Source organism: Lissotriton helveticus, chromosome 11 (assembly GCF_964261635.1).
Source record: "Lissotriton helveticus chromosome 11, aLisHel1.1, whole genome shotgun sequence".
In the NCBI taxonomy this organism is placed as follows: domain Eukaryota; kingdom Metazoa; phylum Chordata; class Amphibia; order Caudata; family Salamandridae; genus Lissotriton; species Lissotriton helveticus.
Window position 1 is genome coordinate 60049944 of NC_136072.1, and position 144179 is coordinate 60194122.

Here is a 144179-nt window from a genome sequence, read left to right on the forward strand (position 1 = left end):
AAGCCCTTGTACCAAAGTACCGCATTGCTTACTTCTGCTACAACATTTTTTTATCTAACTTATATTCTTATTCTCATGCATATCCTTTGTGACCTGCAGTATCCTTATAATGTCAGATTGGGGTACTTTATCACATATGAAACTGATCAGAGGCAGTGAGGGCATCTATGTAACACAATAATTAACACAATGAAAGCCGGAACCCTGTGATCACACAAAGACAATAAGAACAACTATATCCTACAATGAGTTTCAAACGTATATGTCTTCACTGATCTATAACCTGAATCAAATCCTTGAAATTGTGTACAGATTTTCTTCTGAACAACACTAGGTTAGACAGATTCGCAGGTGAATCAAGTAAAATATAAAAATGTCCGATATCTCTATACCTGTATGGTTTCAAATTTTTTAGACCAAGTCTGCATCATTTTCAGATCAGTATTTGCTCTACTTTCTCAGCCTCTTCTTTGACCAACAGATCTATTCGAAGGGGCTTTTGGGGGGATATTATGTTCTGGGCTATGTTCAGAATCAACTTCTAGGGATATTGTGGTCGAACTTTAGCTAGGGATATTATCAGACTGCTTTCTAGTTGTAAGAGAACTGTTTATGTTACAACTTGGTTGCCCCATAATCTGCTATTGGGTCACTCACAGATCTAAAGATTTTCACTTACCTGCAATGCTATATATCAGCTTGTAGTAATACTTGAAAGAGCTAGAAGTGGCCATGATTATATGTTACATGGTAAATCTGGAGTGGTAAAATCCCACTGGGAATTACTGTTACTGGGCAGTAATATCATCCATGGGATCCTTAAAATCACTCTTTGACGAGTAGTTTCCATGTTGTGTGGAACTGATTTTAGTCGGTGTAATTTTATCACACCCAATTTTATTGTATGTAGTCTTCTTACCAGTAAGAATGATTGAATAACACTCATGGGCAGATACACTGCATCAGCAGGAAAATATTAATAAAAAATAGAAAGTGTGTCATTTCCTGCTACCTAACTCATTGCCAGTTAAAAGGGTAGACATTTGCTCAATTAAAACAATCATTCCTTAGTTTCTGAGAGCAATCCTCATTTCTTTCACCATGCACTAATCCATCAAAACAGCCGTCCGTCTCTTCAGCCTCTTCAGCTTTCAAGCATGGCTCCTGAGAGGATCTGAACACATAAATTCAATGATCTTGAATGGAATGTACTTGTGTAGTAGTCAAATAGAAGTTACATCTAATGGAGCATTTGGTTTCAAAGAGCAGTGCCAACATTTTTAAACAAATCCCAGATATGTAAATTATCAGTTTGCACACCCTAGGACTGGATAAATTATAAAATGATTGAAGATGTTGAGTTCATCACCTGCTATTGAAGTTCAGACAGTAGAGCTTGGACACTGGTGGAACATATGCTCCAGAACTCGTCAACTTCCTGGGAGGAGTATTTTAAACAATACAAATATAATCAGCAATGAGGGAGTAGAAGATGGAGCACAAATTGGAGGTTTAGATGAATCATATAAGTTCCATACAACAATACTACATAGGTATTTGCATCGGTATTACACCTCATAACGTGTTAAATTTTGATGATTGATGTTTGCAAGCCAATACAAATATAAGAAAGAATTACAAATGGAATAGAAAAGACAAAAGGATAAATGTAAATATTGATGGTATGGTATGTTCAGGGATAATATCAAAATAGAGCAAAGATGTTATTAACCTTATGGCAGGAAACACATTATAGAAACACTCTGAACTGTTCCACTCAAGTTGTGTGCCACCAGCAGTACATAGAAAGCCCCAGAAGCAAAATGTGCCAAATAAGCATATGCCACAATTGCTACAACATTATTAGTCAACCGCCAAAAACACCATATGTGATCTCAAGCACTGTGGCTACAGCCATTCTGTCGATTCCAACCACTGCAACTATCACAGTAACACACAGCCAACTTGTTTCTGGAATAGTAACCACTACTCAAACTCCTGTGACAACTACAACTGCCACAGTCCCTACTACCTGACCACTTGTGCCTGCACCCATTCCTCAAAGTCTGTTATATGTGCTCAAGCCTAAATGTGAAGGGGAGGAGTACGATGGTAGTGGGAAACTGCCAAAGGAAGGGGCAGGCATAGAATGGTGCCCATCAGCACTGGAACTAATATAACTTGTACGAGATGAAATTCCACCACATGTCACCACCACCTCTGTTGTACACACTTTAGTTGAAATTTTTAAAGAATTTGTGCTATGGAGGTCACTCATGCTTCTTTTTAGTAACATTTCAGAGGCTCCCCAAATGAAACAATCACAATGAAGAATCAGGTGGAGACTCTGTGACACTAGAAGTCATTTGGAGAGGCTTGAATCACACAACAACATGCTATTGCATGCAGTTGTGATGCAACATGAGACAAACTAATAGGCAGATTTTGGAAGACCTTGCTTACAAGCACCATGCCATTAGGTAAATGATGTATGCTGCAAGACAATTAATGAGCATGATTGCTGATGGACGTCCTCATACCCTTCGAAAGGGTAATTTTAACCAGATCCCTTCTCCAAGCACCAGCACCACCAGCCGTTCACCACCCCCACCTTCTACCTCTTCCACAAACTCACAAGAGTTCTCCCCATATGCAAAGAAAATAAAGTATGCCTGTAAAAAGGAGTCTGGCATAGGTGTCATTAGAAGATAGACTCCAAATAATTTAGATGTTGTGGCGTGTAAATTATATTTGTTGTCACATTAGCTTGTGTGTTCCTTTGGCTTGTGTGGAGTGTGTTACGACCTTATCCCTGGAAACTGTAGTACACTTTGTGTGTTTATAAAATTATGTTTTAACAAATAAAGTTGTGATTGAGCCAAGAAAATTAAGACAATTCTAACTTTTGAGAAACAAATGTAATCACATTTGTTCTTTTATGAAAATATATAATGGTAGAAATGAAGACATTTTTCTTCGTAAATAATACTTTTCAAAATGTTAAAAAAACATTCATTTTGTGTGACTGAATACTTATGTCCTCAATCATGGCGGAGTGAGCTAAAGAATGATGACGGATTTAATCCAGATCAGTTGACTGGGGGTGATTGCTTGCAATGTTCAACACTCCGTCCATCATCCCCTTTGTTTTTGCTTTGTTCACCCTAAGTTGGCAGGGTAAGCCCAGACGTGGGTCCATTGCTCACTTTGCACTGGATTCAAGCCACACAAGTCACCCTCACGCCAAATTATTACAAAGCTACCCCCAAGTTGTAACCCCACACCTTTTGGTTCTTTCCAGCACTTCACACCTATGGTAAACCACACCTCTGATAAACACCAATGATTTATAAACTACATGCATATACTTGTTTTCTTCATGTATAGTGAACAATGGTTTATATTATCATTTTTCAGAGTGTCCCCAGTGAAGGCCAGGATGGCTGAAATGCATTGGGACTAGTAAAGGATGTCATTAATGTAAATCGGAATATGAAGTGAATTAACTGTAACCATGATGTAAAGATATAATACAATACTGATGAACAAGCCACTTGAGTAATGAGAATCGTTATTTGAGAAACTTTTGGGAAATCAAATCAACCTCTATACGAGGCCTCAACACTGGTGCCCTGGGGATACACCCCACGAGAGTGAGGGTGCTATTAGTCTGTTTCAAATTTTCACTCGAGTTCAGAGAGTGATACCCAGGAGGCACGTGACACTGTATTACAAAGTGTGATTCAACATAAGGTTTTGCACGTGCTTACAAGTTTGTTATAAGGTACGTCGGTCCCAAATCATGTAGGACTTTGTAGCTGTGTGAGGAGCTTGAAGGTGATTCTTTGGTTGACTGGTAGCCAGTGGGGATCTCTCCAGTTGCTGGTGATGTAGCTGCTCTGTAGTTTCTTGAGGAGTTTCTGGGTAATGCCGGTGTAGAGTGTGTTTCCATAGTCGAGTCTGATAAGTGCATGGGTGACCCTCTTTCTGGTCTCGGTAGTGATCCACTTGAAGATCTTTCGGAGCATGGATGATGAGATGGTGTTAATATGGTGGTTCACGGTGAAGATGGAGTCCAGGATGAAGCAAAGGTTTTTTCCTTGGTCTGTGAGTATGGGGGGATCCAAGATCTTCGGGCCACCAGGAGTTGAAGCAGGTGGAGGGGATGGAGCTCACAATAGGCAGCTGTCCTTCATCCAGGTAGCAACAGCCTTCATCGTCTCTTGGAAGTTGTTCATGGTGACTGTGGGTTTCTTGGTGAGGGAGAGAATCAACTGGGCATCGTTGTCATAGGAAACGATGTTGAGGCCGTGGTTCCTGATGATGGCTGCGAGCGGGGCCATGTAGATGTTGAAGAGAGTGGGGTTCAGGGAGAAGCCCTGAAGCACTTCACAGCTGATCTCCGTGGGTTCAGAGTGGAACGGAGGTAGTTTGACTCTTTGTGTTCGACCGGTGAGGAAGGAGTGGATCCATTCTATGGCTTTTTTGTGGAATGCCGGCGTCATGGAGTATTGTGCTTAGTGTGTAGTGGGAGACTGTGTTGAAGGCGGCCGAGAGGTCCAGGAGGATGAAGGCTGCAGTTTTGACTCAGTCGAGAAAGGTGTGAACGTCATCTGTGGTGGAAAAGATGGCTGTCTCTGTGCTGTGGATGCTTCGGAAGCTGGATTGGAAGAGGTCCAGGATGTGGTTAGCTTCAACAAACTTGGAAAATTGGGCAGTGATGGCCTTCTCGTTGACTTTGGCTGGGAAGGGGAGCAAGGAGATGGGTCTGAAGTTCTTGAGGTTAGGTGAGTCAGCAGAGGGTTATTCAGTAAGGGGTTGATCTTTGCATGTTTCCAGTCTTCTGGGAAGGTGGTGGAGTTGATGGAGCAGTTGATGGTGTGGCAGAGTACAGGGCAATGGAGATGCCAGCTCTGTTGAAGATGTGTGGGGGCAGGGGTCTGAGGGTGCTCTGTGGTGGATGCTTTTCATGATCTTGAGGGTTTCATGAGTGGTGAGGGGATTCCAGCTGAGCAGGGTCGGGTGTTGTTGGGTATGGTGGTTGTGGGTGGGGTGCGAGGTTCTTAGGTATCAAGGCTGTTGAAGCTGTTGTACATCTCCTTAATCTTGGGGTGGAAGAACATGCTGAGGTTGTTACAGAGATCTTGGGAGGGTGAGATGTCTGCTGTCTCTGTGCTGGTTTTAGCTAATTATTTGCCCATGGCGAAAAGGTCTTTGCTATTGAGCGCGTGGTGTTGATACTTTCTCGTAGGGCCACTTTCTTTGTTCTTCTGACAAGTTGGTGGTGTGCAGTGACATCGGTTTTGAAGGCTTAGGGGTCTTCACGGGTCCAACTGCTCCTCCATCTCTTCTCGAGCCGTTAACAGGTGTGCCTGGACTCATGAAGGGTGGGAGAGAACCATCAGGCTTTTGCGGAGTGTCGCTTGCCTGGGCTTTCTTGAGGGGAGCCAGTGTGTCGGCGCAGTTGGAGATCCATCAATGTGAGTTGTGTGCTGAGGTATTAGCGTCCATGGATGTCGGAGGTGGAGTTTTGCTGAGGGCGGTGGTGAACTGTTCTTCTGTGACCTTGTTCCAACTTCTGTGAGGGTAGCCATGGGTGTGTTGGTGTACGGGGTTTGGTAAAGGAGAAGGGGATGCAGCAGTGGTTGATCCAAGGGAGCTCAGAGGTGGGGTTCATGATGATGTTGTCGCTGGCAGAGAAGATGGGGTCAAGCGTGTGTCCTGCTGAGTGGATTGGGGAGATGACCTGTTGTTTGAATCTGATGGTGGCGAGGTTCTCCAGCAGGGATGTGGTGTTATTATCGTTGAGGTTGTTGAGGTGAAAGTTGAAGTTGCCGAGGAGGATGCACTCTGTGGAGGCGAGAGTGTGGTGTGCGATGAAGTCGATGATCGCTGAAAGGTGGATTGGGGTCCGGGGGGGGTCTTTAGATGAGGGTTCCGTGGAGGCTGGTATTTGGGTTGGCCTGGACCTGGAAGTGGAGGTGCTCCATGTTGGTCGAGTGGTCCTCCGAACGAGTGGTGAGGTGGAGGGTGCTTTTGTGTATGATGGCGATGCCTCTGCCCGGATTGGAATCTGATTATGAGCCATGAGGATTATATATAGGATGTTAGGGACTGGTATTCTACATTTGGTGTGCATGTTTACCTCTAGATTGGTCCCTCTCTGGACACTGTAGGCCTAAGTGGAGGTAAAATAATCTTTATTGCAGATTTCACCTATAACATGTGATAGACAGTGAATGCACCACAGACGTTCAGTAAGCAATGGAGACCTACACTATAAATGCCCACTCGCATTATAAGGCCTACCCCATATTAGTATCAATCTTTGAAAAGTGTCTTTTGTGATGGACTAGCTGTGTGCAGATTCTCCTATACGTAATACAATAGTCTCAGGCGCATAGCCCGCACATGTACGCATTTGCATGTGCTTGCTTGTTTGCGTGAAATCAGCCCCGAGCTTCATATCCTAGATTTGCAGCAGGGGCTTAATCTTAAAGGCAGACCCTGGCAGTTAGCACTCTCAGTCCATTTACAGCAAGTTTATCACAAGCGATTGTCAGGCAATGTCTGAGCTCTAGCGCCAGCTTAAGATACTACAGTCCGCATCAGTAAAGTGCTGACTCCAGCACTTAAAGTGCATGAATGTTTGAATGCATCTGCTTCTTTAAACAGTGCAGCCTATTGGCTTTCCCAATGTTTGTTTGAGTAGTATGCACTTTCTATATGTTCAATCTACGTTGTTTTGTAGCCTTGCTATACATAAGCCTATGTTAGAAGAGTTTTGTGACATTTCAATCAATGGGAAATCAATGATTTTTCCTCCTCAACCCTCATTCTAAATTAATCATATCACCCTTTTTTGTTTTTGGCTATGACATTAATTCTAAAGTGGTAGATTTTACTTTCCAATGTAATGTTTGATGCCCTTTTAACTAATTTCCATAAAACAACAAAGTGAAACTTCCATGATTGCAGCTAAAGAGTGAATTTAGATGTAAATGTGTACTTAAATGTAAAAGGTGTTTAATAATGTAAATGCACACCCTTGATTTGACAGGTTCTCTGGCACAGCCTGTAAATGCTGGAGCAGAGCCCAGTGAGATTGTTTTTTTTCTGCTAGGCCAGTTTCATGCACTTTAGACAGGTCAAATAACAACAGGGCTGTGATGAAATAGCAAATGTTCCACAAGTGATAAGCTGATGTGGGATGTAAAAAGACCAACTTTAAAATACATCCACACTAATTAACACGTGTGTGGTCACTTCTTCCTAACAAGACCCACAATGAATATGCTTTGTGTCTGAGTAGTACATGTATGTGTAAGTGTTTCTTACCAACTTAAATGGACACAGTTGGGCTGTCGGGTTTTGTGGTACATCCAACAATCGCTGGATACAGGCCCAGAAATGAAGCTGTGTTTATTGCTAGTAAAGGTACACACCCTTAAGAAGGTCAAAGGGGGGTAGGTTAGGTATGAAACAGCAGTTGTCCTTATACTGGCAATAAGCCTGAGTGGTGATAAGAAAAATAACTAACTGGATCAAAGTTCATCAGCTAGAAAGTTTCAAATATATACAACCCGCTGTTGTAAAGTATAAAGTGAGAACGGTGGCATTGGAGAGAAGAGAAAGTGCTGTTGACTGTGAGAGCGAGTGAGAGCTGCACAGGATAAGCATACATACTGGAGATGACAGACATTGAGGCTGGACATAAAGGAAAACAGGCGGCATAGGAATACGACAGCGAAGGAAGTCAAAGCAAGAAAAAGCACAAGAAAGAAGGTGGAACTGGGGAAGAGATGTGTTAACAAAAAGAAAGGAGAATAAGAATGTTCAGGACAGAGAAAGACGTGCAAAAGAGTAGAGTAGAATAAAAAGAGAAAGCAAGAGAGAGAGGTGGAGAGTGAAATAACCAGGAATATAAATACAGGTAGAGTGAACAAGAACTAAAGGACACTTGGCTAGAGAAAAGGATAGTGTGAGGTTTAAACATAGAAGTAAATGTCCATTCTGCAGAAAAACATCTAGGAACGGAGACAAGCGTCCGCCATGCTGCTTCTCACTCAGCTGATAATTGGTCTGTTCTTTACTCTCCTCATTGCACATTACCTCAAGCTTCAGTGGTTGAGGAGAAGATACCCTCCAGGACCGACTCCGCTGCCCATCATTGGCAACCTGTGGACCCTGAACTTTGTGCTTCACTACGATACCCTCATGCAGGTACCGCAGACCTGGTAGCAATGTTTTTGCTGCGTGTTTTGAGTGTTTAAAAGCTTCCCAGCTCACTGTGTTGTGTTTCAGTCCCACTTGATAAAGAAATAAAAGCAGTCATTGCACAGTCACACACACACACATACACGCACACATACACATACACACACTCATAAACTCATATTTGGCTCCAAGAAAAAGTTGAAGGCATGTCACTGGTGCAGAATTTTTGTTGCCCTGTCTATCACAGTGATGATTCAGAAAAGGGGGTGGTGATGAACAGAGTGTCTGAATTAAGCAGACCACTCTTACCCAGTCCAAAGATCAGGGCTTGATCCATCACCGTTATTTAGCTCACTGCCCCATCCCAGCTCAGAACCTGGCTATATGCAAATTAGTCTGTCCCTGGCCCAGTGCATCATGGGAACAGGGCAGACCAAACTACCAAGCCAATTCTTCACCAGAAAGGAGACAAGCTTCCGGGGACCGGTTTCTGCCATTTCAGGCGTCGTCGGCCCGGCTTGCTTGAATCCTGATGGAGCAGTGAGCAAGGGACTCATGTCTGAGTATACCCTGCCACACCTATAGTGGCCAAAAACGATTCAGAAAAGGGGGTGGTGATGAACAGAGTGTCTGAATTAAGCAGACCACTCTTACCCAGTCCAAAGATCAGGGCTTGATCCATCACCGTTATTTAGCTCACTGCCCCATCCCAGCTCAGAACCTGGTTATATGTATATCACAGTGTCACACACTTGAATTTGTCTCTGACCATGCATCCTCTGAACACGGTAGGAGAGTATAACCAATTGAAATTTCTTTTTACTTCCTCCTCTTTTATCACTTGTCACTCCCAAGCTGGGTCACTCACCTTTTCTTAAATCTGTCATTCTTTGTGGAAATCAACAAAACACACACACACACATACATTAACACACTTTCCCAGTTTTACTAGGTTTGGTAACTCTGGAAGTGCGTAAAAAAACATGGGTGATGTGTCGGAGCACCCATGCCACGCCCTCCCTAATCAAACATAGACATTTGCGCTGCATTGCATTACTACAAGTTTAGGATGCCATTCAAACCCACACGAATGGGGTTTACATGGCTTCATAATCTGACTTACAGGTTTCTGTCACACATGTACCACGTTGAATGATCCAAGCATGACACAAACCTCTCATTAATATGCTTCTTGGTTTGTGTAGGAAAGTGCCTCTTTGGGACATGGGTAACCCCACGTTTTGCCTGGAAAATGATGTAATTTCGACTGGAAGTGCACAAGGTCCCTGCCAACTAGGTCCCCTGTGCCAGAAGCTCTTTCCCTAAATTGTGCCTTTTGTTTCCCAATTGGCACAACTTCAGCCTCCCTTGTGAGGCCCAGGGTGCATGACATTGTCCGGGATCACTAGCCAAGTTCTGTTTGTCTATTACCAGAGGGCAGATCTGTTATATGATTTATCGTGCTGCCTGGCCCTAAGATGGCCGCCGCTCACGAGGCAACTGGCAAACCCTGTTTCCCGTGGATGACAGGTGAGACCACTGGACAACAGGCCCTTGATGCAGGAAGCGGACCTCTTGCCTATGTCCAGAGGGCTGATCTGTTATATGATTTATCGTGCTGCCTGACCCTAAAATGGCTGCCACCCTCGAAGCTTAATTTTCACAATTAAAAGTATAATCTGAACGTACTCAATCATGCCACTTAGGGGAAGAAGGCCTAAGGGCACCCCCAATTCTTCCTACCCATAGCGGACAAGTCCAGGAGCAGAAACACAGGTCCTACGTACACCGTTGAGAACTATACACTTTTATCTTTTTACTCACATACATACATCATGAGGCCATAAGGATCTGTTTGGCGGCCTAACACTCTCCAAGCATCACTTTTCGTCCCTGAGGTTTCCAAGGCCCCCCTACTACTGTGTTCCTGGACAATTGCCCAACACTCATTACTGCTTCGGAAATGGGGTAGATCTGCAGACTTCGGAGCAGTCTCTTCTACCTCTCCTCTCATGGTGTGAGCTGGAGTACGAGGCGGATGGAGTTTCCCAGTAATTCCGGGGCTGTTGCCTTCTATGGAACTATGACGATGCCCCATGGGCGCAAACCGAAACTGTTTCTAATTACTGCGGAGCCCAAGTACACTTGGCCGTTGCCCAGAGGAGCTGTCCTATGCATCTATAGAAGAGTCTGGCTCTGGTTCACCCCCTCAGCCCTCAACTACCCAGCCGGACATCGGACATTGTTTTTCACGGCTCATCGCGGTTTTATCTGTCTTTCTCTTTGACTACTTTGTTCCCCTTGAAGTACTTTCCCCCTTCCAGTCTACCTGACTCTGTCCGCATTCCTCTCCCCTGTTTACCTCCCCCCTACCTTCCTTTCCCCATAAGATGTATGTCTTTGGCTATTCTACGCGCCTATAAATTATATTATTGTGCAATCTCATGTTTTTTTTTCCTAAGCCTATACTAACTGCAACTGTAAATGTAACTGATGTAATTTTCGTAACCTGTAACCCGCTGATCATCATGTAAAGCGCTCTGATACCCCTGGGTCTAGCCAGCGCTATATAAAACTCTGCAAATTAAATAAATAAATGGAAAAAGGAAGAACTGACAAAACCAGTTTAGGGTTAGACAAAGGGAGTGACTTACACACACAGGCTGGCATAGGGTATAAAAGTGGCACCCTCAGAACCTCTAATTAGAACACCCCTTCTCCTGTGAGTATTCAGAAGATGGACTGCCTTAATGTCTGAATAAAGAAAATTGGACTTGCTTGTCTTGAACCCAGGATCGTAGAAGTGACTCCAAGGGTCAGTTGGCTGACCTCATGTGTGACCTGCTGGGACACTGCAAACTTCCTGATACCTTCCCTGCAACTAGACCTGTCTCAACCCCTCTACTGACATCTGCTGGAGGGAGTCCAGACCATCAAGGGTTGTCTCCCCAGGTCAGAGTGTACTTCACCAGCCTGCAAGAAATGGAATCCAGGTGAAAATCTAGAGGTTCTAACCGCTTTGCATAAACAAAACATCCATAGTCGCAAGCATGAGCAGACTTCACCGAGCCCAACACCGGGCCTGCAGCTGACTGCCAACTCAACCTCCCTGGCTATAGACTCCAGACTTTACCCGCACACTGCTCTTTTTGGTACCAACCAGCACCACACAGTTATTGCCAGTGACTGGTGACAAGCACTTTGCACCAACAATGACATCCTTGCAGTCAAAACTCGACCATCAACAAAGTTTTTGTGCCACCAAAGACTTTCTTTGCAGTCCTCCATGAACTGCTTCTTGGGTGAAACTGGATTAAGTTAGAAGGTAAACTTTCCACTGGGACGAACCAAATCCCTGTATCCGACCAGCGTTTCATCACGGTCTAGCTGAACGTTTAACTATTACCTGGTACAGCCTTACCACACAACTATCATTAGCGATTTTTTTCCTCTTGTCAATACTTTTACTTAAGACTTTAAAAATTCATAACTTCGGTTCTACTGATTGGATTTTGTGTCATGTTGGTGTCATTTTATTTATTAAAATGTTCACCATCTTTTTCTAAATTGGCTTGGGATTTTTCTTTTGTTGTGTTTTCACTTTATAACTATTTCAGTGCTGCATAAATAATGTACACATTACCTCTAAGTTAAGACTGACAGCGTTTTTGGAAAAGTATCAGAGGGTTAAGCATAGGCTTATTTAGTGACTTTTTGGATCACCCTGATTGGGAGAGTGCTTTTTAATCTCTTACATGTATGAGCTTTTGTGAGTTAGTTCACAATAAGCAGTAATTCCAGCTGACTGGTTTACATTAACTCTCTGTAACCATGTACAAACATTCTGTATACTTTTAAATTTGTATACACTATAGTGACAGGGTTCTATGAGTTTCAGACCAGCCAACTTTCAGATAAATTTCAAGAGCAATCCTTAAAGGAGTGGGTTCTGTGGAGGGGGTGGGCCATAAGGCCAATGCTTCTATGAATCCCAATGGGGCAGTGTTATGGAGTGGGGGCTTTGTGCAAACATTTGCCCCCAATTCCCCTACTCAACAAAGCAAAATCTTCCAAGGCACCAGCCAATCTCCTGAGGGGGGGGGGGGGGGGGTTGCAAAAGAAACCATGAACATTAGCAGTGTCCAGCCTCCAAACATGAGGTGAAATCTAACATGGCACAGGCATTTCCAGCTCATGTTATCTACGACCATGTGATATTGGCTCCTCGCTGGGAAACCATGTAAGCAGAGCCGATATTGTGTGACACATGGTGGGACTACATGTGTTGGCAGGGCTGGAGTTTATAATCCAACAGCGAACTCTCTCAACCATCTGGAAAGTTCAAGTAGACAAAGCTCCAAAATGGAAGTTCCATGCTTTTATTTACTCTTTCACCTTTAAAGGAAAAAATGGCCTGATGTACGAGATTTGCAGGGTGGCCAAAAGATTGTGCACTGACTTTTTTCAAATGGAAATTCATTTTTCAAGCCCAACAACAAACACAATTCTGAATTGGAGTGGGTTGCAATACAACATACCTCATTAATATATCATGAGATAGGTCGCAAATTGTGACTCACTACAATTGGAAGTCATCACAAGGCTGGTGGCTTGCTGGGGTCAGACTACCTCCGTGTCTGTAATCCCATAAATGAAATACATCTTTTTTTGATGCAGTCTGTTTTCCTTAAAGGAAACAGTGCTGTATTTAAAAAGATGGATTATTTTTGTGTGAGAGTTCACAGTGGTCCACTGTCAACTACTCAACAAACATTTTTTTAACGTTCACAAAGGGAATATGGTTAATTCTTCGTTTGAAGTGTTGGCAACATTTCAATGTTTTTTGACCAGATGTTAGATGCAAAATATCGATATATACCTTAACAAATTGCTATTTGGAATAGATTCCCTAAACACGTCCCTTTCAAATAGTGATTTGTTGCAGTTTTCAAAACCCATTTTGTGATTCAGTAATGTTATCAACTCAGACAATGGGTTTAGTACATAAAACAAATTTATTTTGCAGTTGCAATCCCTGTTTCTTTGTGAATATACAGCTTTTTGACCTCAAAATGTCTTTGTACATCAGGCTCTATATTATTTGGATTCATCCATAATAAGTCCAAACATCTGCTGGCATTAGGCGAGCCTGCTGTTGATTGAAACGTTGGGTGCAGGTTCCCATGCTTCAGGGTTGGTTGGCCACAGGTTTAAAGTGCCTGAAACTATGGAGGGAGACATGACCGTGGGCTGCACAGAGAATGGTACCCACGATTTGTTATGTTATGTTATGTTATGTTATAAAATATTTCTAGAGCGCACTATCACCGATTGGTTGCTTGGCGCTGTGAGCAGCAATAACATGAACATAGAGGCAGAGAATTAAGGGAATGCTTGTCTGAATAGCCAGGTCTTCAAGGCTTTCCGGAAAGAGAGGAGGTCCTGACAATTCCGGGTCTCCACCGGGAGAGAGTTCCACAAGCAGGAAGCGAGGGTGGCAAACCTACGACCTCCTGCACGCTTTAGATTGAAAGAGGGCGACTGCAGGAGGTTCTGATGGAGTGAGCGTAGGTTGCGGGACGGGGTGTATTTGGAAATCAGTTTGTTGATGAATGATGGACTTTTACAGTATAAAGATTTGAAAATTATGCAGCCAGTCTTGAAGGCACAGCGCTGGACTACAGGGAGCCAGTGTAGTTTCCTAAGGAGAGGGGTAGCTGCTTGGCGCCTAGGTTGGTTCAAAATTAACCTTGCGGCATAGTTCTGTACCATCTGGAGTCGCTTAGCTAGGTAGTTGGGAAGGCCTAGGTAGATGGCGTTGGCGTAGTCCAGATGGGATAGTACAGTAGAAATCACCACCTGGGTGATTGCCTCGGGTGTGAGCAGGCGGCGTACCTTCCGGATTTTCTTCAATTGGAAGAAGCACTTGGAGACCACTTGACCAACTTGAGTTTTAAGAGATAAGTCGCGGTCCACAGTGACTCCAAGTGTTTTAGCTGCCGAGGAGGGTGTAGGGGCTTGGCCCAGTTCGGAGGGCCAGTAGTGCGGGCCCCAGTATTTGCCGCTTTCGCCGGTCAGGACTAGCTCCGTTTTGCCCGGATTTAATTTGAGCTGATTCTGATCCATCCAAGTTTTAATGAAGCTCATAGTGGACTGAAAGTGCCCAATGGAGTCTTCGGTGTTGTCGATGGTGAAAAGCAGCTGTAAGTCGTCTGCATAGTTGAAGACTCTCACCTGATTGTCTCTTAAGGTTTGGATCAGCGGGAGTATATACAGGTTAAATAGATGGGGGGACAGGGAGGAACCCTGTGGCACCCCACAAATGATAGCCTGTTTGGTGCCCATTAAGTCACCGAGGCGCAGAGTTTGATTACGGTCAGTCAGGAATGATCTCAGCCAGCCGGCTGCAAGGTCCCTGACGCCGGCTTGTTCGACACGGTCGACCAGGATGTTGTGGTCGACCGTGTCGAAAGCGGCCGAAAGGTCCAGGAGCACCAGGGCTTGTGGAGAGCGTCTGTCTGCACAGTCGCGCAGGGTGTCCAGGACTGTCGTGACAACTGCTTCGGTAGAGTGAGCGGGCCTGAAGCCTGCCTGATGGGGGTCGAAGCAGGAGGATTCCTCGAGGAAATTAGATAGACATTTGGCCACGTGTGCTTCAAGGACTTTTGCCAGATAAGGCAGCAATGAGATTGGTCGAAAGTTGGCTTTGCAGGTTGGGTCTGCCCCTGGTTTTTTTAGGAGCGGAATGACTATAGCTTCTTTAAAAGCTGTGGGGACTAGTCCAAGAGTCAGGGATTTATTCAAGAGTGTTAGGGCAGGAGCTGGGTGAGTCAGGAAGCACTCTTTTAGAATGTAGGGCGGGCAACTGTCTGATGGGGCACCGGATTTTACTCTCGATAGTAAATCCCGCAATTGGTCTTGGGTGATGGGTGGAAACCTGCTCAGGGTGTGATGATTCGGCTTGATTGACATACCGGATGTAAGGGGGCACACTGGTTGAGGAATACTGGCTTTGATGTCCAGTATTTTGTCAATAAAGTAAACGTTGAGCGAGTCACATAAAGACTGGGTGGGGATGATCTTGGGTCGAACTATGTCTAGATTTGTGAGTTCATTGAGGATGGAGAAAATGTCCTTGGACTTATTTGTGGATTCCAGAATTTTAGAGGAAAAGTAGGACGCTTTCGCCGCCAGGATGGCTGTCATATATTCTTTCCTAGCTTTGTTAAAGATCTTTTTTGAGTCAGGGTCGTACTTCCGACGCCACTGACGCTCTAATTGCCGTAAGGCCAGTTTCCTTGCTTTTAAGTCAGTGGAGAACCACCGGTTGGCGTCTGCACGTCTTACGAGTTTGATTTTTTTAAGAGGGGCATAAGAATCCCTGGCCGTGTTAAGCCAGCTGGTAAGCGAGGAAACAGAGGCGTTGATCTCAACTTGAGTAGGTGGGATAGTGTTAGCTAGTGACTCTAGAAAAGCTGGTTTGTTAATTGAGTTCCAATTCCTGGCTGACCCTCCTCCAGCTGGTACGGCAGTAGTCGTAGGAAAAATGCATAGATTAAATTGGAGAAGGGCATGGTCAGACCAGGTGCATGGAAGTATGGATGGGGCAGTTGTGCAGGTGGTGTTCGACCAAAGCTGGTCCAGGATGTGGCCCTTACAGTGGGTGGCGGAGGGGACTAGTTGGGTGAGATTTAGGTTAGAGAGAAGGTCCGACAGTTCGGCTGAGTGGGGGCCTTCTAGGGGATCTTTGTACCAGTAATTTAGGTCTCCTATCAGAAAGATTTTGGGGTGTTCGAGTGCTAGGTTAGCAAGTTGGTCGGCCAGGTTCATAGGAAACATAGGCATTGAGGTCGGGGGTCTGTACAATAGAACACACGCGATTGTCGAATCAGGGGTGGTGATTTTCAGCACAAGGTTGTCTGAGCCCTCCAGCGAAAGGCCCGCAAGGGAGGTGACGGTCACGTTGGAGCGAAAGATAACTGCGACTCCTCCCCCCTTCCCACTGATGCGGTCAGCGTGGATGATGTAATAGTTGGGTGGGAGTGCCGCGATTATATCGGGGGCAGAGTTGGGGGTTAACCATGTCTCCGTGAGCAGTAGGATATCCGGTTTCTCTGTGTCTAATAGGAGAAAGATGTCCAGCTGGTGTTTTACCAGGGAACGAGTGTTTAGGTACAAGATGGCGAGCGGTGGCGGGAGTGGGTCTCTCTGTGTGTGTTGTAGCGCCGAGGTGGTTAGGTGACAGCCCTGAGATAGGATGCCATTGGAGCAGAGACGACCAAGAGTGTCCCTTGGTAACAAGCCCTGTCCTTTGTTTCTGTAACTCAGAAGGACCGACCTCGGGTAGGCGCTGGGACGGGCAGCACGGTCTGCCCCTGGCCCCGACCGGTCGCGGACGGGCGCAGACGGGCTTGTCTTAGGCGCGTCGTCGGCGCGTCGTCGGCGCGCCGTCGACGCGCCCGCTGCGCTCGTCCGCTGCGCTTCCTGGGGGGGAGGTTCATTAGTAGCCGTAAAGGTGGGAGGGGCCGAGCACTGTGCCGCTCGCCTGCTCCTCACCTGAAGGTGATTTCTGCTAAGGTCCCCGGCAGCGCCTGACGGCTGCGGTGGGGCGGGAACAAGGGAGTGAGGTGAGGCCCAACAGAGGCGTCGGTATCAAAATACAGAAAATACAAAAACTTGTTCTTTTAAAAGCGATCAGAGAGTAACAGGAAATACACTTCTAAAAATTGTTCTTTTAAAAGCGATAAAAAAATAACAGAGAATGCGCTTCTAAAAATTGTTCTTTTAAAAGCGATAAGAGAATAACAAAGAATGCACTTCTAAAAATTGTTCTTTTAAAAGCGATCACATTTAAACTATTTTCCGCTATTTAGCACAGCATCAACAATCGTTTATACCAGGTCCCGGCTTCCGCCTCAAGACCTCCACGAAGCATGCACACTGTCAATCGGTGCTCGCGCTGTGACTGGCGTTTTATGGTCTAAAGGTGGGAGGGGCCGAGCACTGTGCCGCTCGCCTGCTCCTCACCTGAAGGAGATTTCTGCTAAGGTCCCCGGCAGCGCCTGACGGCTGCGGTGGGGCGGGAACAAGGGAGTGAGGTGAGGCCCAACAGAGGCGTCGGTATCAAAATACAGAAAATACAAAAACTTGTTCTTTTAAAAGCGATCAGAGAGTAACAGGAAATACACTTCTAAAAATTGTTCTTTTAAAAGCGATAAGAAAATAACAGAGAATGCACTTCTAAAAATTGTTCTTTTAAAAGCGATAAGAGAATAACAAAGAATGCACTTCTAAAAATTGTTCTTTTAAAAGCGATCACATTTAAACTATTTTCCGCTATTTAGCACAGCATCAACAATCGTTTATACCAGGTCCCGGCTTCCGCCTCAAGACCTCCACGAAGCATGCACACTGACATTTTAAATGTTGGTTCACAATCAGGGCTTTCAATCACATCTCTGTGGGCATCTGTGTCTACATACTATCATAACAATGGCAGAAACACAATACTTGCCCACTTTAAAAGTAACACAGTGCAAGGCAGGACCTGCTTTTTCATTTTTGTCATGTGCTGTTTTATGAAAAATGTAGTCCTAATGTATATTCCATCAGTTCTGAGCTGTGTTAGGTCTTTTCCTTAACCACTATAACTGTCTAAGAGTGAAAGGTAGGTCCTTTTCATCTAAGCACATTAAGGCTGGTTGAGTGTTGGGGTCTGCATCTATATTTCTCAATTTATGTATTCCTTTTAGTGGAGGGACATTAGGGGGTCGATTCCGATCTGGTAAAAAGCGCTCCGAATTGCCGTTCGGAGCGTTTTTCCCGTACGAATGTAGTTGAGCTTATATAGCGCACAGCTACCCGCAGTGGGTTTCCCGGCGCTTGCTTAGGGAACCCGTCCTGATATTCCCCTGTGAGATAGCAGGGTATCCACAAGGTGAAAGTCAGGCATCCCGCCGCGAGGGGCCGTTGTGGAGATTAAGCGAGCTGTTGCCCAGAGTCGCAGAGTGTGAACCCGTGAGTCGAGGAGGCACCGGGGCGAGAATTATCGAGTCCGTGGAATTTTTAGCCCAAGACCCGACGAGGCGGGGAATTGAACCCTGGTCCAGGACCGATCTCAGCTTCCGGGTCTGCTGCCTCTAACCCCTGAGCCACACTTCGTACCCTGCAACGTCCCCCGTACGTACGACGAAGTACGATCCGTACCAGGAGCTGGACAGGGACCGTACGAATCAAATCCCCGTACAAATCTCCCTCGGAACCCGCTGTACGCGACATCTGTACGGTTCACGGCTGCTTTTTCCGAACCGGCAAGTACGATTCTTGTTGGGTACGCACCGTACGACCCTTTTACTACGGGAGCTGAAAACAGCCATAAAAGCAGAGTTCGCCCCGAAACAGGTACGGAACGTCCCCCCCGGTATGGTGCGTGCACTCCATGATCGCAGGGGTACGGTGTGTACCCCTGCGATCACGGGGTGTACGCACCGTACCCCGCGATCTTGGGGTGTAAGGTGCGTACCCCATGTACGCTGGGTGTACGGTGCGTACCCCATGTCCGCTGGGTGTACGGTGCATATCCCCCATGATCGCTGGGGTACGGTGCGTATCCCTGCGATCATGGGGGGTACGCACTGTACGGTGTGTATGTGAATGTGCGCTTTTCGGTACGAATCGCCCTTACCTGACGTGGACCGTACGAATCGCGTCCTGATACCCCGGTCCGGATCGTACTCGTCGAGTTGTACGGTGTGTGTATGAGTCATACGGAAACGGCTCCGGATGCGAATCGTACGGACGAGAATTTTACTGGATCGGAATCGGCTCCTAGATGTGTTTCTTCTGTGTCCTTCAGGGTATGCTGCTACTAGCCTGTCATTTTAGTTTTATATGAATTCTTAGGGATATCATCCGGTGTATGAGTGCATCTAAACATCAGCTGGGGGGGAGGAGGCTGAGCAGGAAGCTAACCAGCTTCTGGTGGGCATCTAGAAAACTAGACTCATCTTCATCCACACTTTGGGCCTAATAAAAGAGCAAACTGCATAAACACAGGATCTTCTTTGTAGGTCTTTACACTGAGGCCAATAGAAATATTTGATTGCAGTGGTCTTATAGAAGAATGTATGTGCTGACCCCACCTGCCTAATGCCAGATCACTCTATAATATATTTAGTTCCCTGTTGCAATAGTGCTTATGCTACCATGTCGGGGGCGTCCGTCAGAAATGTAATGCTGAGCGTGGTGTTATGTGGGACTGTTTGGAGTTTCATTTTTGTTACACAAAAATAACCCCCCAAAGAGAAGGATTATTTATATGAAACAGAAAAGAAATTTCTCTGACACAGAGGAAGTTTTCTTCTTGTGCATCATGAACATTGTTTTGTTACACCTTTGTGGTTAGGTCATGCTGAACAGGAAAACGTAGTCCAGAAGGCCCATTCTCAAATGGCTGTGCCTTCCAATTTCATTGTTCAGCGGTTCTTTGACAGATAGGCGCCAGTGGAAGATTTCCGAAGAGCTAGCTCCACAATCTGAAACCTGGTGGTTCCTCCACTTGTAAATGAAGTGGAGGAACTATTGGGTTGGTCAGTCGGGGCCCTGTCATCTACATCAGGATGCTTACAACCCTAAACAAAGCATCAATGTTTTTTTCAATTGATTTTAAACATGTATTTAATATTTTTATTTAAGGCTAATTTTTACACTGGGGATGTCCTAGAGCTTCAAATTTATACACAAGATCTTAGGAATGCATACAACAAAAAATATACCAAGCGTACTCAAACTATGAATATGTGCTACATAATCATTAAAGTCCACTGAAGGGGGAAGATTGGTAACAGAAGGAGGTCTTTAGTTTAACAGAACAGGAGCTCCAATGTAAATTTATGGTGTTCTGCTCTGGCAAGCACGTGGGCAACACCCCCTGAATTAGACCTGGGGTATCTCTAGACCGACCACTCATGCCGCATTTGTTGACTCTGTTGTGATAAATCATAAGCGGTGGTTCATAGAACAAAAGATCCCTTGCCCTTGATCTGTCAGAATTGTGCCCTATTTATGACGTGCTCTTGATGCAGATTATCCCAGCCTGGGTCTGCTATTTGAAACATGGCAGGCCAGGGCAGGAAAAATCTCTCTGTTGCAAAGTGAAAAAAACTCTCACTAGTGTCATTGTTTTTTGGTTTTTTTATTGTTTAGCAGAAAAAAGCTTGGTGGGCACCAAAATAAATCATCTGACAAGCTTTGCAGTTTTGTTGAACATGCTTCCACTGCGCCAAAGGTTTTTCATAAGTAAAAATGTCTTACTCATTTATTAATATACATTGCTAAGCCACACCTAAGCATTGAGTAAGTCACAACTATTACAGAAACGTCATTGTGAATCAAGACAACTTTGAGATAAGACATTGGGGATATTACTTGAGGTGGGTGAGGATGCACCTCAAATAATAACCACAATTCTTACCAGGGTGAACCCTTAAAATCTCTACATTAACATGGGCTCAACCCCCTGGTGTCTATGGCACAGAGCAGACCGGCTTAACTTAGGGGTAATGTGTTGAGTATTTATGCAGTACTCAAACAATAACAAAGTCAAAACACAACACAAGAAAATCCCAAAACAATTTAGAAAAACAGAGTGAACTTTAATAAATACAACAAAACCAAAATAATCAATATATCCAATAAGGGAAAAAAGAGATATGGATTTTTAAAATCTAAATGTGAAAATAGTGCCAAACCTGTGGTCATCTGGTTGTGCTTGACTGATACATAGGCACAAGTTTAGATCGATTGCAATGGAGCATGGTTTGGATAAAGAGGCAAGGTTTGACCCATTCAGGCGAACCTTCAGTATGTCGACGGTGGAGACTACTCTATCTCTATTGCAGACTTACACCTAAGACAGCCCAACAGAGTAAATACCATTGTAACTTTTGTCATATGTTTGCCCGCCGTATCTAGAGTGTGCGAACAAATGACAGTGAAAACTGTTAAATTACCCCACACCAAGGGTGAGAGAAAACTCCCATGCCATTGGGATACTTGATTTTCTTATTTTCAGAAACAAAATCACATTTGGGGATTTTGTTTTTGGAAATAAAAAAAACATTGAAAGTTAGCGTATGGCTTTGTCAGGTCGACAGAGCCATCAGTCAAACTTCCAATGCAATCACTGGAAGCTCTGTAACGGCAGTTACTGACAATGTGAGAGATGTCCGCTGGGCCATTGACATTTAAAAAAAAAATTGGGGGGACATTTTATTTATTGATTTTTGAAAAAACAATATAAAACAGGCAGATAATTGCGCTGCACAGTATACAATGACTTAATGGCAGCGGGCACATAGATAACATCGTTACTTCACCTTAGAACCTAAGGAAGAAAACATGCATGAGAAAGGAAAAATGAAAAAGGCACATTTCAGGTACGAAGATCTAAACAGTTGTGTGCATGTTACTTAGAGGGTGGAGGATCATTGGCGGGGAGAGGGGGGGTCGTCAGTAGTTTGAGCAGGAGAGACCCGTATATCATTGCTGGGAACCTGGTAAGGGACTGACTTCGGCGGTTAAACTCTGTAAGTAGGAAATGAGGGGGGCCAAGATGTCGGGAGATGGCTAGCAGCGGGCATCAGGTCCCAAAATTCACCCAATATCGTTTGGCAATGGGTAGCATCTTTCAGCCAACCAGCCACTGTGGGCGCCGGTCTGCGCCCCCAGTGGAGTGACACTCTGCGTTTGGCAAGGACTAGGAGCATGGCGGTCAGCTTACGACTAGTGTTAGGTATATGGCTGACATAGCCAAGGAGACACACCAACGGGTTAGGGTCTATTCTCACAGAGGTGATATCACTAATGGCCTGACATACAGCCTACCAGTACGTAGAGACCTTTGGGCACAGCCAAGCCAGGTGCAAAAAGTCAGCAGCGGGAGCAGAACAGAGCACACACCTATCGCTAGCGAGGAGCCCTATTCTATGCAGTGAAGCGGGGGTACGGTATAGGCTGTGCATTTATTTAAAATGGATTAACCGCAAGCAGTACTTAGGCGACAAGCGTTATATCAGATTGCAGCAATACAGCCAAACGTCTTGGGGTAAATCCCTGCCAAGATCCTCACTCCACACTGTGCGGGCTCTGTCAGTGCTAGCAGGGGAAGCAGCAAGAGTAAGAGCATAGAGACTGGGGACTAACTTCCCAGAGGAGCTAGAAGAGTATACCAACTCGAGGGCAGCAAGCTTTGGTGATGGCTTCGGAAACGTGGGGTGGAGTTCTCTACAGGTAGCTTGGATTTGGTAGTAGAGGAGCCGATCTAGTGGACCAGCATCTTCGGGAAGGGTGAAGAAAGTATCGGCAGGGTAGAGGTCAGCAATAGTGGTGAGGCCTAATGACGCAGCGCATTTGACCATGCCGGAAGTTTGGAGGGGAGGGAACGCTGGGTTACAAGCTAGCGGCATGGAAGGAGCATAAAGTGTAGAGAGAGGCCAGTCGATCTCCAGAGACTGTTCCAGGCCCAGCACAGGCATTCCACTGTGGCTACTTCACAGCGCGGAGGCCTAGGTGCAATAAATAGTGGGGTCTGGAGTGGCCAAGGGGCAGCAAGATCACCTTCGCCGGCAACATGGGGTTGAAAGGGGGTGGGGTGGATCCAGAAGTGAAAAAAGCTAGCTTGGGCACAGAGCGCATATAGGCGAAAGTCAGGAGCACCCATGCCCCTGAGGGACGGGGAAAGTGTGAGAATGTTGTAAGCTATTCTGGGTTGTCGGCCACCCCATACCAGCGTGATGATATGTGAATTCAGTTTACGTAACAAATGCGAGGAGAGTGGAAGTGGTATTTTTTAAAAAAGATATAAAAACGTTGTGAGGACGACCATTTTCGCAATCGCAATGCGTCCCGCCAGCGACAGAGAAAGTTTTTGCCAAACCGATGGCTTGGACTCCAACCAATTCATAGCGCGTCCACAATTAGAGCACCATAGTCCTTTAATGTCACAACAAAGCCAGACACCAATGTATCTGGTGGGGCCGGATGCCCAGACAAGAGGGTAGTCTGGGGTGAAGGATTTAGTAGCATTGGTAAGGGGAAAAAAGAATAGACTTACTCCAGTTGACCTGAATGCCAGAGAGGCCCCCAAAGCGCACAACCTCCCTTGTCATAGGGCCGAGATTATCTTGTGGATTGCAGATGTAAAGCGTGACATCATCCGCATACATGGATACAACTAGGGCCCGTGTGGTGTTGTCAGAGCCAGATGGAGATAGGTTCCATAGCAATGGCAAAAAGCAAGGGGGAAAGAGGGAACCCTGCCTAGTGCCCCTTGAGATGGAAAAATGCTCCGTGACATGTCCATTGATGCAGATGCGGGCCGTAGGTAGGGTTTGGAGAAGCTGGATCTTGCGCACAAGCCCGGACAGAAGCCCAGGCGAGGGAGGAGGTAGAAGAAGAAAGGCCATTCAAGGGTGTCAAAACCTTTAGTAGCATCTAAAAGTGCCGCAACAGCAGGAAGAGACAGGTTTATCTGGTGAAGCACAGCAAAGATGGTCCAGCGATTATGCGACGTGGTGGACCCGGGGATGAATCCAGATTGATCAGGACGCGCGATCAAGGATATTAGTGGAAGGAGACGAGTGACCAGTAGTTTAACGTAGATTTTATTGTCAATAATAACAGGGACAAAGGGCGGCAGGAGTCGCACAGCTCAGGGGATTTGTAGGTCTTAAGGAGAAGGGTGAGCATGGCTTCCCGGAGGGAAGGGGGAGGCACCCGTGCTCTAGAGAATCATTATACATGGCAGCTAGGTGAGGAACCAGGACGGGTGCATATTGCTTGTGCGTAGAGTGGGAAGGGTGTAGGGTGAAGGGATAGGAGGGAGATATGACAGAGAGACGAAGGAACGTCTGCCCAATGTCTGGCTGGGTAGGTGACGGCCGAGGGGGGATCTACATCCCGTCTCCTCTTGAGCTAGAACATGCAGTGCATGGAGAGTGGGGGCTGTAGGCGTACCTACATGGGAGCGTGGTCAGAAAGGGTGCGGGACATATGGCCTGTGGATATAACTCAAGAGGCGGCATCATACATGGCGAGCCAGAGGTGCAGATGGGACCAACACCCACGTGAACAGACATGCAAGTGCCATCATGCTGATCCGGATTGGTGCGTCTCCGCATGTCGACCAAGGCATGGTCGGAGAAGATCGCATTGAGAAGGGTGGTGGACCGGGGGTGCTGCGCATGCCGACCTGAGCGGTCAAGTGTCTGGGAAGAAGCAATATTGAAGTCCCCCCCCCCAAGGAGAGGGCAAGGAACCAGGAAATAAATAAGTTGCCCAACATTAATAAAAAAAATCAGGGGCATCAATATTAGGACCATAAATTTTGGGAAGAATGAGGGGCTGTGTGAGAAGTGTCCCTTTTAAAATGACATAGCGGCCCTTGGAGTCGATAAAAGATTGGGTGGTGTGGCAGGGAATCCCCCTGCGAAGTAGGATGGAGATGCCTTGCGAACAGTTAGGATAGATGGATGAGCGGATCTCATCCCAGTGTCGAGATTGCCACCTGGAGGAGGAAGCATAGAGAAGGTGGGTTTCCTGGAGGAAACAGATGTCTACTTGATGGTGTATGAGGTGTGCATGCATAAGGCGTGCTTTACTGTGGTCAGTTAGACCTCTGATGTTCCAGGTCCAGACTCTACTGTCAGCCATTGGAGTTGAGACATGGATATGAAATGATGCGTGCCCAGCATGCCAGAGTGTTAAAAACAGCGAGTGCCGGGATACATGAGATGCAATTGAATGTCTTATGTGACCAATAACAAAGAACAAGACAAAAGAATAAGAAAGACAGGCCTCTACGAGGAGGCCACATCCCATGCCATAATCCCCCCTGGGGGCCAACCCAACTGGGAGGGGAACAGTCATGGGCAAAGTAGGGAATCCTCCCAAGGAGGCATGGCTCTGCCAGGCCTACAACCCTGACACTAGGACAGGGTGGCCAAGCCGCATATGAAGGTGGACATCAGGAGCCAGAGCAAAAGGAACTATAGAACATCCCCGCACCGAGGGTGCATCATAACAATACAAATAAGACATCAAGCATCAATGGTGGCAATGGTGCTAAAGAAGAGCGAGGCAAAACGAGTATAAAATGGTCCAGAGGAGATCTACCACAGGCAATCAGATACCCAATAACACATTAACATGTGAGTCACATATAGAGTAAACATAGGTGCGGCTACAGCATTGAGCAACCAGTTAAGTCAGTTAACAACAAAGCAGGCAACCTGAGAAGCAAAAACCTAGCCATGAAAACCAATATCAGTCATGGTTGCTCAAGCCACCACCGTCGGCTAGCTGGGAACTGGGTGGGGTGGAGCAGTACTGTTTATCTAGTTTCTTTGTGTAGGCCAAGGCAACTTTTGATTCGGTAAAGACGTGTATGTCGGAGCCTTGCTTGACTCACAGCATGGCCGGGTTGGCCAGGGAATAGAAGACGTCGTGCTTCTTGAGCAGCCGTTTGGCTGCGAGGAACTCACGTTGGGCAGCTGGCACCACCAACGTGCAATCGGGATAAAAGGCAAGGGAGTTGCCCTGGTGACTAATTGCACCCTTCTCCCTGGCAGCACAGAGAACTTGCTCACTAGCTTGAAAATTTTGCAGTTTGGCGATTATTGGTTGTCTACCTAAAACCAAAATTCCTGGGCACAGTCCAAATGGTCAGTCCGCCAGTGGAAAAGAACATTCCCCACACCAAAGGCCTTTGTCTCAGGTCTGGGAGTAAGTTCACAACTCATCAAAGGAGCTTTTCATCTTCTGAGGTTCAGTCACAGCTAATGCGAATGGACATCTAGAGGCTTTAGGCAGGGGAAGGGTAACTTTTCTAAAAGTGTACTTTCTAAAATGTTTGTTACAAATCCAACCTCACCAATGAATTGAACTTATAATAAATATTTCAAATAGTACAAACATGAATTTTATAATTATTGCCTAGCCGCAGATAACACTACTAAATGTAATATTGTATCTTAATGCTTTCTTTTAAAAGTTGATTTTAGGGCCTTTTCAGTGCAAGGGCATGTTCACATTAGTCTTCTACATGTCCTACTTTTAAAAACCATGCACCCTGATTCACAGGAAGTAAGGCCTAAACAGGGATGACTTTATAATTTTCATTTATTTTAGTTATTGAGAGTTTTATATAGAGCAAACCAGATCCTTTGGGAAACATGGCTATTTACAAGTATAGCAATAGAAAGTAAGGTACAAAATGATAAGAAATTTACCAAAGTGCAATATAAGTTACATAAGCAAGAGGTGGGAAAACAAAAAAATATCAACATATACTGATATGGAAAGGGTCCTTCTGGTAATGGAACGGTGTGTAGATTTGCAGGAAAGCACAGGAGAAATGACTTGTAAAAGAATTGTATGGGCAAGGTTGTTTGGCAAAAGCAGCCATTCTGAAGTAAAACCTGCACAGTCAGGCAATACATGGCAGCCCTGTAGTCATGTTCATGTTTGCATTGTGACTGCAGAGGGTAGCACATTGGCTGCTGCAGCAAACGTGCAGGTTTTGGGTACCCTTTGGGCACCATATACTAGGGGTTTATGGGTAAGTTACATATTTCAATTAGGGGTATGCCAATTCATCATGTTGAAAGGAAGAGCACAGGCACTTTACCTTTGGGTAGCAGGGGTAAAGTGCACAGGGTTATACAGCCAGTAAAAACAGTCAAGGCAATAATCTGTGAGTACACCAAGGAAAGATGGTAATTTCCAACACTGTGCACCTCACAACCTGCTCAATTAATGATTTCTAATGCAATGACTGATTGATAGTCCCTTAAGGTCTCCTTATTGGGGATTGTTACTACTCTGAGTAAGGTGGCAGAGGTTGTAAGTAGCTAATCAGCCTTGTGCAAAATGGATATTAGTGACTTTCTCTAAAGGGACAGCTTTCTAGTTGTCAGCTTTAGTAGTTTTCCCGCCCCTTGTTTTTTGATTCATTGCATGTTTACTTCCGATCCACAGCTTGCGAAGACCTATGGGAACGTTTTCACCGTGTGGCTGGGGCATACACCACTGGTGGTGCTGAATGGATGCCAGACTGTAAGAGACGGTCTAATCTCTCACTCTGAGGAGCTTTCTGGACGCCCTACAACTCCATTGTTTGATGAAATTTCAAAGGGCAAGGGTAGGTAACACTTGCTCCACAATGGCACAGATACACAGCAATCAATAACTTGTTTTTTGTGTAGCTCCTATTACTGCAGTTTTACTAGTTATAAGTGCTGTAAATAGTGTTTTTACTATCATGCGTTTTGCGATGTAGTGATATTCAATTTATCAACTTTGGAAGAATGGGAGGATGCGTCCCTTGCCAAGAATTGATTATGTGATCTGCAGGTGTCAGCATATTTCAGTGTCAAGCTTTTTACTCACTGAGCCAATCTTCTAGCTCTGAGACCATCAGAGGCAAAGACATTAGTGAGAAGGAGGTGCCATTCACTGGGGAATGAATAGATGGATTGCCTGAATATTTTATACAATCATCTATCTGCCACCATACCATTCTTCTTTCTGGAATGGTGACTGGGTGCCTTGTACAAATGTACAGTAGTAATTCACCTTTTTCATATCTTAGGTGTGTGATTTTTAAATCTTTATGATTATAAGTTTGGTTCAGAAAGCCAACTCACACAGACCTTTCAATGAGAGACTTTGGTTTACACCTGATTTATTTCTACTGACAGAAAAGATTTGTGAATTGTGCACATAGCAAGTGAGTGGATGGATCAGCTGTGAGGACAGGCTGCAGAGCAATTTTAGCACAGTGAAGAACTCAGGCAACCTGCGTACACAGTGTACTAGTTACACAATGTAATGCTAATGCCACACCTCTGCACTCTGAGTAGCAGTCTACCTCTTAGGATACCTTGTGTGTGGTCTTTCCTCCCCAGCAGGATACAAGCATCTGCTATATCTGCCTAGGTGTCTGAAGTGTGAGCTATTGACTGATGGGACAGGCAGTGGTGGTACACTAAGAGCTTCTGAAAACTGAGCTAGAAGCAGAAAGAGAACATAGCTAAGAAGTGGTCATAGTCATACAGGTAAAACTACAATAATCTAAGTGCCAGACCTGAGTAAATTTTATAAAACTGAGTGATTCCTATGCTACAGGTAAAATGGCTCTGGTATTTGAAAGGAAGGAAAATAGTTGTGGACCCTCCAAGGCAGCTGCACGAGAGGTGTGAGGGGCAGCAAGAGACAATTATGTTAGGGGAGAAGATGGAATGTGAGAGCCAGATTCAAGTCCTGACTTTGGATCACTATCCCGTGATTCTAGGCAAATTACTTAATCTCCTCATACCTAAAATAGCCTAAACTTATGTAATGGTAACCTAGTGCTCATATACAGCACTATAATGTATTTGGGCCATGTTTGTGCTGTGTATAACTACAAATAAAAATACTTATAACTCAAAAAGATAGTTGATGACAAATCAGTCTCTCTTGTACTATTTTGAGTAGAGCAACTTCACAGGTGTAACATTGGAAAAGAGTTTAAAAGCATTCTTCAGCCATACCTAAAAATAAAGGGGGGTACTTGACAACACAGACAGTTTTATATGTTTAAATCCTTAGGAGTTATACTTTCTTCTGGACACAACTGGAAGCAGCAGAGACGCTTTGGACTGATGACCCTGAGGAATCTTGGACTTGGGAAGAAAAGTCTAGAAGCGCGGATCCAGGAGGAGGCCCAGAGCTTGGTGGAGTATTTTGCAATGAAGAAAGGTAAATGACATAAGGGTCCAGTGCCACTTTTGTGTTAATAAAACATTTGGGGTCAGATTTCAAAGTTAGTGGCACACTCTTTTTACAGCTACTGTAAATGAATTGGCCCACAGATCTATGCACCACAGCATTTTATGGTCTTTCCAAGCTAGTCAATACCAATGGATGTTCTCAAACCTATTGTAATGAAGGGTACTTGATGGAAGTAAGGGTTGTATGACAGGTTAAAGTAAGTGGAGAAAGAAATCCACAGATGGGAGAGGAAAATGGCAGAATAGTCAGCAAGATCACCTTGCTTCAGAGGTTGCCAAATTCTGACTAGCAAATAGGAAATTTGCCACTTCCATCTACGCACAGCCATTTCAACTTACATCCTTATTGGGCAGTGAAGTATCAGTCAGACATCGAACATAGACTATGAAAAGGTCAACACTCCAGCAGTCAGTCCAGCTGCTTAAATTAGGCTCTGTGCATGGTGCCTGTCCTGCAGCAGGGACATTGTCATATTGCCACCTGATCTGCCAAAGTGCATTGCTAACTCCATCTGCAGTGGCATATTCACCACCATTCTTGGTGGAGTGAGCCTAGTGGAAGAGAGTCATTGAAGGTATGGCAACAATGAATAGTGTGGCCTTCAAATTTTTGTAAATGCTCTCAGCATATTAGATAAATGACATATGAATGCATATGGTGGCACCACTTCTGCCTGGGCACAAAAGCAATGGTTGCATATTGCCCAATGATTCCCATCGCAAACTATTTGTTCCTATGAGAAAGACTGATGGCCTGTCTCCTCAGAGTACAGACTCTTTTATGTCGGCGAACAACGTTTTAAGTAACGATGAACAAAGGAAATGTCCAACATAGGGTCCATGTCTTGATCCTATGTCTCTACTTCATGTGCAAAACCCTTGAACTTGTCTTTTAGTCATGAGGAATTAACCTGTCAAGAATAAATCAAATTTTTGAATAAAATACGTGGATTAATGCTGATGAGTAAGTTTTAATCATTTTCATTTCCCAACATGAAAAACTTCTTTCGAAGGAAATCATCTAAAGCTGAAACAAAGTAATCCATTAAAAGGACGAGCATCTACATGAGGAATAATCTGACCCTCTGAGTATTTAATAAATTCCAGATTTTCTAATACATAAAACTTATGAAAATTGCACTTTCAATGCAAGACAGAAAGTTCAGATTATGTCAAATTTAACAACTCATGCCCTACATTTGTTGACTCTTGATCAATGGAATTAAATTAGATGATGCAGAGGTTGACCCATTTAACCAATCAGCAGTCTACAGAATGTTTTCCAACTTTCCTCACATCTAAAAAGCTTTTAAAGCCATATCCCCTTTTAATGAATGCACTCTTAACATCACCACATCAACACCTGTTTCTCTCATAACATCAAATCCAAATTGCATCTGTGGAAACCAAACTGGTCTATACATTTGAACATGATGGATCATCAGCCAATCTATCCCAGGAAGTTCAGTATCCCTTGAATATACATAATATTGCTTCACACACCTCATCACCCACACAGTTTAGCATGTTCAACTAACACCATGGACCTAATTTATGGGGATTTGTCATTGAGCAGCTCAGCAAGTCATCTTGCTGCGCTGCCCTACATCAAAGAGAAAGGGCTGGCATGCACCATATTTATCCAATACGATGCATTCCTGTGCTTCCTCCTGGGAAGGGCTGGGCAGCTTCGGCAGCCTAGCATCAATGCAGGCACCCTTTCACCATGGTGCAAGGGTGCCAGTGTTGTCGGCAGGATTGTTTAAATGCAGGAAGGGGCACCTTCCTGCACAGAAATAATCAATATTGCAGTGTTCCTCATTCTATGTGTGCTGCAGAATGTAGCATACATGGAAGAGGAATAAAGAAGACAACATAAAGTTATTCTTCCTTGTTACGCCTCACCTCTGAATGTGTAAGATTTTGGCACCTCTCCAGGTTTACATGGTCTGGAGAAGCACCAAAATACATGGAGTTGGGTGGGAACTAACATTTTAAAATGTAGAATACTTGGACTTCATCAACTTCTAAAATGAAATACGATCATGAGTTTACATTTGAACACATTTGTCACCATCAACATCCCATCTAGCAACCGTGCCTTGCTTCAATTACTGATGTATCCGAGTTCACCATACAATACTAGAAAGCTTTCTTTCAAACTTCAGTCAAAAAATTAATAACCTCTAAGGCAAAGACACCCACAGGATGGAAACTCAATTCTAAACTCCAAAATCTCAGTTGTTCCACACAAACCTGTACTTTTCACTGTGGTCCATGCTTTTTTGACCAAATATGAAGCTTATTTAGAAAGTTATCAGAGTCTACTCATGACCCTGAAATCATCCACACCGTAACCTGCAACTGAAAGACTTAACATGTGCATATTCTTTAAGGTTCTCCCAAAATGGCCAGAAAGTGAGCATTACTGGAACTTTTAATGTCATCTCCATCAAAATCGGACACCACACTTGAGTTGGCCACCAGGGAATGATAGAAACCAGACATACTCAATTTGTCCTCACCTTAAAAAAAGTCCAAGAAATTATTGCAAAAAGTGGAAAAGGATTTGCTCCCACTTTTGGTTATACAGGTAACAATGCATCTGCTGCCTCTGCATCCAGATATGGTCTCCGATGGTAGGATTTCTGAAGCTACTTCGATAACCAGGAAGTAACCAAATCTACCACAGACAGAATCCAGTATTTCTCCAACACTACAAGTGCTTTGCTGTTCAACATGTATTCACTGAAATTCCTAAAATGGCTTATTTTCCAACTTGTCTCCACATACAGTCATCCTAAAACATGTTCCAATGAATCAGAAATCAATGGGAAACTTACTAAATCTGTCATGTTCTTCAATATCAGCCCCCCCTCCCCCTTAGCTGATTGGCATACTGAACCATCAATACACTATGGGGCACATTCACAGACTTCATAAACACAAATTAAATTTTGTAGTACATTCGGTAGTACTACAATAGCACTACTAACTTACTACAAAAGAACATTCACTAGCATACAAGCTGGGGTCAAAAATGCCCTGCCTCTCCTATCTTTCAAGAGTGGAGAGCTTTGCACCTGTAAGTTTATGTTTTACTAATAAGAGGGGCAGGGGGATGGGTTGGGAATTGGCAACATTTACAATTAAAGGAAAGGGACTATGTGAGGCATTAGATGGGGTTAAGGGATGTCTAGCGTGGTTTAGGAAGGGACATATATCTATCTATAAACAAATAAGCCCATTGGTATTAACAAATTAATTGTATAGTTATTGCACCAAGAACAGATCCAAAACAGCAGTATGTCCACTCCAATTCAGAGCTGGAATGAGTCCATCATCACACATGCCCAACCACTTATACTGCAATACCCTTACATAGAAAATAGTGGAAACAGGGTATCCCCTACTCAATAGGAAATAATGTTAAATTACATTATTCTAACTTTCAAAAATATAAATGCATCTAATTTAATGTTAAAAACATTGACCTTGTATTTTAAAATATGTTAACAGCTCTTGGAATACTGAAACATTAGTATAACTTTCTTTTTTTCAATATTAAAATTAATTTAAATGATTTCTATACATAACAGTAAATAGGTAGTACTATGCAATAAATACATTTGAGGGATTTTTTAAATACCTTAAAATCATGAAAATAATGTTAGTTTAATTTAACATATTAAAGAAAATTAAAAAGCTAGTTATTAATGTTTTAGCTATTTTACATGTTATTCTATGTTTACAATGAATATTTTATATTATTTTACTTTAATATTCACCATTAAAATATTTTTACTGTTTTTTCCTTTTTTTAATTTTAATAAAGTTTTAGATTTGTTTCTTTTTTACATTACCATGGGTAAAGCTCCACCCCATTGGCGTAGATGTCCATTTACATGTGAAAAGTTATAAGTAGTAAGTTACGTTCCACCCCTGGAGTCATGGGGGACATGTAGGTCTACATTTTTGAGGAACTTTACACTAGTAAAGAGACAATATTTGTAAATGTACTCAAAAGTGTAAGAGTACACTTATACATGTAGATTTACTCACATGTAAGCTTACCTTTATGACTAGACCCTACTCTATCTTCAGCAAAACCTACCAGTTATACACTAAACTCTATATTTCAAAAGTACTTGCCGGCTAGGTTCCCTTTTTAAGCTGTGCGGCAGAGCGAGCACACTCCCTGTCATTTCTCTCCATGCACAGAGCCAGCAGAAACACGCAGAGCAACAGTGTCTCCTGTCACAAACATTACAGAGAAGGCTGTTCATAAACTACATTGATAACGAATACAAAGAAGATATTGAGGGAACACCCTTTTTTTGCGCAGACAATTTGAGATGATTGCGTTATTGATTTTCCATCTGCCTTCCAGTATCTGTGCTTGTTGATTAGATTTTGCTGGTTCTGATTTGAGCCATAAAATGCTAGTAAACTGCTCACATGGTTGTCTCTTGCAGCCTCACCTATTCCTCAGTTCTGCTCTTCTGCATGTTTATCTGGTTCCATCAAAGCCTTGATGACACCAGGGCACTCTGTATGAACTGAGGCCTAACAATGGCTTTTAGGGATGGACAGAACCCAGCTCATTAAGTAGTTCATGTTAACAGAATTGCACTGCACAATATACAGTAGTTTTCATAGTGTTAAATTTAATGGAGTGATTTATACGGTATGGGAGGGCGGGCTTGATAAACAAGCAAGGAGGGTGAGTGTATTGTTTAAGAAGAGGTGGTTTATTCACAGTCACAACAGTATTGTCCAAAACAGAATGTCTTTCTTCCGGGTCTTCTTCTGGGTCTTCTCCTGAAGCACCGAGTGGGGAAGATGTTTCAGGCTCCTCTTCATTTTGGATGGGGTCTCCCCGGAGGCTCATAGAAAGGGAAATAAATGGAGCCGTCAGATACTCTGTTTTGAGGGGTTGATAGGTTACCAGTCACCACACCGGGGAGTGAGAGCAATGCGTTAGCGAAATGTGCACCAAGAAAAGAAAAATAGAACCGTACTTCCCGATTATCCAAATGGAAAAAAAAAACATGTAGAGGATAATAATAGTAGCAAAGAAAAGAGAGCTAGGGCTAAAAAGAAGTAGGATGAGGGGATTACGCTATTCTCAAGCAGATAATCTTTACGTATAGCTGCTTGCTTTTTTTTAATCTATGTCCAAATAGATGAATGCGTTTGTTCAGCAAACCAGTAAAGACACTTTCTTATCAGGCACTTTCTTATCAGATTGGCGCGATCTTACAGGCAGCAAGGCATCAGATGATAATACAGTACCAAACAAAAAGGGGGGGCATTTGTACACAGTGCCCCGTTTCTCTCCCCTTAATATACCTCCCGCCTTCAACCCTCGAGTTCCCCGGAGACAGCCCCACTCACCGGCTCTGCCGCAACTCTCCAGAGTCGCGGCCGCTCACCAGCCTCCTCCGGCAGACACCACCACTCTTTGGTCCACCGCTCCTTGATGTCGTCGTCTTCTCCTTGACCAACTTCAGCTCCCTCGGGCTCCTGGACTCCCTCGGTGTCTTCCTCTGGTGTTCTTCGGTCCTTGGCGTCCTCGCTTCTTGAGTGTTCCTCCTCCTTGTGGGTCAAAGACAACTGCTTCCTGTGAAGGCCCGCTTTCATTGGCCGACCAGTTCACTTCCGGGTATGTCTCCACCCACTTCCGGGTGAGGTCCGGGATCGCGCTGTGGGAAGACATCATACAAGGAACATAACGGAGGGTTACGTGTCTCTGCCTTCAAGTCCCACGATGTATCGGCTTGCTGGAAATGCATCGGCGGGTCGAGACTTGGAGACTTACAGGTATTACCGGGGCCCTTTTCCTCACATTCAGATATCAAATTTAGGGTTTGTGCCTCCTCTCACTGGGTGCAGTGTATTTAGGCGTGAGAACATTTCAGTCTGCTTTACATTTCTCCCTTTACACATATTTTTTCAAAACACTAGCTTCTAATGAACATACCATGTAAATATATATATATATATATATATATATATATATATATATATATATATATATATATATATATATATATATATATATATATATATATATATTACCTACTGGCGGTCGCCAGTAGGTATATATAGTTAGGATTTTTTCTGTATGGGATTTTTGAAAATTCTATGTCTAATAACTTTGGCGTTTGTGGACGGAATTGGCTGAAATTTTCAGGAAAATGGCACATTTTGTTTCTGAGCAGCCCCTGAAAATTGGGGGGGGGTTCGTCCAGGGGGGTCGAGAAAAAAGGGGGGTCCCAAAACGTGTTTTTAACATTGAGTTTTCCATAGGGCGGTTGGCCTCACTTTTAGCCCGAACGGCTGAATGGATTTGCACGAAACTTGGCAAAATTGTAGGGACTGGTAGCCCGATGTGCCTTTTGTAGGTCTCAATATATGTGCTCCAGTGGATTTTGAGAAATTAACATTTAAAAAAAGATATATATCTGTAACAGCGGACCGGGCAGCGCTCCGGTTCGCGTACTTTTCGCGCAACGGAGCTTTGTGAAGCGAAGCTGATTGGTTCTCCGGCGTCTGTCAACATTCCAAACAGTCCGTAGCGGCCGCCATCTTGTCTCTCGGTAGGATCGAGAGACAAGCGGAGGCCAAACCGAAGGGGTAAATGACCATAAGGGGGCATAGTAGATCCTCCCTGACCCTCTAGGTTTGATGTGGAGGTTTTAAAAGGGCCCCGCGGGGCAAAAAAAAAAAAATAATAATAATAATGGAACGGCTGAATGGATTTGCACGAAATTGGCAAAATTGTAGGGACTGGTAGCCCGATGTGCCTTTGCTAGGTCTCAATATATGTGCTCCAGTGGATTTTGAGAAATTAATGTTCAAAAAAAGATATATATCTGTAACAGCGCTCCGCTTCGCGTACTTTTCGCGTTACGGAGCTTTGCGAAGCTGATTGGTTCTTCGGCGTCTGTAAACATTCCAAACAGTCCGTAGCGGCCGCCATCTTGTCTCTCGGTAGGATCGAGAGACAAGAGGAGGCCAAAGCGAAGGGGCAAATGACCATAAGGGGGCATAGTAGATCCTCCCTGACCCCCTAGGTTTGATGTGGAGGCTTTAAAAGGGTCTCGCAGGGCAAAAAAAAAAAATATCGTTTTTTTAGTCTTTTTGCGTGGAGTGCGCCCGGTTCGCGAACCGGGAAGCGTTCTGGGGAGCGTACTTTCTTGAAAATTAGTGAAAAAAGTTAGAGTAAAATAATAATTGTGAGTGATCAGATGTAGGGTAGCTCTGAGAAGAGCTTTTGGGTTTATGGTACATTTAGGTACTTATAAGTAGGTACCAATGCACAGTCTTAAATTCAGAGTGAAAATTCTGTTGCCCTCATCTGAGAAGTGAACTCCATCTCCTCTGTAGATATCTTGCATGTAGTAACGCAAGTTATTGTTGTACAGGGAGCCCATTCCATGGTCTCTCATGTAAGCTGAAACAGATTTGTTTACATGCTTCCTCGATTTCTCAATTTGTGGACAAAATTGGTTCGACCACCTCCATTTCTGTCTTTGGCATATATTTGAATATACCAAGGCAGTCTGAGGAAAAAGTGCCATCAATTGCTCAAAGGTGTCCTTTAAAAGCATTTCCAGACCTACCCCAGTCAAAGTGCCCAAATCATTACCTCCACAGTGCACAATTAACAGGTCAGGTTTTGGCAAATGCATAAAGGTTTTCACCAATGGTATCAATTGGTGACATTTTAATCCTCTGTGGCCAAACCACTTAATTTCCACATCTTGTAAATTGAGGTTAGGTAAATTCCTGTTTTCAGCGTACCTCTGAGCCCAATAGATGTAACTATGTCCAACAATCCAGACAGAAAACATGGCGAGAGAAGGTTCTCCTGCAGTCAGATGAAGTGTGGCAATGAAATGGCAGTTGAAAAAATGAGAGTGTAAAATGAAAAAAACTGAGGAGTTTCTGTGTTAATGAAGCAGTAAGAGTGATTGGTGGATTTTGATTGCTGAAAACAGAAAGTTAGGGTGCATGGATGAGTTCGTTGAAAGATGTATTTTGAGTGGTGAAGAAAAAATCATTAAATGAAAGATTGCACTGGATATGCAGGTGCACTGAGAGTTCAGAGTTCAATTGCAACATTGTTGTGTGAACTTGGAAACACCAGAGGTCTTGCAAGAGGTGGTTGCTATGCAGAAAAAGCAGAGAGGGGGCAGAGGGGGGAAGGGTTTTGATTTGAAAAAAAGTGAGGGAAGAGTTTTGATTGGGTGACATGAGAGATATGTGTGAAGAATTACAGCATTTCTGTGCTTTTGATAGCTGCAGACTCTGGAGTGCATACCTTTTGCTCTGCTGAAGACAAATTGGTGTGTTTCTGAGACTGTTTTGAAACTCAAAGTATTTGCTAAGGTGAGAAAAGATTTCTTTAATTTAGATAGAAAATAGTGTGCTTTAAGGAGAAAATTATGAAGAAAGTTGTGTTTTTCAAATGTTGCTTTGTCTCAAGTGTTTTACAAATAGATTTTGATTCTTTGAGAAATTGTAATTGGAGAAAATGTGAAGTATTAGTACTGACAGGGTTTTTATGTGCATAGGAGCTGTGGAGTGTTTTCAAATTATGACTTGTAAATCGTTTTTGAGAAAAAGCAATGGTTTTAATATTGATGACAAGGACATAATTGTGTCTGCTTCTTTATAAGGTAATTGAGAGTCTCTGATGTTATTTTTCCCATTTCAATGTAAGAAGTTTGTCTGTGGAGCAAATTGCTTGTAAATATGCTCCCACCTGTGCATGGCAAATTTAGATTTTGAATGTTTGCGTTACATAGGCATGTTAAAGGTGACTGAAACATGCTGCAAAGGCAATCAAAAAATGCTTTTATGTGTCTTAAGGACATTTTAAGTCATTTCCCCATGTGCAGTCTTTTCAAATTATGAGTTGAAAATCGTTTTTGAGGTAAAGGAATGTTTTCAAAATTTATGTGCGCCATATGCCCCCAAATTTCTTTTTCAGGGGTGCAGCAGGGTGTTCTTGAGACACCCCTGCACCCTCGGAAAAATTCGTAATTTGCGATGAGGTAATTGCTAATCGCAAATTGCACCTTCATTCCTATGGGCCTCCTGCTGCATGGAAATGAATGGGTAATTTGTAATTAGCAAATAGCTCATCGCCAACTAGGAATGGTAAAGAATCGCTATTTATTCCTTAAAGTTCGCTATTTAGGAAATGCAAAAAACGTTGATGATACATATGGCGGTTCATCTCTAACAAGATAAGAAGCATAGGGATAGATTTATGATGACTGGCGCATCACCAGGGATGTGTTAGTCATTCTGTGCCGCTGTTCCGTCACCTATGGTGTGCTGCATTTACAATGCGGCGCATCATGGGGCAAAAACAGCACAGATGCGTGACGTATCTGTGCCGTAAAGGTGGCGCATTGCTGGAGTTGTATCGCAAGTGTGATGAAGCTCCAGCAAGGCTCAGGGGTGCCCCTGTCGCAGGGTTTCTGTTCTTACACAGAACTGTGGACAGAGGATTGGAACCTCGGCGAATTAGGGTGCCCCAAAACTCACCTTAGTAATCAAAAACCCCTTAGCAAGCTAGGTACAGTGTCACATTGGATATAACAAACTCTCAATGTTTAGACAATCCAGAATATGAACTTATAGTACCTCAGGATACGTGGAACTCATGAACAGTCGGTCGTTATATATTTCTTAGAAACCAGAACATGGAGTTAAGAAGAACACATGTGTATTTGAAATGTTTATTTACTAATGCCGTCTTCTCAGGCGTAGTATCTTAGATAATACAAGTACACATATTATCAGTAGCAAAATTACCAGCATAGTTACTAGTACATAAAAAGCGAATGGTGACAGTATGTTAACATGCTGTAAATGAATAAGAGTTAGCAACACTTATAAGCAGCCGCGGGCCGTGGAGGGAGTTACGGTGGGGCAGGGAGGCGGGGAGGGGGAGGGGCAGGGTGGAGAGGGCTCCACCCTGCCCCTCCCCCTCCCCGCCTCCCTGCCCCACCGTAACTCCCTCCACGGCCCGCGGCTGCTTATATCTCACCCTCCCTAATACACATATTATATTATTTGCTAAGAAGGTCTCTTTGTGTTGGTTTAGGGCGTGCCCATACTTTAGTGTCTTAGATTTGAAGGAATCACATCAGCATACACCAGCTCTCTCTTCATGTGAACCGCATCAAGTGTTGTGTATGTGTGTTCGGCAAAGCAATATAAAACCCGCCTCATGCCCAGAATTGGCAGAAGCTGCACTTATGTTATGAGTATGAAGTCGTGGAGATCAGACCTCATAACAATTCTGTATCGTGTTGTTCTTGAAACTTCAGCACTCGCTGTACAGATATAGTTGAACAAGTAAAGCAGATAGTAGAGCAATAACATATTATTCTCATGTAAATCACGATGAACTATTAGGTTGAAAGCTAAAGCAACAACTAAGTGTCGTGTGCAGAAGTTGCAAAAAAGGAAAAATGGCGTTTAAACCGGTAATGAGCCCATGCTAACTTAACACGGTGTAAAGATATCCAGGATCTAGATGACACCTCCCCATGATCCGGAAACGAACTGAATAAGATAATAGAAGTGCCATCTCATGAGAGCAGATTGCAACTTTATATGTGGACGGTCCGCAAGGTAAAACATTAAAAACTAGGAAAATTTAATGCTAAAGAAAAATAAAACAGCCAACTACTTTATCGAGGCTTAAGCCAATAGGCAAGCTAAATAATAAAAACTTGACAAATAAGTCAATGAATTGTCAATGAAATGCTAGTACTCAGCATATCAAACATGAAAAAGGTCTATGACATAACTGTGTATGCAAAATAAGCTGCAACAGCCTCTAATAGGAAGTCACCGTCTTCATCCGAAAAGAGTTCAGCCATCCAATTTAAAAGCGGAAAAGAACATACGTGCTCTCCCAGCACCGGATCCTCTATCACCATCAGAGGACAGCTCGGTGGGTTTTCAAGAAAGCTCTGTTCCAAGAAAGACTGTGTTGCCGCCAGTAAATTCCAGGGACCAATTAGTCCATGCATCAATGCCACAGCCATAATCCTTTCGCCAGGACAAACCAACTCGTGAGTAATGATAGGAGTCATCAGCTGATTAAAGTCGACGTCAGGAGAAACCGGTCCGCAGAGACACAAATCAATGGCCCAATCGAAATCACAGGTCAGGCAGTGAAATACAGGCTGGACACAGGTGAAGTAGGAGAATCGAAAAGATAATCCATATGCCGTGCTTAATATCGCCAACGGCATTGTGCCATAATATTCAAGCATGCGATTGCGGAACAGCGTCAGCAGCTGCAGGGCGGGAGCTTGCACAGGAGGGACATCCATATTTAAAAATGTAAAAAAGCACAAGAGCGTCCGTTGGTAATGCAAGTAAAAATGGGAATCCACCAAGCACAGTGGAAAAAATAGAATGAAAGAAAGCAGGGATGACTCCAAAGATTTTCTCAAATGAAGTCACGAGACCACTGGTAACAACTTTAAAAAAGTGCGCCAGGCCCTTTGTGGAGGACGCGTTAAAGATAGTCCGAACCATGTCGCTGAAATGCAAAGGCGAATCAGTATTTAAAAGGGTCTGCACCTCTGTACGGGTGTTCGCTATGTGAAGCACGAAAGTTTCACGGGCCGAACTCAAGGCCACCTCTCTCTGAGACAAAAGAGTTCTTATTCTTGCCATGCCGTTGAAATGTGCTCCCAAGGTTGGTATTTGTGGCCAGATTGAAAACTCCCTATGTTCATGTGTGGGAGGAAATAGAACATTTCTGCAGCAAATAACCCGTTCACTTACTGTTACGATAAAAGGAATACTTTTAATTAACCCAGAACAATCTTCATTATTGAGCATCAAATAACTACAATTTTCCAACAACTTGAACGTGGGGATGATAGCAGGAACTGGCGTGCCTTGCAACACGCAAGCCATATTTGGTCGGTGTTTGTTGCATGAACCGTGTAACTGTATGTGCCTACACATTAGTGAATGATCTGGCATCTCAGTGCATTCCTCTCCATTCAGATAAACTTCTTGATCATCTTTGAAAATCTGTATGTGTATGGAAGCGACCAGACCTCATGAAGAAAACCACTACCTAAAGGTTCATAACGACCTATTGGTATATATTTCATACAATTTGAAAACTTATATAAAGCAAAAGGCAGCGTTATTAAAGCGTGGATAAGGCACGTTGCCAAAGCAGCCAACCTTTTGGATTTATACTGGAAATGTTAAAGGAAGAATTACGGAGTAGGGCCTGTAAATCTTTAATGGACAACCGAGTAAAATTACTCCAACCATCATATTCCTCTAACTCCGGGATAGTAGGGGTGTTTAATTTTTTAGAAGTAGCCAATCCAAAGCATTTGGTCTGGGAAATTGTTTAATTCACAAACAACATATGATTTGGGATGAGACATGCACGGTGCAAAGCCTCAGTGCCTTGTACCTGCCAGGTTCGTGAACCCCAAACTGATGTAGATCCTGGATATCTTTACACTGTGTTAAGTTAGCATGGGCTCATTACTGGTTTAAACGCCATTTTTCCTTTTTTGCAACTTCTGCACACGACACTTAGTTGTTGCTTTAGCTTTCAGCCTACCTGCATCAAGATCTATGCCTGCTTCAAGCAGGCGCAGGGTTTTGATGCAGCTTTGTCCTATCTGATTGTAAATGCGGCACACCGTGGGTGGCAGAGCAGCGGTGCACGTTAACTGGTGCATCCCTGGGGATGTGCTAGTTAATATAAATCTGCCCCTTTACATTTAATTATGTGCAGGGGACACAGAGTCGGTGAGGTTTATCCAAGGTTAAGAAGAGATGAGTCCTGTTCAGTGAAAAATTGGAGATAGGCTTCACCTCCTCACAGCCGCGGGCCGTGGAGGGAGTTACGGTGGGGCAGGGAGGCGGGGAGGGGGAGGGGCAGGGTGGAGGGACCTAAAAACTGGCATATGGATAATTGCAGGTAAGTACACAATTTAATTATTTAAACGAAATTCGTAGCGCGCACAGCATCGCATTTTGCGATGCTGTGCGCGCTACGAAATTCGTTTGAATAATTAAATTGTGTACTTACCTGCAATTATTCATATGCCAGTTTTTAGGTCCCTCCACCCTGCCCCTCCCCCTCCCCGCCTCCCTGCCCCACCGTAACTCCCTCCACGGCCCGCGGCTGCCTCCTCAGCATCGTTGGACATGGTTAAATAATAGCTGCAAAATGTTACTCTTGTTAAACAATTTTACTATTATAATCTCTGAGATTTGTCTCTTACTGTGCAACATCTCATTGTTGTTATCTTTCTTTAAAGATAAAGACAACATCAACATGAGCGACAATCAGCAATCAGTTGATTTCGACCTCATCATTGAACTCGTAATTGAAACATCAGTGGATGTTGATCCCTTGGATGATTTCAATCCTGAGGATGAAGAAGAACGTGATGAGGATGCAGATTTGTCAGAATTGTATGACATAGGATGGGAAGCTGACGTGCTTGAGCCTATGGAACTATAAACATTTATTTTATAAATTTATAATAAAAAGTAAATATTTAAACCGTTTAATTTAAAAATAAAGACACCTTCAAAAACAGGTTATGTGTAGTGTCTTCAATAAAATATTAAAATATGGTCATAAAATTAGATCAGATTCATATATAAAACAGCACAGGTAAAATGAATATAAATTCCATTTCTTTTCTGCTATTTCTGTATTCTAAATTTGCCATGTACAAAAAAATGTTCTATGTAAAAATGTTAAGTAATGTGTTAAGTTTTTGATGACTGTTTGTAAGATAAGAGCCAAGCGATTTATATTAAAAAAAGGATTTATTGAAGGTGGAAAGGCACAGAGCATCCAGCTGAACAGCAGGGCAGGCTTAAACTGCCAAACAGAGAATCTGGAACATAGAACCAGGAAGGCTCACGCAGGAGCAGGGTTCTAGTTCCAGCAAAGGAAATAAATAAATAAAAGGTGAAATGCAACACATCTCCTTCCTATAAAACAAGCCAAACAGTACAGTGAAGAGGAGGATTAGGATAAAAATCTAGAAGGCATAACAACAGGTCTGGCATTGGTTTTAACTCTATGAGCCACAGATTGGGAAGGCAGAACACAGTTGCTGTCGTCATGAGAAGAACTCTGAGCAGAACAATTGTCATGAGTAGATGTCTGGGCAGAACCTGGAGGAACAGACTTACACTTGGCAACCCTCCTTATGTTCCAGGCTCTACCATCTTGGGTAATGACAGAATTCCTGAACACTTTGACAATCTTAATAGGATTGCCGAACTTAGAAAGACCTTTGAGAGTGAACCCAGGTTTCTTGATCCTGACCCACTCGCCCACAACAAAATCAGGAACCTTCACATTCATTTTCCGGTCAAACAAATTCTTCATAGTGTTCTGCTTGGTTTCAACCCGACTGGCCACTTGCGAGATGTCCAAGTGGTCAACTTTAACATCCAACTTCTTAACCCACCAGGGACAGATTTCGGAACTAGGAGTTCTTCCTCTCAGAAGCTGGAAGGGACTGACTTCAGTGACGGCATGTGGGGTGATGCGGTACATCCAAAGTCTTTCCCTTACCACATCCCTCCAAGATTCACCCGAAGAACAAGCAAGCTCCACAGCATTTTTGAGGACACGGTTAAACCTCTCAACCTGGCCATTTTCTCTAGGCTCATACAACGAGGTAGTGTGATGCTTGATACCACAAGAAACAAGAAAATCCTCCATGTCCCGAGAGATAAGTTGAACGCCATTATCAGTAATGAGGATTTCAGGGGAACCCTCTCTAGCAAAAACTTCCCTGAGGAAAGAAATGATGACCAAGGTGGTGGCAGAGGAGACAAACTTAACTTCCGGCCATTTGCTGTGATAGTCAATTAAAACTAAAGCAAAACAAGCATTCTCTGGCAGACGATGGAAAGGACCAGAAATGTCAAAAGCTAGCTTCTGCCAGGGATGGTCAGGCCAAGAAACAGGATGAAGGGGAGCAGAAGACACCTTAAGCATCTTATCACTACTAATGCAATCCACACAGTCACGGACAGTTCTGTCTACCATCTTGTCAAGGCCAGGCCACCAAAAGTTGGTCCTAATGAGACGTTTCATAGAGGACATTCCAATATGAGTCCTATGGGCCAAAGAAAGAATCTTGTTGTACAAAGAAGCAGGAGGAATCATCTTCCCAGCCTTAAACAAAATCCTTCCTACAGCCTCAATCTCAGACGAAACCTGACAAAAAGGGGCAAATTCAGGTAAAACAGATTTATCCTTGGGCCAACCTTTTTCCAAACAGTCAAAAATAAATGAGAAAATAGGATCCTTCTCAACTTCCGACATCCACTCAATCTCAGAGATACCCCTGAAATCACTAGAAATATAGTCATTGACTACAGAAACAATATCAATTTCACGATTATCCGGGTTGGAACCAACATCAGGGCAAGGCAACCTGGAGAGAAAATCCGCCGTGACATTACTCCTACTGTCTACCATCTTGTCAAGGCCAGGCCACCAAAAGTTGGTCCTAATGAGACGTTTCATAGAGGACATTCCAATATGAGTCCTATGGGCCAAAGAAAGAATCTTGTTGTACAAAGAAGCAGGAGGAATCATCTTCCCAGCCTTAAACAAAATCCTTCCTACAGCCTCAATCTCAGACGAAACCTGACAAAAAGGGGCAAATTCAGGTAAAACAGATTTATCCTTGGGCCAACCTTTTTCCAAACAGTCAAAAATAAATGAGAAAATAGGATCCTTCTCAACTTCCGACATCCACTCAATCTCAGAGATACCCCTGAAATCACTAGAAATATAGTCATTGACTACAGAAACAATATCAATTTCACGATTATCCGGGTTGGAACCAACATCAGGGCAAGGCAACCTGGAGAGAAAATCCGCCGTGACATTACTCCTACCAGGAACATACAAAACTTCAAAATCATACTCCTGCAATTTTGAAGATAAGCGTGCAATGCGAGCAGTTGAGTTCCAACCTCCCCCAGGAGACAAAATTCCAACCAAGGGCTTGTGGTCAGTTTTAAGAATGAATCTGTTGCCCCAAACATAATTGCGAAAATGCTCCACAGCCCATGTGCAGGCTAACAACTCCCTTTCGATGACCGCATACCTCCTCTCAGTGAGAGATAGGGTCCTTGACGCAAAGGCAACACACCATTCTTCTTTGCCAGAAACCTGACCTAACACAGCTCCAAGACCATAACAACTGGCATCCACGGTAATAATGCACTTCTTGTTAAGAGAGAAGGATCTCAAAGTGGGAGCATTGACAATATCTTCTTTGATAGAAGAAAAGGCAGACTCCTGCCTTTCAGACCACACAAAGTCTGAGGACTTCCTGGTAAGCTCCCTGAGGGGTTCCATTTTCGTGGCGAAATTGCGAATGAACTTACTGTAGTACTCGCATAAGCCAGCGAAGGAAAGCAATTTCTCCTTGTTATCAGGAGAAGGGGCTTTTACAATGGCATCAACAAGAGAACGCTTGGGAACTACACCGTCAGCAGACAAGGTGTGACCCAAGTATTCGACACTCTTACAAAATAATTTACACTTGTTAAATTTGAGGGTAAGACCAGCATCACATAACTTGTTGCACACATCCTTAAGATGGACACGATGATCATCCACATTCTTGGAAAAAATGAGGATATCATCCTGGAAACACTTTACGAAAGAGCTAACCTCCTTAAAAATATGGTGCATGGCCCTCTGAAACACCGAAGCGGCGGAGGCTAGGCCAAAAGGCATCCGCTTAAATTGAAAAAGGCCAAACGGAGTGATGAAAGCGGTAAAATGCTTTGCATCATCAGTCAATTCGATTTGGTGATAAGCGGAACGCAAATCAAGTGTAGAAAAAATGCAAGCACCATCCAACAAACAAACCATTTCGTTTATATTAGGGAGAGGGTGACAATCAGTGATTAAATTAGCATTGAGAGCCCTTAGGTCCACACACAACCTGATACTTTTATCGGGTTTCTGAGCCAAAACGATGGGCGAAACCCATTCAGAGGACTCCACTTCCTCAATAACGCCTCCCAGGATCATGTCGTCTAATAAGACCTTGAGTTCAGCTCTTATACTAATGGGTACACCCCTCAATTTTTGTTTGACTGGGATGGCACCACTTTTAACTTTGATCCTATGGGAAAAACCTCTAAGTTTGCCAAGTTTCTCAGAAAAAACCTGAGGAAATAACAAAGGGAGGCCCTTCTCAAGATCACATTCATTCTTGGAAGATTCAGAAACAATCATACTATCATCAGACAGAAGAGTATTGGCACTACAGGAAGCAGTGTTGTCCAAAGGTGCAGTATCACAAGTGATGGCAACCACAGAGATAGGATCTTTGTTCCTGGGATTTAAGGTAATTCCAAGTTTGAATTGATCCCTCCAGCCCAGAACATTCACACCTTTGACAGCAATATACATCTTGATCCAAGCACTGTTCCCTCTAAATTCAATGATAACTTCTTTATAACCAACCACATTAATACAGGATTCATCAAAGTTTAGTGCAGCAATGTCAGACTCATATAAGGTAGAAAGATCAACAAGGCTCCCAAAAATTTCATTGCAATATAACTTGGTAATAATGGTCCAGGGAGAGCCTGAATCAGCCATAAGTTTGAGCTCTTTTCCTAAAATATTAACAATACAATCCGAATAACTCAAAGTTTCTGCAGATTTGATATCAACCACATTGCGGATAGAAACAACAATACCATGTTCCAGGTCTTGAGATGAAGACATACCTTGTGACACAGTAGAAATTTTGCCTTTAAATGAGGAGGAAGAATCTTTTCTAGTACCAGTGTCTTTACACATTTTTGAAAAATGACCTACCCGTCCACACTTACTGCACTCTTTTCCAATAGCAGGACAACGAGAATACGAAGCAATGTGGTTGGGATTACCACATCTAAAGCAGTAATAATTTTTAGAATTGGACTGAGTTTTGGTATTAGCATTAGGCTTGTTATTGGAAAATGAGCTAGAGGAGGAAACAGCAACAGCATTAACATTGCCCTCATCAACAGTAGAGGATGATTTGCTAACAGCAACAGAGGAGGCTTTACCTTCTAGAGTTTTCATCCAACGCTCAGATTGTTCAAGGGCTTTGGAGGTACTGATAGTCACTTCTAAACTGGGATCACCTAGGATCCAAAGCTGTTCCTGAACCTTTTTGCTTCTTACGTGCACAATGATTTGGTCCCTAAGCATTTCGTCGGTCATTAAACCAAAGTTGCAATGTAGGGACAAAGCTCGAAGTGCAGTGAGAAAATCATCAAAACTCTCATTATCTTCTTGAGCCCTAGTATAGAATTTATACCTGTTTAATGCCACACTAGTATTTGGTTTAAATCTATTTTCAATGCGCAATAAGGCTTCATCATAAACATTGTGATCCCCTCCTGAGCGTATAGGAGGAAGAGTTCTGAATACATTTTGACCCTCTGAACCCAAGCAGTGGAGGAAAATATTCTTCTTCCTCTCAGCAGACATACGCTCGCCATCGATAGCCTTTAGATAAGTAATAAACTCTTCTTTCCAACGTGACCATGGAATAGATGGTTCACCTTTGCTTTGTAGAAACTTGCTTGGAGGATCAAATTGCATGGCTGAATAATATGTTAATAACACAAATTAAATAAAGTAGTGTCTGTAAAAGTACAGGAAATGCCAAGAGTGAAATGTAAAAAAATCTTGTCAAAATGCACACAAAATGACTGCTGGGAATGTCAAAATGTCAAAAATGTTTATACTGGAACTACACTGGAAACAGGAAGCAAAGACTAAAATCAGTAAAGTATATAGTGCCAATCTTTACATAGCAGAGAAGTCTCTCAGGAAAAGTCAGTCAACAATAACTTTCCAATGTAGACGTACCAACCATTGTAGCGTGTAGCGTTTAGCCTGGAAATTTATCTCCTCAGCGCGCAGAAGGTGAATTGACTGCTTAACCACGTTGTTGTGCGTCAAATGTAAACACAGCGTTGGAATCCCACTCGATCAGCTAGACAGAGGCCTCTGAAGCGGACACTGATCGAGAACGCTGATCGAGGACGCTTTATGACGCGCTGTGTGACGAGGCAAACAAGAAAACAAGACGGATTAGTTCTAGAAAGAGCGTGATCCGTGTGATGACGCGTTAAACGCGGTGACGTCTTAAGTGTGATGACGCGTGGAGTAGCAGGCTGGTTGGTAGTTATGGCAACCAAACGGCAATCCTCTCGTAACGGGGAAAGTAATGAAAAATCAATAACTTAGGCAAAGTACATACCCCGAGGCTGCCGATAAAATGTAAGGGAAGAGCCTTTGTTCAACAATGCTCCGACTTAGTTGAAAGTTGAAAACAAACAGACGGGTTCGTTTTTTTTTTGAAGGAATCCTCGCACCTGTGCTTTCAAAATGCCGCAAAGGACTCCTGTAGGTTCTCCAATCGTCGCCAATTTTGTAAGATAAGAGCCAAGCGATTTATATTAAAAAAAGGATTTATTGAAGGTGGAAAGGCACAGAGCATCCAGCTGAACAGCAGGGCAGGCTTAAACTGCCAAACAGAGAATCTGGAACATAGAACCAGGAAGGCTCACGCAGGAGCAGGGTTCTAGTTCCAGCAAAGGAAATAAATAAATAAAAGGTGAAATGCAACACTGTTATTAATTTACTGTTGGGTAATAGTGGTTAATAACATTTTTTATTATATTTTACCACAGATTCAACTGCAGATTATTTCAAGATTTTAGGATGCCAAGCAAAGAAAGAGTGAGAAAGGCTGCAAAACGTCAAAGACAGCAGGTGAATGAAAAAAAGCAGCAGTCCTCTAACAAAAAGATTTGTCAAGTCACCAAGAAAGCACCGGGTAAGAGTACAAAAACATTCATAAGAAATATCTGTAGTAAAAAAAATATTACTACAGAAAATGTTTCAGTCCAGAAAAGGAGAAGCAATTCAAACGGTAAGGAAAGGCCAATGAAAAATGTTACTGCTAGAGTAAGAGATAACTCTATGCATGAAAGTAGAAGGAAACAACAGTTTAGGGACATTCGTAAACGAATGTTCCGTAACAGGATAATTGGCAATTTGTTAAAAAATATTAAGAAAGGTCAACAGAAAGTGTTTTTTTATAAGAGAAAAAAAATAGTTGAGAAAGTTATTGATCAGGCATTTGAAATTAAACGTAAGTTATTTATTTTGACAATCAATAGAATTAGGAAGCTAAACAAGGCAATTTATGATTTCAAAAGAAATAGTAGATGGAAGAGAATAGTTAATTGTAGTAATTTTTGTGAAGTTTTTTCCGGAGAATGGATGCATAGTTCAAGTTGTGAGGCATTTTTTAATGAGGAGAGTTATTTCCAGGATAATGATTTGGTGCATGCAGTTGGCACCAGTGGTCGAGCTTATGAAGTGAAAGATGGTTGTCCAGTTGAAAAAGAAAAACTTGTGACAACAGAGATAGAAGAGGTGTTAGGTAATGAGGTTTTAGGGAGACGTCCTTAGGGTCCTGTGTACACCTGGAAGTGTAGTAGTATTTGCAGTGTACGACAGGATTCCATCAATTTGCTTTGTGATTTTATATGGTCATTTAATAAGAAAAGTTTGAAGCAGAAAATGAAGTTGTTGCAAGAATTAGATCCTTGCAGAGTGAGAGAAGTGATAGGTTTGCATGGTCATTCACTGGCTTGTCTTTCCAGGAGAGTATGTCAGAGTGTTTTTCATCATTTCAGGATGCTAGCAGTGCATCATAATAAAGTGAGTAAATTAGTTAGAATGTTGTATTATGCTAAGAGTCCAGCAATTATGCTTAAACAATTATGCGCTGCTCTTTTGCATGGTTCTGAAATAGATGTGAAGAATATATGTGAAGAAATTGAGTTTTGTTACTTTGGAAGTAAAGAGGAGAATGCTGAAATTGACCAAGAAGAAGAGAGTAATGTGGAAGATAGTGTACAGGTTTCCAGTACAGATAATTTCCAGAGGGAAATTGTGACGTTTGAGGTGAAATCAAGTGAGAGGCCAAATTTCACTTGTGTGTGTTGTCGACGCACTTATTATAAGAATCAGACTAAGTTAGTGGATTTATATGGAAAAAGTGAAAGGGAAAATAATAGTGAATGGAAGGATTTTACAACATACTTGATGGTAGAAAATTGTTTTGATTTGGGATTGGATCAACGTGTGTGTACTTATTGTTGTAACAAATTAAATCAAAACCAGATGCCTGCTAGAGCAGTTCATCATAATCTGGAATTGGTTGAGATTCCTTCTGAATTGAAGGATTTAAATACTTATGAATCTATTTTGATTCAAAGTATCCATCCCTTTCAGGCTATTGTAAGAATGGAGCCAAAGACAGGGAAATTGCCTCCATCAGATTTACAGAGAGGATTAAAGGGAAGAGTTGTTTATTTGCCTCTAGATTTGAAGAAAAACATTAACACAATTGGAGTAGGAAAAGTGGAAGAGGAACCTCTTGTTATCTTAGTTAATGGGGTTCCGACAAAGAATAAGAAAATATGGCAAGATTTAGTAGATGTTAGGAAAGTCAAAAGGGCAACATTGTATTTGAAAAAATATAATAAATACTATAAAAATGTATATGTTGCAGAAGAGGAAGTAAGTGAGGAAGAGGATAGCGATTTGTGTGCTGGTCAAATTGAGAAAGTAGAACCCTGTACTAGTGAAGAAATATATGAACATTATAGTGTTCATCCTTTGCATTCCAAGGAAGTCATGGGGAATGCTATTGAGTTGTTTCAAATGAAACAAGCGAAAGGGAGTCCCATTAGTGTTTGGGAGGAAAGTTTGGAAGCTCCGTGTTTCCCACAGCTTTTTCCAACAGGTCAGGGAGGAAGATATGATGAGCGACCTCATCAAATTCCTGCTTCTGAATACCGGACTTTGCGATTGTATGCAGGAGATCCTAGGTTTCGACAATGCATTCCTTATTTGTTTCATCTCCTGTTTGAAAGCGATCTGTCTGGACTGTCATATGCAGTGAACCACATCTTGAAAAGTGGTATACACATGCAAAACATCTCGGCAAGTGACTTTATGGATAAAGTCAATGTCCAAGACAGTATTTTGGATTCTCACCTGATTAATCTCATGGCGTGTCAGCGTGGTACTAATGAGTACTGGTACCGTCGTCATGGTGATTTAAAATGTATGCTGAGGAACTTAGGAACTCCCACATGGTTCCTCACTTTGAGCTGTGCTGAGTATGGCTGGGAAGACTTACTTGAATTTCTACGAGAGGCAAATGCTAACGTAGAAAACATCGAATTCAAGACACCCGGAGAACTGTGCTCTTTGGATCCAGTCAATGTATGTAGGTACTTCAATCATAGATTTGAAGGTATGATGTCTTTCATCATGAATAAGAAGAATCCACCTCTTGGAGAGGTGTTGGATTTCTTCTGGAGGAAGGAGTACCAAGCAAGAGGTGCTCCTCATATACATATGTTGCTGTGGATCAAGGATGCACCTAAATTTGGAACAGATGCAGAAGACTCAGTGATGAGTTTCATAGAATAGTATTCTACGTGTGCTGTTCCAAACGCAAATGAGAAAAAAAGCCTAAGAGAAAAAGTTCTACGTTTCCAAAGCCATCGATGTGGAAAGTACTGTCGTCGTAAATTCCGGAACAAAGACAAGTTCTACACCAAATGTCGTTTCGGCTTTCCACGACCGGTGATTTCTAAAGGAAGAGTGAACAGTTTGATGTCTTCGCTGCGACATAATGTGATGAAGAAATCACCTAAAAACACATACAATTTGAAGAGGAACGAAGAGTCTAAGTACATCAACGACTACAACCCGGTGATTTTGTCCATGTGGAATGCTAACATGGATATACAGTTTGTGGCTGATAACTGTATGGCTGTGGCTCGGTATGTGACATCTTACATCACCAAAAAAGAGAAGACAGAATTGAAGGATATGTGGGAGGACATTTCCCATGAAAAGAGCCTCAGCAAGAAGTTGTACAGTTTCAGTCTGAAGATGTTGTCGCATCGAGAAATTGGAGCTTACGAATGTTCTGACCGGTTGTCTTCAGCAAGTCTCTATGCCAAGTCCAGGAGTATCGTTTGGGCGAGTGTTGGTCTTGCTGCAACGCGTAATCGAGTTCTCAAACCTGTGCGGGAAATTGAGTATTTGGCGGAAAAGGAGCCAAACAGTACCGACATTTTGAAGAGCAACATGTTGGATACATATTATCCAAATCGAAGCAGTCACCTCGAGAATGTTTGTCTGTATGAGGTTCTGCAAAATTACATATTCAAGAGGAACATGAAAGAAGATACTGAGAAAGGAGTGTATGCTGTAATAGGAAGTGAGGGATGTCTGGTCAAGCAAAGAAAATGCCACTTGATAAACCATCGAAAATTGAGTGGCGAATCTCCTGAAAAAAAGGAGTTTTTCTATTTAGCACTTTTGCAACTTTTTAAGCCTTGGCGTGCAGAAGAGGAACTGCTTGGAGATTTCCTTTGTTACGAAGACTCATTCAATGCTGCCAAGGAGACCATAGAATGTCCGGCTTTTCCCAAATATGTAGAAATGTTGAATGTGGAAATCGAGCAGGAAGCAACGATTGCAGCCGAGATTGCCAGAGACAGTTCTCAGGACAGTCAGAGTTCTGCTTCATTGAGTCAGGATCCACTAGGAGGACCTCTTATCGAAAATGAAGCTGCCACTGCTATGAATGAAGTGGAAAGAGCCATGGCACATGCTCAGGAGGATGCGGTTAACTTAGAAGAGTTGGAAAGACAACTCAACGTTGAGCAGAGGAAAATATATGACGAACTTACCATGCAAATTGATCATGGATTAAGTCATGACAAGAAAGAGTGCTCATGTACGTCGTTGAAGCCTGTCCGACTGTACGTGAGTGGAGAAGCGGGAACTGGAAAAAGTTTCCTTATTAAAGCAATTTCATGTTATTTGCAGGAAAGGACAGAGTCATCGCTGTCTTGTGTTGTCACCGCTCCAACTGGACTGGCAGCACATAACATTAAATGGATTACTTTACATCGTTTACTGATGCTGCCAGTGGAGCATGACAACAAATTAGAATATCACAAGCTATCTGGAGATGCTTGTTTTGGAGTTTCAAGAGTCTTGAGGAAAATGAAACTTCTTATCATTGACGAAGTAAGCATGGTTTCCAATGTCATGCTTGCCTTTGTGCATTTGAGAATGCAAGACGTTCTCAAAACAGAGTATGATGTGTTATTTGGTGGCAAACACATCATTGTTTTCGGAGATCTTCTGCAGCTGACACCAGTGAAAGGGCAACCTGTGTTCAAAATGCTCACGCATGAAGATACCAGGAAGTGCTTAGGGAGCATTGGCAACGTCAATATATGGTTAAACTTCAATTATGCTGAACTGCATGAAAATATGCGTCAGGCAAAGGATGAAGTTTACAAGACTATTCTACAAGATGTTAGAATTGGAAAAGTGACCGAGCATGGGAAAGAAGCTTTACATGCACGATTACTGACAAATTTATATCCAGACGAAGATGTTGTGCCTGAGAATATTTTTCAGAAAGTTACTGAGAAAAAATCTGGAATATGTTTGATGCCAACTCTTGCAGAATGTGCCAAATTCAACAACAAAATGTTGCATTTAGAAAAGCAAGAGATTGTGAAACTGGAAGCTATTGACAGAGTAGAGCATATGGGATCAACAATTATTTTGTCTGAGAATCTGAAAACAAAATTGGATTCATTAGAGAAGAGAATATCTAAAACTGCGGGTTTTGAAAAGACTCTGAATGTGTGCTTGAACTGCCGTATAATTTTAAGAAGGAATTTACATGTTGAAAGAGGTCTGGTAAATGGATCAATGGGTAATGTTGTTGATTTTGTGAAATACAGAAATAGAGATGGAATTGAATTTTTAAAAATTAAATTTGATGGCATTGAGGAAGTACAGCTAATTGGTCGTTGTTCTGCTAGATTTTTGCTTGTAAAAGACTTATATGTTCGTCGTAGGCAGTTTCCTGTTTGCTTGGCATATGCGGTGACAATCCATAAATCGCAAGGTTTAAGTGTAGACTGTGCATTGGTGAATATTGGCAGTTCTGTGTTCAAGGAGGGTATGGCATATGTGGCATTGTCACGAGTTAGAACTTTATCGGGATTGTACTTGATTGAGTGTGATGTCACAAACATTTGTGCGGATCTAGATTGTGTTAAGGAATACAATAGGTTAAGAAGAGAGTATGCGCCACATTTGCCTCAGTATCCTTTGTTTGAGAAACGTGTGGTAGGCCGGAAACGAAGAAATGTGACCAATACTGGGGAGGTTGTAGCAAAAAGACGAAAAGTCGATGAACCTGAAATTATAAGCAGAAACAAAAAGGATTCTGTTGAAGATGTTGTTGGTTTTCAATTTGAAAACAGTTCTGGTGTCAACTGCTATGCTAATGTAGTGGTTAATGTTTTGTTTTCTCTAGAAAATGTAAAAGAAGAGATTGTGGTCAATTCTGATCAAAGATTTTGCAGTTTGTTAAATTCTGTGTTAGAGAAATGTAGCACTGATAGAAGAAACATAGAAAGTGTGTCTGAAATTCGAAATCTGTTAGACAGATGTTCAGGCCAAACATAATTCTCTCAAAATAGTCAGCAAGATTGTCAGGAGTTTTTAATGTATATGCTTGATGTATTGCATGATGAAGGTGTAGATGTAGATCACCTGTTTGGGCTTTCTTATCAATGGCAGCATGACTGCGAGAACTGTAGGGTATCAAGTAGTACTAGTGTAGACTCAGAAAGATTTATATATTTAACTTTGCCAGACAGTAAATCAGTCTCTTTTAATAAGCTAGTAAAAGCAGCTGATCACAACATGGAGTGTAGCCAATGTAAATCTGAAATGATGTCCACATTATTTATACGAACATATGGCCAGTATGTCATTTTAATGTTCCAACGATGTAGGCCTGATGGAACAAAATTGACAACTTTAATTACAAATTTTGTGGCTTCACAGTTGTCAATATCAGGAAGGACTTTTGTAACTGTAGCAATTATATATCATGATGGTCCTTCAATAACATCAGGACATTATACAGCTTATTTAAAGTGTAGAAATGGCTGGTCATTCTGCAATGATTCTGTTTTAATTTTCAAAAAAAAATTGCCGTATGACCTTAAAAACACTTACCTGGTGTTTTTAAAACCAAAATTTTAGGGAAAGAATCTCGGAATGTGCTCTGAGGAATTTCAAGAAGTTCTAATGGCTCCTACACGATTTGGCCTTGAGGATAAGTGTAGTACAGAGACATAACTTCTTACCATAACACTGGACGTCATGGAGAAATACGTGCACTTTGAATGAGTTCAGAAAAACTGTTTCTTTTTATAAGCTAATTGAAGCAGCCAATGAAAACATGGAGTAGAGGGAATGTAAGTCTGCAATGCTGTCTACTGTTTTACATTGCTTTGTGATTAAAAGTGATGTAGAGAATTAAATAATTGTACTAGTCATAAAGGTAGTGTAAGTCTGCTTCATAGTAAGCAGTATCAGTGTGATAGGAAATGTAGAACATGATTGAGCAAGAAGGGGAAGATATTAGTAGTCCAGGATTGTGAAAATGATCTTCAACATTTTAATTGTGAAAGTTGCGGAAATACAACATGACGGGATTGGCTTAAAAGAATTCTAAGAGTTATAAATGGCTCAGACACGATTTGGCCTTGTGGAAACGTGTGGTAGAGAGCGAGAAGTCATTTATTGTATGTAACATGTTTTTGAAAACGATGGAGGTTTTCTTTCAGAAAGTGGCGGGTTGAAAGTAATAACAGCACAACAGAGTGTAAGCTGTTCATAGGACATCCTTGGCCGTCATGGAAAGTAAGTTAACTTTAAGGAGTTCTGAATTCTGATTTGTTATGTTGTATGGGTTTTTTAAACACAATCATTTTGATTGTGTTTTTTTTTCCCCGCTGTTATATGATGAATACCTTCAAGTCACTGTTTTAGTGAAATTTGATACATTCTGAGAACAGCAAAAATAAACCATTTAACATGTATAATTAATTCTGTTCTGTTTGCATTTATGATGTACATGTAGAACTGTGTAGGAGGCATGGAGAAGGTGAGGCTTCTGTAAGTGTCAAAGTTGTTGCATACAGTGCTCATATTCTACGTAGTCTTTTATATTTCATTACTTTCACTGTTTCTGACTGATCTAAAAAATTTTTTTTTTAAAAGAACAGTAAGTATAAGGGAAGGAAACAGACAGTTATGTTAAAAGAAAGACAGCTATAGGGAATAAACTAGGGATACTGTTACCCGCAATCCTCTGCTGATGATGTCACTGAGCATGTCATGAATGATGTAATATGTGACATCATCAGCAGTGGATTACGGGTAATAGTATCTCTAGTTTACTCCCCTATAGCTGTCTTTCTTTTAACATAACTGTCTGTTTCCTTCCCTTATACTTACTGTTCTTTTTAAAAAAAAAAAAAATTTTGGTTCGCTTCCGGTTCGCGTACCGGGGAGCGAACTGGGAAGCGAACTAAGAGAAATAGAGGTTGGCACAGTTCCAAATATTGTACCAATTTTTTAATAACGGGGAGGTAGTTCTGAAAAGAACTTTTTTTTATTGTTTTTGTTGTTTTATATTTTTTTAATTATTTTTCTGAACATTTTTTTACTTTTTTTGAATTTTTCTGAACAGTTTTATTTTTTTGGGGTTTTTTTTCCGAGGGGGCAACGAAAATGATTCATTGTAAAGGGCTCAACAGGAGCAACAAAACAAAAAAAAAGAATTTATTATTTGGGGCGTTTCGTACAAACTTGCATATGATAGTCAATAGCTCTGTTGATCAGAGTGATGCTACTTTCTCCGTAGCAAATGAATCCACTGCAATGTACGCAGACTTTTTTTACTTCACGAAATCTCGTTTGTATATTTGGCACCATCTCCCTGCCCTCTGGTCCCGTTACTTCCGGTACAACAGATCTTCTGGCCATAATAGGGAGATTATCTAGGTCGTTACGAAACTGTGCAGCACTGTAGTTGTTAGGATGTTATGTTATGTGGATGCCACCTAGTCATATGGCGATGCATTGTGTAGTTTCCGAAACTGTATTTTTTGTCGGTCCCTCTGGACAGTCTATCTTGACATATAAGGCAAGTTACGTATCTTGCATTTACTTTTTTCTGACCTTTGGGAATTTAAAAAAATTGCCAAATGAAGTTTTCTTTCCGGTGAGACGTCCTGGGCTCCTCAGGCAAAAAGTGCCTCTCTTCGTGCTCTTCGTCCTGTTCCTCTTCTTCCTCTTCTTGCTGAATTATAACTTCAGCAGGTGGTCCACTCTTCCTTGGATGTGGTGGAGGTGGTGGGGAAGCACCAGCTGAAGCTACTAAAGAAGCCATTGCTCACTGGTAACAAAGGGTCTTTCTCTCACAATGATGAAAGTCAGAGTGAGGAAAGAAGGAGGGATTTTCATCATTTGGGAAAAACAATAGTTCTCAACCAATGAAAAGTGTTCATTTTAGATTATATGACCTAGTCTTACATCATTAGGAAACCAAAAGTGAAATGAACCAATGAAAAGTGTTATTACCAAGTCACATGACCTGCTGTGTTTACGTTACGCGCTTTGCAGGGCCTCCCGGTTTGCTTCCAGAAACCTGCGCTTTGCGCCTCGGTAAGCGTACCAGTTCGCTAACGTAGCACGTCATATGACGTATCACGCGACAACGCGAAACGTCATGCGGACGGGAGGCGTCACGATGTTGTTTTCTAACGCGGCAGTTGCGGTAAAGGAACGTTTACCGGCTCGCGGTCTATTTCGCGGCATCAAGGTCAGCTAACGGGAAGCTTCCCGATTCGCGAAGCGGGAACGAAGAAAAAAAAATATTTAAAAAAAAAATTATTAATAAACATATAAAATATATTTTGGGATTTAAAGAAGAATACATTTTACAGCTACAGATATTAGCTGTTAAAAAACCAATGAAATTCACTGAAAAAACCATAGGTTATAGACCATATATAGTTAGGAATTAGCATTTACAAAACCTTGAAAATTCACTGAAAAAACCATAGGTTATAGACCATATATAGTTAGGAATTAGCATTTAAAAAACCTTATTTTACTCACACAAAACCATTGAAATTCCATATATAGTTAGTTGCACTAACTATATATCGCGCACCCGCAATCCACTGCTGATCATGTCACATATTACATCATTCATGACATGGTCAGTGACATCACTGATGACATCACTGATGACATCTCAAATGACATCACTGATGACATCACTGATGACATCTCAAATGACATCACTGATGACATCTCATTTGACATTACTGATCACATCACTGATGACATCATTCATGTGATAATACGATGAACCTCTTCAGACTCTAATATAACCTTAGATACACTCAGTGTAAACAGACACTCATAGACTGTCACTCATCCATGGAGTTACTCAGACACTTAGTCAGTCATGCAAAGAATCAATCACACCTCCATTTCCTCAACTATACAGTTATACACACCTTACTTATTCAAACATATACTAAAACATATTTACTCACTTATACAATCCTGGATACAAGTTCACAATGATCCATACAGCCACTCACACATTCACTGGCTCTTATGCACAGTTATTTATATATGTCAACTCTGACATGTACTGTGTTTTACATATGTACTTACTTTGACATGTAGCACTGAGATATCCATTCACTCACCAATACACTCATGCACACAGTCAACCGCCCATACAGCTGTTTCCACATGCACTTTTGAACCCATACATCTAGTCAATCAACTGCTCACACATCTATGCAGAGAGTCATACACCTCCCAGCCACTCAGACACACATTCAGTCTCCCATACAAATGCTTGGGCAACCAATCAATAACCCATACAGTTAATCATATAGCTAATGATCAACACATGCAGCAGTTTACAGAACAACAGACATAATGATGCACAAATTAAGACAGTTTAGTCACTAACCCATGCACTCAGTGAGACACATTTAATCAGTCACTCATACAGTTAGCCATGCCCCTACTAAATCCTTCATCAAGACACTTATACATCCACTCATTCTTCAATATGTAAGACATATTTTAACTTTACAGAATTATACAGTCACTGGATGTAGTCATCAGTGATGTCATTTGAGATGTCATCAGTGATGTCATTTGAGATGTCATCAGTGATGTCATCAGTGATGTCATTTGAGATGTCATCAGTGATGTCATCAGTGATGTCACTGACCATGTCATGAATGATGTAATATGTGACATGATCAGCAGTGGATTGCGGGTGCGCGATATATAGTTAGTGCAACTAACTATATATGGAATTTCAATGGTTTTGTGTGAGTAAAATAAGGTTTTTTAAATGCTAATTCCTAACTATATATGGTCTATAACCTATGGTTTTTTCAGTGAATTTTCAAGGTTTTGTAAATGCTAATTCCTAACTATATATGGTCTATAACCTATGGTTTTTTCAGTGAATATATATATATATATATTGGAGATGTCATCAGTGATGTAATGAGTGATGCTGCTGACCATGTAATGAGTGATGTAATATGTGAGGTCATAAGGAGGGCTTTGCGGGTCATACGTTTTAGTTAGCAAAGGTGGGCAGTGGCAGTGGCAGTGTCCCCCTGAGCTGTTGGTGACAAGCCTGGATATTTGCGCATGCACCTCCACCAGGTTCTCTCGCTAATTTAAAAAAACGGCAATTTGTTTTATTTGCACAGGAATACTTTTTAAAATAACAAAGGCAATACTGTGAGGCTACTGGGGGGCAGATAGCACTTACTCGGAGGCCTGAGCTCGGCGTTCCTTCCTCCCCGCCCTGGTCCGACGCGGTAGCCAGTACCGTTGCGCGGAGGGCGGGCAGGTAGAGCCAGGCACTTCCGGTTGCAGAGATTAGCGTTCTAGTTGTTGGGAGCACTTTAGGTTAAAGGAGCCATGCCCCAGCGAACGTGCAGCGGACGCGCGCAGCGGGCGCGCCGTCTTCGCACCGAAGACGTGCCAAAGACAAGCCCGTCTGCGCCCGTCCGCGGCCGACCGGGGCTAGGGGCCGGACCCCTGGTCGATACCCCTGTCACACAGACATACAGTGCCAAACAGCTCATGGCACTAAGGCAGGGAGTTGAGGAGGATTGTAGACATAGTATCACATTGGTCTCTAAGCAAGATTGATGTAACTACTGTCCCTTCACTCTGGCTCAGCAGCGCTATGTGGCGAGTGCTGGGGAGAGAATGAAACTGTCCCTTATTAACTGTCGTTCCCTGGGGAAGCAAAAAATGGAGGTCCATTATCTACTAATAGATGGACAGTTGGATGCCTTGTTTCCTACAGAAACTTGGCTTAATGAAGATTCTGCACCCGACATAAAAGATGCACTACCACCTGGGTATGATATTAAGAGGATTGATAGACCCATAGGGCGTGGAGGTGGACTAGCTATAATCGCTAAACTAGAAATACGTTGCACCTTGGAACCAGTGGATATTAAAGAAAGCGAAGCAGGCTTTTTCTCTATCTCAGGTCAAGATAGTCAGATCCTGAAAGAGTTTCTGATCTATAGGCCCCCAGGTCCAGGGACCAGATTTACGGAAAGCCTGATAGAACAATTGATACAACCCGCCTTAAAATATGAGAGGCTGCTGCTTTTAGGGGATCTTAATTTTCATTTTAATGATCGCACTAATAAAGAAGCCCGGGAGTTTCGCAATGAGCTTGCAGCCATGCAAATGACGCTTAAATCTGAACTCCCCACCCATGATCATGGGCATCTATTGGATCCGATTTTCTCCAACTGGGAATCGTTGAGTATAGATACTCCGGTGCCTGTGGTATGGTCGGACCATTACCAGATCCCCTTTCAGATTGTGGTACGAAAGGGGAAAGCACATAAGGCCGACGAGATAACTAAACGCAGGAAATGGGCAGGCTTCTCCAGAGCTAAATTTAATGACCTTATGGAACAGGGTGGACCCCCAGCAGGTCAAGAGATAGGGGCAGCCTGTGAAATACTGGATAATCGCATCTTGCAAGCTCTTGATTACACAGCTCCTTGGACAAATAACAGACCGTGGAGGCAATCTAAATCAGCACCTTGATTTGGGCCCGAGCTTGTCAAGGAAAAGGCGGCTTGCAAACAGCTCGAGAGACTCTGGAGGAAAGGTTATTCGGTGGTAGACAGGCTGGCCTATAAAACTAAGCTTAAGGGCTATCATGCTTCGATTAGGAAGCACCGGACGGCATACTACAAAGATAGGATAGAGGGTGCGGAGAACTCAATTAAAGAACTGTTTGCGGTGTTCAAGGAAGTGGGCTCCCTTTCAAGCAGCGTGGGCCCATTGGAATGCTCGGCGGAATCATGCGACCTAGTGGCCCTATATTTCGCTGATAAAGTGGGGAAAATCTATTCCTCATTCCCAGTGGAAGTTGGAGCAAAGCTTATGACAGAAGATGCCACCAGTTACTGTGAAGGAACTGAGTTACTAGTATCCTTCAGTGCTCCCCAAGAAGACATCCTAATTGATATAGCCTCCAAAATTAAATCAGACTCCCCTAAGGACCAAGCACCTGAACAAATACTTAGAGAAAGTATTAACATACTGGAACCTCACATACGCCATCTGCTGGATCTGTCCTTTGGTTCAGGGAGTGTTCCGTCAGTATGGAAAGAGGCAGTGGTAATTCCGCTAAAAAAATAACCCAATGTCAGTGCGGAGAAATTAGACAATCTACGACCAATCTCCCTCCTCCCCTATTTCTCTAAGATCGCTGAGAAAGTTGTCAATAAACAATTGACAGAGCACATTGAAACCTGTAAACTTTTACATCCCACTCAATCAGGTTTTCGGGCGTCTTACTCGACCGAATCTGCCCTACTCCTGTCCACTGAAACCATACGTAAGTTGGTGGACGAACGCCATACAACAGCGCTGATCCTGTTAGACCTGAGCGCGGCTTTCGACACTGTAGCACATCACAGCTTGCTGCAGTTTCTGAAAAAAGGAGGAGTAAGGGGCAGAGCTTTGGAGTGGCTAGAATTGTTCCTACGGGACCGGAGCTTTCAAGTCGCCCAAGGCCCTCATCGGTCTAAGATTATTATGCTTAATCAGGGAGAGCCCCAAGGGTCTAGCTTGAGCCGAACCCTCTTCAATCTCTATGTAACACCTATAGCAGAGATTACGGAGAGGTTTGGGGTTCAAGTAGTAACCTATGCAGATGACACCCAATTGGTGGTGTCTCTTGCACAGTCAGACGGGGCAGCAGCGAACCACTTTTCAATGTGCCTTCAAGCAATAGCAGTTTGGATGGCTAATAACTGCTTGAAATTAAACGGCAGTAAGACAGAGGCGCTGGTGGTGGGACATGCACCATCGGTGTGGACATTGGCATGGTGGCCGCAAGTACTGGGGCTTCTACCCTCACCTAGTGAACAAGTGAAGAACTTGGGTATCTGGATAGATAGCAAGATCTCCTTTGAGCAGCATACCACTCGTGTGGCCGGCCAATGCTTCGGCATTTTGAGAACTATGCAGAAAACATTGGACCTACTCCCCACGACAGCAAGGAAGACCATAGTCCATGCTCTGGTTACCTCGAGATTGGACTATGGGAACGTTCTGTACTTAGGAGCCAAAAAACGATGTATCACTAGGCTTCAGCGGATACAGAATATGGCGGCCCACATGATCCTGAAATTACCCAGAAGAGCATCATCTAAGAAAGCCCTGGAATCCCTCCACTGGCTTCCGATTAAAGAACGGGTGATTTATAAGACCTTACTGTTCAGCCACCGTATCATGCAGGGAAAGGGGCCATCCTATCTGCTGGATCTATTGAACCCTTACATCCCGGGCCGGGAACTGAGATCTTCCGGGAAAGGGCTGGTGAAGGTCCCTAGGTTCAGAAGAGCTCGGATGGGTGGACGCTCCTTCCGAGTACAAGCTGCTCAACATTGGAATAAACTCCCACATGAAATGCGATCAGAAGTCTCGGAACGTATCTTCCGGAAACAACTTAAAACCTACCTCTTTCCTCTGGCTAGAAATTGAGGAAGTTAATAGGGGAGAACCTGGTGGGGATGATCCGTCTGTTGTCTAGGCCAGTCACACTTAGCGCGGGGACACACTGCTCCCAGTGTAACCATGCGCTTTATAAAATGTATTATTATTATTATTATTATTATAAGGATCCTCAGATTCCAAGGGACTTCATCCGAAGGCGCGCCAAAGGCAAGCCCGTCTGCGCCCGTCCGCGCCTGGACTGCGCCCAGTGCCAGACCCCCTGGACTCCGCAGATGCCATCCCACCCGTCGGACGGACGACGCCGCCACCCTGAGAGGACTCAACACAGGACGCCTCCCCAGCTGCCACCAAGCCACCCCAGTACGCACCCACGTACCCTTCACCTGCCAATCCTGGAAGTTCGCCTGCAACCAGACCTGCAACCCACCCGCTCCCGCCAAGCCAAGCGCGAACCGCAACCACCTGAAGTGCATCCCGCTCAACACCCGCTCCGTCCACAGACACGCCGTGGAACTTTGGAAGCTGCACGACACCACATCCCCGGACGTCGCCTTCCTCATGGAGACCTGGATGAACGCCTCCTCAGCACCCGACATTGCCATAGCCATCCCGGACGGATACAAGATCACCCGGAGGGACCGCGTCAACCAGACTGGAGGAGGCATCGCCATCGTCCACAAGAACACCATCCGCATCTCGACCAACTCCGAAGACACCCTCACAGCCGCCGAACATTTCCACTTCCAGATACACACCGACCCCAAGACCACACTCAGAGGCACCCTCATCTACAAACCCCCAGGACCCCGCACACAATTTAGCGAAGACATCGCAGACTTCATCAGTCCACACGCCCTCCCCTCCGCTGACTACATCCTCCTAGGAGACCTCAACTTCCACCTGGAGAACAACAACGACAACAACACCACCATACTACTGGACAACCTCGCCAAGCTCGGACTCAAGCAACTGGTGAACACCCCCACCCACTACTCCAGACACACGCTCGACCCAATCTTCTCCTCAAGCAAGCACATCTCCTTCAGCCACTCCACCGGACTCCACTGGACAGACCACAGCTGCGTCCACTTCAGCTTCAGAAAGACCACGACTCACCACCACCCGCAACAGGTGCCCCGTAGGAGCTGGAACAAGATCACCACCGACCAGCTCACCACATCACTGAACCAGAACCCTCCCGCCAGGTCAAGGGACCCCAACCAAGCAACCCTCAACCTCGCACAGTGGATCACCAACTGCGCCGACGACCTCGCACCACTGAAAACCCATCCCAACAGGCCCGGAAGCAAGAAAGCCCCGTGGTTCAACGACGACCTCAAGAACTCCAAGAACTGCTGCACCCTCGAGAAAGCCTGGCGAAAGAACCCGTCCACAGACAACATGACCGCCCTCAAGTACGCCACCCGCAAACACCACCAGCTGATCCACACCACCAAGAAGACAGCATTCAAGGAACGACTAGACAACAACGCACACAACAGCAAGGAGCTCTTCAGCATCGTCAAAGAGCTCTCCAACCCCAGCGCCGGAAACAACGACATCATCCCCTCTCAAGACCTCTGCAACTTGCTCGCCTCGTTCTTCCACAGCAAGATCGCAGACATACACAACAGCTTCGACGAACAGACCACGCACCCCACCAAAGAACCGATGCCTCCCACCACCCCCCTCCGCGACTGGACCCCAGTCAACACCGAAGACACCATCCACACGATGAACACCATCCACTCCGGATCACCAACCGACCCATGCCCTCACCACTTCAACAAGGCCGACTCCGTCATCGCACCCCAACTCCGGGATATCATCAACTGCTCCTTCTACACCGCCACCTTCCCGGAGAGCTGGAAACATGCCGAACTCAGCGCCCTCCAGAAGAAACCATCAGCAGACCCCACCGACCTCAAGAACTACCGCCCCATCTCGCTTCTCCAGTTTCCTGCCAAAGTCATTGAGAAGACCGTCAACAGACAGCTGGCCGCCTTCCTCGAGACGAACGGATCCCTCGACCACTCACAGTCCGGCTTCCGAGCCAATCACAGCACCGAGACCACCCTCATCGCAGCTACCAACGACATCCGAACCCTGCTCGACAACGGGGAAACAGCGGCCCTCATCCTCCTGGACCTCTCCGCAGCGTTCAATACTGTCTGCCACCGCACCCTAATACAACGCCTCAGCAACGTCAGAATCCAAGAGAAGGCACTGGAGTGGATCATCTCGTACCTCGCCGGACGAACCCATAGAGTCCGCCTCCCCCCGCTCAGATCTGAGGCCACCAAAGTCATCTGCGACGTACCACAAGGATCATCACTCAGCCCCACCCTCTTCAACGTGTACATGAGCCCCCTCGCAGCCATCGCACGCCAACACAGCCTCAACATCATCTCCTACGCCGATGACACCCAGCTGATCCTCTCTCTCACCAATGACCCCGCCACCGCCAGAACCAACCTGCACGAAGGAATGAAAGAAGTAGCCGAGTGGATGAAGAACAGCCACCTGAAACTGAACTCAGACAAGACGGAAGTCCTCATCCTTGGATCATCACCATCTGCCTGGGACGACTCCTGGTGGCCCCCGGCCCTAGGCAGCGCACCCAAACCAACGGACCACGCACGCAACCTGGGATTCATCCTTGACTCCTCCCTGTCAATGACCAGACAAGTCAACGCCGTCTCGTCTTCATGTTTCAACATCCTACGCAAGCTCCGAAAGATTTTCCGATGGATCACCACCGAAACCAGGAAGACGGTCATCCAGGCACTTGTCACCAGCCGACTGGACTACGGAAACACCCTCTACACAGGAACCACAGCAAGACTGCAGAAAAGACTCCAACGCATCCAGAACGCCTCCGCACGACTCATCCTGGACATCCCCCGCCACAGCCACATCTCCGGACACCTGAAAGACCTGCACTGGCTCCCCGTCAGCAAAAGAATCACGTTCCGCCTCCTCACCCACGCACACAAAGCCCTCCACGACCGAGGCCCCAGGTACCTCAACAACCGCCTAACCTTCTACACTCCCACCCGCCAACTACGATCGACCAGCCACACCCTCGCCGTCGTTTCACGCATCCGAAAAGCCACCATGGGAGGAAGATCCTTCTCCTACCTTGCAGCCAAGACCTGGAACTCCCTCCCCATCCACCTCCGTCTTACCCAAGACCACCTCTCCTTCAGGAAGCAACTCAAGACCTGGCTGTTCGAGCAGTAGCGGACCCCCCCACCCAAGCGCTTTGAGACCCTCCGGGCGAGTAGCGCGCTATACAAATTTCCTGATTGATTGATTGATTCTCAACCAGCAGTGTGGCTTGAGGCATGTTTGCAGAGTGGTGAGGAAAGGGGGCTTGGCCTTTGAAGACCTCAGCAATCCCGCTGTGTGGGACTTACTGGAGGTAACAGGAGGTATATTTGGCCCTCAAGGACCCTCTGCGGCCAAGGGAACTTTATTCCCCACCCAGTTGTGCTCCATGAGACGCAATTGCAGAGTAGTGGTGAAAGGGGCGAGCCCTCTGGCAAATTGGCACTCTTTTTTATTATTATTTATTTATTTGGGGAGAGGGGCTGCATGGCCCGCCTTCCCTGGGCCAATTTTGACCTTGGAGGGCCAATCCCCCTGGGCCAGACCTATTTTGAATTGGAAAGTGGGACAAAGTGGCCTCCCTCTGTGGGCCGAAGTCAGCCCTGGGGACGCCATCCCCAGAGCATAGGTTTAAAAAAAAAAGGTTTTATAAACTAAAAGGGAGGGGGTGACTGAAGGAGGAGCCTCAAGGCCTCATGGTCCCTACCAGCACCACGCGTCCTGCGGGACCCAGCTTTGCTTTTACAGAGAGGGAACTGCTGAACATTGGGCTCTTTCTCTGTCAAAGCAATTGTGTTCTGCTTTGAGAAAGCGAGGGCAAAATGCTCTCACTTGCTCAAAGCGAAGCACAGTTTGCTTTGACTTGGTAAGAGTGGTGAGGCTTCCACCAAGCCATGACAAACAGCTCTGTTCCGGGGTGGGCACCCTGGGACATACCTGAAGCCGGCCCTGGGGTGTGGCGGTCCCCAGGGCCATCTAATGCTTGAGGAGGAGGGTCTGGGGGGGTGGTGGTCCCCAGGGCTGTGGTGGGGCCGGGTGGACCCCCCCGCATTCTTACTATTGTTTGCCCTGGTGAGGTGGCAGTTCCCGGGGCAGCTTGGGGTCGGCAGCCCCCCTGTATTTTTAGCATCTAATCACACCCAAATCGACAAACCAACAAGAAGATCCATACTTTGTAGTAGCTTTCTATTTTTTATTGTCCAACAAAATGATATTCATTTTATCAACTAGTATCTGAAGTCCAATGTCACACCAGTAGCACTGGTATTTATGTGTTTTTTCTATGTATGTTATTTTTTTAGTGAAGCCATCACTTCCACAACAAATTAAATTATATTCATAAATTTAGTTTATAACTTGCGCACCTAAAGACCATGACATAAATGGCCAGCATTAAATGGTCCCCAGTTGTATTTCATTTATCTGCAAAACATTGCTTAACCCAAAACATAGCTGTAAGAACTTTTAGGGGGCCAGAAAAATCTTCTAAAAGACAGAAGTAATTTTGGAGTAGAAAGGAACAGTGGCAATGAATGTTTAATGATTGTCATCTGCGGTACAGATGGCTACTCCTTTAAGTACCACTAGCATAGCCTTTGTAGCACTTTTATGAGGTAATCCAACTGGAATTAGCATAAATTCCTAAGTAAATCTATATTTTACAGTAGGGCATAGTAAGATACACCATAGAGTAGGAGGGACCGTCGGCAGGGGCTGCGGCGGTCCCTCCGTGCAGAATAGGATGTGACCGCCAGGGTGGCGGTCACATCCTCAATCTTTAACATTGCGGCGGGTGCAGCTTCAAGACACCGCCAGCCATGTTAATTCTTTTCCGCCGCGGTGGAAAATCGGAGGACAGATTCTAAGACCCACCAGCCATCCTAATTTGGCGGTGGGTCTTTCAAGCCTCCGCAGCGGTTTTCCCGCATCCTCCGGGCCGGCGGTGGCTTCCGCCGGCCCGGTGGATGCGGAAAATCCGCCATCGTAATAGGCCCCTTCGTTTGGTTCACTGATTTTTCAAAACAGCATGACTGAGCTTTAGGATCAAAGCAGAATGTCAATATTTCCAGGCTTATCTGTGATCTCTAGCTTAGGGATAGAGAGCCTCCTTCAGGTTTGCAAAAAGTCAGCTTTTCACAGACGTTTAGTGGCAGGAGTGTCATTGAAAAGAAGATTGCCAATGCAGAAGGATAGTGACAGCAGAAAGGCTTTTGTTTGTGATAAACATTGATCAGTGGGGTGCTCCTCCTCTCCTATAAGGGAATACGGTGAATATAAATACCTTGTGGCAATCAGAGGTCTTGAATGTAGAACACAATTATTGCCACAAGCAGTGCCACAAGGATTACTTTCCTTCCTATCTCCTAACTTGAGTTGTGCAGACAGAGGTTTGTGAAACGGAGAAGCACGCACTCTCTCTGGTAACATAGTACTCATGCAACTCTTACTAATGTGAGACTATCCTAAGTGCATGGATATTTCTGCTGAAGGTGGCGGACCTGATTATGCTTGAGACATTTCGCATTGCACAGTTACAAAAGTCTGAAAAAAAGGGTTGGCTCTTCACCTATCACATGAGTTGTCCATACCTAACCACTTTAATCAGAAACTCCAGAAGATCTAAGGGCCTGATTAAGAGTCTATTGGTCTTCCGACTGCCAGTTATACCCTTGTCCACCAAATTAGGAAATCTCAATACAAAATTATGTATTGGACACCATACGGAAACATTAGACATTTTAAGCCATACATATTACAACACAAAACAATTGACACAAATACTTCAATAGAGATAAATCCTTTCTCCAACTTATATCTATTAATATAATGCAGCATGTTCTCTTAATAAAAATTCAACTCAAATTCCTTTCCAGGGTCTATCAATTTTTACCAAGTGTGAACAATGCATTCTAGTGGCTTGATGACTGCCACAATCATGTTAAATGTAAGACCTATAATCATCGAATGCAAGATATGCTACCTAGCAGCAAGCAAATAAGGATAATTAATTAAAATAAGTGCTGACATGCATATAACTTTCAAAGTACAAAGTTGGCCATTATATTGCACTGGCATTATTTGTTACCTCTCAATCTGACATTCATTAGTTCTCTGCAGAGTCCATCAGAGAAAAATCTGAAGTAGCTTAAAAAGTGATATTGATCTTTATGCTTATATAGTGCTATAATATAATATGTCACTGATGAACCAATTCACTGTCAAAATCAGAAAAATAGCATTGTTTATGGATGGTTGTTAATTTAAACATAAATTGGAATTTTAATCATATTTGTTTCATCGTCAGCTAAATTGGTTTACATGTGGTTTACACGACTTTCTCTGGCTAGTATTTTATTAATGTAGATTTTAGAAAGACGAGTGTGAAACACCAGGACATTGTTTCTGCAAAAGTACTATTTCTGTAAAACGTATAAACTTTCTAAACACAAAGATTGAAGAGCAAATGAAAAACCTATTACACTTTGATTTTTCAATTGACAGATCGAAAAAGTTTTAGAGTATGTGAACTTGTGTGACTGTAATGTTAATGGGTACAAGAATATTGTTAAATAGATATTTGAAATGTATTTACAATTAGTTAGTGCTAAAACATTCCCTTCATTGCCAATTTCCAGTTAATGACACAATCTTCTAAGATGCTTCTTAAATACAAAAAACAGTGATGTGAACCATATTTATTTCATTATTCAATAACTCAGCGATATATGTCTTACACACCTTTCTATTTAGTAATGTAGATTGTAGCATAGGGTATGAAAATTATGACTTCCCCAAATTTGAGATGTTTTAAAAAAACGTTAAGATTTCCGCAACATCATGAAGAATGTAAAATTTAGAAAGAGGCAGGTAAAAAACACATTACAAGTTGATTTTTCCGGAGATAAATCATCAAAAAAACCTACATGATATACTTACAACATTGTTTTATGGTTTTAATTGATTTTTGGTTACTATTTTTAAGTATAAATACAACTTATGTAATATTAAGGTGCTCCTTGTTTATACAGAATAACAACTCTGGTTTAACATTCAACACTTCAACTGGAATAATTGTTTTGTGTTATGCCTAAATGTAACCTTCTCACATCTTTTAAGCCTTTACGATAGATCAAGTTTCCCAGCGAGTCAAAGAGGCCTTAGAGACCAATTTTCCATTGCAGACCTAGGGCCCGATTCACAAAGGTGAATTGAGACGAAAGTCTAACTTTACGACTTTCGGTATTCACAAAGGGCATTTACGAGTAGTAAAGTTAGACTTTTGTCCCCGTTAAACGTATGTTTTTGTCTTAAGCTTTATTGAGACCAAAACGTTGAACTTAATACCAAAACATACGTTTAACTGAGATGAAAGTCTAATTTTACTACTCATAAATGCCATTTGTGAATACCGAAACTTGCAAAGATAGACTTTCTTCTCAGTTCACCTTATTGAATCGTGGCATTAGAGACCATTATCTTGTTTGAGGGTAAGGAGGGAACACTTTCAATCTAACCATTTATATTGCTAAGATGTCCTTCCATCCGTAACAACCAGGAAATAACCTTGACAGCTATGAAATAGGAAAAACAACATGATAGTGTATGTTTGAAACAATCCATTGAACTAGTCTGCACAGCATTCTCATCCATATTTTTATTCTATTATTTTGGCAGGACTTCAGATGTTTGTCCTTAAGCTCTCTTTCCTGTTGGAGCATGCTGCAGTGACTCATTCTCATTTTTGCTCACAGGTCAAAGCCTGGATCCCTCTCCAGCAATTGTCCATTCTGTCACCAACGTGATCTCTGCTGTGGTTTTTGGGCATCGCTTCTCCAGAGATGATAGAGAATTCCATCGTCTCATTGAAGCCTCTGATGATGCTACTAATAAGATAAGCAGCATAGGGGCCCAGGTGAGTCCCACAATAGCATCATATTCTATCTTATTTGTCAGTCATAAGAAACACCTTAAATAGAAAGATAGAAACTAAGCATGTGAATGAAAGGCAGGTAAATAAGTCATGTAGGTTTTTGTAATAGATGTGGGGCGAAAACCAGATAAGAAGAGTGATGGCCATGTAAGGAAAAAAGAAATGAGGAACAAAAGCAGAGGAATGAGTAAGAAACTGAAGAAGGAAAACAAGAAAAGGGGAATGACAAGAAGCAGAAATAAAGAGGTAAATGGCAAGAAAGGAGAGAACAAGAGAAAAAGAGGATAACACTTGCAAAAGACTAAAGCAAATACAGGTAGAGCACAGTTGCCGAAGTAGTTGAGGATGAACATGTGCAGGGCCTGAAAAGAATGAAAGAAAAAAAGGCAAAGCTGAATAAAATTAAAGCTAATAATGAAATGTTATAGCTTCCAAAGAAATTTAGTACATAATTTAAAAAAAATTGAAATCACACTTAAACTACCTTTCTAGAAAATATTATTGTGATATTTTCAATAAAAATCTGTATTTGCTAATAGTTTAAATTTTCCATAATTATTACAATGTCACAAGATTGCTGTTTCTAATAGATTCAAAACCTAACTTAAAGAAAGGTGAACGAATCCAGACTTTTAAAGTAATCTGGTGTTATTCTTTTCCAAAAACATAGCTCTTTCAGTTCACTGTTTCCTTATGCACATGCATATGGGTGCAATTTATATGTTTTAAATCTGAGCATTATGCATCTGGACTTGGCAACTTGAAAGCACACATGAAATGGATTAGCTTAATATCAGATTTATTATTCGAATATCAAAAACTGGGCCCATTTAGTATTCTGGCACTGCAGCCGTTCCCGCACTATTTCATGGATGTTTCTCAATTCATTTATTTGGGATTTGCTAGAAATATAGGTTGCAGAAGCCTAGCTATTTGTTTTATGGTGTATTTGTCTTTAATGCCACTTGCTCAATTTGTGTGCATTTTCCAGTGGACCTACACAGTCATCAAATATAATAGTTGGTTTATCAAGGAGCATTTGCCCTGTTTAAGGGACAAAACACATTCAGTGGAAGCTCATTAACATCATTTAGGGGCAGATTCTGATTCCGGTCGGAAGGGCTCTGAACCATGTTCGGAGCCCTTCCGACCGCTTCAGAATGTGCTCGCCGGATTCCTTTCTGACCTAGCCATTCTAATGGGCTCGGTCGGAATGGAATCCGACTCGGATTTCCGGATAGCTTATGACGGGCTCGGAGAGCCGGTCTGGTGTCCGCAAATACTTCAGTACTCCCCCAGTCGCCTCTTTACGACCAAGGGAGTATGATGGCAGTTCACTGCTTTTAAGTGTTTCCGGCACAAAAAGGCAGTCAGAAACTGTCCTATGGAACCCCTCTGTTGGTCCCTGCACCCAGTGGCAGGCACCTTGGGGTGCCAGCCACAGAGTGCAGGGATGAACTGCACCCCTGCTGTACACAATGCAGGCATGCATTCCGCTTGGAATGCATGCTTCCATTGTGAAGCATAAGAATGTGACCAAACAGGGTTTGGTCGCATGGTACTTGCAGGGCAGTAACCGAAGACAGCAGGTCGGTTGGTCACGGCTCTTGACCGAATTCGGACGGCCCCTAAATGCTCAGATAGCCAAAATGCCAGCAATCTTGTTCCATAAAAATAAAATAACTCAGGGGCACTGGTGCACAAAGATACATGTTCTACACTAGGGAACTCCATCATGTTGTGAAGTTCACAACACAGTTGCAAAGCAGGTCAATAGTGGGGGAGTAGTATGGATGTGGCAAAATACTGGTGTTTCAAATAGATGAGGGAGACTTCTTTCACCAATAATTGAGAGCTGGGTGGGATAGAAAGTGGGGCTTGGTTAGGAGACAATAGGAATAGGAGATGTGGCACTGGTTGAGGCTCTGAGAGACAACAGATGGGGAGGGGTAGGCCAGGGAGTGTTGTTGGATAGGGGGTTGCAGAAAATGAGGGATACTTGTAATGTGTGAGGGTAGAGGGTGGCAACAGAAGTTGAGTGTTGCACCAGGAAATGAGACAGTGACATAGAGAGTACAGATCTGATTCTAAAGGGAAGGGATGACCACCAGTGGGTACAAGCTATGTAACAGTTTGGACAGGGGATACACAGAGAAATGGAAGAGGGCTACCTGGAGTACGGAAGAAAAAGAAAGGGAACTCCTAAAATATGAGGAGTATATATAGAGGACCACTTCTAATCTATAAGAATGCAGATAAACAATGTGGATGTACTCAATACATTTTAGATGTATTTTGTAGAATCGGTTAATATGGGCACTTTGTACTACATGTACCTGAAACAATATATTGCACACATGAAATTACCTTCATGTGCATACCAATGCTCAACCTGTGTGTTAAAAGTAGGTTAAAATAATAGGACCAGGATCCAAGCACAAACACAGAACAGTCAGATCTGAAACAGAGGCAAAAGAAGGCCTGGAAAATGTGTTAGTACCAGACTAAAATAGTATCCAATTTCAGCATGCAAACTCGCCTCCTACATTGAGCCTTTCTTGCAACTTGCTCTCAGTGAGAAGTGGGCTGCAAGATGTACCAACAACTGAGCAGTTTTGAAAACAAATTGGTGCAGGACTATTGAGCACTATTTCACTACTGGATTAACTAATGTATCTTTCTGCATACATAATCATGCACCCAACCCTCATAAATATGTATAGGGATAGCAGGGGTAATGCTACTCCGGTCGACCTGGCTATGAAAGTCGACTACTGCCTTTGGTTCAAGAGGTTTTTCCAGTGTTACTTATTTCCAATCCAGCCTTAGCCACAGTCTTGCTTTCCTTGCTTACACAGCCTAGAGAAGGAAATGACTGCAAGCCTCATGGCAACAGAACCACCCCTCCGATTATTAATAGCCTTTTGGGTGCTTCTTCAGGATACCTTCATCAGAGTTTGTATTACATGTCCCACACCATTAATGTGTATATTTGCGAGTAGGGCAATCAAGGTAATGGTCCACAGTGGGACCAAGATGTAGGAAGGTGGAGTTTAATCTCAATATCTCTTTCCTAATCCCTTCATTGCATCACTGATGCTGTATAGTTCATCCCATTACACAATGCTCTTATGTTCTAGTTTTTAGATAATACACTTGCTAATTTTAGTTTGTCTGAGACACACATACCCACCTACATAAATAGAAGACAAGCTCCATGAATGTCTATCAACAATCTAGAATGCAGCTATTTTAGAGGGAGAAAATGATTCAGAAACTACTCTGTCTGTCCCCATTGACTATGATTTTCTAAGTTTATTATCAAAAAAGGACAATTTACTTAATCAACTCCAATGCCTTTCCCTCCAGCTCTTTGATGTTTTCCCCTGGCTGATGCGGCATCTTCCAGGATCTCATAATGATCTCTTTAAATGCCTTGCAATTATAAAGGAATTTGTCAACAAGGAAATCCAAAGTCACAAAGAGAATGGGTTGTCTGAAGAGCCCCAGGACTTGATTGATTTCTACCAAACTAAAATATCACAAGTGAGTATTCACTGCTGCCACATTGACTGGTCTATTCTGCCTCCTATACATTGACTTAACATGTGGGAAACACAAGTGGCCATAAAATAAACCATGATACAATGGGGATTTTTAGGACTGTTGCGCTCCGGAATCTTATCAAACACTTGGCTTTATCATATTCGTGTCTCAAAGATTTAAATATAATAAATGCCAGAGCAATTAATAAAGAAATGTGAAAGCTTCTCAGATTACAAAACCAATGGCCAGATTCTGTGTTGAGTGAATCATATTTGGCATAGAATATCAATAGACTGTGCCCCCTCATTGTTGCCGATCACAGCCTCTGATCAGGAAGCTAATCTAAATTTGGTGGTTACTGCACAAAGATCTGCATCTCTAGTACTGCATATGTTTCCCCTTTTATATTCTGACAGGTTTTACCCACTGAAATTCAACAGGGGGTTGTAAACTTTATTTCACCCTGTAATTATCGGACAGAGTAAAGTCCATTTCACTTTTTAATCCATGGTCTGAGAATGAAGAACCTCATTTCAATGTACAAAATATTGTGGAAAAACCTTTAAAGCTCCGGGTTCACATCTCTCGAATTACCTCAGTCTTTAATTAGAAAATTCCCCCATCCTCCAAATGCCTTTCCTTTTTTAATGGGACCTTCAATTAGCATCTAAACAGATTCATGACCACATTAAATTCTCAGTAAAAAGGAACCTAGCCACAAGCCTTAGTATGCTAGCAACAGCAAGTCCTTGAGGCAGTTCTTTGAGGACCAATCTACAAAGTTAGTCCCAATAAACCATTGATACCTACAAAATTATGGCAAAGACATTGTTGTAGATTTTCTCAATGGTTGAAGTGCAATACATTTGGCACATTATAGAGCACACACAAATCAATCACTCCAACCCATCGTCCCCTTGATTGATTCTATTATTCTTTCCTCCTTTCCTTCTTTCCTATCTGCCCTAACAGTTTGAGTTTCTCATTCAATAATGCAGATATTCCTCTAACCATCCTCCTCAAGCTGGACTCACTGATTCCACACATGCCATTGCTAAAGACTTATTTCTCTACAACGGCCCTCGAGACAAGGGTACTTCATTACCTACTTCATTACTTCATTACCTAATTCATTACCTACTCAATCAAACACTTCGGAATGTAATCTTACCCCAATCTTCAATATCTAATTTTATCAATACCTGTTTTCAAATTAAAGCTTTAACTTCATTAATTGTTATTAGTAGGTTCTAATCTTTTTCTATAGAATTTGGTTGTACAATTTGATACTTTTATTTTGATTAACGCCATTTCTTGAAGAAGACAAAACTGTTTTATGTCATTCATCAGTCCTCATGGCTGGGTATCTTCACAATGCATTATGCTCATTTAATCGTTCCTATATGCTGAATGTGATTTCTTTTTTTACAATCCAGGACTCTCAAGATATCACCTCTACGTTTGATGAGGAGAACATGATCCGCCTTGTGACTGATTTGTTTGGAGCTGGGATGGAGACCACCTCCACCGCTTTACTCTGGGCACTGCTCTACCTGGTGAAATACCCAGTAATCCAAGGTGGGAGTTAGGATGAATACAATGAGTGCAATAGAAGTATTTTGTTATACTTTGTGCAGTATGAATTTAGAAACCAAGGTGTGGACATATTGAGTAGATTAGCAAACCTAAATAAAAAATCTTATTTCGGGGGCATGAAGGTTCTAGAAAAAATTAATGTTTCATTGACTTCTTTTGACAAAAGGGCTGAGTTAACACAGCATTCCTGTAGGGTTAAGGGTGCTCACAGCAAGCACCTTTAACAGATAGTCTTCTTGATAGATTACTATGGGTATGTTTAGGGAAACAATCAATTATGTAAATTCCCAAATGGCAGAGTTAGCAGAAGTGATATCATACAACCTTGGTACAGTCTCTGTTGTTCAGTATGTGCTAGCACATTACATTTGATGATGTTGACACAGCAGAACAGGATCTAAAGTGTCCTTTGACACTGGGGAAGTTATAAAAACTAACATCAGTATCAAATCACAAATAGCGCAAGTTTCCTAAAAACAGGCTGCTAAATGGATATTTCAGTAATTAGCAATATATAAACCTGGGCCCAACCATTGTATGCCAGGTGCAGAGTCTCCATAGGGCAACAGCACTACAACAACATACACAGGTACAGCCTTCATATTCTGAGACACAACCTCAGGTATCCAAATGCAGTTTAATGCCCAAGATAAGTTACAAAATCCCACTCGTTCCATAGTACAGCCTTATATTTTGAAAAACAGCCTCAAGTGCCAAGACACCTCCATTTTATGCCTAGACACAGTCCCAAATATCCAGGTACACCTCACATATACAGACTAAATGATTGTGTGTCCAGATCAAACCAGTATATGCTCCAGCATAACCATCTAATGTCAGATACAATTGTCTTCTGCCAGGGTAGAGCATAACATGCTTAGGTACAGCCTCTGCTGGCGAGACAGAACCATAATATGGCACACCTATAATAGAACTATGCACAGCCACAAATTACCCTATCCTGTCTGAAATATCTTTCCACAAATGCCTAGGCACAACAATCATATGTGACACACAACTTTCATATTCCCAACAATAGCGGTTATATGCTCGGGGGCAGAATCTTATGCACAGCTAAGACTCCTGTGCAAACATATAGTACCATACATTCAGGTATGGTCTCAAATCCCAAAGTGCATTTTTAAATTCCCCTGATGCAGCAACCACCAAATGTTCTAGCTCAACCACTGTATGCCAAGGAGTAACCCTAGTAGGCACCTTCACAGCTGCAATTGTCCAATTACAGTCACTTCATCAAGATTATCAGATGTGCAACCCCAGCCATCAGATGTACAGGCACATCCATTAATATGCTGAACCAAGCTACAAATGCCCATTCAGTGATTCCAATTGGCAGGTACACATTGTATATGAAGAGACATAGGCATATTTCCCTAGCCACAACAATATAGTCAACTCAGACTTATATATACATGTATTACTTCTTGGGTCTAGGTATAGCCATGGACTACATGTCTTCTTCATAAATGGAAGGGCTACACATTGCATACACAGTCAATTCTGCATTAGAAGTACCTCATGATTTTGTTTCATAGAGGAACATATAGACTTGCACTTTAACAGTGGGGAAAGGTCAATCCAAACCAAAGTTATTAAACATGTCTCACTATCGGTGATATTACTGGGTTTATGAATCATAGATATTTTCATATTTAGGCACTATCAATTGGTAGGTGTTCATTATGAATGAAAGTGATAAAAATAATCAATCACCTTACTAAACCGATAACTAGAAAGAGCAAAAAACTGGTATTTGGATTGAGGATATTATTTAAATTCTTAAGGCTGGGATGGTTTGAGTGGCTTTGACTTGTGTTGAATTAACAGAGCTGTTATGACTTGGGGATTTGGTGGATTTGAATGGAGATTTAGCTATCAACAACTGTCCTAATTATAGACACTCATTAGTGGGTTAGCATAGGACCATTTCTCTGACCTGTGTACATATTTCTCTCCAGAGAAAGTTCAGAAGGAGTTGTCTGCTGTCCTTGGTGAATCTCAGGCCATCCAGTATGAGGACCGGAAGAGGGTTCCTTACACTAATGCAGTAATCCATGAGATACTACGCATAAGCAGCATTGCACCCATTGGCATGCTTAGGCAGACTGTGAAGGACACGTCTTTGCAAGGGTTCAACATTGGGAAGGTATGTATGTGCCAGCTTTAAGAGATACCGTTTGAAGCAGAGTTGTGTTTATGATCTGAAAATTACAATTATTACAATATTGTGGGGTAACCTGACACAGAATACAAAGTTTATCAACTGGCAAGATGCCGGCTTACCAATATTGCGGCATGGGGCATGAAACAGACACTGAAGTCTGTATCACCAAACATCGTCAGCATGTGAAGTAGACAGTGAAGTAGGATGTGCTGATGGAAGGGCAAAAGGGATGTTTATGCTGTGGGGAATGTAGTTTATTTTCCAGTTCAAAATTTCAACCTGATATGGTATTAGAGTTATTTACGCAGCAGAAAAATTTAGTATTTCACCAAAGTGTGAAGAATGTATCAAGGCTAATACTGATTGGAGTAAAAAGTGATGTGAAGGAGGATAATGATGAACAGAGAATAATCAGTACTGAATGGACAGTGACACAAGAAAAGATGAACATACAGCACAGTGGTGCAAATCAAAGGACTTCGAAATACCCATATACATTTAAAATCATTACATTTCTTTTCCAAACCATACTGTATGATTAGCTAACATATATAATTACTCATGGTAGAATTACTCAACTACTACAATTACAGTTACTAGAGAAATAAAAAGTTTATACTTTCCTCTCAGTGGCTTCTACAACATTCTCATCCTAGCTCTGGAGTGCAGCAGAATGTTGAGTTTCCATGGTGCTAATCCATCTTACAGCCCAGTATGTGCCTCATTTGCTAAACCTAATCATGGCTCACAATCAACAGGTCATTATTCTCAAAACTGATTTTGAGCAGAATGTAATGTTTCTATCTTCTGTAATAAGCTTGTCAATTTGGGAAAGGGCCAACATCATAATGTTAGAATGTCGCTTTCATGCAGCCTCAATTCCCTATTGCAACCTCTCCTCTTTGCTTGTCGCTGACTGGTTCACTTAAATTTACTTTTGTAATCAGAAGTCATCACCTCCTCATTTAGGCCTTCTGCTCATAATACAATTTCATAAATGGAAGCAGACCTTGAGCCCATTGCTTTGCCATGCATCAACCTTTGGTTTTGATCCAGAACATAGGGGCTGATTACGATGGCAGACAGACTTCAGTCCGTGCGCCATCATATCGGGGATTGGGACCACCAGCCTACAAAGCAGCTGTCCCACAGGGGTAATTACAGGGGTGATTACAATGTGAACGGTCACAATGCCTATATTTTACTTTGCAGCATGTGCTGCTGGCTGCAGTACCTGCCACAATGTAAAAGCAGGATGTTACATATCCCTGCACTACATGTCAGGCACCATGTGGTGCCTGCCACATGGTACAGGGATATGTAGGGAGGCACCATAGGTGCCCCAAACACCCCAACCAAGGGCCAGGGAGAGAGGGGAGCCCACTAAGGACACCAATGTCCCTTTCCACCAGCCTTTTCATGACGGGCAACCCGCCATGAAACGGCTAGCGGAAAGGGGCATCATAATCCCTACTGGGTGCTTGGCAGGCACCACCAGCATTGTAGGGACTACGAACCCCTCCTCTGCACCCACAGGATCAAGGAGCCCATCAGATGCGTGATGGTCAGTCTTTAGGACCACCACACGATGCACACAATCATAATATGGGGGTCGGTAAACCTAGTTACGATGGTTGGGAGAGCGCCACCGGCAACCTGTTGGTTTTGGTCTCCCTACCATAGTAATTATGTTATGTTATGTTATAATACGCTTATATAGCGCAGGGCTACCCCAACAACGAGGCGTCCCAGCGCTTGCAGACAAGCCCAATTACATAACAACCAGAGGGATGCGGTAGAGTACCTGCTCAAAAGGAGCCCTAGATAGAGGAAAACAACCAAGTTTTAACGTGTTTTCGAAAATGAAGGTGATTGATGATAGAGCGCACACCCAAAGGGATAGAGTTCCAGAGTTTTGGGGCCAGGAACTTAAAAGATCGGCCTCCAGCTCTACACTTCCGGATCTTGATGGTACAAGCAAGGGAAAGGTCCGCAGAGCGGAGGGCACGCGGCGGGACATAAAAGGAACAAATTCCTTGCAAGATTTGGGGACCTAGACAATGCAACATTCTGTGGATAACACACAAGGCTTTAAATTGAATGCGCTGTTTGACGGGCAACCAATGGAGTCTACGTAAGACCTGAGAAGTGTGGCAGCGTTTCGGCAGACCGAACAAAGTACGGGCTGCAGCGTTCTGGGCTCTTTGTAGTCTATTAACGACTGTCAGATTGGACCCAAGCATAAGAACCTTACAATAGTCTAGATGGGATAAGACCATAGCTTGGACAATTGTCTGTCGGATGGAAGGTTCGAAGAAGCCGAGAATAGGTTTCAAAGAGCGAAGGCGACCATAACAGATACCAGCAACTCTTTTTGCATGGGAATCCAGGGTGAGTGCGTCATCTAGAATCATGCCCAAATTTCTAACTTCCCTCTTGGGCGTGGGAGGGGGGCCCAATGTGGGGGGCCACCACCGCTCATCCCACTTTTGAGTATCAGTGCCAATAAGGAGGACTTCAGTCTTAGATGAATTTAACTGAAGGCAGTTCTCTGTTAGCCAGCTGGAAATGGCCAGAATGTCCTCTTGAAATTTGGCTTGATCTCCCACGGTGTTATTAGAAAAGGTAAAAATCAGTTGCGTATCATCCGCATAGGATATTAATTTGATGTTACGTTCCCTGGCCAATATGGCCAGGGGGCGGACATACACATTAAACAGCGTGGGGCTGAGGGCAGAGCCCTGTGGGACACCGCAGCCTAATGGATACCTGCTGGATGAGTACGGGGGAGCATGAACCTGGAAGGAACGGTCAGATAGAAATGACACGTCTTTACAGTTACTTTCCCTTAAGTATCAGTTCTGCAGCCTTGTACTGGTAAACTTGTCGAAAAAACGCTGTTTCTGAGGAAGAGCGTTAAACTACATCTCTACTCTGGTGAATTTGTCGGTTGAAGTGCGCAGCACGTTTCGCGCGCATGCGCGAAATACAGAAGCTCTTAGAACAGCTACAACGCTGACCACCGGGCGTGAAATGGAATTACTTCCGCATTCCCAAGATGGCGGATCGCCGCAAAGCTGCCACTAGAACTCGCAATGAAGTCCTCCAGCAAGGGTGTCTCAGCTTGCCAACTCCTTTCAAACACTCCATTTGACGAGACGATGGGCGCATCCTGACAGTACCTCCCACCAAGGAGGCTCTCCCCAACCTGGGTTTTGAAGGATGAAGCCTATGAAATTCTCTGAGCAATTTTGGAGCATGTACATTTTCAGAAGGCTCCCATGATCTTTCCTCAGGACGAAAGTTCTTCCAATCAATCAGATAATATAGTGTGCCTTTCCTGAACTTAGAATCTAAAATTTGATGTACCTCAAACTCTTCTTCACCATCTATCTGAACTGGCCTAGGAGTCAACCCAACTCTCAGATTCACTGGACTCTTTTTAATTAAAGAAACATGAAAGGTAGGATGAATCTTCAAATATGAGGGTAAATAGAGCCTGACTGTCACTGGGCCTAACATTTTATTCTACTGTGAATGGCCCTAAAAATCGGGGTTGAAATTTCCGATTAGTCTTTAATTTCAAGTTTTTTGTGGACAACCACACCTTTTCCCCCGGGCAAAATACTGGATCTTCTCTTCTCTTTCTGTCAGCATATTTTTTATAAGATTCCTTGGCCTTGATCCAGTTTTCTTTAACCCGAGCAAGGGATCTTTGAACTTCTGAAACTATTTTGTTTACTGCAGGGACTGAACTCTCTTCTTTCTCCACAATTAAGGTAGGATGCCTGCCATAATTTACAAGAAGGGCGAATAACCAGTGGAAGAGTGAACCGAGTTATTATAAGCAAACTCCACAGCCCACACCATGTCAGACCATTCCATTTTCTGATCCAATAGGTAAAGTCGGATGTACTGCTCAAGTTCCTGGTTCACTCTCTCCGTTTGGCCGTCCGTTTCTGGATGGTAACTAGTGGAGAAGCGAGTGTCAATTCCTAACTTGTGGGTAAAGGCCTTCCAAAAATGTGAGACAAACTGGGTCCCCCTATCTGAGACCAGAATCTTGGGAATTCCATGCAGTTGCACAACATGCTGAGAGAAAAGTTGCGCTAACGATGGAGCATCGGGAATCTTTTTTAGAGGGACGGAGTGTGCCATTTTAGAAAATACATCTACAAACACTAAGACAGTAGTGAACCCATGACTAGGAGGTAACTCCACAATTAGATCCATTGACACTGTGTGCCATGGGTAGGGCGGCACAGGTAATGGTCTTAACTTGCCCTGAGGTGGTCTCCTATCAGCTTTTCCTCGCAAACACCTCTCACAGGTAGTCACATATTGTCGAATCTGCGGTCTCATGTCTGGCCACCAAAAATTCCTTTCCACCAATTCTGTAGTCTTGAGAATTCCTTTGTGCCCTGCCAACAAGTGATCATGGCAAGATTCTAATGCCTTTTCTTGAAGCTCTGGAGTTGGAAGAAATAAACGTTGATCTTGATATGGCAACCCATTCTTAATCTCTCGACCTTTCTCTTTCTGAGACCAATCCTCCATTTCTTGAACGGACATAGCTTCCTGGACCTTGTCCTCCATAACACTTGCATCTGCTACCATGATGATCTTTTCCTTTGGAATGATGCTCTGCTCTTCTCTTTCTGTTTTCTCTGAAATGGTGGACTCGATTCTTGATAAGGCATCAGCTTTGGCATTACTCTTTCCGGGACGAAAGGTAATGACGAAGTCAAAGTCCGCAAAAAACAATGACCATCGCAACTGCCTTGCAGTTAAAGTACGAGCAGACTTGAGCAATTGCAAGTTCCTGTAGTCCGTAAAGACTGTAACCTTGTGTCTTGCTCACATCAAATAATGGCGCCATTCTACAAAAGCATTTTTAACTGCCAAAAGCTCTTTATCAGCAATGGAATAATTGCACTCTGGAGGATTTAACTTCCTATAGTAATACGCCACTGGATGAAGCTGGCCTGAAACTGGATGTCGCTGAGACAAAATTCCTCCTATTGCAACTTCAGAAGCATCAGCCTCTACATAAAAAGGGTCTTCAGTTCGAGGATGCAGCAATATCAGAGCTTGGGTGAAAGGATCTTTGAGAAATCGAAAAGCCTCCTCAGCGTCATCCTTCCACTCAAATTTGATTCCTTTCTTAAGGAGTCGAGTGATGGGGGTTACTTTATGCGAAAAGTCTGAAATGAACCTCCTGTAGAAATTCGAAAACCCCAAAAAACTCTGAACTTCCTTCACAGACTTGGGAGAGGGCCAATCTTTAACTGCTTTAATTTTTGTGACATCCATGCTCACTCCATCAGGGGATAACACAAAACCCAAAAACTCGACTCTGGTGACATGGAAAGCGCACTTTTCTAGCTCGACATAAAGATGATTCTCCATCAACTTGATCAAAATTGCTCTCACATGAGGAATATGTTCTTCCACACTATTGGAGAAAATCAAAATGTCGTCGATGTAAACCACAGCCACTCGATCCAAAAACTCTCCCAACACATCGTTCACAAAGTGTTGAAAGGCTGCAGGGGCATTACAAAGGCCATATGGCATTACTTGGTACTCGAAGAGTCCATACCGAGTTCGAAGCGCCGTTTTCCACTCGTCTCCAGTGGCCACTCTGATCAGATGATAGGCCCCCCTAAGGTCTAACTTTGTATAGACCTTAGCATTCTTTACTTGATCCAACAATACGGAAATTAATGGTAATGGGTACCTATTCTTGACAGTCACCTGATTTAATGCTCGATAGTCGATGCAGGCCCGAAAATCTCCATCACGTTTTGGAATGAAGAAAAGAGGCGAGGAAACGGGAGACTGTGAAGGACGAATAAATCCATTGGCCAAATATTTGTCCAGGTACTCTTTCAAAAATCGATTTTCAGTTTCAGTGAGCGCATAAATTCGACTGCAGGGCAAAATTGCTCCGGGCTCAATGTCAATTTTGCAGTCGTAAGGGCGATGCGGAGGAAGCGTTTCCGCTCTTTTCTTATCAAACACAGTTACTAAGTCCTGATTTTCCACTGGAATTGATTTTGATTCCACAGTACAAATTTGGGCTGGATGGACTGAAGCTAAGATCTTGACCTGTGACTCATTCTCCGAAGTTTTCATTAAATTAAAACAATGTTCAGCGCAATAAGGAGAGTCCATTTCAATAGTTCTTCGTCTCCAGTTTATTCTCGGATTATGCTCAGTTAACCAGGGAAGTCCCAAAATTAACTGAAACTGCAGAGCATCTATTAAATTAAAAGTGATGTACTCCGAATGTCCTTTAAGCCCTGTCAATTGAACCAGTTCTGTTTCATGAGTAATGGGGCCTGAGGACAAGTTGGTGCCATCCACTGCACGTACAGGCTCTGGGATTATCTTTTTTACAAATTGGAGTCCATGCCGCCGAGCATATTTTAGATCACAAAAATTGCCGGTTGCTCCAGAGTCAATCATAACAGATACTTCCTTGATCTCTTGATCTCGAAATTTAACCACAAAAGTTGCTATCAAATGTGGTGCAGCTGACTGTAGTGTATTCATAATATGTTGTGATTCAGGAGTTGACTTTGTTGTCGCTTCCACCCGTGCAACTCTCTCTACGGGCGAAGCCGATCTTTTACTGGCAGAGAAGTTTTCAAACGCTTGGGACATTCTTTTACGAAATGTCCAGATCCCCCCTAAGCACAGTTGTGAATTTCTTCGTCTCTCCTTCTCCTCTTTAGATAAAGGCCCTCTAACCGATCCAATTTGCATGGGTTCTTCAGCAGATGGTATATCTGAACTCTTCTGAGTTTCACTTCGAATTCGATCAAACCGAGGAGGGATAGGACGAAAGTCTCTTTGTTTTTCATGTTTTCGCTCATTTAGTCTATGATCCAACTGCAACACCAAATCTATGAGAGCTGAGACTTCTGTGGGTCTTTGCGGGATTTGGGCAAGAGCATCCTTTAATTCATCTCGAAGACCTCTGTGAAAAATTGCCGCTCTTTTCTCCTCAGGCCAATTGGTTTCTACCACTAACTTATTAAAGTTAGCCAAATACCCCACCAAGTCTCGACTTCCTTGTTTAAGGTCCAACAATTCATTATCTGTAGATTGCGCAACAGACCGTCGATCAAAAATTCGGGCAACTCCACCTTGAAATTGTCATAATTTGTTAGGATTGGATCGTTCTTGGTGACCAATGACATGGACCAAGCAGCCGCGTCTCCCGTCAGATACGACAATATGAAAGCCACCTTTGCCTGATCATCAGTAAAAATTACAGGGCGACACAGGAAGTGTAACGAACACTGCGTCAGAAAAATTTGAGCCTTCATCGGATCCCACCCATATCTTTCTGGGGACACTAATGGAATGATAGGGGAGATGGAGTGAATTACTTGAGTGGAAATTCCAGACGAGGAAGACTGCTGTGGTGCCGAAGTTTTATCTTGATATAAAGATCCTGCGGTCACCAATTTCTCTAATCTCTGACGAGTCTGCAAGGACTCCTGACTAGATCTCTTAACTTCCTCCCTTAACGCCTTATTTTCCTCTAAAGCATTATTTAACTGCACCTGCATAATACCTAGAATTTCACTTAAGGTCTTCATGTCAAAGCCTTCCGCCATTCTGTCCAGGAGGGGACCTAATTCCTCAATTAAGAGGCCGGCACTTCAATCTGTCAAAGGATACACTGGTTCGGCCCCCTCAGGAACAGAAGCTCCTACCCCAAACCCCCTCAAGCCAAGCCAAGAACTACCTTTTAGTAATGCAGTCCATAGTCTTAACCCGGGGGGGAAGGGGAAGTGGACAGACAAAACAAGAGAGACTTCTTCCTCACGATATCTGTCTCGGGAGTTTTTCTGGTAAACTCTCTGAAAGGGAAAAGACAGGTTAAATCTCCCTACTTAACTTTCACTTGACCCAATCTTATTTCTATTCCCTGAACTCTGAGTCTTACCGATACAGACTGGGAAGCTAGCCACTCTCCTAACTGTCTTGTCTGGAACGTGTCATATCTGATTAACCGGAAGAACTCCTAGTGTTCTTTGGAAAACTTATTATTGAAGAAAATTGCTCCTAACGCTCTGAACTGTGAAGTTTTCAAGAGTCTTGAACTCGAAACTGTGAACTCTCTCTCTCATGAGATTTCCTGGAATCCTTTGAAGATAAATACTCAGATGCTAAAATCTTTGAATGTCTTTGAATACTTTGAGGCACCAAAAGTCTTTACAGTACTTCACTTTAGTAATAGTCTCTGACAGGCTCAGGGCGCAATATGCTCTCCTGCCTTCTTGCTAGGAAGAGTCCTTAGCGCCCTTAGTTCATCGACTGAGACTCAACTTCTAACTCCACAAATACTCTTACTTAAATGTCTTTGAGGGAACTTCTCTTGACTGAAGTTTTCCCAAAACTCTGACTCCGCTTCACCTCAACATCTCGAGTGTTCTGGCATTGACACACTTCTGGTCACAGGTATGCTGAGGGAAAAAAACGTTCGTTAAGAAATGCTATTTTTTATTCTAATACAACGTCTTTACAGTTACTTTCCTTTTAGTATCAGTTCTGCAGCCTTGTACTGGTAAACTTGTCGAAAAAACGCTGTTTCTGAGGAAGAGCGTTAAACTACATCTCTACTCTGGTGAATTTGTCGGTTGAAGTGCGCAGCACGTTTCGCGCGCACGCGCGAAATACAGAAGCTCTTAGAACAGCTACAACGCTGACCACCGGGCGGGAAACGGAATTACTTCCACATTCCCAAGATGGCGGATCGCCACAAAGCTGCCACTAGAACTCGCAATGAAGTCCTCCAGCAAGGGTGTTTCAGCTTGCCAACTCCTTTCAAACACCCCATTTGACGAGACGATGGGCGCATCCTGACAGTATCCGAATGCAACTTAAGATCTAACTCACTGGCCCTCCTGAAGGTCCCACGCATTCGGTTAAGTCGCACATGTGGTAGAGAATTTTCTTATATTGCTCTCAAATACTGGAACTCGTTACCTGGGTCCTTGTGCAAATCAACATCTCTCCTGACTTTCAGGAGACAATTAAAAACTTTCCTGTTATAATTTTGCTTTCTACTTGAGTGACTATCAGCCGGACCCGCTTTATGTTATCTCTTAGGTAAGCACTGAGATGCCCCGGGTGAATCATGCGCTATATAATAGACTATTAACATAACATAACATAACATAACATAACATAACATAACATAACATAACAGGGATGAGAGCACAAACGGAAGGGGGATAATAAGGCCGGTCAATATGTACGCGCTGGATACGCATGAACAATTACGATCTACTAGAATACGTGAAACGCAACCGTGTGTGTCAGTGATGCACCCAGATGGCCCCAATCGTGTCTATGACGAAAAATTAGGAAAAAGTGAGGGGAAGAAGAGGAGTTGAATTGAGTAAGGATTCCTAGGTAAATGGAGGGTTAAAACATTACTCCCAGATGGTCCAAGGGGGTACGATAAAATAGTATAGAGCATCATGCAACATATAAAGATATTACTGAAGATGAAATAAATGAATAACAATCTTGCCCCTTGCGAACATAACAGTTGCAGCCATAACAAATGTAGAGGTATACTTAACAATTGTTAGTAGGTCACATAGAGTATAAAACGCACAGTGGAGTGGGTAAGCAAATAGTTCTTAGGAGGTTGGTCCAGTCCTCCATCCGGTTCAGCCCTGTGTGCAGGCTGTCCGTGCGTATGATCCATTTAAGCTCCTCTTTGTTGAGGATGCTGGTGATGTTGGATTTCCTGGGAGTATTGTGGATCACATTGATGTCTTAACAACGTATGTCATCTTCTGTGTGTCCGTGCGACGGGAAATTTTCAACCAGCGGTGCATTGGGTGTTCTACAACAAATTCTACTCTGATGCTGGCCGATTCTGATTCTTACTTTTCTACAATATGCTGCCATGTCAATGAAGTTTAATGAAAATGGGCCGACATGTAGCAAACACCACAATATGATTGCTACAAGTTTATATAGCCGTTCAGGACGGACACTATATATTATTTATTGCTATGCCTGACTTAGGATGATATTGTTTGCATCTATTATCATGTATTGTGTAGATTATTTTCCTACGTACTACTTACCTATGCAACTTAAACATGTGTTTAGATGGCCGTCGTTCTCAAGACAATACCTTTGGGAATCATGAGACCTTCATCTATGATGTATACTCTGGTGTTATGAATCACTTGTGTTTAAACTTGACTGAAACTGAGCGTTCTACGTGTGAGCAAGGCCTAACTGCTGAAACATGTAGCGTGGAAGCACTAATAAACTTCCTGAACTGCAAACTGCTGAGAAAGTCTTGAGAGTGAATTATTTCATTTTCGCAAAGGAACAGTTTGGATACTTTTACCGGCTGCTCTCCCGGTGCATGCAGCACCCTCCACGGGCCCCTGATCTCTTCTAGAGCGTTTTTTTGTATATATTTAAAAACATATATATATTTAAATACATGCACAAATATGTGTGTATATATATATATATATATATATATATATATATATATATATATATATATTGCTTTCACTCCGTTCGATGCTGCTGCATCTCAGTCACACTGCCAGAACTGTAAAAACGGATAAGTCTGACCCAAATTCGGTGCAAAATCAGTGATTTATTCCGTGAAGCAGAATAGCACCCAGCAAGCCCGCATGACGCGTTTCGCCTCTAGCCAGAGGCTTGATCACATGATACATTGCTTGAAAGTGATGAGGGTACTTATTGAGCTCGTAAACAGAGGGGTGGCGCTAGTTGTACTTAGCCTACCCTTATTAACCCTATACTGGCCAGTATATATACCGACTTTTCTTTATGTTAAATAAATGGCTCAGTGTCATGTTTTCCAAATTGGAACAATTTGATTCGTGCAACATATATGCAGTGCAAAATACGCAAAACTGGTTCAACATGTTGTGTGGTTAGTTACAATCCTTAAAATAGTATACTGATGAACAAAGTATATGTAAAAGAATGCATTTTGTAAACAATTACATTATTTACAATAAAATACATAGTGTCTTATATTTTATAAAATTACTAGTTCACCAAAAGAGATTGTTTCTTATACTAACCAATCAAACCGCAATTAATGTATGCCAAATTCATAATGTATATACAATTCTATAAAAAAGCCTTAATAAATATCATCATTAAAACCATCTTATTGTTAACATAAAAGACCAATTGGAAAACAACAATATCGTAATAGGGTATACATTAGTTAATGTCCCAGTTCTTTCAATGTGGTACAAGCTCAAGTTGTAAAAGTATGAATCGTCATTGTTAATCCAACCAATAAAGTGGTAAATAGTGCAAAATTGTGTAATGTACATCATATTTTTTTTTTTTATAAATCTAGGAAGGATATAAAGGGAGGTATTTAGTTCTTAGTCATAATTTCTACATCAATTCCCAAATCACTTATATATGACTTCGTTCAAATCATTATGCATTCAGATTTTACGTGAATTTACAAAATAGAAACTAGGTACATATTGTTAACGAGAATTCCGACAGTACTGTTGTGATACCTTTGATGTAATCGTACCACAGAAATGTGTACAAATCTTCACTCGCGTTAAGACCTCGCGGGGTCTTACTGTCCAATTCAATAATATATCTAGTTTCCAAAAGACGGAGCTTAGCATCTCTATCTCCTCCTCTCTTGAGTGGCATGACGCAATCAATGACATAGTATTGCAGAACTGAGGGGTCACTGTTGTGTCGAGTCTCAAAATGGCGGGCCACTGGGTAGGCCTGATCTTTTCCCACGATGGCCCTTATGTGCTGCAATATCCGTTTATGAACAGGCAAGCGGGTACTACCCACATACCGAAGTTCACAGGGACACTGCAGCACATAGACTGCGAATTCAGTCCTACATGTCATGCGTTTTTTGATTTGTACAGGGTTGCTTTTAAAAGGCACAATGTATTAGGTTTTATTACAACCATGTCTGCAAGCATTGCAGACAGAGCACTTCTTAAAGCCTCCACTGAGGGCACCCCAGGTGGCGGAAATCGGTTTCTCTAGTAAATTGCTTACTAGTTTGTCTGACATGGAGAAGGATTTTCTATATGTTATATTGGGTTTATTGGTGATATATTTCCCAATAACAGGATCCCTGGTTATCAAATTCCAATTCTTATATAAAATCCGCCGAATTTCCTTGTGTTGTTTACTATATGTGGTGATAACCCTAGGTCTAATTTTTGCATCATCCCCTAGTGGAACCTTAAGTTTGTCCTTAGTTACCAATGTTTCTTCCCTTGTTATAGAAAATGATCTGTTAATGGCCCGCTGAATAACGTTTGCAGAATAGCCACGGGACAGAAAACGTGCCTTGCTTTACTCCTGAGCCTTTTGGCAGTCTAGATCAGTGCTGCAAATGCGCCTAATCCGCAGCATCTCCCCGAAGGGGATACTGCTGATAAGGTGATGAGGGTGCTGACTGGAAGCATGCAGTACCGTGTTTCCACTTTCCAGCCGTGGGCTTTCTGTGTAACCTGGTGGATAGGCCTGCCTCTGTAACATATACCTCAGTGTCCAAAAAGAACACGGAACTGGCGTTAATATGTGAAGTAAATCTTAGATTTAAACCATTATTGTTTAATTCCTCCACAAAGTCATTGGCTTCCAATGATGACCCTCGCCATACCATGAATATATCGTCAATATATCTTAGGTAAAGTGATACATGTTTTTGCATTGTTGCCCCATGATCGTTTACAAGGGTCTGCTCCTCCCAGAGTCCCATGTGGAGACATGCTAGACTCGGGGAGAAGCAAGACCCCATAGCTACCCCTCTAACCTGCTGGTATATCTGATTGTTAAAGAGGAAATAGTCTTGTTCCAGGCAAACTTGGATCATTGATAATAACATTTTGTTATGTGTGGAAAAATTCATTGGCCTCATGTTTAAATAAAATTCCACAGCCTTCATACCATCAGCATGTTTGATTGATGTATAAAGGGAAGATACATCGAGTGTTATCAGTAAACAGTCAGTGCTCCAAACAACATTGTTTACTTTTCTGATAAAATCAGAAGTGTCCTGTACATATGATGGAAGACATTTTACCCATTCCTGGAGGAAAAAATCAATATATCTTGAAATGTTCTCTGTTGAACTATTGATAGCCGATATAATCGGACGACCAGGTGGTGTGTTGATGTCTTTATGTATCTTGGGTATTAGATAGAATGTTGCTATTACCGGGAAATCTTTCTTCATGTAGTTGTATTCGTCATTTGAAATTAATTTGGCGCTTCTCCATGCCATGAGTTTCAAGTTTTGATCTTGCCAAGAAGCTTTCAAAGCTGTCAAATTGCTTTTTCTGTAGCAAGAGGAATCTGACAATTGGCTTTCCGCTTCAGCTATGTACATATCTCGCGGCCATAAGACAATGTTCCCGCCTTTATCCGCTTGGCGGATGATTACATTTTTGCCTAATTCCAGTTTCTTAATTAGATTTTGGTAACATTGGTTCTTTTTGTTTGCCATATTGTGTTTCTTATTTGTCGATATGCATAGCTGTTTAAGTTCCTTGGTGACTAGATCATGGTAAACATCTATGTTATCGTGTGTTAACACAGGTTGAAAGGTTGACTTTGGTTTAAAAGGAGTGTTGCTCATGCCTTGATCTTCCCTTGATGTCACTAAAGGCAAATCCAGTGATGGTTCACCTTCCTGTTGCAAGCTTAGATCTCATCAAAAGAGCAACGATCCTCAGCTTCCAATAGAGAGGGACTGTTTTGTGTCCCCAACTGCTTTTTTCCTTTCTTTGGTTGTAGAGCAAAGAATTTATTTAATTTCAATTTCCGTACAAAGCGTATGTATCCATTCTAGCATCCACATAGTTAAAATTCGATGGCGGACAATAAGATAATCCTAAGCCTAGGATCATTTCATCATTTGTAGACAGAGTGATGTTAGAGAGATTGACAATGGACCTTGCACTTAATTCACATTTGCCTTGCGTTTCGATCTGTTCCATCGGCCCGTGGCTGGCTGCTTCAAGTTGGGCTGCTTTATGCTGGCAGCATTTCCTTCTTGCATGTCGTTTATGGTTGGCCCGGTTTTGTTTGCCTGTGTCTTTCCTAGGACTCTTGGTCTTAAAGTGTCGCGCCGGTCTTGACACAGACAACTCACCTCCTGCACCACGCCACCTCTTTCCCAGCCCACGCGGCGCTCTTCTGCGGTGCGTAACTCCTGCGGTCAAATGCCAAGACCGCTCACAATTTAGCAGAACTTCCCGGTCTCCCAGGAAAATTGTTCACAAGGCATTTGTAATGCCGAATCGCGTAGGATATCATGCGTCTGGGTCTATATGTGCAAAATGATGCTCCTGAAAGAAAAAGAATACAAAATAATCATTTTTTCAACCTGAATCGAGTGCGGACCATTTTTCTGGGAGACCGGGGAGTTCTGCAAAAAAAAAAATATATCTATATATATATCTACAATACCTCGCAGCGCTGCACCCCTCAGGTGAAAATACAAGGCATGACCCAACTTTGTTGCAGCATACAACTTATTTCCCAAGTAAACAGCTTGCTATATATATATATATATATATATATATATATATATATATATATATATATCTATCAAAACAAAACCCTTTCAGGCATAGAGTGATGCATAAATTATGCAAAAAGAAGGAGAGAACTCTGGGTAGGTCTCAGTTTAGGTGGAAAGCAGCTCCTGTTAGAGCACTCTCAACACCAGCGACACTCTAGATCTGCTCACCTCAAATGTCTGTTTTTCTATCAAAGTTTTTAAGCATAGGATTAGCACAGTGCTATCCACGCCGAGATAGAAAATGACAAAGTCTTTTGCCATTTAAACAGCAAAGTCTTTAAGCATAGGACTAGTACAGTGCAGTCCTTGCCGAGCTGTAAAATAACAAAAGCCATTTATCACTCCAGGCACAATATTACAGCTTTGAATTGGTAAAATACCAGCTCAAGCGAACCTGAAATGAGTAAAAGCAACCCCTGACACAGTGTTTCGCTCTAATTAGAGCTCTTCAGAGAGGTATAGCTTTGTCCAGACACAAGGGAGCACCCAGTATTAAGTCAAAACAAACCCTTTCAGGCATAGAGTGACGCATAAATTATGCAAAAAGAAGGAGAGAACTCTGGGTAGGTCTCAGTTTAGTTGGAAAGCAGCTCCTGTTAGAGCACTCTCAACACCAGCGACACTCTAGATCTGCTCACCTCAAATGTCTGTTTTTCTTTCAAAGTTTTTAAGCATAGGATTAGCACAGTGCTATCCACGCCGAGATAGAAAATGACAAAGTCTTTTGCCATTTAAACAGCAAAGTCTTTAAACATAGGACTAGTACAGTGCAGTCCTTGCTGAGCTGTAAAATAACAAAAGCCATTTATCACTCCAGGCACAATATTACAGCTTTGAATTGGTAAAATAGCAACTCAAGCCAACCTGAAATGAGTAAAAGCAACCCCTGACACAGTGTTTCGCTCTAATTAGAGCTCTTCAGAGAGGTATAGCTTTGTCCAGACACAGGGGAGCACCCAGTATTAAGTTAAAACAAAACCCTTTCAGGCATAGAGTGACGCATAAATTATGCAAAAAGAAGGAGAGAACTCTGGGTATGTCTCAGTTTAGGTGGAAAGCAGCTCCTGTTAGAGCACTCTCAACACCAGCGACACTCTAGATCTGCTCACCCCAAATGTCTGTTTTTCTATCAAAGTTTTTAAGCATAGGATTAGCACAGTGCTATCCACGCCGAGATAGAAAATGACAAAGTCTTTTGCCATTTAAACAGCAAAGTCTTTAAGCATAGGACTAGTACAGTGCAGTCCTTGCCGAGCTGTAAAATAACAAAAGCCATTTATCACTCCAGGCACAATATTACAGCTTTGAATTGGTAAAATACCAACTCAAGCCAACCTGAAATGAGTAAAAGCAACCCCTGACACAGTGTTTCGCTCTAATTAGAGCTCTTCAGAGAGGTATAGCTTTGTCCAGACACAAGGGAGCACCCAGTATTAAGTCAAAACAAAACCCTTTCAGGCATAGAGTGACGCATAAATTATGCAAAAAGGAGGAGAGAACTCTGGGTAGGTCTCAGTTTAGGTGGAAAGCGGCTCCTGTTAGAGCACTCTCAACACCAGCGACACTCTAGATCTGCTCACCTCAAATGTCTGTTTTTCTTTCAAAGTTTTTAAGCATAGGATTAGCACAGTGCTATCCACGCCGAGATAGAAAATGACAAAGTCTTTTGCCATTTAAACAGCAAAGTCTTTAAGCATAGGACTAGTACAGTGCAGTCCTTGCAGAGGTGTAAAATAACAAAAGCCATTTATCACTCCAGGCACAATATTACAGCTTTGAATTGGTAAAATACCAACTCAAGCCAACCTGAAATGAGTGAAAGCAACCCCTGACTCAGTGTTTCGCTCTAATTAGAGCTCTTCAGAGAGGTATAGCTTTGTCCAGACACAAGGGAGCACCCAGTATTAAGTCAAAACAAAACCCTTTCAGGCATAGAGTGACGCATAAATTATGCAAAAAGAAGGAGAGAACTCTGGGTAGGTCCTTAGTTTAACACCAGCGACACTCTAGATCTGCTCACTTTGAGGTGAGCAGATCTAGAGTGTCGCTGGTGTTGAGAGTGCTCTAACAGGAGCTGCTTTCCACCTAAACTGAGACCTACCCAGAGTTCTCTCCTTCTTTTTGCATATATATATATATATCTTTACCAATGTGACCCTCAGACCTCCATGCGCTCAGCTACTGGTGCTCTGGGTGGGGGCCGGTTCATGGCCCAGACAACTATTTTACACCAAGGACGCAGCACTCCAGACTTGGGTGTTTTTAGCTTAATGTATTACTCATAAAGCTCGAACCAACGCGTTTCAGCCTAACCTCTGCTTTGTTCTCGGTAAGTGAGCCATCGTTTGTTTTTACTTTATATCTCATTTCTGCCATAAGGGGGCATTATGGGATATGTAGTGTACTTGCATGTATACAGTTTATTTACAATTGTCAGACGTTAAGTAATTTCTAAATTATATACATCACAATGGCATAGCAATCTCATTATGCACTTTCCATGGAGTATAGTACCCAATTCATTATGTGTTTGGCAGCATCAATTGTAATGTCACATTACTTTCAGCAGTTACAATGCATGCTGGGTTATGTAGTTCAACATTTTACAACCAAATTCCAAGGCAGTCCATTGTGCGTACTTTCCTGGTACACATTTAATTAATGGCATTTTATTACAATTATTCCTATTATTGAGTATAGTACTTCAATAGTTTTGTTTGCTTTTCGGTTTGCATTTTTGTTTAGTTTTTTCCACTGTTGGTTTATTATTGCAGCCTGTTTGGCTGGGTAGTGACATTGTCCCGATATAGTATCCTTATAATTAATTTGATTGTCCAAGTCTCTAAACCAGTTTTAAATTCATTTATCTGTTGTTTAGGGTATAGTACCCTATAATATGTGACCAGGTTATGTTGTTTTGTTTTATCGGAGAATATTTGTGTTACTTTGTTTTCCCAACATTTTTCATATTCCGCTGTTCAGTTATCACTCAAGATGTACAAAGAGCTCCTCATTATTATTCATCCCTCTTGGCACTTTAGTTTTTAGTCTAATGATGAAACATGACTCTGTCTGTCTCAGTTTTTTGCGTCTGTCACCTCCTCGTTCATCAGGTTTTACCATAAAGATTCCATGATATGACATAGCCTTCCAGTTGCTGTTTTGGTAGGATGCCATATGTTTGGCTGTGGCGTAGGACTTATCTTTATTCTTCACCACCCTAATATGTTCCAGTATTCTCTTTTTCAACATACATGTTGTGCTTCCAATGTATTGCATTTTGCATTTACATTCAATATTGTACACCAATATGCCAGTATTTTCTGATCTTAGTTGCAATGATGCCACTCTCTATGCTGTATGTCTTTATAAACCGTGGTGGGTCTTGCATTTCATTCTGTTTTGTGGCCTTTGGGTTTAATATTTCAGTTCTTGATTTTTTCGCAGCTTGTTATTTGCTTTTCTCTAGGCTTCTCTCATTATAGCCTCTTGACTTCAGTCTGGTAAGGGTTTCCTCTATTTTTTCTTACGCATCTGATTCCTTTGAGCAGTTTCGCTTCATGAGAATAAACTCGCCATAAGATATACTGGCAATCAGTGGTTGGGGATGGAAGCTGGTGCCGTGTAATATACTATTGGTAGATGTTTTCTTACGAAATAGAGTTGAGTGGATTTTTTTATTTTCAATGTAGACTTTCAGGTCTAAAAAGTCTATTTCTTTTTTACTAGTGGCATATTTGAATTCCAAGCCCACTTCATTCTTGCAGAATTTAAAATAATAGAGATTAAAATCCTGCAGTGTTCCAGACCAGGTCAAAAACAAATCATCTATGTAACAGACCCTTAGAATGATTTTATCTAGGTCCATTTGATTAGCTGGGTCCCAAGCAATTGTCTTCTCCCACCAGCCCATCGCTACCGCATTCTTGTTTGTACAGCTGATGGTTGAACAGAAACACATTGGGGCCAATTCACAGAACTAACTTAAGACAAAATCCTAAACTTACTACTTTTGGTATTCACAGAAGTTAGGATTTTGTCTTGAGACAGACTTAAGACAGACTTAAGACAGACTTAAGTTAGGATTTTGTCTTAAGTCTGTCTTAAGTCTGTCTTAAGACAAACTTAAGATAAAATCCTAACTTCTGTGAATACCAAAAGTAGTAAGTTTAGGATTTTGTCTTAAGTTAGTTCTGTGAATCGGGTCCAAGGTTTGTGAGACATAGTTTGATCATGTCGAGAAGCATACATGTGCGTTGAAGTTCACTAATGTTCCGTTGTTTAAGGAAATTGTAACATGCATTGAAGCCGATTTCATGTTTGATTGATGTGTATAAAGACCCTACGTCAATTGTCACTAATAGGTATTCTTCGTTCCATGTGATTCCATTCAGAATTCTTAAGAAATCACCCGTGTCTTTAACGTAAGAACTCATGTTCTTTATGTTCTTTGCAATTGGTGCTAGATAGATGTCAACGTATTGTGAGAAAAAAAATATATATATATATATATACACACACACACACACACACACATCAGGCTGAAGACTTTATCCCCAGCAAGAAAATGAAGGGACCGCACTCAATCAAGGTTGAAACTCGGTTATTTTATTTCACCGAGATGAAACACAGGATTCATTTCAGCTTTGCGTCTTTTTCCCACTATACATATATATATATATATATATATATATATATATATATATATATATATATATATATATACTTATAATGTTTAATAATGTTCTTATAGTGTTATGGTATTCACACATTCACACCGCTCTGAAGTTGACAAAATTACTATATCAATTGTAAAAGCCTTTAAAACTGCCCTCTTAATTCTTAATGTAGTTGAAAAACTCAGAGCAACTAAATCTTATTTCATCATCTTGCAATCCTTTATAACAACAAATACATCTTTTAAAGGATTTTTGCATTTGATACAATAATTCTGTCAGGAAAATGTTTAAATAGTATTTGCTTTCGATCCAAAGATTTTTGCAATACGTGTTGACAGAGAAAGCAAATACATCCATGATACTGCTTTCAAGTGGAACAATCAATTAGACATGAATGAAATCAACTTTCATTCATCAATAAAGAAAATAATGAATGATAAAGAAACAGTGAAACCACCTATAGACTCAGGTAAGAGTATATATTTGCAGCTTTATATATGTTAGGTGCTCAGGTGATCACGAAGTGAGTGATAGAAAAGCAGAGCAATAGACTGTATTATGCAATAGGCAACAGGGCAAGTGTGAATTCCATAATTTGTACAACTATTTGGTTCTTAAAACTCAGATACTCAAACAGTTCATTAAAGTTTAGTTCAAATTGCATATTTTACAGCATTTCAACCAATGATCTTTTAAGGGTCATCCTCAGGACAATGTAATGTCATGTGAAGCAAAAACACATTCTTGAAAATAGAATCATATAATGCAATTGCCAATGGGAATGTGTGAATAGACTGCCTTCAATAAAGCAATGAAATGTTCCCATAAAATACGGGTCTGAAAAGTTATTCAATTAACAAACAAAATGGTTCTGTTGGGTAGCAAAGACAATTCCTTTGATAGAGGCTGAAAACAGCTCAAACAACAAGCAACAAGCACAAACTTTCTGATAGACAAAGTTTTATATGTATTAAAACAGAAAAAGAGACAATATCCTGGAATTACTTCATTCCGTTACATTGCTAGTCAATACGTTAACTTCGTGAAAAAGTGACAATAGTGATTAAGGTGACAAGTGCAATGTATACAGTGACATTTATATACACAACAAATATTTACAATAAAACCTTAATGAGAAATGACCAGGGGGGGGGGGGGTTGTTGGGGAGGAAAACGAGGTATTTTCTGTCGTTTATGAGGCCAGTTTTTTACAAGTAGATATTCCAAGGAAACCAAATGGTTAATATCCAAGTTCCTGGGATTTTAGCTTGGCCAAGGTAATAGCGTCGATGTTTCGACCCTCGTTGCACCCCAGTTGGTGGTTGCGGCGGGTCTTTATCAAGACAGGGGGAGGGAAGGGGATCGGTCAAATGGTGAAAGTTTCCAGAAGGTAGCCCGTTGGTCAACCCTCGATGCAGTATTTATCCGCAGTGAAACTCAGCGATCTGGATATGAACGCCAAACCGAGCTGTCCGGGAGAAATGCTCGACGCTATTACCTTGGCCAAGCTAAAATCCCAGGAACTTGGATATTAACCATTTGGTTTCCTTGGAATATCTACTTGTAAAAAACTGGCCTCATAAACGACAGAAAATACCTCGTTTTCCTCCCCAACAACCCCCCCCCCCCCTGGTCATTTCTCATTAAGGTTTTATTGTAAATATTTGTTGTGTATATAAATGTCACTGTATACATTGCACTTGTCACCTTAATCACTATTGTCACTTTTTCACGAAGTTAACGTATTGACTAGCAATGTAACGGAATGAAGTAATTCCAGGATATTGTCTCTTTTTCTGTTTTAATACATATAAAACTTTGTCTATCAGAGAGTTTGTGCTTGTTGCTTGTTGTTTGAGCTGTTTTCAGCCTCTATCAAAGGAATTGTCTTTGCTACCCAACAGAACCATTTTGTTTGTTAATCGCATATACCCAGGTTCTGAGGGACACAGGGTTACCCCTTTTTTATAAATCATTGAAAAGTTATTCAGGCACACTTATTGAACTGCAAGGAGCAAGGAACTGCTAATCATTCACACCACAGACAACTGATTAGCATGTACACATCTGTACAGATTTGCTGAAATTTAATTTGTGTGAAATACAAAATTGTAATGTATTTGTTTGTTACAGTGTTTTTTCTTAGATATTGATGAAATTGAAAATTATCTAAAAAATAATAAAATAAGAAGGTATAAATAAATGATACCTCACAAACTTAATTGAGATCAGTTTGTGTTGCTCAAATTTTGAGTTACAAAAGAGATGATACAGGGGGTAATTTTGTATTTCATATTATATTGAGGGTCCAACCCACTGTATGTCCCGGGACCCAACTCCATTGTTCAAAAAGAAATTTAATTTGTGGACATAAAGTTTATCGAAGAAATGCTCAGAAGAGGAAAGCTATATGTGCTGGGTGAGAAACAAGAAAGTGTGGCTGAGCAACTTAAAGACAAAATTGTGGAAGCTCTGTGTTTACCTCTGAGTCTGTAGGACATTGTGTGGGTGCTGCAGATTTTAGTGACAATGTAGTAATTTAATAAATAAAGCAAGGAACACTGATATTTCAGATGGCAGTGGAGATTTATTTTCTTACCATTTTTGTTTGGTACTGAATTCAGTTTAATAATGGATTATAAGCAGTATATTAGAAGTTGTATGGAGTACTGACAAGTTACCAATCTGGAAATCACTCTAACTAAACCAGTGTTATTTTCTTTTTTTAAAGGGTACTCTCGTCATAGCTAATCTTTCCTCTTCTCTGTATGATCCCCACCACTGGGAAACACCCCGGCAATTTAATCCTGGCCATTTCCTGGATAAGGAAGGGAACTTTTTTCAAAAGGATGCCTTCTTACCGTTCTCTGCAGGTATGCTTTATCAGGGTTTAGGACAGTTATTATGTTAAGAATAAATAATGCCATGCTCCTTCTACTTGAACCAGCCTATGTTCTTTCTACCTTTTCTTTAATTCAATATGGGTGGTCCACTGATTTACTAGGCTAATACAATTAAACAACCAGCTAATTTGATTAGGTTTTTTTTCCTAAACAACCACACACTTAAACTGCAGCTTCACCACAAATAATTACAGAAGCATGTGATACAAGTGACATCATAGGACATCTTATTAATGCAAATTACATCTATAAATTCCCAGATAAAGTAAAATAGGAGTAAGAATGGCTATTGAACTTGTTGTTGAATAATTGATATGCATAGAAGTCAGGTTTACAGTATGTGCTTCACCCAGCCTTTGGAGGTGTTATGTATGGGTTGGGGCTGACCTGTTTGCTTCCTGCTATAGTTGGTGAGGTGTATGAGGATCATAAGAACATGCTAATTAAGTCCAGTTGCACCTCTATAGTGAGCTCAAGGAAAATCCTCTTTTTGCACCCTTCATAACTTCATCACCCTATGTTTTATTTGTTCTAAAATATGTACACAATATTCAGAATGCAACCCTTTAATATCTAACTGTATGTGTCTAAGTATGTATTCTCCACTGCTAGATACCTGTGCTATAGGAACATCTAGAAACCTACAGGCAACTTTCACCCTCACTCCCCCTTACCTGTCAAGTAAATAACAAATATTAAATAAGGCACTCCTGCACCATGAAGCAGCCTATGAGGGCTATGTTTCATCCCGTTTTTAAAAGCAAACCCACTAATCTTACCAAGGAACAGAGGGGCATATGTACGAGGTAGTCCCGGAGTGAGGCATTAGCCATCATGGCTTAACGCCTCTCTCCACCACTTCTGAAACACTAGGCTGCACCATATTTACAAGGATAAGGTGCAGCCTCACGTTTCCCCTGCACTGGCGCTGCACTTAGCAGTGTAGCCCCAGTTTTAGTCTCAGTCTTATTTATTTTTTTATTTTTTTGTGGTGTTGATAAGGGGGGAGATGTGTTATGTTTTTTATGTCATGCTGTTTAGCATCATTCACTTGTTTCACTGCCTAGAATGTTACATATCTATGATGCTTTAGATGTTCTGAGGTGATGTCACCCTTGTGGCATCAAGAGCAGTTGGACCAGCTGTGTCTGGCAAGAAGCTGTTCAGGTTCTTTCTTAGAAGAATAAATCTACATGGAAATATTACCAGATTATTTTTGTATTATTATCATAACATAACCACATACAGCAAACATGAGAGACAAGTGTGTAGAATCCTCTATAAAAACTGGCCTATAGTACGTTCTGACATTACATTATCACAAATATTGCCTGGGCTCCCGTCTCTCACTTTTAGAAGAGCACCATCAATGAGAGACGCACTTGTCAGAACTAGCCCAGAGATGCTTTGTAATGGCTAAACGGACATATCGTGAGGAGGGTTAGAAGGAAGCAGAGCATGAGATCCCGATCCTCTCATTCCGCCGCCGTGACTTTGTGTACAGTCATGCACCATGGGCGCATGGGATTTGAATTCACAGGAGAGCGACCCCAGTCAGGGGGAGGTGACAGAGAGCGGCAGATGAAGGGATAGGGAGAGCTGCCACCATCATTAAGGAGTGAGGTGCCATGTGCGCAAAGGAGACATGCATAGGGTTACACAACAAAAAGGAGGACGTCAGGAGAGGTGCGCCTGGGTGTTGTCCTAGGGGGAGGGTCGTGCAGGGGGTAGTTTTGTGGGTTTTAGGGTGGTGTAGTTGTATTTGTGTAGTGTAGAGTAGAGTAGAGTAGTGTATTTGGGTTTAGGGTAGTGTTGGGGATCGTAAAGAGTAGTGTTACTGTTTTGAGTTGTAGACTGGGGGTAGGGGCAGGGTTGTGCTCATGGTAGTGTTTTAGGGTTTAGGGTAGTGTTGTAGTGTTTGTGTAGTGTAGGGTAGTGTTTTAGGATTCAGGGTAGTGTCAGGGGGTCGTGCAGGGTAGTCTTTCAGTGTAGTGAGCAGACTGGGGGTAGGGGTATGGTTGTGGTTGGGGTAGTGTTTTAGGGTTTATTTTAGTGTTGTAGTTTTTGTGTAGTGTAGGATAGCGTTTTAGGGTTTAGGGTAGTGTCGGGGTTGTGAAGGGTAGTGGTTTAGTGTAGGGGATGGACAGGGGGTAGGTGTAGGGTCGTGCTGGGGTAGTGTTTTAGGGTTTAGGGTAGTGTTGTAGTGGTTGTATAGTGTAGGGTAGTGTTTTAGGGTTTAGGGTAGTGTCGGGGGGTCGTGCAGGGTAGAGTATCAGAGTAGGGGACAGACTGGGGGTAGGGGTAGGGTCGTGCTGGGGGTAGTGTTGTAGGGTTTAGGGTAGTGTCAGGGGGCCGTGTAAGGAAGTGTTTGCGTGTAGGAGCAGGACTGGGGCACAGGGTTGGGTTGTGCTGTGGGTAGTGTTGAAGGGATTAGAGTAGTGTTGTGAAGTTTATGTTGTGTAGTGTAGTGTATTTGCATTTAGTATTGTGCGTAGTGTTTGGGTGTTTATTTATTTATTTTATATTTAAAAAATATTTTTTTACATTTCTAAGTGTTGCGGTGTTTAGGAAAAAATGTGATGTTAAACTATGCGGTGTATTTAATTTCAAACATGAGTATTCAGTTTCATTCATTCCCTAGATTCCCGTCACAGGGGGTAGGTTACTTGTAATTTAAAATATCAAAAATGAACAATGCACGCAAAGTAGTGGTATGCGTAGTAAGGATAGGCGCAGTAAAAGTAAAGTATTATCTTATAAATGCAAAGTAAAGGCATTTGCGATGCAAAAACATTGCACTAAAAGCATGCGTAGTAATGGCATGCTAAGTATTGTCATATATTCCCCACGAAAATCCAGGGTAATTTTACCTGTAGAACAGACTATGATGTGTATATATTGGAATGCACTTGTCATTTACAATATGTGGGAAATACCAAATTGCAAGTTTTTAATAGAATCCTTCAGCACCTAAGAGATATAGTTAATTCTTATCCTGTGGCACGACACCTTGAAATGGTTCATATTAACAACCTTAATGACCTTTGCTACTATGTTATAGGATCTGTACCTAAATCTAATCGAGGTGACAATCGAGAGAAAAAATTAAGGCAGCTAGAATCAGAGTTCATCATGTTACTAGACACCAAGATGCCGAACGGTCTCAATACCAGCGAGGATTTGCACAATTTTTAATAGACTGAGGAGCTTGGTGTTTCGGTTAATTATAGATGGTGTAATAAGGAGGGTGTTTTTTTTTTTTAACTGGTTTTATCAATGCTTCTACCTGGTTTTAACCACGGTCCCCCGGTTTTATCAGGCTTTAGCTATAGGTTTAACTAGTTCTTTAACGCCTTGTATCATTTGCACTATATGCTCTGGTAGGAACATTAGGCAACAATATTATCATCAACATGCCGACCTATGAGATTCTCTCATCTGTTTTTATCTGATACTCCTGGCTCTTGTACTTTATGTTGGCATTAGTAACCTCTACACTTGACTTGCGATCAAGATTGGCTTTTATCGGGTTGGTCTCTTGGTTTTTCCTTGGTTTTATCCTGGGTCCCTCGATTTTACTGAGTTCTTATGGAGTATCCGCCGATTTTAGCCTCTTGAGTCGTACAGGCACTGTAGCGAACTATGACCCTCTATAGTGCAATATTAAGACCTATATGTTTACCACTGTTGAATTTGTAAGCTGACTTTCTGTGCTTAGCTATATATTTATAGTGCAGTAGCACTTGATCTGCCTGGCTGAGCTTATTTATGTATATTTATTTTATATACTTCTTATATTTATTACATGACACTTTTTGCACTTTTTAGGTACACATTTTTGCATTTGCACTTTACTAAGTTTATGACTCTCTTAAGCGATGATGAATACAAATAGGAGGGATAAGTACTGCAGAAAATATCTGCTATTCCATTGCAGATAGTTTCATTTAGCACTACGCTATTATTATTGACTGTACATTTATCAAGCGGATTGATCACAAATGAATGACTATAAATTGTGTCCCCCCTTCTTAATGTATTTTCATTATTGGCTGCATATGTCATTGTTTACAAAAAAACTAAAGCTATTATACATGATTGTTGATTATGGTTACTTATTAGGATTTTTTTCATGTCTATTGCTATGAGAAGTCAGTCACACTATTTTTGCATTATCACGGTGTCACTATAAAGTGTTCCCCATTGGTCCAGCACGTCATGTGATCAAGACCACAGAAACACAGTCGAAACGCGTCAGGCTGGGGGCACTTGCTTGTTCTATACCTGGATGCAGTTCACTTTGTAATAAAAAGGAGTTGTTTTTGAACTCCATGCTGTGGTTAGTACCTGTTTTTTGCTGCTGAGGTTGTAGCAATCAGGACTGTGTTTGTTTCACATATATATATATATATATATATATATATATATATAGATATATAGATATATATATATATATGTACTTTAAAAACTCCTCAGCCTTCTATATCCTACTAATATAAAATACAAACACAATTTTAAAGTTCCATGAATAAAACCTAAAATATTAAAGAAAATAAAAAAACATTATTTTTTATTTTCTGTTTCAAATACAAAAAAGAAACTGCAAAAAAGAAACAATGCTGCACAAAATTGTTACCCTAAAGCAAACAAAAACAATATAAAAACATTGAAAAAAGCAATTAAATGTACAATATTTTCAAAAACAAAATTTTCAACAACATTATTAAAAACGTAACCAGAAAAATTCCATTTTGACCTGCAATATTCTTGCTGATATTTTCCACATCACAATATTCTTGCAATGATATTCTGTTGTGTATCAAAGGGTGTGCAGTTCCTAACAGGGAGTACAGGGGAAGGGGAGGTCTTTCTTCGTGATGCCCTCACACACCCCGAGGGATATCATGCTTCATCATTGGGCCATGCTCCTTGTCGGACCGGTGCTGCAATGCCCGACGGGCTCCCCTAAACAGGGCTCTTTGGAAAAGATCTTTTGGAGAAGCCGTAGGGTGCATGCAGGTGTGATGGCGGGGTAGTGCAAGGTGGTGGGTTTAAAATAAGTCTGGAGCAGTCCTCTTCAGATATGATTTATTTGCTAAGGTAGTTCCAGATTAGTTAAAATGTGTTTGAGCCCTACGTGGATGCAATGTTCCTAAAGGGCTATTGCAGTGTAGTGGGTCGAAATGTTTCATGCATGTACTGCCCCTAGCTGGTCATGTGGCACTTCATCAGGACCTAAGAAAGTGAATGGTACACTACTGAAGGTCTGGTTCCCTAGATGTGGTATGATATCCAGACGTGGTAGAGTGATACTCTAGTGGACTTATACTGGGGTAGTGTAGACCTATTGAAGGGGAGAAGAAGGGGGGATAAAACAGAACAACAATGGAAGGTTTAAAAAGGACAAATGGTGTGGTGCTCTTCGGGCCAATAACCATTAAACATTAAAACCGGCTATGGTGTAGCTAACCTGCGTCATGCGTATGTGGAGCTATAATCTTTGTTAGCTCAGTTATCTGTTCATGGCATCAAAGTGATATGATACCTGCGCCTGGTGCTACTAAATGTGACAAGTGATAGGATTTGACAGATGTCAATTCATGCCATATGTGATACTACACACCTTGTTATCAGAAGTGCATATGAGGGGCCTCATGAGCACGAGGAGGTACCCTTACTCCAATCACCATTGTATAAGCAGGCTGTGAGATGTACATGCATGCTCACGAAAAGGCCCACTGGCTCACACTAAGTGGTGGTCCCTGTCCAATGCCGGCGTGAGTTATGATGCTTGTGTATTGGTAACTCGTGCCAAACATTGGTCAGTGCTTTAAAAGAGGAGCTATTAAACATGTATCACGGAACACTGAGTTCTAATTACCTCATGAGCACATACAGGGGGCATGCCTGGACCTGCAAGGTGCTGGCAGGATTATATAACTTATATTGCAAACATATACACACTACAAGCATACAAAGGGCTAAGCGGTAGGTTTCAAAATAGTGAAGGTTTTTAGTCGCTATATGGCGTGCCAGAAGAACGGTGTTGAGATAATGTAGCTCGTAACTACTCACCACCAGTATAGAAATCTACAGCCTTATGGGGAATGCAGAGCACCTTGTTGCTCTGAGGGGAATGGTGGCAGGCAACTAGCGTGATTCCTACCCTTGCTCTGGGCCCGTGCCAACTGCTTCCGGATCCGGTGTTTTTGTCTGAGAAAATGTGCTTCAAAAAAGCATCCAGAAGCTAGAGGGATGAGCCATCTTGGAAGGATAAGTTTCAATGCAACTTTGTTGAATATCGCTATCTAAGCGGTCTCTGGTTGAGGACGGTTGTAGGTCCGTCGTAGTATTGTTAAACTATGATTATAAATGATGCTGTATGTCAAGCAGCAGTGTGTGTGTATAGGATAGCATAGAATGCACATTCTGGGTGAGGGAGAGCTCCACATCAACTAGGAGGAGTCGAGGGGGAACCGTGGCCATACAGTTCTTGGTTGTGTCTATATACGAAAATTAAATGGTGAAAGTAAATTATGGTGATGACATGCTCGGGTATAGAAATGCCTCTGGTCGGGGAGACCTAGTTATACTCAGGCTATGTCGGTAAAGGCTACATGGAGTGCAACAACCTTGTTTTTTTACGGAGCCTAGCAATGCCCTGGCTATGTTGTGGGTGGCAACATGGAGTTCGACAAAATTGCCTGTAAGAGAGCCACTGATGCCAGAAAGGTTGGTGGTGCACATAAGTAAGGTTGGAGGAACGAGATGTGCAACAACCTTGTCTGTTGGAGCTAACAGTTCCAATTGAGCGCTCAGAAAGCTAGGGGTTAGAAAGGTAATTGCGCACTCAGGTGTGAGGTGTGGCAGAACTCGGTGAGAGGCAAGGGTTGCAAGAAAGAAAAGTATGCATACCCCTAATTAGGTTAATTCCATACAGTCATGGTGTTTCTGGACAGGGACGGCAGTAATAATCAAAGCGTTGGAATTAAAGCATCGCTCTTAACAGTTAAGTTCTGCCCAAGGGATATCGTCGTTGAGACCCCGGGTGTGGGATGATAGTTTAAGCACCCAGCCTTGTTCCTTCCTAAATAGGGCTTCTTTTGTGATATTTTGGAAGGCTTCCAGGATGGTCCAGTGTAGGTCATTTGGGGTGTGATTCAGTTTTGCATAGTGTGCAGACATCTTAGTGTTGGTCTTTCTACATCTGATGTTACTTCTATGTTCTGTAATCCTTGTTTTTGCTGGACGAGTTGTCATGGCGATGTACTGGAGGTGGCAAGGGCAAGTGATTAAATAGATGCAGCTGCGTGTATTACAATTGGTGTGTTTGTTTTGCCTCCATGTCCTGGTGTTAGTAAGTGAGATAGTATTAGTTGCTTGGGTGAGGGGGCAGACTACACATTGAAAACAGGGATAGTGGCCCGTGACTGGTGGTAGGTTCCATAGTGTATTAGGTGGTGGTGGTGTGCTCCTTCTGGGTCTGGTGTTGATGAGTGGGTCTTTGTTGTTGGCAGTGCGCTTGAAGGCGAACCTGGGCTTACTAAAAGCTTGTTCTCCTACTTGGAGAATTTTTCAGTGTTTATTGATTACCCTTTTTATCATGTTTATTCTGATATGTAGGTGGCAACACATTTGATACGGGCCGACTTGGGTTTGCTGTGTGCTTCGAGAAGAGCATGTCTGTTGGTGTTCCCGGCTCTTTTCTGGGCATTTTTTATTTTATTGGTAGGGTATTGTCTAAGCGCTAGGTTACTACTCAGTTCAGAGGTTTGTCTTTTGAAGTCCTCTACATTACTACAGTTTCTACGTATACGCAGAAACTAGTAGGGGAGGTTTTCCCTGAGAGCTTTTGGATGGAAACTTTGGTAGAGTAGGGGGCAATGGCTGTCAGTGGGTTTTTTGTAAGTCATAGTTTCCAGCTTGTTTGGTTTTCTGATAATCAGAAGATCAAGGAAGGGTAGTTCTATTTTGGAACTATTGGCTGTGAATTTAAGGTACAGTTTGAGGCTGTTGATCCAAGTGAGGAAGGCAGGAATGTTTATTTATTTATTTATAGCCTTGTATAGCGCCTGATTCAATTCCCGAAGGGATATCTCTGCGCTTATGCTTCCACTGGTAGTCTCTAACAAGGTTTTATAGTTAGTTTGTTATAGCTGTAATATAGGGAGATGTTACCTAAGGCATGGTGTAGAGGTACGTTTTTAGATTTTTTCTGAAGGATTCAAGGCTTGTAATTTGTTTCAACACAGGTGGTAAGGAGTTCCAGAGGACAGGTCCTTTGTAGGAGAGGGCCCGCCCTCCCTGTCTGGCTCTTCTAAACTTTGGAACCTGAAGCAGGTGATGGCTGCTGGACCGTAGAGTGCGTCCAGGAGTGTATGGAACAAATTTTTCCTTTAGATATCTGGGACCAGTGCCAAACAGGCATTTATGTATAGTGCAACATATCTTGAATTTGACACGTTGCTTTACTGGTAGCCAGTGGAGTTGGTGAAGAAGGGGACGAGAGGGAGTTCTGGCAGGGGCATTGAGAACTAGCCTCGCTGCAGTGTTTTGCACTATTTGCAGTTTCTTCAATTGTTCCTCATTGGCTGATATATAGATGCCATTACAATAATCCATCCTACTTATTATTAGGGTCTGAACAAGCGTTTTTCTGTGATTGTCTGGCAGAAATGGAAAAACACGTCGAAGCAACCCAACCACACGAAAACATGCACCTGTGACTTGGGTGGTATGTTCCTTAAGTAGGAGAGCCTGGTCCAGGCGAATACCAAGATTTTTGACTGTTTGTTTTGGGGTTGGGACAGGTCCCAGCTCCAAGGGCCACCAGTCGGGGGACCACATTAGAGTTGCCCCTCCAAACAGCATGACCTCAGTTTTGGTCACGTTGCATTGAAGGTAGTTCTGTGCCATCCAATGTGCCACTGCTCTCATACCGTCCGCAAATGATTTTTGGATTGCGGGTGTGAGAGTGTGGAAAGGAAATAAAAGCTGGGTGTCATCAGCGTATGACACCGAGGTGAATCAATATGATCTTATTATGTTTGCTAAGGGGGCCACATACACGTTAAAAAACGTGGGGCTTAGGCATGAGCCCTGTGGCACTCCCTTGGTAAGCTCCCTGAAGGTGGAAGAGTGGGAGCCTAGCTTGACCCCTTGTGATCGACCTGAAAGAAAGCTTTCCAACCATGACATAGCCACACCTCCTATGCCCACATCTCTCAATCGGCCGAGAAGGAGTTCATGTGACACCGTGTCGAAGGCAGCGGATAGATCTAACAGCACCAAAATCATTGAGCCCCCTTCATCAAGTGACATCCTGATGTTATCAGTCACTGAGAGGAGGGCTGATTCGGTGCTGTGATTGGGCCTGAACCCAGATTGAGAATGGTCCAGGCCCTCCGCCGCCTCGATGTAGTTTGACAGGTGTGTATTCACATGTTTCTCGGTCAATTTACTGAGATATGGCAGAAGGGAGATGGGTCGAAGGTTGGAAAGGTCTGTCCATGGGAGTGCGGCATTCTTTCGGATGGGGTTGACCACTGCTTTTTTCCATTCCGCTGGCACATGCCCTTCTCTGAGGGAGTGATTAATGAATGTTAGGATTTGAGGTCCTAGTAGGGTATTCAAAGGGGCCATCATTTGTGCAGGTACTAAATCATTGGGGGAGCCTGTTTTTATATGGCTGGTGAGAAGGGGAAGATCTGCGATGGTTACTGGTGGGAAGGTCGATAGAGAGGTTTTCTTTTGGATAAGTGTGGGGGAGGCAGTGGTGTTACAATTTGAATTCGAGGATGTCAGAATTTTTTCACAGATTGAATTTATTTTATTTTCGAAGAACAGTGATATTTCATTACATAAGGAAAGAGAGAAGTCATCTGGGCTAGCACAGACTGTAGGTTTGGCAAATGCTTCCAGTATTTTATATAGTTCTTTCGAGGAATTACTTGCGTCTGCAAGTTGCTGGGCAAGACTGTTTTTTCGGGCCTTTTTTATGTTTTTATAGTAGTTTGTCTGTGCTTCATAGTGTGCCTTCCTGTTCTCTTCTGTACGTGTCTTTCTCCATTTTTTCTCTATCCTCCTACATCTCTGTTTCTCAGCTCTCAGTTCCTCAGTATACCACTTCTCCTGTTTGTTTATGGGGAATTGTTTGTGTAACTTCATGGGGGCAAGTTTGTCTATTGCCTCAGTTAGGGATTTGTTAAATTTGGCTAATGTATCCTCCATTTTATCTGTTTCCATAAGGTTGGGCTTTTCCCAGACCCTTTGCAGCTCTTCCACAGTTAGCTTGTGCCACTGACCCGCAATATTGGCGGGAGGGTATTTTTGTGAGGTCGTATATTGATGGTAGATAAGCAAAATTCCACCAGGAAATGGTCAGTCCAGTCTAGCTGGATGGCAGTTTCACAAAGAATTTTGGCGCAATTGGTAAAAAGCAGATCAATGTCACTATTGCCTTTCCAAAACACCAGGATATTGTCTATATATCGTCGCCACAATTGGACGTTGTCCAAGAAGGGGTTATGGTCAATGAGCACGTACTTGCCCTCAAAGTCTGACATGTAAAGACATGCCAGGCTTGTGGCAAAGGTACTGCCTATAGATGTCCCGAGGGTCTGGTGGAAGAGACGAACCTCGAATTGAAAAGCGTTTTCAGTTAGTGCAATTTGTGCACATTCCATGATGAAACTGATGGGGGTAGATGTGGTCCATGGGTTGTTACATAGGATTTCCTCCACTAACTCAAGTGTGATCTGTTGGGGGATGTTGGTGCAGAGGGCATCTACGTCTAAGGTTAAGAGGACATCTGGTAGAGTACCCTATTAGTTGGTTGTCTCTATTAGCTTTAGTACATCTCTGGTGTCCTGGAAGAAAGTGGGAGTGGTGCGGACCAAAGGTTGGAAGAAGTGGTCGCAAAATTTAGAAAGGGGTTCCAAGACTGACCCTATGCAAGAGACAATGGGTCTTCCAGGAGGGGGTGTTACCCCTTTGTGGATTTTGGGCAGAGTGTAAAAAAAGGGCAGTCTTGGATTGTCCTTGGTCAAGAAGTCAGCCTCATGTTTGGTGATCCATCCCTGGTTGAGAGCTGCAGAGATCAATGAGTGGATACCGGTGATGAGGCGTGGTGTAGGGTCTTCGGTGAGGGGGGTGTAGTAGTGGTCATTCTGCAGTTGTGGCAGGCATTTGTTTCTGTAATCTGTTGTAGCCATGATCATGATTGCTCCGCCCTTATCAGCCTCCTTGATGGTGATTGTGGGGTCGTTTGCCAGTAATTTGATAGCCCCAGATTTTGCTTTTGATGTATTAGAGAAGCCATTGGCGGTGTGTTCTTCCGCTATTTCTTTTGGAACAGCTCTTCACAATTAGTGCGAAAGTTGTCGATGCTGGGTGTAGGTACAAATCCCAAACCGCGTTTGAGTACGGTGGTCTCTATAGTCGCAAGAGGTCTCTCAGAAAGATTCACCATTAGTTTTTCTTCTCCAGATGGCTCCTCTGCTCCATGTGCATTTGTTGAGTTTGATCCTGCCATTACACCTGTTTCTGTTGTTGCTGGTTCCCTCTTCTTTTTCTGCCTCGCCCTCTGCCCAGCCTCTGCCTAAAAAAGTTTGTGGTTGAAAGGGGGCGAACAGTGGTTGAGGCCCATGTTGATAGTTGGGATATTGCTACATCTGGTGGCCGTGGTAGGAGGGAGGTAGCGGTTTGTCCCTGGTAGGCTGGTGGTCCATATCCATACATCGTATTCCATTGTTGTTGATGAGGTTGATTGGCCCCTCAGTTATAGGCGCTAGAGTTGCTACCTGAAGAGTAAGTTCTTTTGCATGAGTTGGAGCCATCATTAGATGAATAATCTTCTCCTGAGGGTGTGTAGTCTTCATTGAGGTAAGGGTATATCTTTTCTGTACTAAACCTGGTGATATCCTTTTGCAGTTTAGCAACTTTTTGGCTCATGAGGTAGTCTTTATTGTCAGTGATTTCTCTAGTAATTTCGGCCAATTTAGCCTTGAAAGCTGGGCTGGCGATGGAAGCCTTCAAAATCCCTTTGGCTACCTTGATCTTTGTTAAAAGTTCATCAGCCAAGCGTTTGGCTGTCTTGATGATTAAAACCAGTAGGTCCCTAGTACATTTCCAGGACACCAGGGACCATTCTTCCTTCAACTGCTTGTCCTTGAGGAAGATTCTTGGTGAGTTGTTCCCTATCAGGCCGCTAGGGGCTACGTTGGCGCGTGGATATTCCGTCATTATGCCCAACCTTCTTCTCCCCTTTAATAGGTCTACACTACCCCAGTATGAGTCTACTAGGGTATAACTGTACCGCGTCTGGATATCATAGCACATCTAGGGAACCAGACCTTTCATAGTGCACCATTCACTTTCTTAGGTCCTTATGAAGCGCCACATGACCCGCTAGGGGCAGTACAGGCACAAAACTTGTCGCCCCACTACACTGCGATAGCCCTTTAGGAACATTGAATCCACGTAGGGCTCCAACACTTTTTAACTAAGCTGGAACTACCTTAGCAAATACATTATATCTGTGGAGGACTGCTCCAGACTTATTTTAAACTCCCCACCTTACACTACCCTGCCCTCACACCCGCACGCACCCTACGGCTTCTTCATAAGATCTCCACCAAGGAGCCCCATTTATGGGAGCCCGTCGGGCATTGCTGCGCCAGCCCAGTGAGGAGCATGGCCCAATGACAAAGCATGACATCCCTCGGGGTTTGTGAGGGCATCATAAAGAAAGACCTCCCCGTCCCCTGTACTCCCTGTTGGAACTGCACACCCTTTGATACACAGTTCTATTTGGAGCTTGTGTGCAGGACCTGTTTAAACACGGCTCATGGTCCCCCATTCTTGTTCCACAAGACTCACACTGCACTTGTGGTTTGTAAAGATCTAAAAATCTAACTTTTTGAAAAAACCTTTTATTGGAAGAAATTGCATTGATTCAATTGATTACAGTATTTCATCAATTATATTAAAAAATAGATCAGAAACTCACAAAATAATATTCTTTCACATTTAGAAGGGTAAGCCCTCCATCATTGAGAGACTGGTTTCTCCAAAGTAGCTAATGCCAATCTTGTTGTTCTATTTGTCAAATAAAAGCTGAAAATAATCCTTCATATTTCTAAAAATGTAATGTGCAAAAAGCACGGCAATGTGGAATGAAATTATTTAAATAATGGTATAATGCACATTTAATTCATTGCCATTCTTCGCATTATAGTTACAGGGAGGTGATTCCATAATAAAATAATTTTATCTACTAGCTGTAAATAGTTTAATTCAAAATGTTTGTCTACATTCATGGTCGTATAAATTCCTAAATATCTTTTTGATCTCTGCTTCACAAGATCTGAGTGTAAAATAGCTATAGTGCAGTTATAGAACAACATTTTCGTCTTCAGCTTTTTTATCGTATATCCGCCCATCTGCTGAAATTGATGAAAAATACTAAAAACTCTTTGTTGAATCTCCAAGTTATATTTTTTTTACAAGTGCTAGATTATCTGCATATAGCTTCATTTTGGACATCTTGTTGATTGGGACCTTAATTATCATATTATCTCTTATAGCAATGGCAAGTGGTTTAATATATATTGCAAAAAAACATTGAGGAGAGTGGGCAAGCATCTGCCCACCAAAAATCTAACTTTGTTATATTTGTGATTTTTTTTAAAGTAGAAAGTTAGAAATATAGCCATAATTAGTTTTAGCCATTAAAACATACCAAAGATTGCTCTTAACGTGATCACTTCTTTTTACTAAAAAGCTTTTGAGACCTACCCCAATAGGTCCAAGCAAAATAACTAAAAACACAAAAACTGGATACTGATGAAATGTTAGCCTCTCACTATTCAGCCCTGTGGTCAGGATTCATTCCAAAGTAGCCTCCCCTCTCTGTCCGTACATTGACCCACAACCCCAAAATCCTCACATGTTACCTTGCAAATTATGCATCTTAGAAGTTATGCTGTGCAGTTGTAAAAGAAATGACCTGGCCCTCTTGTTCTTTCACTTGCAGGACACCGTGTGTGTTTGGGGGAGCAATTGGCTAGGACAGAACTATTCATCTTCATCACAAACCTCGTTCGGGCCTTCACCTTCAAGCTCCCAGAGGGGGTAAAGAATGTCAACATGGACCCTGTTTTCGGCGGAACTATGAAGCCACACCCTTATCAGATCTGTGCTGTATCACGCTAGGCAGAGGGGCCCCAAAGTAGAAGGAAGGACCAAGGATTCACATAGTTTGTGTAAATGCAGTATTAATGTACTCCAGGCTCATAGCATATACATTAGATCGGTCAATACTAACTGAGGTCCATTATCCATTAACATTGGTAATTGCATTGTGATAGTCATCTAATCAAATAATTACTGTCTGGAGCAAAACAGATATTTTCAGTTACATTTATCAATTTACAGTGACTTTTCGTATATTTAAGTAGTCCAGGTCCATAGGCCAGGTGTTATAAACCTTGAGCAGCAAACCCTTGAAACATGTATATTGTGAATTTTCTTTCCTTGTAATTGTGGCTTTGTTGGAGTTTTTGTCCTGGAATTGGTGCTGACAATTATATGAAGGATAATCAGAGGAGGGACGAGGAAAACGTGTCCATTTATTTCCCCAAACAGTATCAGAGTTAATCAAGTGAAAAATGGACACTTGTAACAAGTCCAGACCGTTGGTTGGAAAAACTATGGTACCCTCAAAAGACCCAATGTGAATAGGTATAGCGGTATATATCGTTCCTCCGCCCCTACATTGTGGTTCGTTGGCAGTTATCATTGGGTACCATAGATAGTGTGGGTGCCTGCCTCAACCAGAGGCTCCTCTGGTCTGGGTTGCAGTGGCCAGAGAAAAAAAAATTTTGTGCAAAGAAAGATCAAAAAAATTCAAAAAAAAAAAAAAAAAAGACTGGTAAAAATGAGATCAGCACCTAGGGAAATTTTAATGAAATGGTGAAGATCTTATAATAAAACCAATGGGTACTTGTCCTAGATCGGATTATGTGATCCAGAAGTATTCAATTACAAGAGTGTCGACATGTTTCAGCCCCCCTTGGCTCAAAGGGGGTCTGTCCTTTTCCGTCCTGACGAAAGCCCCGTAGACTCCTTTGAGCCAAGGGGGGCTGAAACATGTCGACACTCTTGTAATTGAATACTTCTGGATCACATAATCCGATCTAGGACAAGTACCCATTGGTTTTATTATAAGATCTTCACCATTTCATTAAAATTTCCCTAGGTGCTGATCTCATTTTTAACAGTCTTTTTTTTTTTTTTTTTTTGAATTTTTTTGAATTTTTTTGATCTTTCTTTGCACAAAAAAAATTTTTCTCTGGCCACTGCAACCCAGACCAGAGGAGCCTCTGGTTGAGGCAGGCACCCACACTATCTATGGTACCCAATGATAACTGCCAACGAACCACAATGTAGGGGCGGAGGAACGATATATACCGCTATACCTATTCACATTGGGTCTTTTGAGGGTACCATAGTTTTTCCAACCAACGGTCTGGACTTGTTACAAGTGTCCATTTTTCACTTGATTAACTCTGACAATTATATGAGCCAGTGAGAGTCTTGATTATAGTACTTGTTTCATGGGCAAAGCAACACCAGGAAGAAACATACTGTGGTGTAACTCAGGTCTCAGAGTGATGCCCAATTTTCAGGGGAAGCTAGCATTAGTGCAGCAGGTGCCGACCCAGCAGGAGCTTCATTTGGAGAAGAGCAGAAGAAAGCATACATTGGACCATCTCATTTCAAAATTCCAGAAAAATGCCCCATATGAAGGATTTCAAAGTGATTGCAAGGATGTAAGAAAATAGCTAACCATCTGTGTTTGTTTCAGTAACCACCCAAGTTTTAGGTGCTGGCATATAACCTCAAGGACAGAGTTTGACGACAGATTGCAAGAGGTCTTCAACACAATTTGAGAAGCATTCATGGACAATCTAAGGTTTAATACATGGGTAGAGATGAAGAGGATGACCCTACTGTTGATCACAGAAGGAATTAGAGATGGACTCTGTGATCAGAATAAGGACAGTAAGACATTCCCACTCTCCCTCGGAAGTGGAAGACGACCCAAATCAGACCTATACTGGAAAAACCCTCGGCCAACCCACAGGACTTGCAGAACTACCGACCTATATCATTACTCCCTTTCTGCTCCAAAATGATGGAAGCACTAGTCATTAATCAACTAACTGAGTATCTAGTACTGAATAACTTACTAGATCCCTCTCTGTCAGGTTTCCGTGCATCACACAGTACGGAATCAGCATTAACAGAAGTAACTAGTACTATAAAGCTAGCTTTAGATAAGGGGACCCTAACCATGCTGATCCTTTTAGACTTGTCAACAGCGTTTGACACCATCTCCCATCAAATCCTAGTTCAAAGGCTGAGAGAGTTTGGTGTCGGCAGAATGGAGCTAAAATGGTTTGAAAATGTTCTCTCTGAAAGAACACATGTAGTGCAGCTGGACTCGTTTAAATCTCAGTCCATGATCCTTTACAAAGGGGTACCTCAGGGGTCTATTCTTAGTCCCACTCTTTTTAACATCTATGTGTCCTCCCTGGCTAAGACTATTGGATCATGTGGCTTTGAGACCATCTTGTATGCGTCTGACGCACAATTGTAATCACGATTGATCCTGACCCCTCTATCACTAAGGATAAATTTAAAAACTGCATGTTAAAAATGGCAGCGTGGATGACTGCAAACTTTCTGCAGCTCAACACAAATAGAACAGATATTCTCCTATTCGGAAAGGCAGACGAGATATGTTCTGCGGACTGGTGGCCTCAAGAATTAGGAATGACTACAACACCGAAAAAATGGGTAAAAAATCTAGGAGTCATACTGGATGATAATATGGCCATGGATGAACATGTGAAAAGCATCTCGGGCACATGTTTTGTCCTGATGCGAATGCTCAAGAAGGTGTTCCTGTGGATACCTGTCTCAGCCAGAAAGTCTCTAATGCAGGCACTATTAGTAAGCAGATTAGACTAATGCAATTAGTGCGGCACTTCCACAAAACGGGCGGGGCCGCGTCGGCGATTGGCCGATGGCAGCACTGAGGAGGTGGTGCTGCTGTCGGCCAATGGCCGACGGCAGCACGGAACGGGTTAAAACACTGGTGGGGAAGGGGCCAGTTTACCTAAAAAGTAAGCTAAAACCTTATATTCCCACCCGACAACTCAGATCTAGTGACCAATTGTTACTATGCCCAAAAAGGATAAATAAAACCAGAGTAGGTGGTCGCTCTTTTTCCTACCTGGCTCCGCATCACTGGAACAAATTGCTGTTTCACATCCGCTCCTGCTCTAAACTCTCTCCGTTCAGAAAACTCATCATGACCTGGTAATTCAATCTCTAACTGGACAAAGTTCTGCTTCTGTTGCCTGTTACTGTGGCACCGAAAGATCATTTGGGGATGATTTGTTGAGCTTAACAAATAATAATAATAATAATAATTGCTTAATATTTAAACCACTGCTCTATAGATTCTCCATTGATCAAGTAGAGCTAGCCGAAGTCAGTGATGTGTTTTTTGTTTAACATTCAAATACTTCTTCCTTTGACTTGAACTTTTTTAATATTGTACTGACATATATGATCACATTTTCTGTCACTGATTTGATGACACAGTAAAAATTGGCATCACAAAGACCAGTGCCGGATATGGAAGAAATGTAATTTAGCAGTGCAGTATAAGGCAACATTGGACAGGGCAATTGGTTTGTGTGTCTGCTCTTTATGGGACAGAGGTGGACGAGTCTCTGTGATTCATTTTTCAACCATTATAAATAAATGTAAGCGTGTTTATATAGTTCAAATAATATTCACAAAAAGAGTGTCCAAAGGGATACATAGGGAGGTATTCAACAGAGCTAACTATATGTGAGCAATATGTCTTTTTTTAAATTAAATTTTAAATAAATTGCAAACAATATGGAGAGATGGAGGGAATTCTCATATAAAGGGGAGAAAGGTAGAAAGTGGACACCTAGGTAAGGACACAAAAAATATATGGAAAGAGTACAAAGGTAGCAGAGGTAAGCGATGAAGTAGGAGGCAGTTAAGTAGCTTGGCAAATAATTAAATTATTGGTCAGGGCAAAGTGCTGCTTCCGATAAAGGGGTAAACATCACATAGTGATGGTTTAAAGGTTTTTTTTTAACTCCCTTCCTTTTTTCTATTAAAATCTCACATTTAATGAAACATTCTATTGACCAGAGATGCTGCCACACCACTGCTGGACAGGCTCAGTAGTAGCTACCCCACCACGCCTTATAACAATTATGCTAACAATCTCTCAACACAAATAACTGACACTGGTTCACAGAAGAAGGATTAAAAGTACTCTAGAGATGCTTATCAAAACACAAAAGCAGATTTACAAGCCTGACTTTGATGAAAGCAAAAGGAAACCAACCAGGAAAGCAGACGTTTTGGTGGCATGCTCCATTCAAAACTTTCTTACAAATTATCATCTGGATCTCGTTGAAAAACTACTGAACATCCCTACACCTTCACAATGCACCTTTGGCCCAGAGAAAAATGTCATTGAAGTGGGCTTAACTGAGGATTATCCAGGTGTTATTTTCCTGGACTTTTTAAAGTTGTTCTTTACAAAGTGATTAATGGGAACCTATAAAACAATTTGACCTAATTAGAGTACCCTCATATGGGTCCACATTAATGGACTATCTATCTAATTCATATTAATATCTAACAATTGAATAATGAAGGTCTAATAACTCGAGTATATGAGTCAGGCCTCAGTTACTTTATTTTACAAAAATGATTTGCAAGGAATGGTATATGTGTTATGCATTTTTTGTTGTCTTTGTCTTTAGATGATTGTTCTTTATTTGTTGTTTGTCAAATGTAAACAATTGTCTTTACTGAAACTCTAGCACAAATTAATGAAAATATGGCTATGTGAATTAAAAATATCATGAAATCAATCTGATAAATAAGTCTGCATATTGACTACAAACAAAATCAGGTAAATATTTTAATATTAAAGAGGGCCTTTCATATTGAGATTTTTATAATTTGTGGCATGCTAGCATTGTTGCATTAGTAATTTCTCTTGTTGCTGTCAATCAATTTCTGGCTGTGGCAGGAGGTCTAGGTTTTTATTGATCTGGAGGAGGTAACTGGCATGGAGAAATAGTAAAATGTTAGAGATATCTCTCTAGATAGACTGCATTACAGTCCTCCTTTATGATTGTGTTTATGAGGCATCCAGAAAGGATATTTGAGTTATCAAAGTTGTTGAAGAAGTCCAGTTAGACACAGTCACGAGTCCCAGGACCTCAGGAACAGAACTTATGGGTCACAACACAATCAAGCAGGGAGCACAAGCAGGTTCATTCTAGGTTCAGTTGCTGCTGGTCTGCTGGACACTTTAGTAAAAAGGTCTCTTGCAGTTTTGTCCCTGTATCCACACAGGAGGTCCAGCAACTGACTCCTGGGGCTTCTTTTTTGTCCGGTTTACAAGTGGGGGCAGGTATAGCCTTTCTGGTCTCCTCACAGGTCTTAAAATTCAGGTGTTGCCCTCCTTCTATTCTTTCACAGGTGTAGAGAGGTTTCTAAGGAGGGTGCCTTTGGGTGGCATATTTATGGTTGACACTAGCTAGTGGGTGGGATGAATGCTACATCCTCCTGTGCCTGTGGAGTAAAAGTTCCCAGGAGCAACCCTCCTCACCTTTGCAGCAGTTCCTGTTTACCCTACCTCAATTAATTCAATGCACCCTGCACACCCAGAATCCACAATGTGGGAAACCTTCCTCCCTTGTGCCTATACTGAAGGTCCATCCAGAGGACTGGACAAGAAAATGAACAGTTCCCTTTATTTTATTTTTTATTTATTTATTTTTTTTATTTAAAAATTTTTTATATAGCGCTGGCTAGACCCGGAGGTATCAGAGCGCTTTACATGAGCATCAGATCATAGTTACAGGTTACATCGTTACAAAGGTTACACAGGTCTTAGAGCATGGCAACATAGTTACTTGTAAGGTCCAGATAAACAATAAGCACAAATACGTAAGGGGAAAAGCAGGCAAGGTGAAAGATTCAGGGGAGGGGGTTGGAGCAGGGGAATTAGACAGATAATGAAGGCGGGAAAGAGGAGGGGAGGGTGAGATACACAGCATGGGGAGAGGAGGGTAAGGGTGACAGGGACACAAACAGGTAGACGAGTCAAGGCAACGTCCAAAGACCAGTAAGTTGTGATCCCAGGGGAAGTGGTATCCCTTCCCTATAATCTATTGCGAGAGGCTCCCTTTATGCTGTGGACTCTCTCAGAGCGGTCTCTGAGACTCCAAGGCCTACAAACTGGATCCTTCCCCAAAAAGGGGAGAGGGAGTGCTTTGGCAAGGGGTGCCATACCATACCTCAAGTGTGAGTGGCTCCCTTGGCGCAGAGGACTCACTCAGCGGGTTCGCTGAGACTCCAGAGTGTAAATATTGGATCTTTCCCCAACAAGGGGAGAAGGAGTGCTTAGTCAAAGGGCACAAAGGACAGGGGGGTAGGTAGAGGAGCAGGCAAGGGAAAGAAAAGATTCAGGGGAGAGAGGATACGAGCTAGGGAAGAGACAATAAGGAGAGACGAAAAGAAGACTGACTACAGACCGACTGGGTAGGTGACGACCAATGAGGGAATCCACGGCCCATCTCCCCTATAGCTAAACCAAGTAGCTCCATCGGGTATCAGACAAAATAGTTCAGTCTCAATACATTGAGAGAGGAGGGAGGGAGAGAAATAAATATAGGGAGGATGCGGTAGGAGACGACACGAGAGACGAAAGGAAGTGCAACAATGTGGTTCAACAATATACCAGAAAAAGATCAATAAGTAAACAATCAGCAATACAATTAGGGGAGGAGAGAAAGGAGAGCGAAAGTAGTGGGGTGTAGGGGAGGAGGGAAAGTGAGGATAAGGGAACAGACAACCGTAGAGACGAAAGGAAGTCTGTCTAATGACCGACTCGGTAGATGACGACCAAGGAGTGAATCCACGGCCCATCTCCCCTATAGCTAAACCAGGTAGCTCCATCGGGCATCAGACAAAATAGATCAGTCTCAAGTGGCGAGGGAAGAGGTTCACAGAAAAACAGGGTGGGGACAAAGGGCAAGCGCATGTGAGGGCAGAGGACAGAAGCTGGAAATAGTAGGAGCGGAGAGGGAGGAGGGTTGGGGGAAGGGGGAGGGGGAAGGTAAGGTCAGGAGAGACGGGTGCGCATTAGCCCGAAATCCGGCTGGGTAGGTGATAGTCAAAGGAGGGAGCCCAAAGTCAATCTCCCCATAGCTAGCAAGGTAGCTCCACTGGACATCATACAAAAAGTATGCAGGTGGCCCCTCAATTTGTATGCCCCAAGTCCAGCAGTAGAGCTCCAGTGTGCACTCATACACCACCTCTGTGGTTACTCAAAACCCATGCTGTGAGTAGCTACCCTCCCTCTGTGTTTGGTGCCAGCCTAGCTTGGAGAAGAAAAGATTGTCTTCTACAGGGCTCACCTTACATTTACTTGTGAAAGGGCAGACCCCTTTACATATTAATAAAGTTACTGGGTTGGCCATAACTAGTCTTCTTGTTAGGGGAAGAAAACACATCCCCACACCCAGGCCATTGTTCCTGCTCTGGGAGCAGTTTTAACTCCTTATCATTAAGGCCAAACTCTGACTGGGCAGCAGGTGGAGAGCTAATGCACATTAGCCACCTGGTGAAAGGTAATTTATTATAAAAGTTACTTTTCCTAAATAATTATTAAAAATCCATTGTTATACTCTATCGCCTGGGAGGGTATCCTGGCACTGCTGGGGATGATTCTAGGCACACCTGGGGCCTAATGGTAATAATCGAAAAGCTTCTTACAGAATTTAGAAAGTGAGGAGTAGGATCTTATGTGTAGCTGCAATTTGTACCATGCTTTAGCAGTGTTGTAGGAGAGGGCTTTAACACCAGTTCTGGGTTTTGGTATGTGTGGATTTTGTGCAACTAAGAGACCAGGTGAGCAGAAGGTTTTCTGGAAGGTTTGTGAAAGCAGATGCAAGTATATGCTGTGCCACGATTGTGTAGTTCCTTGAAAGTGTGAGTGATTAGTTTGAATTGTGCTCATTTGTGAGTGGGATGCCAGTGAAGCTCCTTCAGGTGTGGGAGTTTGAGAGTCATTCTGACTGCCAAGTTTTTAACAGTCTGTATCCTTCTGGTGAGTTTTTTGTTTATCCCACAATAGAGGGTGTTCCCCAATGTCAGGATTGCTTGTGACCATGGCGTACGTGATAGTTTTCCAGGTACTGATTGGAAGCCATTTGAAAATCTTAATACGCACCTTCAGGGTATGGAACGAGGCAGTGACACCATTGATTTGGGCAGTAATTTCGAGTTTGAGGTTGATGATGATCCTGAGGTTCTTCGCATGGGAGGTGCCTCTGGGAGTCAGTTCTAGCTCTCCTGCCACTAAGTGGAGACCCATAGTGAAGTGCTCTTCTCGAAGGTCACAATTTCAGTCTTGTTGATGTTTAGTTTTAGACATTTGGTCTATATCCAGCGGGCTATTTTAGCCATGCAGGCATTGAACTTGATCCTGGTACTGGGCATCTTGTCTGTTTGGGAGAGAATGAGGTGTGTGGCATCGGTGTAGGAGAAGACATTGGTATCATGAGAAGAGATGATGCTGGCTAGAGGGACCAGACAGTTTCTCAAGAGGGTCGAGCTCACGGAGGATCCTTGCGGAACTCTGCAGATAAGATTGCGGGCGTCCGAGGTGTATAGTGCCAGGCTGACTGACTGGGTCCTTCCAGTCAGGGAATAGCATATCCATGAGAGTGTGTGTCCTTGGATTCCCCTGTCATTTAGGCCTTAGATGAGGATGGGGTGTCAAATGCTGTAGAGAGGTCCAGGAGGTTGAGGACTCCCGTGTCTATTCTGCTCAGTGTCAAGGATATGGGTTCAGTGACTTAATATCGAGGGACATAATATAGAATGCCCAAAATATCGACTCCAAAATATCGAAGTACAGAATATAGAATCCCTATCTACAAACAGGTAAGTACTAAAATATCGAATCCAAAATATAGAACGTTAAAATATAGTTAACTAAAATATAGAATTGTTTTAATGTATTAAAAATATACAATTAATTAAATATTAAAAACAATTAAATAAAACATATTTAAAATAATGTAAAAAAGCTTAAAATGTAAAACTAATAAATGTACTGTAAAGAAAAGTAGAGAATTTGTTGGATAGTGAGAGAGTAAAAGTTAATATTCCCACTCCCAGTGAGTGCAATAGTAGGGAAAGCGTTGGATAGCATAGGGAGACAAACTACTATTCCCACTCCAGTGAGTGCAACAGTAGGGAAAGCATTGGATAGCGTAGGGGTAAAAATTACTATTCCCACTCCAGTGAGTGCAACAGTAGGGAAAGCGTTGGATAGCGTAGGGGTAAAAACTACTATTCCCACTCCAGAGAGTGCAACAGTAGGGAAAGTAACGATTTAATATTAAAATAAAATTAGATTAATTGTCAATACCAATAGAAAAATCATTAAAAATAATTACCAATTAATAAAAATGAATTACCAATTAAAAAAGCTAATTACCAATTAATAAAAATGAATTCCCAATTAATAATTAAGTATCAATTAATATTCAATACACATCAATAAAAATGAATATTTACTTTATTACAATTAAATTACTTCCCACCCTATTCCCCTATAAACCCACAACCCGCTCCAAATAATAAATAATACAATTAACATAATTATCAATTAATCAATTAATAAAAATTAATTACCAATTCATAAAAATTCATTACCAATTCATTATTAATTATCATGCAATTATTTATCAATACATATAAATAAAAATATATATTAACTTTATTACAATTCAAGTACTTCCCATCCTATTCCCCTATAAACCCACAACCCGCTCCAAATAAATACTACAATTAACATCATTATCAATTAATAAAAAGTTATAAAAATGAATGACCAATTATCTAAAAATAATTACCAATTAATAATTAATCATCAATCAATTAATTATCAATACATATAAATAAAAAATATTATTTAATTTACTATAATTAAATTACTTCCCACCCTATTCCCCTATAAACCCACAACCCGCTACGGAATTAAATTACCCAAAAATTAAATTACATAACATTCATTACTTAAAAAAAATTAAACATACATTACAAAATAATACATAATTTTAACATATATACTACCATACATAACACTAAAAAAAAAATCGATATTATGGAAATCAATATTTTTTATTCTATAATATGGAAATCGATATTTCCTCCCCCAAATTCGATATTCTGACTAACTATATTTTGGTAATTCGATATTCTGTCCTATCTATATTTTGGAGTCGATATTCTGTCCATTCTATATTTTGGACTCTATAATTTGGTCGCTTACCAAGGATATGCCATCCATCGCTGCGATGAGTGCAGTTTCTATGCTGTGCTTGGGTCTGAAATTAGACTGAGTGATGTCAAGGGTTTGGAGGTTATTGAGGTATTCAGTGAGGTTTTTTTTAATGATTTTCTCTAAGACATTGGCAGGAATGGTAGCAGGGAGATCGGTATATAGTTTGCAAGCGTTGAAGGGCCCGCAAAGAGTTTTTTTAGCAATAGGAGGATAGTTGTGTGTTTACAGGCATCTGGGAAGGTTATGGAAGAGATGGATGTATTCAAAGTTTGTGTGAGCATGATACTGATAGGTTGCAGACCTCTGGAGTAGGCGTGTTTGGGGTAGGAGTCCGATAAGGCCCTTGAGTGGACGGACTTCATGGTGCCAGCGGTTTCTTTTGGGGTGATGACAGGCCATATGTTTGGTATTGGTTCTTTGGATAAGATCAGGGGCATTGGACAAGGTCTGTTGGGTCCAGTTGCTGCCTTAAGGTTCTGTAAATAGTGGTGATTTTGTTGCGGAAGAACTCAGAGAGATTGTTGCAGAGGTCCTGCAAGGGAGTAAATGGTTTGGAGGCAGCTAATGATGAGGTGAAATCTTTCACAATGGCTAAGATTTCTTGCTTATGTTGGTTCTGGTATCAATGCAGTCTGCCAAAGCTGCGTGTTTGGTGGTCCGGATTATTTCATGATAGCGTCTCAGGGTGAATGTGCTACTGTCTGCATTTTCCTTGCTCAATCCACATTTGTGCTCCAGTTGTTTGCAGTGACATTTTGTCAGCCTGAGTTCCTCCGTGTACCTACTGGCCTGGGGTCTGCATATTGTTGTTTTTTTACGGGGGGCCGGGGAGTTGATGCAGGAGGTGATCTAATTGTAGAAATGAAGCCCTTGTCAGTGATGTTCCAGTTTTAGCGAGCTTTACTGGTGGTGGTGCATGTGCATTGGACCTGGATGGGGATGCACTTGTCTAGGGAACTGGTGTGGGCTTGCAGACTTGAATGTTGCCGAAGTTGTTGAAAATAGAGACAAGCAGGTGTCCGGAGACATGGGTAGGTCTCTTTACTCGTTTGGTGAGGTTCATGCTTCCAAGGTCTTCAACGAGTGCTCTTGAGTTGTGGTCAGCGTGGTCTTCCAGGTGTAAGTTCAGGTCTCCGAACATGATGAAATTGCTAGCATCGAGGGCGATTGATGCAACAAAGTCCATCATAATGTCAATGAAGTTAGTGCACCGTTGCGGTGGTCTGTGGATAGGAGTAATGGTCAGGGGGATTGTTGTCCAGTAAGTCCTAGATCTCTATGGTATGTCTGGTGAGTGAGGGGGTGTTTAGGAGCACCCATTCAAGTGTGAAGTGTCGTGTGGGTGCTTATAGGACTGTGTGAGTGTCAGAGAGTAGGGTGTTGGTGTAGTGAGTGTTGAGTGTGGGTAAGTGCATGAAAACTGTCAGGAAGAGCAGGAGAATGCTCCCTCAGTGTTGTGTGGTGTGGTGAGGCAGCAGTACGTGCAGCAGTAGCTGGGGTTGAGGGTGTGGAGGGTTGCTGCATGGTAGTGGTTAGCAGGGATTACTAGGGCTTACATTTGGCATGCCAGCGGCGCGTCTACTGTACATCTATGCTGTGGCAGTCATTAGGTACGTCCGGGGAGGGGAGGTGAGTGATGTCATTTCCTGTGCTGATGCATGAAGGGAAATCCAGTGATGTCGCCTCCTGTGCAGATGAATGATGTGAAATATCAGAGATATCACTTTCTGTGCAGAACATTTAACTGAGCTTTTAATAAATGTTACGAATAGTGGTTGGACTATGTTTTAGCTTGAGATAGCAGAATTAATATTTTGATCAGTACTCTAGTTTTCCTTACAGGACGGCAAGAGCCTTCTACAGTGACATTTATTCGTCACTGAAGGGCCATGGTAATAATAAATATCTACAAGTCCCACTTTTGAAATACCACAAACCCTACCTTCAGGGCGACAATTCCTACCTAGATGTGACATTAATATTTAAAAGAAATGTAACCCTGTCAGTGATTAACCAATATCTACATGATTTAGGGGTCAGGCCACATACAATTGGCACTGAACAGCAATGCCCTAGTGAGCAGAATCAGATTGTAATACAATTGAGCACAAATGGGGGTGACTACGCAAAAGAGACATTTTCAGACAACAGGGAAATTGGAAGTTCGAGGCAGGTCAACACACATCTCTTTTTCACCAACCACTTCTAGCATCTCCATTATTTGGTCCAATTTGAAAATATGATTAATGACTTGGTGCAGGTTAAAAAGACATTGCTGCCTTTTTGACAAAAACAAATAGCAGAAGCTGTTCTTTCTTTAAAGGATGTTTTTTCGGAGGGGTCAACAAAACTTATAACAATTTAGAAGCTCCTTTTGTGGAACCACCTTGGCCAGGAGGCCTTCTTCTGTGACAAATTCCAGTCTTAATTAAACAGAGTAGCAAATAGCAAAACCTTCCAATGGTATGCACACTGCACACAACTTCCCACAAGGAGGCATAATTTCTCAATTTGTGGTAGATAGGAGGAGTCTCATATCAGACAGATGGATCATTTATTAATGGAGTTGGGCTCGTTTATAGAATTTCATCAAGACACTTGATAATAAAGACTTTTTTGCCCTGCCAGAGATAAAGAAGGAACTATGGGGTAAAGGAATAACATTATTAATGGACAAGGGTGTTCCACAAGCAGAAAAGGGGTAAGGTCTGCATTGCGTGCTCTTTTTGGTAGGAAACCAGAGATTTCAAACAGGTTCTGAGACCGTAGATTTTAAACACGTTCTTGGCTCATTGCCCAATCGGAAAATCAGAATGCTAACTTTTCAGTCAATTATTACATTGATCAGCTAAAGAGAATTTTTATTATCTCTTCACCTAAAAGATGCATACTTCAATGTACCAATCACTCAAGATCACAAGTTTCTGAGATATATGGTGGCGGATCAGCTTTATCAATTTCAGGTACTTCTTTGGGGTTAATATCAGCCCTTAGGATTTTGTACATAAGTTTTGACTCTTATGACACCTTTATTACATATCAAATGGGTTGGAGAGTATCTCTATTTAGATAATATGCTTCTTCCTTTTTTCATAGACTCAGAGTGATGCACATCTGGTGTACGAAACCATACAAGAACATGTTTTTCTAATAAATCTTGAGAAGTCACAGCTCTTACCTTTATAAGACATGACCTTTATATGACCTTGTTTTCAGACGTAGGAATGGTTTAACTTCTTCAGGACCGGATTTGAGTAATACAAAGCCTGTTAAGATAATTGTTCAAGAAAATATCTGTTTCAGAATGTGACTGATTGTGTTGCAGAGTCTGATGACATCAAGACTATTTGTGGTTCCTTGTGTCAGGTTTCATCTAAAACTCCTTGTTACTTTCCTTCTTGATCTTTGGTCTCCAGTACCAATGAATTACGATCTCAGGTAGAAACCAAGCATATGTCTCAGGGAATCCCTGTATGGTGGCTGAGAGGGAGATTCATCTAACAAGCGGTGTCACCTTGAACCCGCAGGGGCCAATTGTACAGACAACAGATGCAAGTTCAGAGGGGTCAGAGTAGTAACCCTACAGCAATGGTCACCTCAAGGCCAGTGGCCCAACAGAGAAATTCTCTAGTCCTTAAATTCGAAGGAGCTGCCAACCTTTCTGAGAGCTTTGATGGTCCTTTTTCTGCAGTTGGAGGCAAGTACTCGCTTAGTAAGAACGAACAATCAGATGGCCAGAGCATGTAAATTGCCAGGGTATAAGAAGGTCTTCACTTGGATAGATGTTCATCTCTTCCCTTTTTGTCCCAGAAGGTAGCAATGGCCTGACAAGCAACTCAGACACAATTTAGTTTCCATCATGAGTCTATTTTCATCTCTACTTCAGTGTTTTTCAGGGATTTACAGGCAGTGGGGAAATCACAAAACAAATCTTATTCATCGTCAGAGAATGTTCTTCGCCCCTTTATTTGTTCAATAGTTCCATCTCATCAGGCATGGAGAATTGATTTTCTTTTGATACTTTGGCCTTATGTTCTCTTCTACTTTTCCACCAATTCCAGGTTAAGCACAAGTCCAATGGCAGAGAAAGAGAGCAGAACTGATATTGGTGCTATGATTTGACACTGTTAGAACGCCTACTCATTGTCTCTAGCAGTAGAACCTTTTTTTTTTGTGTCCTCATATACCACCATAGTATGAGGTGAGGTCAAGGGTATGAGTACGACTTGACGTCTCAGAATGAATTTCTGGCAGGGATAGGATAGGATGGAATACCCAGATCCCTCAGCAATGACGAATCAACCCAAGACAAACGCCAAAACATACTTACTGAGAGTAATACAGAGAATGTCTGGTGGAAATTACAGCCAATTAGGCCCGGGCTTAGTACCAGGTAAGGGCTCTGCAGCTAGTATACACCACAGTAGAATAATCATTGGACGCGGGAAAAAAACCCGGGTGGATCAATGCTGCCAGGTCAACAGGTGCCAGAATGCCACTTTGTTTTGGTTGCCAGCTCTAGCCAAGTCCAATCTGGAGATCTGCAAGACTGAAGCGTACCAATCAGTGAGAGGAGGAGGTAAAGGGTCTTTCCACTTTTTGCAGATCTCCCTTCTAGCCAGCAAGATGGAATAAAAAACAGGTTTTTCACCGGCTCCTGGGCCCCTTCCAAGATTCCAAAGATGACAAGAGGAAGTTCAAGGATTACTTGAAAGCCCAGTGATGATGAAAGAGTTTTACTAATGGCATCCCAAAATAAAAGCAGACTGGAACATTCAAAAAACATATGTGCATCCGAGGCAGCCACCAAACCACACTTGGCACAAGCTACAGACTTCCCTTCAGAAAATGTAGAGAGTCTGAGAGGGGAATAATATGCTCTATGTAGAGTGTACAGGTGATTTCTGCGCAGCCAGGCAGGTTTAACAATGTTCCATAAGAGCGCGAGTGAAGAGATCCAAAGAGTTGCAAATTGCGATCTACAAAAAGAGAGCCCCACAGCAAGTCTGGTAGCCGAAAGTCACCATCTATTTCATCCTGGATAAGTCCATACCAGAGAGAAATCTCCTTCTTTACAGGTGAATTATCAGCCAAGGTGGATATTAGCTGACTATAGCCGCCAAGTGGAAACTTATTCTCTCGTGAGGGGGTAGAAATAAATGAACGGGTCCAGCTAGCTATTTGCATATATTTAAATCTGGCAAAGTTATTGCCGATTTTATGTTTAAGGTAGTCCCAGGAGAGTAAGTCACCTTCAAAGAAGAGATCCCCCCAAACTTCCAGACCTGCCTCTTTCAATGGAACAGCTTAGCTGTCTCCCAACCATGCTGGGCTTTCAGGAAGGCCCCAAAGAAGAGTCCTGCTACAGAAATACCCCAATTTTGTAGACTTCATTAGATTCGACCATGTTTTGGCCATGCTTTTCAAAATCTTCAGTTTCATTTTCTTAAAAAACTTGGGGTTTCCAAATTTAAATAAAAAGCCTGACTGACTAACTCCTCCCCCTTCAAGCAAAGCTGAAAACATCGTTCCGACCCCATAGTCAACAGGCATTTTTAACAGCATTCGAGAATGCCCAAACATACAGTTTCAGGTCTGGAGCTGCCAGGCCTCCTTTATCCCTACGTCGTCTAAGCTTTTTCCAAGCAATTCTTGGAAGATGTTTATTCCAAATAAAGGATGTAATTTCCCCCTGTAGTTTGGATAACAGAGATGGGTTAAAATATAACGGAATAGTGTTGAATAAAAAAGAAATCTTCGGCAAGATCGACATTTTGATTAGGTTAACTCTCCCTATTAAAGAAAGAGGAAGGTGGGCCCACGCCTGCATTAATCTATGGCAATCTTTTGCTACAACAGTAAAATTTAGCTCAGCAATTTGGTTAATATCTTTCACGATGTTAAGGCCAAGATATCACATAGAGGACCCAGGCTTTATAGAAATGTCCCTCACGTCATCATTCCATATTAGTATCTCGGTTTTAGCAGCATTAATCTCATAACTGGACACTAGCCCGAAGTCCATAGCAGTTTTCAATACTGCGGGGAGTGCTGTAGGAGCCTCAGATGTAAATATAAGCACATCATCCGCGTATAGAGCCACCTTTCTCTTCCATCCCCTATAGATAAAAGGTTTATTATTAACATCCTCCCTCAATAACTGAGCGAAGGGTTCGATATATAAATCAAATAGGAGAGGGGAGAGGGGAGAGAGGGCAGCCCTGCCGCGTCCCTCTTGAGATGGCAAAGGAGTCCGACAATTCACCATTAACCAAAAGACGAGCAGTGGGACTCTGATATAAAAGACCAACAGCACGACGAAAGCCCTCACCGATGTTAACTTGGCCAAGGCCTCCCACAGGTACAGCCAGTTGACCCTGTCGAAGGCCTTGGTTGCGTCTCACGTGAGGGCCGCGAAAGATAAATTCTCGGTCAAAGTCATGTCAATGGCCCCTATTAGGTCATATGTTAGCTCATATAACTGGCGCCCCTTTACAAATCCTTTCTGATCCTGATGTAGGACATGAGGGGCCACAACTGCCAGCCTTTGTGCGAGAACTGTAGTAAAGATTTTGTAATCTGCATTCAAGATTGAAATTGGTCTATAAGACCCGCAATCATCAGCTGGCTTCCCTGGTTTCAAGATTAGGGTGATCGAGGCACTGTCCCAAGATTTTGGAGGACACTGACCACCAAGTAAGATTTCATTAAATAAAGTGACAAGAAAGGACACTATTTCATCCTGTAATATGCTATCAATTTTGGCTGGGAGCCCATCGGGACCAGCGGCCTTCCCTTTCTTGGCATTCTGGATAGCCAACCTAACCTCTTCTTCTGAGATAGCACTGTCCAAGAGTAGACGCTGCTCGGTGAAAAGTGTCGGGAGAGAGATCCCGCTAAACCAACTCCCAATCAATTCTGGATCGATTTTTTTATCTTCATGGTCAATTGATTTGAAGAAGTCTCTGAATGCTAATTTAATTTCTTGATCTGAAGAAAATATATTGTTGTTAAAAGTAATTGAGGCGATATTATTACGTACTTGGTCTGTTTTGGTCTTCCAAGCAAGCAATTTCCCTGCCCCCTCGCCATATTCAAAATGTGCTATTTTGCTAGCCTCCCATTTTTGCTGAATCCTTTGATTTAAAACAGAGCTTAATTGACCTTTCAAAACCCCTAGTTGGTTATGAAGTGGCTTTAACACGGTATCCGAAAAGGAAGAGTTAGCATCTATATCAAGTTGTAATTTTGCTATATTTGTTTCTAAAGAAACAATCTCCTCCCTATATTGTTTCCTGTGATAGGATACTTTACCGGTAATAAGGCCCCTCAAAAAAGCCTTAAACGAGTCCCAAACAACGGCAAGGGTCGCCGAGTCAATAGTAAGACTAAAAAAGTTGCGGGCTTCCGTTTTAAGATATGACAAATCATCTGATTGTGAGAGTAGAGAGCGATCAAAAGACCAAGTCCTGGGGGAAATCTTAATAGGCCCTTCAAGTTCCATAAAGACCGCTGAATGGTCGGATAGATGTAAAGGAAGATAGTCAATATCTTCAACAGTATTTACCAATCTCTGGCTAATTAATATATAGTCTATCCTAGACTGATGGTGGTATTTATAATTTCGAAAGGAAATACCTTGTTGCTGTTCTGACGTTACTCTCCAGATGTCAATGTAGCCATAATATTTCATTAAATTAAGTAGGAAGGTCCTAGTTTTAGAAAGGGCGAGCTGGCGACTATTGATAGATTTATCTAAGACAGGGTCCAACACTACGTTGAAGTCTCCTGCAAAGATAATTGGCTCAGGAAAAGACAACAAGTTTGAGAAAATGGACTCTAAAGTTGTAGGATCATCTTGATTGGGTCCATAATAACCCACAATTGTGAATTGTGTACCGGCTATGACTACTGATGCAATGGCCCATCTACCACCTGGGTCCACCAGATGCGATACTAGCATAGCTCTCAACTGTTTTTTAAAGATACGTGACACACCTCTAATATTCATTGTTTGAGATGAGGATACCGCAAAGTCGATCCACCTATTCTTCTTAACAAGAACTGTCATTTCAGTCTGAGTTAGATGGGTCTCCTGGAGTATAATGACCTGCGCATCCGAATCTCGCAAATATTGGATGATTTTATCAGCTCTTGGTTTGGTGCGGAGGCCATTGACATTCCAGGAGATATATTTTAGACTAGCCATTCATACTAACCCTAACTCGATAAAAACGCTCCAGAAAAAACAGAGGAGAGCTTAACTGCAACGCTAAGGATCTAGACGATAGTTGCTTAAGACAGGCTTCAACAAAAATCAAGCGGACAATGAGGACAGTTTTACATTTTTGCCACCACCCAGCACCCAATTTACCCCTGTGCCCCCCCACCCTCTTCCCTCCCCATGGAAAACCCTTGCAATATCTAACCGGAACAAATCCAGTAGATAGTGCCCCTCCCCTGGCCCCCACTGAGTGACCCAGTCTATCACCCAAATAGGTGTGTTATTATACCAGGTGTACTAAGGGGAGGTACATTATGTTTTAACCATTTACAAAAATTGGTTGAAAATGTTAGAACATTTCCCAGGGAGTATAATTCTAAAATGAGAAGATTAGACAAGAATCATATTAAGAGGTAGCGTTTAAAAGGAAGGAAGTATGTGTCTAGATCTAATTCTATTTCTAACACCCTCCATTATGTAATTATATAAACGCCATCCCTTATACCTTCTCTTTCTTATTTTGTCCTCTTTTCTTTTCCCCTTTTTTTTCTTTTTTTTTCTTTTTTTTCCTCCCTTCTCTTTCTCCCTTCTTTTTCCCTTCTCCCTTCTTCTTTTTTCCTTCCTTTGTTCCCCTTTTTTTTTGTTTTAAGAAGAAAAGTAATAGCTAGTAACTAGGTTTTTCAGACCCTACTAAATAGATCTATGATATACATAATTGGCGTAATAAAAGGTGGCACCCTACTCAGATTTTTTTTTATTTCCCAATTCTAGTAGTAGCTCATCAGCTGCCTGAACAGATCTAACATTATGAATTTTATTGTTATGCATAATTTTCATAGCAGCGGGTAACACAAGTTGGGCAGTTGCACCGAGTTTTCTAAATGCTTCGAGACGCCTCCCAAACTCCCATTGCTTCTCCAACGTGACTCTGGAGAGGTCAGATCTAATAAGGAAGGTAAATCCCTTCCCGGCCAATGATTTTTGTTTCAAAGCTAAATTAAGGATCTGTTCCTTTAGTAGATAGGTATGAAAATTTACAACGATCTTGCGTGGTTTAGTCCTTTGAGGGTTACGCCTAACGGGATCCCTGTGGACCATGTCAATAGCCAACTCCTCAATTGAGTGTTCTAAACATAAAGACTCTTTCAGTAGTATGGTAATAAAGTGCTTAATGTCTGAGCCTTCCGGCCCTTCAGGGACATTAAGAATACTTAAGTTACACCGTCTGGCGTTGTTCTCTAATGATTCCATCATATCACTCAGGGTCACATCTTCTTGAGAGCATGGGTACTCACAAACTTTCTCTCAGGGGCGGAACCTTGGAAAACATGGCCACGGGGAGCTAGCTGCGGCAGTGCTCCGTAACGAGCTCCTGCTAGAGCTCGCCCAGTCTTCACCATCGGTGCTTTTTCTTTCCGTTTGAACCTGGAATTTTATTTCAGAAGATGGCCGCTTTGATACTTAGCGGTTTGTAACTCGTTTTGAAGGTTTTGAAGTACTTTTTCCCTTACTGGAGCTCGGCGCTCTCTCTCTCGGGGGGGGGGGGTCCGCTTTCTTGCTCCATGCCAGGAGATCTTCGCTGCGAGTGTGCGGCCCCTTCTCGGTACGTCTCTGCCGTTTCTACTGCGGTGGCGTTTTCAAGTCTTCAGAACTCGTCGCTGGGGCTCTGGCTGTGGTAGGCTGCCGCGCTGGAGCTGAGAAGTGGGAGGAAGGCACGAAATTTTGTGCGTGCCTCCTGTGGGTCATCTACTGTGGTAGAGGAAGCTGCTCAGAACCAAGACGCTCATAGGGCTGCTGTATCGGGGGAACGGCTAGAGGTAAACAATATTCTTGACCTGGGTAAGTGCTTTAACTCCTCTACTACTGCAATAACACCTGCATTAGCGTCCATATCAGTGCCTCTCACCCCGCCTTCCTGCCAAAATCAGAGCAAACGAGGGCATAAAAAGAAAGCGGTGTCTATTGAACTTTTGCAGCCTGTCCTCCCTGCACTAACTTCTGAGTCACCTTCAGTAAAGAAGAAAACTTCCTCCTTTCTATCGACGGATGTAAAATCGAAACGGGCAAGATCCCCTAGAGATTCAATGAACTTAAAAGTGATACTCAGTTCGGGGTCGAAAATAACGCCGTCTCTTCACTCTTACTTCAAAGCAGTTCCCCAGGTCCTTAATATCTCAGACGACTGTGGTTTGTTCACGGGTACAGATATGCAGTCTACCTCAGCCTCAATCTCGTGACCCCTGTCACCTATATTAGAAGAGCGTCCTCAAGTAGTAACAACATTGCCTCCCAGTCCACCTTTTGGGGACTTGTTGCCACTTCCTAACCCTAACCCCATTGGTCCTAGGAATCTGGGTGCTCCTGACTTAATGACAGACGTGGTTGCCTTACCGGACGTTAATCTATTGGCAATTCATCCACCACCATTGCATAAACCTTTGAATGAAGAGGGAATCGCTTTTGATATAGGAGCCCCAGCAGAGGATGGCGTAGACCATCCTTCTGACCAGCCTGGCACCTCAGTTATTTCTTCCAGTGCTATGGTAGCGGCAGAAGATGTGGCTCTTAATCTTGATTCCAGTATTACTGCCGCCTCCCTCTTATCTATGTTTTCCTCTTTATCCTTGGACATAAAGAAAGGTTTTAATGAATCATCAGCAAATCAGGCAGAGATTAGAAACTATTGTGAATCTCTGGACAGCAAGATTGATGGGCTTACGTCTAGAACAGGAATACTGGAAGAGACAGGAGCTGCATTATCAATCCACTTGGACCAGGCAAAGGAGGACATTGTTAAACTCAGATGTGAAGCAGTAGAACCTTGTTGCAAGCTTCCAATAATATGATATCCTCTTCAGTTTAGAGGCTACCACTCAAGCACTTCACAACATTTTTTAGGGGCATTTGGTTAAGGGCATAAAGGGCATAAAGGGCGTGTGAGCAGTTTGCCACAGTTAAGGTGTTAAAGAGAAGTTCCTTTAAAATTGCAGCAAGATAAAAGAACTTCTAAATTATAATGTTATGTAGTCATATAAGAAACCTTTCTTTCTGGTGTTCTTCTAGAGGATGAAATCCTAAAACAGGGATCCCTTTACCGTTTCAGAACTTTTGAGGGATGGTTTTCTAATGGCTCTATCTCTGCCTACCTTCCTAAGTGCAGTGGTCAGCTATAATGACTTTGGATCCGTGGTGTCTTTCCAACACTATTCCTCTGGCCTCCAGGTTATTCTATAATGTTTCCAACCATAAACAGATTGTTCAAGAGAGAATATCAGGCTGAATCTTCCTTTAGTACTGAGGGTTCTACAGAAGGAGTCTTTTGAGCCCATTAAGTCAATCCCTTTAGATTTATTAACATAAAATGTTCTATTTGTCATGGCTGTGCCTACTCGGTGTAGGGTAGGGCTTGGACATCTTTTAGATCACAAGACTTACCAACAAATGTTGATTAAAAGTTCAAGTGCATATTAGCCCTTATTTTCTTTCTAAGGTACTGTCAAAATGTAATTCTTCACTGGAATAGCATCTTTCAGATGATCTAAAATCACTAGAGTAGTTAGTGTTACATTGTTTGTATGTATGCAGAGCATTGAACGTTTAATTAGAGAGTACTGTAATGTTTTAAAAGACTTATGCATTTTCTTGTAAAATGTCGTTTTTCAATTGTATAAGCCATCCATTGGTACTGTAAGTAGATAGATTTGATCAGCTACTGTAAAAGCAAATTGAATTGCATAGGTTTCCATTCCAGAAGAAATGGTAGCTGTGTCTGCTATCATAGTTTCTGCATCATATTAATTGACTGTCTTTACATTGTTGTGCAGTCAATTGGGCTGTTCCACATACATTTGTGAAGCATTATAAGGTAGAAATGAGGTTGGTGCCCATGCCGCTGACTTTGGTCTTGGGGTACTAATCACAGTTCATAATTAGCTTGTTTGAGTGTGTGAATTTGAAAACCTGTTTGGCAGAACTTGATTTAGAAACAGTATGGGAAATGAGGGCAGACAAAGCAAGTATTAGCAGAGCAGTCAACGTGGCAGCAAGAAGGAAATCCTTTCTGGAGGATAAAAACACAATCTCTAAACGTTGGCATGGGTGAGCCATCATTACCTCCTTTAAATCACTTAAACCGCAAGCATATTTATTATCACACTTTAGTGGGCATTTAAAAAAGTGCTATACTGACTATCGGATGGGTCAGCACGTCTCAAAAGATCTACTGCCAATTTGGAAACATAAACATCAAACAGAGCAGTGTCAACTATGTGGATATAAAACGGAATCCGTATCTCACCTATTATGCGCATGCCCAGCAGTCATGGTCCTGAGGAGACGGTATTTAAAATCCATCTTTAAGGAACAGAACATTCGCAAATGTAGACAGGCAGTGATAAGCTGGCTGGGAGGCTCCTCCATAATTCTGGCCTGCCGGGGAGTAAAATTCATGGCAGAAGTAGGAAAATGCTTATGGCAAGCAGAGCAGGAGGAAAACAGAGGAGAATGTCCCCCCAGGCCTGGTCCCTATGGGCTAACCACACACAGACTGAATATAAAACTGATTAAGAGCTCACATGATGGCATGACCACAGAAGCTGGCCTAGATTCACATTTTAACAGTTGTATTTATATCATTTTATATGGTTGCCATTTACATGGACTTAAAGTCATCAAACTAATGGGAAATTTTAATGTTGCTTGATATTAAATTGTTTCTGTACAGTCATTTTAATTTTTATGGGGAGATTGTAAAGATTTTAATTAATCATACAATAAACTTTTTGACTTTGACTTTGAGTGTGTGAATTGTCAACATTGCCTATTATCTGTTTGCTCTATGCTTTGTCCAGACCTTAAGATGATGATTTGTAGCTTGGTTAATTATTCATTATAAGGACTGGGATGAGGAAGACAGATGAGATAGTAAAGTGTTGGTTACTTCCTGGTAATCTTCATTATAATGAATCTAGACGTCCTCATTCCAGTCCTTAGTACCTGCCCTCCCTCAGATTGTACAGCTCTTTTTATTTGTCATTTGCCTGGTTGAAGACAAATACGGTGGGACTAAAAAGGTAAAAATAGAGCAACTTTGTGAGCCTGTCTTTGAGGAAGGACCCACACTCACACACTCAACTGTAAGGACTGTAGTGAGAAAGTCTAGATTTATTGTAATGAAGTTTTCCAGAAAGTAACTGAAGCATTTTCTCACCACTGTGAAGGACTTTTCCATGGTGCAAAAACTTCCTGATTCAAGTACAAAATATTTTCCACAGGATCTTTCAAGTTGAAAAACAGCATACAAAATATATATACAAGTTTTGGGAGACAGACCAATCACTGAAACTATTACCAGGTCCAATCTCTTCCCGCACCACTGGAGAATTATCTGAACCCGACTGTTCTGTGTAGTCGGAGCACTATTTTCCCTAAGGTGTGTCTTAAAGAAGGTTTCACTTGGAGTGCATCACAGGTAACATCTAATCATGTAAACAGTAAAATCAGAGACATTGTATGACAATTTAGAAGGATCTTGATCTGTGAAGCAATCCCAGAGCACCATACATTCACAATCAATTGCACATAATCAGCTTTCAATTCAATCTGTTGATGATCACCAAAAGCAACTGCATATGTGTGAAGTTTTCAGTTTGGGTATGTGTGACATTTCCATGTTTTAATTGCAGGTATGTGAGCCATTTCAGTGCCTTCTGTGTGACACTTGAGTGACCTTTCACAGCGAGTACAAAGCAGTCATGTCCATAGTATAAGACACTTATCAGAAATGACTCCTTTAGTGAAATGTAATATTCAATCTGTGATAAAGCAAGATGGACGGTAACACACTCTAGGCAGAGATTCCACAAGCCCTTGTACCATCCTCAGGTATCCTGCAATCCAACTGCCTGCCAAATCGTCCTGGCAACACCTCAATCACTAAGCAACTGGGCACACAATGGGAATACAAAGTGAGCCCCAGAGAGACTTTAACGTCCCTTGGAGAGCTGACAGCCAGGATGTGAGAACTCTACACAAGATGACAACTGGCAGCAGACCCCAAGGATAGCATTTGGAGATCTGGCAGACCTCTAGGGAGCTGAGGCAGTCTGCCGGCAGCCGTGAAGGCCCTCTACCTACCTTGGAGGAGTGTTTCTGGTCTGTGTTGGGGCTGGGTTGTGTGACAAGCATGAGAGGCACACAGCTGCAACCGAGAAGCGGGTCCTTAAGTCTTCTAAAAGAAGTAGCGTCACAAGGGCCAGCTTGACCAGATGAGCCGAAGATAGCTGCACTTAAGGAGCGGTGGAATACACTGTTTTTACATGAGCCTTATCATGAACTCCAATGAGAGCAACTGATGGCCCTAATTATTGAAGGTGCCTGAGTGCCACCGGCTCCTCCTGGGAGCAATCGGGGCGCGACCAGCACTACCCGCCCGAGTTTTGTGTTACAGGATCCAGAGAAGGGTGTTGGGCCCAATGAATCTAGGTGAGGTTTGAATGATCCTGGTACCACAGACACAACATATGGGCCCGAAGGCTGTGCAGGATCTTTCTGATGACTTTATGATTTTGGATTCTATGATATCCTGGGGCGCACCCTGGAAACAAATTTCTTCATTGGTGGCATGAGTAGTCTGCCAGTACTGTTTAAACCAAACACAGACTGCACAGTCCCAGACAAACCCACCAAATCATTGCAGCAAACTCGAATGGACCAATACACTAGCACATGGCACACTGCCAGACCCAGGGGTGCCAGAACCCATAGCCATCCAAATCCTGACTGGCAAAGCGTACTCTAAGCAAGCTCTGGATCCCAAAATGACACTATGTCAGTGTAAGTGAACTTGCTATGAGACAACCTCCATAAGGTCATTAAAGAATCTTTACAAATGGAAGAGAAGGTGGAGAACTTGACAATGGAATCGAAAGAGCTTCAAGTTACAGTCATTATACTGTGGGGCATGTCAAAAACTGTTGGATGACAAGCCTGAGGACGAAGAAGACACGCCAAGGTATACTTTTCATTTTGTGGGATTTCCAGAATGGCAAGAAGGGGACACCCATGGATAATTTCTGGAATAGTGGCTCACCGATTTCATGGGCCGGGGAGCGCTGTTAATTTTTTTTTGTGATCGAAAGAGCATTGTGTGCTACCTCTACATCAATACCCGGGGGCACCAATGAGAGCACCTATTGCTAAAAAACTCAGCTTCCGAGATAGGGAATGCATCCTTCAATGGGCTCAAAAACATGGAGATCCTTGCTTTGAGGGACAAACTAGTTGCAACTTCCTTGATTATGCACAGTGAGTTCAAGCCCAGAGACAATCCTTCCAGGAAGTGAAGCAGACACAATATACTTTGAACATTAAGTATATGCTCCTGTTCTTTGCAAACCTGAGAGTGGCCCATGGGGGGTACACTTCTTCACATGCCCGGACAATGTAGTAGACTGGCTCGCAAGCGACACTGACCAACATACACCAAGAGTACAGGAGTCGGTTTTCAGAACGAAGGAGATTGGATGAGACACCAGACGCTGGCAGCCCTTGTTTGTAAGGGCAGCAAGAGGGCACATGGGGAGTCACTGAGGACCGTGCTATGGTGACCAGAGGGGCTATTCAGCAACCTGATCCAAGGGCTTAATGAGGATTTTTTTTTATTTCAAATGTGTTTTGCAGGCATATGGTCACCAATGATAGGCAGTAGAATATTCTCTTTTTTTCACAAACACTTGCAATAAAACATTAAAAATATTAAACATGTGCACTGGCTTGCAAGGCCAGACTTATTGACTTCAACAAAGCTTGTTTTGTTTCGCAAGGACCCAGAAGCTGTGTAAAACATCCTGCACATACTTTATTACTATTCCACCATTTCAAAATGACTGTCCTCTGTCATGGAAATCAAAATAAAGTTCATAAAATATGCACACAAAATAACGGCCACCCAACTGTATGCATTTTTGCGCACATCCATGGTGGGTATCTTACAATAGTTTCTGCTACAAGTATAATGAAAATACTTGTAAAATGGCCATCCATACATGCGTGCACATGTACCATTTCCAGATAGCTATCTTGCTTTCAATGCCTCTGTCATATTGGAACGTTAAGTGATCTAAACGTATTTCAAAATCATTCACATATTACTTACTGCTTGTACATGCAAAGACCCTCATTTGTGAATGCTTTTAAAATAATGTTTGCTTGCAAATGGCTACTCCTATTAGCAACATAAACATTGTCATTGCCAATGATTCTTTTTGTCTCTGTGAACAAATGTTACCTCTGCTTGAAACTGTTTATTGGGGTTTCAATTTAACAAATTTCACTCGGTAATGCAATAGGTATAAATTTACCAGTATAAGCAGTAGAGCTTTATTGCATCAAGCTGCGGATCTTATAATAATTAAGTTTATCAACCAAAATGAATAGTCATATATGGGTAATACATTTGTTATCCTAATCATGTTATATCATAAGATGTATACAAAAGCAAGGGGAGGAAAAGAAAGAGGAACATACACCACCTCTGATTTCTACAACTGCGATGCCTTGTGCATATCCTGTTTTATATTATCTGAGACTCAACTGAATTTGGTTCAGGCACAATCTCACCGAGGAAGGTCGGTTCAGAGTGGGTGGAGAATGGAGCACAGACTTACTCTTCGGCCCTCCAAACATTAAGGGCATGATTATGATGTCTGGCGGACTCACCTCTGCCCAACACTATGGTGGTGTCGGGACTGACCGACATCCGGTCGGTGGCCCAGACACCGCAATCACAATGCAATCGTGCATGGTACAGTCGCATACTCCCATACAGAAATGGGAGCCTGTGTAAATCCCGGCACCGTGTGTGTATCATGTGTACCACATGATGCAGGCACCATGCAGGTATTTACAGGGGCTACCCCCAAACTCCCAACCGAAGTGCCAGGAGTGAAGAGGCCCTTCTATGAAGGCACATTTTGACATCAAATCTATGTCGGAAAGGCAGGCATGGAATTGCACTCGGAAAGTGCCATCATAATTGCAAAGGCGGAAACGCCTTCCTCACAGGATTTTGTGGCCTTTCCGACTGGCCAATGGGCTCCTTGAGCCTATCGGAAGTCAGCCGGATTGACTTTCCTAATTGTAATATGACAGTTGGAAGTCAAAGCAGGGATGTTGGCCGACAGACATCCTAATTAGCCCCTAAATCTCTTGCTCCGCTGTCCAGCATTATTATTTTAATGACCTCTCTATTCATCTTCTCTCTAATATCTAGAACATGTCCAACATGTTTCAGCAGTAGGTCTTCTTCCACTGTGGTAACATGGAGGCAAACCCTTCTCCTCCCTTGAGCTGTCGTCAGTGTCTCAACTGCCCCTTCTCCAAAAAGTGCATGAACAAAGGGGACTCAATCGTTCTCGGGCTTTCTGTTCAGCATACTCAACCCCTTCCTTTGGATATCTTTTTTTTTAAATTTATTTTTGTATTAGTTTACAAAACAACGCAAGGCCAGCATACAACAATGATCGATGTCCATACCTTGCATCATATTAACAGTCCCAACACCCACATGGTCCTCCTCAATGAGCCATGATTGCTTTACAAGTTTAATACAGTATTATTCCCTCCACGGTAACCCTCTGAATGGGCTCATGAATGCGCTAGTAAGAGCATGTTGTTAGGTTCTCAATGCCAATGGTTGCCAATACAAATCGTATAATTTACAATAAGCCATCACAATCAACACCCTCCCTCTGCCACCAGTGTATCCAGGTCTCTATTCACCTATTACAGTAATATAATCAGTTCCTTCGTGTCTTGGTTCAGGATAGTTGGGGGACGATATCTCCTGGTCTCGGTACATCTCTTAACCCCCCATTCTGTCATCACAGGGCTAAGCCTATGTTCCCATCCCTGCTCTTTGGCAATCAAGGGGAACCCATCGGAACCTCCCCAACAGGATCCCCTTCCGAGTTAGTCTCTGGGATCTGTAGTGCTATTACTAGTGCCTCCCACGCCCTTGCCGCTTCCATTGCCTTCTCATTATTAGCGCGTGTAGCCTGCTGCAGTTTAACTGTGCTCTCGCTCCTAGCCCATGTAAGTAGTTCTGATTTCCACTTCCCTATGCTCGGCCCCTGTCATGACTTCCATTGGGCCGTGATCTCTCTCTTAGCTAGTAACAGGCCTAGATGCAGAAACTAGCTTGTGATTTTTGTTGTGGGAGTATCCGAAAACCAATGCAAAATACAGATGCCCATGTCAGCATCTATGTGGCGCTCTGTAACACCACAAAGCAGTTTGACCACTTCCTTCCAGTACGTTCCTAACTGTCTGCAACTCCACAACATGTGATGCAGCTCCGCCCCCTCTAGTTTACAGCGTGGGCACTGGGCCGTTTCAATCTGAAAATACTGATTAATCTTGGCCGGAGTCAAATAAGCCCTATACAGTATAAAGAAGTGTATTAATTGAAATCTAGCATTCCTAGAATCCTTCCAAGCCCTCCGAATCAACTGCGCCCACGTAGTGTCTGGTATTTCCTTCCCAAGGTCAACGTGTAGCGTTTGAAAAGGCAGTAACACCCCATCTGCGTACAAATCCCCCATTACCTGGACTCCCATCATCTCCCAGTCTGCTAGTGCCTGTCAAACTCAGTACCTGATCAAGTCCTCCACAGGAACAGAATGGCTGAAGAACCTCTCTGA

At 42.4% G+C, this 144179-nt stretch overlaps 1 protein-coding gene across 1 annotated transcript; it reads left to right on the forward strand.

The window, feature by feature from the left end:
* Positions 1-7600: 7600 nt before the first annotated feature.
* On the forward strand, positions 7601-115174 carry LOC144792905 (cytochrome P450 2J2-like). Its single transcript, XM_078668110.1, has 9 exons — positions 7601-8223; positions 27253-27415; positions 28867-29016; positions 71046-71206; positions 74594-74770; positions 76207-76348; positions 78346-78533; positions 100588-100729; positions 114795-115174. The coding sequence occupies exons 1-9, from the start codon at positions 8053-8055 to the stop codon at positions 114971-114973; spliced, it is 1473 nt and encodes a 490-aa protein (XP_078524236.1). The 5' UTR covers positions 7601-8052; the 3' UTR covers positions 114974-115174.
* Positions 115175-144179: the final 29005 nt, after the last annotated feature.

What these genes read in the sequence shown, in the direction of transcription:
- LOC144792905 (XM_078668110.1), top strand. Translation starts at nt 8,053, where the DNA reads ATGCTGCTTCTCACTCAGCTGATAATTGGTCTGTTCTTTACTCTCCTC. An exon ending in ACTACGATACCCTCATGCAG is followed by an intron (nt 8,224 to 27,252) that starts GTACCGCAGACC and finishes TCCGATCCACAG; the next exon opens with CTTGCGAAGACCTATGGGAA. An exon ending in GAAATACCCAGTAATCCAAG is followed by an intron (nt 76,349 to 78,345) that starts GTGGGAGTTAGG and finishes ATTTCTCTCCAG; the next exon opens with AGAAAGTTCAGAAGGAGTTG.